A 134,597-nucleotide genomic window follows, 5' to 3' on the forward strand; every position below is an offset into this window, starting at 1 on the left:
ACAAAGCAAAGTCAGGCTTTTTAGGCATAACATTTTGTGTGTTATTTAAATCATAAAGCATCCAAAATACAGGGTACATATCAAAACAGATATTGACAAAATATCACTAATTACTGCTGATCTCAACATATGGAGAGAGCAATGACCATACAGAATGCTTTTTAAGGGGTGTAGAGTTGTACAAAAAGTTTTAACTATTTCTCATTCTGCTGGTAGGCAAATGGCATAGGCTGCTGACCGGTGGCATAGGATGGTAGCCTAAATGGATAGCCTTAGTATAATACTAACTTTTAATCAAAACTGGTAACTTTTTGAACCTATCCACCTCATTAAACTGCTTGACCCCTTACAACTCTCAGTGTCCTCTCTGTACAACTCTACAACCCTTTATAAGCATCCTGTATGGTCATCCCCTTTTCCATATGTTGAGATCAGCTAAATTAGTGATCCCTTGTCATTTAAAAGTCTCTCATAAAGTCCCCTAAAGCCTGTGGGTGAAACACATCGGGTCCAGAGACAATGGTTAAATTATCCATGCGATCACTTTCGTTGTTTGTAAACACTTTGGCCAAGGGCCAATACTATATGTATCAATATCTGTTTTGATATGTACCCTGTATTTTGGATAATTTATGATTTAAGTAAAACTCATTCAATTGTATGCCTAAAAAGCCCCACCTCACTCTCTCTTCTATTTGACCATACGTGGTTGGCTATAAAAACAAAATTAAGTTGAATTAGAGTAATTTAGCTTTCTGCTTTCTTTCCTTCCATGAAGATGTTAACTTTCATCAAGAGCAAAGTGACCATTTCGTCCGTTCCTTCTTGCCCCCCTGAAGGCTGGGGTGCATTCATACCTAGGGACTCACAAGAATAGAAGAATATATATATATGTATATAGTTTATTAGGTGATAGCATACTACAAATCAGCAAAATATTCTGTAGTAGCTCTTTACCTGGAGTCTTCAAAATGTACCTGTGCAGGGCAATAATGTCACCATTCACACTTACTTTTCCTGTAATACCACAGACATGTGTAAACCTTTATAGAAATTATAGCGCTTCCCACTCCCAAATAACAGCACTCAACCAACCAGTGCTTCTGGTTATATTATATGATCATATAGAAATTTGTATTAGTAATTTGAAATTTGGACTATCTAAAAAGATTAGATTAGAACAGTCCGAAGCCCTCAGGCATGAGCATTTTAATGTTAAATAAACATAAAAAAATATTGGAGTTCTACCTGCTAGCTTGGTTTTTAAGGGCACATCTTCTAATGCTGGTATTTTAAGCTCATTGTTACTACCTACTGGTTTGTGGTGTTGTATAAGTATGAAGCTGAAAACGTAAAAAAAAAGCCTGAACTCCATGCTTGTTCCAGGTCAATGACACCCTAGATCAATCATTGTCAACCAGTGTTCAGTAGAACCCTAGGCTTTCTCCAGTGCTTTGGTTGATTGACCACTTGTATGATGGTGACCTCAATGCCATTTAGCAGAATCACTAGCATGACATCAAAGCTTCTTTTTAGCTCTCTATAATATTATTATTTTATATTATTACACTGTATTCATATAGCACCGACATATTACACAGCGCTGTACAAAATACAGTCATGTCACTAGCTGCCCCTCATAGGGGCTCACAATCCAATGTCCCTACCATAGTCATATGTCATTGATACAGTCTAAGGTCAATTTGCAGGGAAGCCAATTAACCTGCAGTAACTATCTTTCTATTACCAACCAAATAAGGTGAATTTTCTCCATTGATTCATAGTTTTAGCAGAGGTTTCCCAAGACCTGGGAATGTTTTCAAAGCTTCTTTAGGAGTCAAATATTTTAGGGGTTGTTGTACCCATCATGTATTTTTATTTCTATCCATCAGTTTCTGAAAAATTATTTTATTTATGTAACACAGCCCTGCCTGACTAGACCACAAACCTGATTTTCTCTGCTGCAATTAAGTAACATGTATGGGTCTTGCATTGTAAAAATATATTTAATTGTATCATTTTAAATGCAGAACTGCAATAATTTGTATCTTTTTATTTGTCAACTTTAACAATGTTATACATGGTACTGAAGTTCACTGCCAACATAGAACAAGAACAAGGAGCAAAGAAACTTTGCAACCTTCCAGCCTGCAACAGTAGCTGGGAGGGGGAAGAGAATAGAGGGGGTTGATTAAGAAATTGAATGCTATAAGCCTGCAGGTTCAGTCCAGCCATTAGTACTATGTGTACTGGAATCTCTGTCTCCTTCTAATCCATGCATAATTAAAGCATGTACACATTAGATTAGTAGGTGTTGAATGGGCCACAGTACGATTTCAGTACACCTAGTTCTACAGGAACTATTGGACATAATTGCAGAGGTGGGAGCACAACTGAAGATCAAGCATTGCATTTTTTCCAGTAAATATGTGACAAATATTATGGTTCGAGATGCTTTTTTAGGCATTTTGTGACAAGAGACCTCTTTTGTATATCAAATGCTGTCTCATCATCCAAGCATAGCCAAGAAAATCCTAGGATTTCATAAAAACCAATAATTTACAAATGTGCTGTTTCAACTAATATCTTTAAGTAGTCCTAATTTGAGAGTTTCACTGGCGATGAAAAGAACACATTGAGTTCAATCTTAGGTAGAAAATAAAAGGGTAGATGCAGCAGATGCATATCTAAAGGCAAACTTTACAGCCAAAATAAAATCATAAAGATGACTAGAATCATCGCCAGTATTTGGAAATGGGTGCATCATTGGGCAAAGTCAGGCATTATACACGGTGGCTTGTAGTGGTGCAGAATGGTACTCAAAATAGGAATATTTCAAGAAAACAATTTTAAATTAAGCACAATCACTAAAACCACTAAATGACTTAAGTCTCTTTATATCATACATTTTATTTAATAAATAATGGACATGATAATGGACAATGCTTTGACAAAACAGGACTTTTCCCTATTACAGATAGCTTAAAAGAACTTTTGTAACATGCTATTCACTATTCCAAGTAGTATTGGCCACAAAACTTTGAGGTCACCATCATATGGTGACCGAAGCAACCTATGGAGGAACCCTAAGGCTCCACAGACCCTTATTTGAGAATGACTGTATTAGCATGTTAATTCAATTTATTTATCCCATACAAATGCAATACTTAGGGTAAAGAGTTAAATGTAGATGCAGCTTGTAGAAAAACAGAAGGCAAGCAATAGAAGGTTAATTTCCTCTGTTCTTATTCAGTTACCTAGTTCCATATGTGTGATCAGATGTCTCTCCTGTTATCTGTAGATTATCAGCTCCTTTCATCAGAAATCAGTGTTTTTATTCAGCCTCTGTGAAGTCATTTTCTTGCATCCTCTCTTATCACAGAGTTTTCCTTAAGTACTCATTTCCTCTTGTGGTTTACCACTTTCTTAATTCTTTTTTGCCTCCATCATTCATAGCTTGTGCCTCCTGTCTTTTTACAAATGTAAGCTTCCTCTCCTAGGAGTAATAAACTATCACATACATGCATTTACCCATTTACACTGGATTTTAAAACATCATCTAGTACATACTGTATATATAATGTACATACTGCATAACTACCTCTGTGTTATGTAAATTTCACAGTACGGCAGCAAAAGGCATTAAAGAGGGCCTGTCACCAATCTCATAACCCAAATGAAACAGCTCCCAGTAAAGCCTCATTCACAGAGGAATTAAGGATTGGTAACAGGGGAGCTTTAAATGGAACATGCACTGAGACAATACATAGCTAGCATTGCTGAATTCACCTTTTTAGATTGCTTGGCATAGATTTATTTAGTAACTTATGAGCTAGAACAGATCAGATCTTTTTACTTTTACTAGCGTTATGCTTGCTGTAGGTCAATGACTCAGGAAATATTAATCCCAGAGACAGCCATGGAACAAGCATTTTTGGAAAAAAGTAACATCCCCAATGTTGTAGACAGAAATCCCAGTCACTGTGGAGGACAGTAGGGGCACTTTTGGGTTTGGCATCCTCAAACTATATCACTAACACTACCTGCTAGATAACAAACCAGTTTCTGGATCCTGGAAGATCTATCCTCTGATCTGATGAATGATGGTACTAACATACAAATTCACACTGGGTGAATGTATACACTTACCTTGGCCTATAGAGAAAGGGGAGCACTTCTATCTGGGGGAAACAATTTTAATTGGTGGGGAACTCTGCAAAAGCAAACTTAGGCAAATAAATGAAAGTCACTGCTTCTCTGGCTGGCTCCTTTATTTATTAAAAGAATATTATTTGATGGCTAGAATCCAAGAATAAAGCATGGTGAAAGATGTCTTCTTTAAATGAGGCCAGGAAATAGACTGTCTGCTTTTACTGTATAAGCTACTAAAAAATGGAGTTGGTTTATGAGAAGACAGGGTCTTAGTGAGATTTCATCATACATATTCCATTCCATATTCCATATTCCACACCTTGTGGAACAAGATTTATTCATCTGCCATCCAGGTGCTTTGCCAGAGTCATTTTTGGGTGATGGGGACTGTTAATTCAGTACTGCTGTGTGCCCATGCCGGCCCTACAGTCCCCTAGCACTCATGTCATTGCTTCCACATCCTCTTCTGAATCTTGAGAGGACCCAACCACTGTACAGACACTAGGACCTGTGCAAAGTCAATGCAGGTGGTGACACATATACCCAAAGAAGAACTGGGGATTTGGGAGAAGACTGGACACTGACAAAACACATTGCAGCTTTAGTAAAAAGAAGGCATAGGACATACAAAAATGTTTCACCAGCATATGTGCATATATTTTAGTGAATCAGCCCCACTGCAAGGTGAATCCTTAGCACCTGTTCTGCTTAGCTGAGAACAATGTATAGGTTCTGTTGGCTCAGCATACACAGGCAATGCCAACTTCTATTTCAGTTCTGTAGATTAAAATTTAACAAGGGCTCCAAACTGTCATTGATGCATTTGCTCCATTTACTAACTTTGTTGCCAAGTTTTGGAAAGCCAGGTGCAATGCAGCCCAAAGCCCCAAGAGGCTTCTTCCAGAATCAAAGTGTATAAGAAGATAGGAGGACTACTCTAATAATGATCATTGCTCATATTATCCTTATCATAATTTTTTTTATAAGGATGTAGAATTGTATTTGCTTGTTTTTATTTTTATGATTATTATCAAACCCAAAAGCAGAAGAGTTAGAAAACTTGTTTAATTTGGTTACATATTAAACTTCACAGTAAAAGTAAAATTGTTTTTTTTCTGCTGTTCAGTAGGTTTATACTGCCTAATGCAGTCCAAAAATCAGACCTGCAGATTTTTTTGGAATGGACCACAATACAATGCATTATTTTTATTATTACTAGTGCATTGGGGTGTACTCAGAATGAATACCACCAACACATGTGATGCTGTAAAGCAAAAAACATATGTGAACAAGCTATTATTCCTAGTGACTTTTATTACTGGAAAAACTAAAACTTTGAATTTTTCACAAGAACAAGGGTAGCATTAAAATTAGTGGTGACACTGGTAACAAGATGGGATCCCTTCCCACTATGAGATCTTCTCTTTTATCTCCAATGGGAGATAACACATACACTGTTTATAAAGGTCCCAACTCTTTCCACTTTAAAAAAAAACAAACTTTGTAGATGCATTTTAGGGCCAGCAGCTTACTAAACTTTTCTTGTCATCTGATGGAATAAAATTCTTTAATCATTAAACACAAAGGGTGGCTGTTTTATAAAGCCAATCTGGTCCAATCTACAAGACAATCTGTATATTAGTTCTACCAATTGACAGAAATCTCCTGTCTCTGCTGCTTCTGGTGGCTGTGCAGGTGCTCCAGGCAGGCAAGGGGTTAAGTCCACCGAATCCAGGCAGCCTGCAGGTTTGGCAAGGCATTTTCTGGCTGATTGCTTTTGATGGCTGTGTCTGCTCCTTCCTTTTGCCCTTTTCACATCAGCACAGTACATATGTGAGTGCTCTCCCCCTCTGCCTGCCCCTCCCCTGGCTTGCTCCTGGCTGCAGTTTATTAATTAAACTGGGTGTAGCTGAGTGCCCATTTGCTGCTGTCTTCATTAGCACTCAGCTCCTCCAGCACCACTCTTCTTATCTGGGAGGCAGCAGCATCCCTGGACCCATCATCATAGGATACAAAGCTACATCTTCCTCAGTGCCATGGCATTATCCTCTTGCCATTCACAGCTCCCCTTCTAACTTTTTCCTCTCCACACTAGAAGTCTTTTTGAGGGTTGCCCCCTATTCCAGCCATTTGAGGGTTAAGGTGTGGATGAGATGGTCCCTTTTTGGAGAAGGTGATCTGAACAGTCTACAACTTTTCCTGGTGGGGATTTCATTGTGTGATCGCAGAGAGTTGTGTTGGACCTCAAGGAGGGGTAGTGTCTCCTCCTGATTCATTTCCCAAAAGCAGCCAGACAGGGACATGCAGCATGATCAATGAGAAGAGCCAGTGCGGAGCCCTGCTGCATGCTGAGCACTCTCCAGCTTGTGGGCTAAGGTGAACTAGACTGTGCCAGCTGCACCACCTGCACCACCCTGTGCCACTGGACAGCATGGGCCAGTCTAGCTGAGGGATCACCAGCTTCACAGCCCTGATCAATCTTCACCCAGACACGCCCTGGAGACACCAGAAGTGGATTATTATTGCAGAAGGACAACTTTCTACCTCCTGTAGTTCAGCCATGGCATCTGTCAGGTGGGCACTGGGCATCCTCTGCCTGTCTCAAGGTATGTGTGCATTAAATGGCACTAAATCCTGTTAAATATTATTACTCAAGATGACAAATAATAATTTTACAAAAGCTCTTTGCTGGTCATTCAAATGTCAAATTTTACAAAAATAAAATAGAAAAAAAAAATAATGATTGGCTTATACAGACCTTTAAAGTCTTTATTGTAAAAGCCAGATTTCCTGATCAGCTGCAGACTGTCTTTTGGCAGAGGTCAAAATAATAATAATTATTATTATTAAACAGTATTTATGTAGCTCCAACATATTACGTAGTGCTGTACAATTAGGGTTGCTGATGACAGACAGTGACACAGGAGGACCTTGCCCAGAAGAGCTTACAATCTAGGCTATTTAATGTTCAGCGCTGGCTAATTTGTTGGCGCTATATATATCCTGTTTAATAATAATAATAATAATATTAATATGAGATAGCATCAGCTACTTCAAAACCCTGTGCAAGAATAGGAAATCGACATAAATAATACCTGTTTTAAAAGCTTATGTGGTTGTCTTTAGTGTCATAATTTACAAAGTGGACCAGAAAGGAATAATTTATTTTAATAAGCACCACTATAGTGGAACAGACAATGACTTGAAGTTTATCTCTAAAACTATTTATATTGTTATTATTGCTTGTGTTGTTTACCTAGGCTTGTACAGGCTCTGTAAGTGTCCCATGTAAATGCCTGGTTGAGCACATTCCCTGGCTATCTGTGAACAAAACCTTAATGGTCACTTCATAAGCCTGTGCAAACATAAGGGAACAACATGCATAACAACCATTTTGCCATTTGCTAACTCTTATTGTTATTGAAAATTAACCATGACGACGAATGTTATTCAGCACTTTTGGTAATTAGGTGTGTTCACATTTCCATTTTTTACAGTTGTTTCCAGAAAGTTTAGTTGTCACCCAGAGCAACCTATGAGGTTTCTGTATTTTGTATACCGGGTTGGTAGCTATGAGAGATAACACTATGCTTCCCTTTGGGCCATTATGATAAATTTGGATTGTTTGTCCTGTATTTAGTTCTGTAATGGGACACTTTAATAGATCAGGCTGGCAGTCAGGTATCAGTAATGGTATCATTGGGACAGGAGCGGGGTCAGTGTCCCAGCCTCCTGCCCGGTGACGCAGGAGGGGTGATGTGCAGGTGATTTGCTGCTGCTCGCAGGTCTGATAATGATCCCAGCAGCTGCCTCTTCCAGCAATGTAAACACTGGTCTTGCTGTATAGTCCTTATCGCCATATGTCAGTGTTTGCTCATACATTTCAGGCATACAGGTGATCCAAATCAGAACTGTTGAATAAAAGTATACATAATAAGTCAGAGGTGAGGGCCAATGATGGGCAGATGTGAAATAATAGTAATGAAATATTATGATATTTGTTGTTTGCTAGCACAATATTTGTATTTGCTTTGGTCAGATAAATTTAGAACTTGTAGGCCCCCCTTGATGTTATCCGGGAGGATTATGAACAATTGTACAGTCATACCAAACAGCAACATTTCTCAAACCATTTTACCCCAGAGGAAATAATTAAGTCAATTACTTATAATTCCTGCTATAGGTAATTTGCTGGAGGTCAGTGAGAAGCAAATGGCTTACAGTGGTGGTCAGTCTGAAAAATGCCCTCCTTACATTACTGATCATTCTGAAAAATATCCCTTGTTACAGTGATGGTCAGTCTAAAGAATATCCTCTCCTGAGGTGTTGGTCATTCTAAAGAACCCCCTTTCTCCTTACATTGGTGGCCATTCTGAAGAACGCCACCCCCCCCCCTCCCTTACAGTGGTGGTCCCTTATAGACAGCTATAAAAACCTTGCTACCATACCATTGACTCTGCCAAATGGTCCTGGACCCTGAACAATGCAGGTACCATTTAATGGAGGTCAATCAACCACATCCTTTGGAACCCCCAACAACCTCTGAGGGAACACTCAGGATCCACCAAATCTTGGTTGCACATTGTTGCTGTATATGTTATAATTTTCTTGGATTCCAAATACATTTCCAGATTTTTCAGAAGCTGTTCAACATCACCTATTTATGTGATTGCATTTGATCTCATCTAATCCTACACTGGGACCCATAATTTAAATATGATAAATTGTATGGTTTGTTTGTAGTGTGTGGCCAGAATTATAGAAGACTATTACCAGTGTACTGGAAAAGGAATTAAATTATGGTTAGGTTGTATGAATAAGGCAGATCACACAGTGCAGTGACATACAATACCCATTGTTCTGATTGCTATGAACTGATCAATGCTGATTGGTTACTGAAGAGTAACACATTCATTACTTTTTACATTCTTTTGTAAAATATATATGTAAGATCAGGTTCCAGAATTTCAGGTGACACTTTTAATTTATATTTGTGTGAGTGAGTATCAAGTGTTTGTTATGACATTCTGTTGGGATAAATCACTATTCCTCATCCTGCATGGAAGTCATACAGGCGAACGTTATTTTATGCGTCTGGGCTTTATGTATTCAAGTCAGTGAAAATAATTCCAGTCTCAGTTTTTCTTTGAGTTGACTTTCATTTTACCCTGCATCATAATTTTATCGTTTGAAATTAATTTTATGTTCCCTGGAAAGAGACTTCTGTCCTCTTCCTGCAGCAAATGCTCATTACAGAAGTGATTTCATTACAGAGGCACTTTAATGTTCTGTAGCCAATTCACTGGCTAATTTTTATGTGGCCTGTGTTACAGCAGCATCTCAGCATTATGTGTTTGCAGTATTTTACAAAATATTGCGACAAGTCCTTTTGAAAGGATAGATGTAAAATCTCTGTTGCCAAGTCAAGGAGACAAGGAAAATTCAAGAATGAAGACTTGATCTGCTAGTTTTAAACATTCTTTCTGGTTGAGATAAGTAAACAAAGTCCTGTTTAAACAGGTACATAGGTACATAATAATCAGGAATCATTCTGCTTTGTGCTGGTATAAGTTAAATTCATGTAACTCTGGGATTTTTTCCCATCTTTGTTCTTTGCACACTATACACATACTGCATTTTGCACATACTAAAAACTTTGAAATTGATGGTCTTATATAAAAAGAATTGTCTACCTAAACTTGGCCCTGACCAAAGGGTTCCCGTCCTTGTTCTACAAATCTCTCTGGTAAAAAAATCTACACAAGCCACAAGCCTAAAGTACCATTCCTAATCCTATAAATAAAGAGCTGGGACCTCCCAGCTCTTTATTTATAGGATTAGGAATGGTACTTTAGGCAATAGAAGGGAGATTTTAAAGATGGAAGAAGCATGGCCAAGATCTCCAGTAAAGAGATGAACTACAGGATTGCCAAAACTCTTAAAAAAACCCACATTTGCTTTTCTCAACCTTTTAACCTAGAGGAACCCCTTAAATAATAGGGCTAACCCTGGCTAAAACACACTTCTTGGAAGCCAGTGGACAAGTAATTAGTAGGAAAAATGCTTTCCTATAGTGGTGGTCACAATGCCACCCTTACAGAGTGCTTAAAAGATCATAGGTGTCATTGTGTTGACCCCAGATCTATGGAGGCAATAGGAGGGCCCTCTGGAGGAACCCTAGGCTTCCCTAGAACCCTGGGTGAGCATGGCTTTATACACTTTATTACAACATTTAAATCAAGTCCGGACAATTCTAGTTGGGAAAACAAAAAACAATGATGCATTACATTTCCAAACTGTTGTTTGTGTATCTCATCAGCTGGAGGGTTGCATTAATGTGTGATAAAATATAAACAGCAATATCATTAGTAAAGCGGTATTTGTAGATAATTTAGAATCTGTTGTCAGGGTTTGCTTCAATGCCTTCAAAGTGTAAACTAAGTAATTACTATCGAATACAACATATGTGTTGGCAAAGTACAAATTGTATTGCAATGCAGTTATTTTTAATAGTGTTTGTGATGTTTCTGTGGGAGAAATCTTGTGTACCTTAAGTCTATATACATCCCTAAGGTTTTCTTGCCTTGCATGCTTTGTATATGTATTAGGGCAGAGGATCTTTTATCACTTTTTTCCTGTTATGTGACCTTGTTGTACATATTTAACAAGTGCAATCTGTGTGTACATTATTAGACATTAGCTATGTCTGTAAATGTTTAGTAGAGCCTTTCCCCGAATCAGACAAGCTCAATCATCAGCCAGGCTTTGATGTTGGTAATATCAACAAACAAAGGCTGAGATTTAAATGAAGATAAGTTGTTTGGCAGTATTCTACAAAAGTTGGTCAATAGAAACTTTTATAGAAAAGTGTCACTAAATGGGAGCTATCCAGTTAACACTGTGCAGAATCCCAGGTTAACGTGGAGAAAATGTCACCTATGAGGAAGCATATTTACTGACTGCAAAGTCACAGCTTGTGCCACAATGGCCAAACAAAATGATGGAATAAAAAAGATTTCTTCTACACTGCTCCTTCACTATCGCTTGCTATAGGTTGTGTTGGAACCCTTACACAGGGTCTGAGAGGGGCAGATTTATCAATGGTGTCATCAAATCAATGGTGAAGAAGAACAGTAAGATGAATTGCGAGATGGATTTACTATAAGAGCCTAGCCACATTCATAGATTCATCTCTATGTCATTCCAAAGCTAATTAAAAAGAAAAACCCGCTTCTGACCACTTCACAATAGTGCATCTGTTTAGAATAAAAAAAATGTTTTTTTTTTAAACAATTAATTTAGGTTGGACCTCTGCAAATCGGTCCCAGTAATGTGCCCTGGACTGCAAGAGCCTAAGTCGCAAGCATATATAAAAACTTAAGTCTTCATTAAAGGTTGCTCGATTTGTAACTAACTTTGTCGCTAATTGGCAAATGTCTACTGTAAATATTAATTTCTTTATACTGGAAAAAAAGGATGTCAGCTGCATGGAACATATACACACAGACTACAATTGTAAGAGATCAGACACTGGAGAATCATTCTATATGCTGTTCTGATTTCTTGCAATATTTACTCCATCTTTATACAAATACATTAGCCTATATTACATGTCATCCAATCACATGCAGCTTAGTGTCTATTATTCCATTTACTTACTCCTGGGGTGATGTTATAAAAATGACCCATATGTTTACATAACCTCATACTAGCTGTGTGTATTTCCTTCTAAGTGCTAGTGGTTCATGTTGCCCTAACTCATCTTCATTTACTTATCATAATCAGTTACTAAAGTACCTTAAATTACCATTTTTTTAAAATCCATATTATATTTTTTTATTATATGATTCAATCCCATTTATTATACAATATGTCTGTCAAACTATTTATTTTATTCTTAACCTTTTACCTAACCTTTACTATTTTCTGGATATTTTAATTGCCTGGTTTTTATGGTGACCCGATGGTATAAATGCTTTATAAAGCACTGATCTAATATCAATGTGCACATCAGATTCTCAAAGTCAGTGCCTCAAATAAATAAAACCAGCAACTAATATTTTCAGAAGTCTGACTGGCTAGGTAATAATCTTCATATGGTTTTGATCTTCATATGGGAATGGTTATTACTCTTAAAATGGTTTTGGTGTTTCTCAGCTTCATTTTTTTGGATTACTTTATTGGAGTGGAGACTTTTTCTGATATTGGATTACATATGTCAGAGATTTTCCTGTGTTCTATGACCCTTCCTGTGCACATACATGCGCATGACTGCTAAAGCTGTACAATGTTATTCTGGATATACTGTACTCTAATATAGCAAGTTGAATAAGGAGGAACATTAGCAGTTGAATTTGATCTCTGACCAAAGCCTATCTCTCAAATGTCCCGGATTTCTAGAAACTGTCCACTTCAGATGTCCCTGTGTCTTCATTAGCTGTGCCTATTTTTGGTAGATTTCAATACCTCTGTAATAAATGTATTATTTATCTATTAAAATGTTTTACTTTCCACTGAACTTTTCATTCAGCCTTTAAATTACTTTCTTTGTTTTTTTTTAAACTATTATAAAGGAAACATAGTTGTGAAAAAGCACTTGCAGGTTTAATAAATCATTTTTACATAATAATTTGCTTTATGGGGATATAACAGGGGTGCGTTATTTGTCTACGTACTTTGAGCTACAAAAGTGTCCCTTTTCCCTGTCTCCAAAAGTTGGGAAATATGCCACTGCAGTTATGTGATCATTATTTGTTTGTTGTATCTGAAATCTTGATGGGTATTAGAGATGAGTAATACAACAATATCATTATATCATGTAAAGGGTGTATGTCATAGCTGATATTAGTAATACTTATTCCTGAAGTATCATTCCATATAGACATTGCTTTTGCCAGAAACTGATTGATCTAATCTACTGGGCTGCTTTAAACACAAGGGAGGGGGATGTGGAACTGATTCTTTGTATCTTTAGAAAGATGAGACCTCTTCAACCTTTATTTATATAGCATTAACTCTTTAGAAAGAATGGTAAATAGTGGAGAAATGTAATGAATACGGACAAGATACTAGTTACTAGATACTTCCTTAGTTAAAGTTAAAAAAAGAAAGATAAGACCTGGTTAGTTGCTGGTGTTTAAAAGTTGTGTGTATATATTTAGCATTGAGGGGTTAACTGAACGGCTCCTGGATGTATTTGTGTGCCAAGTCCTGCTCAATGTAGTAAGGGTTCGGAGCAGTCATCCAGAGTCCCTTTTGGTAAGGAGCATTGATTCATTTCACCGCAGTTCTATAGGGAGAGACAATACGGTTGGTTTGCCAGTATTAGAATGAGCAATTAAAGGCATGAAAGAAGCATGGACATAGTTTTATGTCATAGAGCCCACACTGTGTTATTTCACAAGCACAGCTAGTTTCTGGAACCTGGTAGAAGTATTTACTTGATGAAAGAGAAGGAGCTGGTCAATGACTAAACTGACAGCAAAGCAGTGACATGAGACACTTGTGACATGACAAACTGCTAGGGATCCCCGGGCGGATGCTGGGCTCCTTCCAATGATGGACAAGCTAATTGCAAATCTTCCATTGTCCCATGTATAGACTGAATGTAGAGAGTATCCATTAATACATTGTGAATCTCACTTTAAAAGCCTTGGCTAGGGACAAATTCAGATTTTAGTAGTGGGTAGTCATTGTTCAGTCCTTTAAAAGGACTAAACCCTTTCCTGAAACCAAATGTCCTTGTCTCTTTTCTTCCCTTTTGTTTATCTGATGTAAATACCTAAAAATGTATATTATTTAACTGCGACAATTGTTCTACTACACCAAATCTTGAATCTTAACATTTAAATGATTGAATTTATTGCTTTAAACGCACCAATAGAAGGAAACAACAGTGATGAAAACAAGCACTTGCCGGTTTAACCAGTCATTTATTTTCCATGACCTGCATAATGGAGAGGGGGGAAGGGTGTTGCAGGGTTTGTCCTTTCACTAAATACTCTGTGCTGCAAAGTCTTTCTTTTTCCCATCCTAGAAAGTTGGGAGGGCAAGACAGGTCTGTTGGTCAGGGCTACCATTATAGATTAGACCATAAGAAATGTCTAGGTCCCATAGAAAAGTCAAGTTTTATTGACTGGGACCTAGTTCACAAAAACGTCTTGTCCCCACTGATGGCAGACCTGCTGGTAGTAGAGTCCAGGGAATACGTTTTCTAGTATTACTGATATACTCATTGGGCTCTATAAAAAAAAATGAATCTCACATTCCCTCAAACATTTCCTGAAAGGAATCAATTACTACCATAGGGCCTATTTAATCTGTACAAGTTATGATCAGGTGGACATCCAGAGATCAGATATAAAGATTGAAATCTTTAAATGCATGAAGATGTGAATAAAGTAAAGGAGATTAGTATTTTTCATATGAAGCTAAGATGATGAATTTGACCTCAAACTAGCAGAAGGAAAGTTCAAAGCTAACCTAAGAAGGTATTATTTTTCATTACAAAAAGTAGTTGATGCTTGGGATAGACTAAATGTAGAGATTCTTGTGAGTAAAACAAACTGTTCTATTTGTTATATACACAAATGAACAAAAAGGAAAATAAAAATGGCCCACTGGATGGACCACTTGGTCTTTTTTGCTGTCACTCTTCTATGTTTTAATTGTATCAGTTCTGAGCAGCAGACATCCTGAAAATCCCAAAAATTTTAGGTCTCATTGTACCATCTCTGACATGATTTATCAACTTATCCAAGGGTGGAGAGAATACACTTTCATCAGTGAAACTGGAATGCATTTCTTCAGTCATTTGCTATTTGGTTTGCGGGGTCACCCAGCTTCACTGATGAAAGTGTGTTCTCTCCAGCCTTGGAGAGCTTTAGGCCCATTGTACCAACTCTGACCAGGTAGGTGTCCAGAGAATACATTTTCTAGAATAATTCACATACACATCATAAATACCATTGTACCTTCTCTAACCAGGGGCACATTTAGAGAATACGTTTTCAAGAATTATTCATATACGCAATGTAAGAGTCCTTGTACCAGCTTTGCTCAGTTGAACATCCAGAAAATAATAAAGCTAGTGAAAACTATAGAGCACAACAAAAATACCAAAACAATTCATTCACTTGTCCAACACTGCTATAATTGTATGATGATGTATATTCAAGTAATAGTAGCAGTAATAAATAAAAAATTAGATATATTTAACTTTACGTCTATCCAATGTGATGTAAAGCAATTCTCTATTAAAACATATAAATTGTATGTAAAGCTGCATACATATTGTATTATGCCTTCCTTTGAGTACATGTTTTATATGTTACCTAATATTGAAATTGAGCTTTCTTAAAGTTCATACCTATTAACTTAAAGTTCATACCTAATAAAGAGAAAAATGTTAAGAAAGTTGGATTGCATTTTACCAAAACACCATATGGACAAAAGCATTTATTACAAGATAAAGGCTGATGGTTTCCATCACTTTTTCTGTATCCGATTCATCTTGGATGACACCCGGGAAGCTGCTGGTCTGTTGGCATTTGTCAGCTGCTTCATATGTAATGCACATTCTTTGTGTCTGCTGTTGCACGGTCTCCTGCTGTTGATTTTGTATCTGTTATAGTCTATGGTCCGGGCTAAGAATGAAGATTATCTTGTTTCTTTTTATTTTAATTACTTTAGTTAGTTCCAGTATATTGCATGACACTGCAGTCAGGAGAAAGTAAAGGAAGTGCTTAGGCATGATTGTGTGTGATAATCCAATTACTAATGGAGGGAGTATTCACTGAAGATGGCCTTTTTGTGTCATGCTTAGCCCATCAGGAATGAAAGCTTCCTCATTAGTAACTGGATTACTGAAGACAATTATGCATTCATGCTTTTTTCACATTTTCCTTCTGCTAATGTGTTTAACCTGACTACTGTTTGGAGTAGGTACTTGGCAGATCACTTAATAAGAATGAAAGGAAGTGTGAGATGCACAATATATTTTTGTTTCTCCACTTATTTGATTGTAAGTTTATGAAATAGCCTTTGTGATGCTCAGAGTTTAGGATGCTTAAGGATCCTTGATTGTTAGAATAAGCTTTTTCGGCAATTTTAACCACTTGTGATGACGTGAATGATTGGTTTCAATTAACCACAAATGCGACTGAAACAAATCAAACCAGGAAAAATCTGATAATTTTAAAAAAAACTTGCAAATGTTGCCATGTTACAATAATAAACTGGGTTGGTGGAGGATCATGGCTGGTAGATTGCTTGCTTGGTTTTAAGCAACCCTTTGTGATTATATGTTTGATTCCCATAGGTGGTTAAAATTGCCTGATATTTGACCAAAAGGAATTACTCTTCTACTTCTATATAAATTGTTATTGTCTCCATGAAATATAGGCTATCATGTGATTGATGGAGAATGTGTTGCTGCTTGTGGACCCAGTGTTGTACTTCTATGATGAACATCCTGTTGTGTATGAATGTTCAAGGATTTTTTTCCTTGTTGCTTTTTAGGTAAATGTAAATTATCCCTTGGTAATTTAAGTGTATTTTTTAAGAAATTGTTAGACAAGACAGAACTTAAACAACAGATGCATACTAAATAAATTGTGATATATATATATATATATATATATATATATATATATATATATAAGTTACGTCAGAGGCTGGAAGGGACTGGGTCACAGCATTAGGTTATTTGCAATGAATCAGTAGTAATAAGAAGTTTTTAATTCTGTCCAGCTGCTGGTATCTTCCACTGAACAGTAAATGAAAAATGGTTTAAATCAAATGTGCCAGCCCTGCCCATTGTTATTTACTAAATTTCCTTACTACCCCCACTCTCAAATCTGTACAACATAAAGGCTTTTGATTCCATAGTCAACGACAAGAACATGGAGAGCTATTTAAGAAAACGCAGGAACATGGCCGAACACACAGGGAAGCATTGAATAGATTAACTGTTTTTTTTTTTTTGTTTTTGTCTTGCATTTATTTTACAGATAAAACAAAACACTATTATTATTATATTTAACAGGCTAAAAGTAAACAAGAAAAGTTGACTATTAAGGTTAATATTCACTTTAAATGTCGGAAGCGATGTGACACTTTCTTCTCCATACAACACCCAAGCCTGGTTTTGTTACTTCTTAATTAAATGGTAATTAATTAAACCATATTTAGAGTTGCTAATTTAGAAGTGAGCATATGTGTTAACATCAGTGAAGGAGCACAACAAGAGCCCATACCGCCACAGGTCAGACCCATCTTTGTAAAAATAATAGATACATATTGGAACAAGCACCCACATTCCAAAATGTACCCTCCATTGTCCAGGGTAGTGGTCGCATGTACCACAGAATCCGGAATGCACATACGCGGGGACTGGTCCAGGGTATGCCCTCAAGTAAGAATAATCACAGCACAAATGAGGATGGTAAATTCTCCAGTGGGGATAAGTTCAATGTCTGCTTGGCTAAACTGAGGAACTGAAGCAAAGATTTATATATATATATATATATATATATATATATACATGTACATTGGGTATTTTATATGATTCTACACAATAAAATTAAAGATAAAACCTAATATTCTTATATTTTGCCTTCTATTTGTAATGATCCCCCCCCCCCCCCATACAAATACATACATTTTTTCCATCCAGTCCATGCAGGTCATGGCTGGGGAGGGCTTGTGGGGTGCTGACCAAAGGTTCCAGAAAGTCTCATTACTTCTGGAGTCCCTCAAAGAGCCCTCAGTCCTAATGCAGTCAGTGAAATGGTTCTTACGAGGAGTCATAACAAAGTCAAAGACCTCAATGAGACGTTTATGGTCTGGCGGAGTACACATTCATGGGCATTTGCTGACCTGGCCACGCCCTTTTCACCGGTGATACTGAGCCTTTAGAAATAAGAGGTAAAATAAGGGGCAGGTCAGGGACGGTACAACGAGGATGGAAAAAGTTAGATATTATTTAATATCCTCCAGCAAAGACATATGCAGACCCAACTATGTTGGGTTTGCATATGTGCATTATCTTATCAGCTAGGACTTTTGCACTGCAACATTTGTGGCTAGAAACATCCTATTGAAAAGTGCCTGGGAAAGCGGTGGCAGGTTACTAAACGGATAGAGTGATAATTCCTCTGCTGCTTTTACTTGTTTCCATTGGGATTTTACTTCTTTGCACTGCAACATGAGCTAGTCCAGGTCTGAGAAAATCTCTTCCTAATTGGCAAACTTCCAGGAATAACAAGCTTGTCATTGTGCTAGGGACAACATGGACAGGTGGGAGGCAGGTGCAATGTGTGTTAAATAAACACAACTCCATAAAGTGTTTAGGCAGGAGGGAAACTGATATTGTGCATGTAGCCCATATTCACAAATTGCATTTAGTGAATAGCTGTGTACTTTATTATCATTTATTGGTATCACAGATGAATTAGAATCACTATATTAAATTTGAAAATCTCACCATGATATAAAGTAGCCATCCAAATGAAGTTATATTAAAAGCTTTTTGCCCTTCTGTTAGTTGTTGGATCTTTACGACGGATCCGGCAAATCAAGAAAGGACAAAAAAAAATTCCTGCTGACACAGTTACAGATCTTGTCTTGTTGTCTCAATTGGACCACTATTACAGTTGTTTTTAAAATCCTTCTAACTTGCACCCCAGGGACCTCTGAACCAGAAGCATTGCATGCAAATCACATGACTTGCGGCTGGGCTGGGTATGAATTGATCATGCCCAGTGTTCCACAGATGTCTTATAACCCATTCTTACTGTAGTCACCCCTTACTTATTATTCCAAAGATTTTTGTGGCACTGCTGCATATATATAGGCTGTGATTTTTGTTAGTATTCTGATGGTACTTACAGACAGAAGAGGTGTGACAGAAGAATGGTGAAAACCCCTTTCAAATTTTTTTTCCCGTTGGTAAGAATTTTCTTCACTCTTTTGAAGAGATGAACAAAAATCAATACATCTCTTCAAAATACAGAAATCCCCTCTTAGACAAGTTTCCCTAATAAAATATATCCTACATATTTCTGTTATGGTAACAACCAAGAATTTGGTATTTTCTATCGTTTTAAGTTTTGGTGACAATGATCAGTAGGACAAGAGAGGAGCCTTCCCAATAGAGACACAGACACCAGTAATAGTTGGAGGTGAAAGTCCAGTGGTACATAACTCCTGAGCACTCCAGTGAGGAATCATTGATGAACCTTTCCAACAGCCAATGGGCATAGTCAATGTCACGGAAAGTGATTAGGATGAGTATAGAGATAAGGATTCTTCCCAATGGGGTACATGTAAAAAAGAACCTGTCAGGAGTTTTACCTTTACACTTTATTTAAAACTAAAAAAAAAGGAAAATGTTTAGAGGCAAGGGCACTTTTATTCAAATATATTTTACCTTTTTTTATTTTTTAGTAAAATAATGTTTTTGATGTATTTTGAATAAAATGTTAACTAGATTTTTTTTTTCAAAGAATATAGCCAAATTTCTGTTTTAGCAATGTCACCAAGCTAGATATTGTATCTCACTCATTAGTGGCTCTTGTAATCAATCCTAGTTAAAAATAAGTAAAGAGAGACAATTGGATAATTCAATTTGTTGACCCCTGACCTTCAGAACTTTAACTGCCCTCTTGAAGAAAAAAAAATATTTTAATTGGTGTCAATAACCTGATGTATTTATTGAGAAAATTATACATCTGATTCAGTATTTTTTTTTGACTGAAGGTCAAATCAAACAATGTCAGTTATTTATGCATAAGGTACCGTGTTGGAGCTGTGGATTTATATATTTATTATTAAATAATATAGACAGGACTGTGACGCCAGATTTTTTATAAAACACGGTGGATGCCGAAGAATTAAAGCAGTTTCTTGTATCCATTGGGGTCTGCAGCGGGGATGTCTCCTGAGATTTTCGGTCAGCCACAACCATTAAAGGGGAGCGTCTTCTCTCCAAGTTGGATTTGCTTAGGTATAGTAGAAGCAAAACCCCCGAAAATCCATGGTGAACAAAAATGAAGACATATCGATCAAATAAACAAAATTCAGCAGAAAGCTCATTATTTTTCCTTTTCAAATATTTATGAAAAGGAAAAATAATGTAACATTTTCTTTACTTTTGTCTGCATATATGAAACTGGCTCCTTAAAGCAGGAAATAAATGTTCATGGATGATCTATTACTTCTTCTAAGAAGATCTTTATTACTAATGCATAATATATATTTGCAAAAATATTGTAGTAAATATTTTCTGCTCTGTACTTGCTGAGATCTGCCTATGTCCTTGGTATGTTAATGACCTCCTCTAGCAAACTTATCAACTACATTATTTAGGGGTTGATTAGTCATGACTTGTGTCTGGAGATATGAAGAAATGTTTTTGAAAATTCGAGCACCTTCATTGTGTTTTTCTTATTGGAGCATTAGAATATAAACCTGTTATATGAATAGCACCATCTAATGGCTCAATCAGAGGTTCGGGTCGAGTAGATAAAACTTGGGATGCCAAGTTTTATCTATTTTTGTATGACTTAGAAGTACCTGCAGGAACATGCATAGGAGGAGGGGAATCACATCATTATTTTGCACGTTTGATTCTTTGTGCATCTCAAGAAATATATGGTAGTGAATCAATTACTGTAATTGAAACAAATGTACCTGGATGATTTACCTGCAATGGAGTTATAGTCACCTTCTTTATTATAATTCCTCTATGTGATTACATGCAGAAGAGGTGACTTTTAAACAATGGGTTATATGTAATCTTTTTTTTTCAGGTGTTCCTAAAATATCTATTTGTATCTGTTCTAGGGACATAAAAAATAGAAAGGTTTATATACCATTATCATTTGAAGGAGAGTGTTATCAAGTTGATATTTTTTCATTTACAATCTCGAATATGATTAGTTAGTTAGTTGACAAACACATACCCTCCACCTTTTGGAAAAGAGAATGAGGGACACATGGTAGCAAAAAGTATTTAAGAAGATGACATGTGAATAGGTTGTATTATTTAGCTGGACTGCCATGTGGCTTTGATTACGGCATGCATTTGCCGTGGTATCGTTTTGAAAAGCTTCTGCAATGTCACAACATTTATTTCGGTTCAGAGTTGCATTAATGCATCACCGAGATCTTGTGTTGATGATGGGAGAGTTGGACCACTGTGTAAAGTCTTCTTCAGCACATGCCAAAGATTTGTGGTAGCCAATCTATGTGTGAAAATGATGTCTCATGCTCCCTGAATCACCCAATATGAGCCCCATGAATCCTGGAATTGTCATCCTGGAATATGTTTGTCCAATAATGACCAAAAAATTTCTTCACCGATTGATGGTTGATATTAAGAACTGACCATAGAAGTACCTGGTCATTTAGTATATTCAGGTAGTCAGCCAACCTAAGTTTTTGGACATATTGCTGAACCTAGACCCAACCAGCTGAAGCAACCCCAGGTTTTAGCCAGGCTAAGGTGCACTCCCATTTCATTCAAAATGCAGGGGCCACCTTTTAAAAATTACCTATTACATTCTTTGTAGAGGTTTATACAGAACAAATTAAAGACTATAGAGGAGGTCTAAGAGATTTGGATGTAAAATAAGGAGTAAAACAGGAACAATTAAAATCTTCTACTGCCCTCTGATGGGTATACCGCCGATAATACAATATAGGCAGGTTGATGGGTCATTGCTGTATTCTTTTCCTCCAATAAGTAGCTTCTACAAACAGATTGACAGTTGTCTGCACTGTAGTACAACCTGATGGGTAACATTATTGGCCAATCTACTTCCACCTATGGTACCTTTTATCAGTTTTTTTGAACTGATTATCGAAATACTTCTCTGTTTGTGCATTTTATATACATATGATATTTCGTAAAGAGAGCATCTTTGGAATGATATTTATACCTTCAGTCTTCTGATCAGGGTATTTATTCTAAATATCCATTGTTCAGTCATTATTTGTCTCCTGATTTGCTGTGAAAAGGTTAATCACTCTGTACATGAAATATAATTTTGTGTCATTATTCTAAAAAAGACACCTAATTGATTAGTGAAATAGGAGCATGACTTAAAATGAATGTAATAGTAATATCTGCACCCAGTGATTGTCTGCACGTCATTAGTTCCTCCACCAGAAAGTGATAGGTATATCATTACATTAATAACATGCAGGTCATATTTTTACTTGCAGTAATGCATACTGCTAATTATGTGCAATGGGGTTTATTCTACATCCCGGTAATACTATCCTTTGGTTCTAATTGCTAAGGGTTTTGAAGGACATTTTTGTTTGGAAAACAATGTAATCCTAATTAAAGTAAACGTACACCTAAAAAATGTGCCACCAACAGACAGGAAAGCATGCTAACACAAAACAAAATCTCATGTTCCACATTGTGCTGTTTCAAGACTTGTGAGAAGAGATACAATAACTTTGTATATGGAGCTTTTTTTTTTATAAGGTGAGCTCACATTTAAAACATAGATACTGAAAGAGTATAGGAAGTTCACTCAGCAAAGGGAATTTTCAGTTAGTTAAGAGAATGAGGTAAAGCTTTGCTTACTTTAATTATTCTGTTCTATGCAGACAAAATCTTGTTTTTAAACATCTGTAAATCAGTTTCTCATGTTTTTTCACATCATTTACTACAATAAGTGATCATTTATTTTTCAAAATTAAAATTCACTTTTATTGAACACTGTTCTTTTACTAACTTGACCCCACTATATATATATATATATATATATATATATATATATATATATATATATATATATATTGTACTTATCTTACTCGATATCCAATTTGTAATTGATCAATGTGATTTCTGTTACAATTTGCCTTGCTTAATTTAGGTTTAGTTAGTTTGTAATGTGTCTTTTCCCATATGCAGTTTATTTATATTGAATTATTTGTAACACCCTATGTTTTTTTTTTACATTTCTGAACGTAGGGGTGTTGCACTCATTAACAGACTAGTAATAGGCATAACTTTTTATTACTGCAAATACAGAAGATTCTGTTCAGTGTAGCCATGCTTTAGCACTGTCTGCTGGAGATGGGTCAGCAGCCAAGGGGTGTGTTTAGAAATTGGGTAAAATCTACAGTATGCTGTCGAAGGTAGCTGTATGAGATCCAGATCACTTAATCCTCTCATATGCATTTGGTGAGCTATGTATCCCCCAATAGTTACCGGAGGACCCCTATTAAAAGTATGTTTTAAAAATAGAATATTTGAACTTCATCCAATAGGACATTACTATAGGAATTCCTGAACAGTATCATGATTTGTTTCTGAGCAGACTGGTTCAACAAAGGGTTTGCTTTACATTTTTCTTGACAAATCTTTCCATTTACGTTAGTTACCCTCCTGCCTTGTTTATTGCTTTTATTGTTTTAAACAAATCATGTAGTTTTTTAAATGTCAAGCACAACAAATGCATAGTTACACTTCAGCATCATACATTTTCACATCTGGCTCCCAGTGGGAGGCAGCTTTGTATCCTCAGCTGTCAGGATGTGTAACAATATAAATTCTCTTCAAATGATCATGTACCATATAATTACTTAAAGGAAAACTCCAATTTGGATTTAAATGAAATAATGTGCTACATTAAAATTTTTTTTTTGTTGTTTGTCCCCAAAGTATCCAACTGTATTTTTCAAACTTAATCTGCAGAAATGAATCCAGTATTCGTACTGGTTGATATAGACAAATATAACAGGTATCTTTATTGTCTGTATGTTAGTCCTATAGTTAAGCCTGGCATCAGAAATTTCTGGGATCCATACGAAGTAAAATTCCCCCATGTCTAAAAGTTCCTGCATTGCAAAAGTCAGACTCTCTTGCTTAGCTTGGTACAAGATATAGTACACCCTGCTCCCACCCTGATGACGGCCCTGCCCATAGTGTAATTATAGTGGATTTCTGAAACTAAATGTTGTTTCTGTATATTATTTGACATACTGAAACACAACATTCTACATTTAATAGCTGGTTTAAAATAGTCATGTATCTCTATACCTCTATATATGGAAACTGTTAAACACTTTTATTTAACTCTGTATCTTTTTGTTCTACTAAGACTTTAGAGGAGTGCTGGTGTTGCTTTCAGATTTAATACCATTCAGCTTTGTGAACATTTTTGTTTTTGTCTTTTAAATTTTTCCTCACTTAGTATCATATATGACGGCACCAGCTTTTCCCTTGACCACCATTGATATGGTGAAACCTCTTCCCCCATTTACCAGCAATGATATGGATACAGGTATTTTCCCCTTTAACCACCAATTGTATGGAGACATTAATTCTTCCAATGAACAACAATGATGTGGAAGCATTTCTTCTTTTACTACCTCCATTGATATGGTAGTACCTCCTCGAACTATGACCCAAAACCTCTTCTTCCTTTTTACACCATCAATATGGCAGAACCATTGTATAAGGTCCCAGGCTAGACTCCAACAAACAGATATAGAAGGAATTACCAAACTGCTTAATGAAAAAGTCTGCAATTTATGGTCTAACACAGGAGTCGGCAAAGATTTATGGCCACTAGGCCATTTATGGGGTGGATGGGAGCACACTAGGCCGGAACCGCCCTAATGGCTCAGCCCACCACCAGGGAACGCACCCTGAAGTGAAATCCCTCTCCTCCGTATGCATTGCACTTATGTGCCTCTAAAACTGAGCACTTCAAACAGAATGCTAACAGAATTCAAACAGAAGTTAACAATGCCTGTACATTCCTATATATCTGTAGAAGATAGTAAATGGAACCTTTGTGTACACAGCTCCTATGTAAGGCTTGCCTTACACATGCGCTCAGTGTAACCCTAACAATTTTACCAAACCTCTCCTAAATAAATATGGTTATCATTTGTTTACTCTCCTGTCATGTTGTAGAGTAATAGATTTATTTTAAAGACCAACCTAGATTTATTTTAAAGACCAACCTAGTTGGGGGCAAAGTTCAAAAACTATGGAAAATTGGCAGAGGGTATTATGGGTAAAAATTCAAATGAGGCCTTAGGTCCCAGGTAGACTTAATAAATGGCAGGCTAGTGTATCGGCCTCATACTTTAGAAATTGTGGGAAAGTAAGAACTATGGTACATATATGGTGGACATGCCCAGGTATGCAATGCTTCAGGCCGGAAGTCTATCATCTGATTTGGGTAGTAACTAAATTTAACAGCTACACCAGAAAATGCATTATGTAGCTGGGATAAGGATTGATATTTATTTAGTCAGATATTTATTCTATAGTCAATTACTGGCAGCAGGAATAGATATTGCAAAACCTTGGAAATCCACCAGAATTACAATATCTGTAATGGAGAAGAAACTTGATTGGATAATTATAAATTACTGACTTACCTGTATCCTTAGAAAAAGAATGGAGTCCATAGCAGAATTAAAATCAAATTATTAATAGGAGTTAATGAAGTGAAAGTATTATCCTCCTAAACTGCTAAAATAAAAAAACGATTATTATACCTTTGTTCTATGAGTTAATATTATTAATCAAAAAAAAAAAAAATCAAAATGAGCTCCCACCTCTATTATATCTAATGAACATCCATGATGTTGCTTGAGTTGATATAGTACAGACAGAGGGTCCAAGAAATTTTGAATTAGAGTACATGCCCCAGTATATGCCGGAAGAGCTATAAGGCCTTGTAGTGAATTCCACTTTCTATAATAGGCCTGTTAGATGCAAACATGCTTTTTTGATGGGCATTACTTTACCATTTAAGCTAGAAATGTTTTACAGAACCTCTGTTGGATCTTTTTTAAAGGAAGCCATGTATCTGTTTTAGGGACCAACAGTAATCGTGACTACATTTCCCTTTATCCTCTGTCAACACCAGGACAGTTGAAGGGCCTCACAGTATTGTTATCCTGTCCTAGGGAACCACCTGCACATTTCAGTCAGTAGATTAAGGGTTTAAGAACTATTTACATAGCTCACAAACTACTTCTGAGAATCTGTCTTTATCTAGAAAACAATTACATATATTGTGTTACTATGTTGTTTGTCTTTTAATTCTTATGGGATGTGGTATTTCTGCTGCGTTTGGGTGACGATTTAATTTTTGAAGGTTTGTCTTTTTAAATAAAGAACTAGTTTAACCTCCCTAAAATGATTTGTAACATTAGTCATCTTTCTAGCATGGCCTTCAGGGGTTAGGAGGGTGTGTACAGTACCTCCAAGCTGCAGCATTTGCTTAAATAAACACTACTGTAAACGTTATTATTAACTTTATTATTCATTCATACAACAATATCATAGGAAAGTAAAGCTTTTTAGCTTCAGATAATTATCAGTCTTGGCAGAATCTATTTTGGCTATGATAAGGTTGGAATGGCAAATCATTTACATAATAATTTATCATAAATGCCAGTACTTGTAAGTTACAAGTTGTAAGAATATTTATTATGAAGACACTTACTTTATTTCAAACCTGATCTACGAACAAACTTAATTATAAATAAGTAGTCCCGTATGTCCCGTATGAAGACTGATGACCTGCAAAATGGGTCCAAAACTAATAACTAATGACCAAACATTACCCTCCGGACTGGTTGGAGAGGTGGTAGTGGAAGTAATATTTGCCCGCAGGTGACCTTCAAACCATTTAGTAACCCTAATGAAATATGTAGCTTTTTTCTAAATAAACTTCCTTCATTGGTACAAGTGAAATGTGTAATCTATTAATGCCATTAATACCCTAGCTTCCCCTATGTCACAGTATCCCTAGCAGAATATTTTTATTCTCCATTGATCTCTTCCCACGGGGGATGTAGTTTATTGATATTATGCCAGATCTCATCGATATATGCTGACGAGATACGATTGCAGAACCGTTCGAGCTGGCCATGACCCTGCGGTGTTTTTCACCACTTCTCTATATCCTCTCATACTAATAGAAGAGGCTGTCATAAATACAAACCTAGCAGCTGACAATTAATAAGGGGAAGTGTATGTATTGATTGATACTTTATATGTGATGGTCAGAGGTCTACAGTTGCATGCCTTATTTCATTGTGGTCACAATCTTTTTCTTCTGAGGTACAGAGAAAAAAACAAATAGTCTTTAATGCAAGCCAACAAAAATCATTAAAGGTAATAGTTTCCTTGTAATCACAATTGTACCAATAGCAAGGTTAAACAAAGTGTATAGATAAAAAGGTGACTTATTCTTTCTCCCTAGTCTTTCCTACCCTTGGCACTCATTGTGCAGCACTCTAGGGTCCCTACAGAAAACATTCTGTTTTTGGGTGCTTACTTGCTGTTTCTGCAATGTCCATCCTTTTTTGCTATCCAGCAGTCTCATGTAACATACCTTTAGCCTCTGGTTGTTTCGTGATGCATGTACCCTGTCCCTAACAACTTACGGTATATATCATAGTGACATCTTTTTCCATCTCCGTGGCATGTGTGCAGTCTCTAACCATCTCCTGTTGCATGATGCATATTATGTGCTACCTTTTGGTAATAGAGAGGCCCCTCTATACCTGGTAGGCTGACCTAGTACTACCCTACACGGTAATGATTTTTGCTTGTAATTGCAAATATGACTGTTTTATTCTCCAATCAGAATTACAAGTGACACGGATCTTTAATGTCAATACTTTTATAAAACTGGTTTCATGATACCCAAGACAGCAAAAAATTGTTTAACTGCCCATTGGCGCCCTATTGCTAACCTGTTGTATTGTGGACACCTGTATATGTTTATGTATTCATATTAAACTTTAAAACTAGCCACCCCTTACCTCTCTAGCTGCTTTTAATGTGAAGTCATTCATTCCGAAATATCACAACTAAACCTTTGGCAAGTTTTTATCATTAAACTCTAGGCACAGAATAATCAGACACATATTAATGCACCCTTGTAAACATATATACATCTTTAAACGTATTTTTATACTGTGTATATACCAGAAGCATCATTCTTGTACAGTCCCTAAACAGCAAGGTTGGTGGGTAAGAGGAAGAAGGAATATAGGTAACCAATCAGTTCATGTTCTACCTCTTGTCTGCTGACAGTCAGCATGCTGATAGAAAGAGAAAGCAGAGTGACCGAGCAATAAGCTTATCACTGTTATGTCTCATTGTCCGGTCACAGGCAGGAAAAGGTTTAGGACTACCTGGGTTTAGAGAAAGTGGGTGGAATGATGCTGGCCATCAGACTGAGCACTTGTGGTGTCAAAAAAAATAAAGTGTTCTAGAAAGCTTTTTTTGTTATTTTATTGTTTAATGTGCGATTCATTTTTATTTTATGTACCTGGAGATCAATGTCTATAGATGCAGAAACAAACAAAGGCATGCTTTAAGGTGCTTTTACTGCATATTTAGTATATAATTACTTGCATGGTCTTGTCAGTGTCCCTTTTAAGTTTACAGTAGAGGTAAAAACATTGACAAAAGGTATAAGACTTCTTTTTTCTACAATACATACAGGTTTCTGATACGTGTTGTATCTAAAAGTGTGTGTGTATTTCCTGGGCTACATGCTAACTTTGAAATAAAGACATGGTTCACTTTTGTGTGCTTTATTAACATAGGGTTCAGAAGCTAAAATTACAACATGCAGCAAATTGAGATGCATGCAAGGGTTAGGTTCATGTATAATGTTAAAGTCAAAACTTTTTTAACTACTGTTGGAATATGAAATCGTTGAAGCTCCTACATTTACGCAAATGCTAAACATCTTGGAGAGCAGATATCCTGATGGTGACAACAGTAAACCAAGCCTAATGTAATAGGCATTTTGGTGGGAGGACTGGTGTACTATATCTATGCCTAGGTAAGAACCTGAAGTATTATATAGATAGGCAGTGCATGCAGCTTAACTTTGTACCAGATAGGCACTTCATGCATGCAGCTTAACTTTGTTAAAAACATATTGTCAGAAGCACAGAACGTTCAGGACATTTATATCATATTAAATAACTTGATCAAGTCTTCATCATTTACTTCTTGCAACCATAATGATAAAATGTGTCTTTAACTTTTTTTTTTACAGTTGCTGCTAGTCTGTATTTTACAATAAAAGATTACCTGGAAAGTGTATATCCAAACCAGCCTGCTGGATCAATGATTGTACAAGTCCATATGATGCATGATGTCCACGGAGAGGTGCCACGCTACAAACTATGTCCGAACCTTCTGTATGAGAAATATATCCGCTTCTTCCACATGGATCAGCATACGGGAATTCTTTATCTCAACCGGACAATGACAACACAGGACTTCTCTGAATTCAGTAAGTCTGTGTAATGGACTGTTTGCTATCTTGTAGACCAACCTGGTCAATTGAAGTCATGGAGATGCAATATAACTACAGTGGATGAAGGGTTTACAAGTGTGGCTACCATTAGGGGGCCAGAGTTTGGGTGGGATATAGAAAATTATACATGTTTTATTATATATGACCCCACAATCATTTTGCTTTTAAATATAACCAATAAATATCAGCTATGGCAACACTTACATTTCCATATCGATGGGTCCTTTTTAAAGTGCACCTGTTCTTTACTTTGAACCTTTTAAATGTTTGGAATAGTTGGTCAACTAAAAAAAAATAACTCTTGTTGCCTTTATTAACCAGGAAAGGCTTTAAGGTGTCCACTTTGATTCCGTTTTAGTTTGGTACTGAGACCTGGATTTCTTGTCTTTGTAGTTAGGACTTTATAACTGGAATTTCACTGTTTTGAGCAGTTTTTCTAAACATTTTTACTCCAGAGAAACCCTTGAAATACCCTTTGAGTCTTGTAGAATTGTAATATATAATACAAAACTGAAATAATCTAGTTCTTTATTAACTATCTGCAGTTAGCTGTAATAGTATAAATGAGAGTATATGTCCACTTTAAGCTATATCATCACTATATATGCATGTTGTTACAGTGCCTCCTGCTGCCTTTGGAGGTGTACTGCACAAAGCAAGGGTGTCATAGGAAAACAGTAATGTGCAGAAACTTTCAGAAGGATACTGGAAGTTGTGATGTTATATCTTTAATAGATTCCTAAAAAGGTCTGCATAACTCACATATTACACACAGTTCTGAGCTTTGTCATAGTATTGTGTAACATTCCCACAAAAACATTTATAAACGATATGTACAAGGAATTTTAATTTATTTTACTTTCTCAATATCTCTGTATGTAGGTTCTGTATTTCCTGTGTGGCTCGGACTGAAGGTTTCTGCCTCCACTGGTCAAGAGGATTGTAAAAAAGCTCCCACCGCTTTTATATCCCTGTCCTTTAAGAACACAGTGATCCCCGACTGCTTTTCTCCTCAATTAAATGACTTTTGCTTTGGTAACACAAAACTCTCCTTCCACATAAAAGAGGAAAGACCTCCGGGCCGATTTTACCAATTCCGTCCACGATTTACTTTACCGAAATGTCATAATGTTAGTGTCTCCTATTCAATAATTCCAGGTAAGTCCTGATCAGTCTGACCTATTTAATGTGCATCGCTGCATAATATGTTGGCGCTATATAAATCCTATTTATTAATAATAATAATTTCTAACTTCAATTTAGCTCAAATCATTCATGGTCTATGAATTATAATAAATAGTATATTATTATAAAAATATTTGTTCATCAACAATGGTAATAAACTTTGAAAATTGGGTTTTAAGGATACGTGCATGGCACCAAACTATACATTGAAATCTCAGTTGTACCCTCCAGAAAAAAAATCAGCAGCCTAATACAGGTTTATAAAAGTTTACAGGTTTTGGGTATAGTATAAACTAAATAATATCTGTAAAAATGCTTGGAGTTGCCGCACTGCATTGGTTAGCACTTAAATGCAATGGAATGCACAAAGCTCCATAAATTTCAGGCAGAACCTTTTATTTACACTGAGAGTGACATCTTCTAGTTATTGATAGTGACAAACATCACAGTTACCTCCATCACAGTTTCAAAATACTTATGGTTATGTGTTTCTTCATTTACAGAGAAAGATTCACCATTCTATTACAACCCAAATACATCTGAAGTGTACCTTTCACGCTCTCTTGATCGAGAAATGAGAGAGAATTATGATTTTGTTGCAAAATGCATAGTGAGAAATAGCACTAAAGAGGTGGAAATTAAACAGTCTTTCCAGGTCAAGGTGGATGATATTGATGACAACCCTCCACAACTGTTCAATGACACGAATACAGCAAATGTGGTGGTGGAATACGAGAGAAAGGAGGTAAGTGATGCCGGAATTGGGGGATCCACCATTTTTTATGTGTGTGTTTGTACTGCATCTGTTATAGATTAATAAAACTTGGTTGTACCTACTGCCTTTCTGCTGGGTTAATGTAATATTTTCAAGATTCTCAATATATGATACCTTGGTTTAAGTTGTGGAAGAGGTTTCTAGGTCTTTTGTCCTATAGATTAAATGATGTCATGGAAAGAACAAATTTAATATCTGAAAACTGTTCTGCTAAATTTGCCAGTCCAGTGTGTAAACACAAGGCTTGACCATGGGGACCAAGGAAAATGTATGGCTTGCAAGTTTTATTACTGATGCATCAATCGATTTATTATGTCGGTGAAGAAATTGTTATGGGTTGTATTACATCAAAATTGGTTTACAAGTAACATAGTTATATAAAGTTGTCATTGTAATAATGTTCACTGAGCTTTATTTGTTGACCCTATGGCCCTGATTTATTAAAGCTCTCCAAGGCTGGAGAGAATACACTTTCACCAGTGAAGCTGGGTGATCCAACAAACCTGGGATGGATCTGGTCCAGGATTCAAAGCAATTGGTAGCAAATAGCAAATGACATTGAAGAAATCCATTCCAGGTTTGCTTGATCACCTAGCTTCACTGGTGAAAGTGTATTCTCTCCAGCCTTGGAGAGCTTTAATAAATCAAGCCCTATGTATCTAGCGGGTGAAATATTCCAATATTGGGACACTACCTGTCATCTTATTGGAGAACCAAAACAATACCCTACATAATTCAAAATGTGTTTCAAAACCATAATGAGAAATTCCTTTAGGAGTCACTTTTCCCATTCCATGTATCCCATTAGATGTACCAGCCCTTGATCCAATAGCTATCAGCTCTGGATTGTCTTTATAATTAAAATTCAATTCGGTATAAATTGTTTTTCTTCTAGGGGACAGTACTTGGATCACTGCTTGTTCTGGACCGCGACTCAACTCCCGTCTATCCTACAGGCAACAGTCATAACAAGTACAATCAGACCATCATTAACAATGAATCATTTGTACAGGAAATGTTCCAGGTGAAGCGCGAGCTAAGCGAATTTAAATTCTGGTCCAATGGTCATATGGTCCGAGGAACACTTCATGAATTTAGTAAGAAACTCTTTGTAATTCTGGCAATTTCTCATTATAAATGTAAAGCTATCATTTATCATTTCAAGTGAGGTTGGTTTCCTGTTGTAGATTGTTGACCATTGTTGACCATGTAATGCCTGAATGTTTTGGCAGCTCAAAAATATGAGATGAATTTGTAGAAGTTTCAGTGTTGTGGTTAATTAGATGTGCACAGAATTTTTAAGTGTACCAAACACACTGGTAGAATGACTTGTTTACCTACATTTTATGTAGTCAGGCTGGCCACTTTTGGATCCTTAGATGATTGTAAAACTTTTATTAGCTACTAACCCATGACTGTGTGCAATGTTTGGAAAAGGTATGAGATTTTTGCCAACAGGTTTTGCATGATAGTAGTGTAACTGCTGTACAATACCTTAAAATTTCGTGTGATGGCCAAAATATGCACACATTCCTATTTCCATGTACATTGGCATTTTTTACTTTTTTTTTCTTTTCAAGCAATCCAGTTTTCCCAGCTCTTAATTAGGTATTATAGCAGTGTTTCTCAATTATTGTTCTGTGGAACCCTAGGGTTCCTCCAGAGATTGCTAGGGTTTCCCTAAGCAATGAGCAATCTGTGCCTCTCAGGTTAGTTTAAAAGAGAATATAATCTCGAGGGACCAGGCATCCAATATATTTGGATGTATGCCGGATTCAGAAGATGTTTCAGTCTGCTCAGCTGCAGAAAGCAGCGATCGGTGATGGGGGTATCAGAATGGTATTAACCTCATTTGTCTAGGATTGCCTTTGATTTTTAAAAAAATGAGTCACCTAAAAAATGTATGAAAAAAACATGTGTGTCATCTATTGGAATTGCTGTCTCTTCTAAAGCATTGTATGATATACTTTTTATATCTGTTCTTAACAGAGCTGCTGCTGAAACAAGACGTACCAATAACTCAAAATATATCCATACAAGTAGTTGTTTTGGTGAATGATACAGAATACCATAAACCTGGAGGGGACGTATTGTTGTATTTTAATGTCACAATTCTGCCTGTAGAAATCCAGTTTCCTGAGAGCACTTATCAGTTTACTGTGAACCGAAATGCTGACCGCTATGCTCAGGTACTTCCTAAAAAATACTATACTGTGCATGCATGCTTATATAATGATTTGGAGGACTTTAGAAAATGTAAAGCTTTTATGCTTGAGATCCTACAAAGCTATATTATTACAGTCAAATAAATAAATATATTTTGGATTATAGAACTGATGTTCCGTTAGGCACCAGGACTCAACTATTGTTTGTGCATACATACATACATATAAATAAAGAACCAGATCATAAAAAATAATCATTTAACATTAAAGTTGAATAACCACTAATTATTCTCTTTTGCCCTCAGATAGGAAAAGTGTGCATTGAAAACTGTAAACTACTTAAAGGAGTCAATGTGACTTACACAATACAGACACGCAATGGCACACGCGCCATTGGTATCCAGAAGGAAGTAGAAGAAATGGCAGCCATTCTGTTTGTTAATGACCTCCTTGCTCTGATGAATCATGCAGAAAAGGAATTAGTGTGCAATGTTTTAGTGTCCAATCCAGAACTCAAGAAGCCAGTCAAAGCCCAGGTTACAATTATATTAGTAGGGGCAGGTGAGTTTATTTTATTTCTTATAATGGTAAATATCAGAAAAATTTAGTTTTGAGGCCCATTTATATTGTTGTTTGCCTTACAGTGTGATGTGTTAAGACTATCTCTAACTACTAAAGGATCCCTCTATATTCCTTAACTTACAAAATAACCCCATATTTTCCAGGTCTTTGTGTGTTTTCCTAAATAAATTTGTGGGGTTTAAGTTGTCTACTAGTGACTTACGGGTCTAATGTTTAGAATATGAACCAATTTGTTTGTCTGTACTTGTGCTATCCAGCTAAAAAAAGTGAAGAGGACTGCTATCGCTCCTGCTCAGGAAGCAAACATCGGGATGAGTGTGAGGCATGTGGGGGACTGGGCTCTCCCACTGGACGCTGCCAATGGAGATTGCGACATGGTGAAGGTATATTACACTTACAGTTTGTTTACACTTGATCCAGTACATAATAAATGTAAAGTTTAAAAAAATGAAGTAAGAAAAATCCAAAGAAGATTAAAGCATTTCTTGTTAAATGCTTTACCACTTATTCTCACATTTGTTTTCTAAAAACAGCATTTGAAGAGAACGCTCATCAACATGAGCCCTTATCATTTACATACTTAACATTTAATGTTGACTTACTATAAAAATGACTAAAAACCCATTTTTACATTTTTAACACAAAATTATTCATTATTCTCACTTTCTTTTCAAGGTATCACCAAAAACTATTCTACCTGCACCCCGAATATCAATACATGCCCTGATGGAAAGTGTGATGCAGTGGAGAGCAAAGACCCAGCTATCTGCCCCCAGGACTGCACAAGTATGTCTTTTAACTGTACTAAACCATAGAAAGCATATATATTTTATGATTTACTTTTGTAAAAAAAAAAAGTGGTCAAGTACAGTACAGATTAGGAAAAAAATGAATATTCAGATTGTTCAGCTTGCTTGGTTAGTTAAACACCAAAAACAATTACCTTATCCCCCCCCCCCCAGAAAAACAACTTTTCTAAAGTGGTGGCTATAAAGGCACTCCAGTCCTGAGTCTCCCTTTAATTCTGGTTTATAGAAGGAGGGGTTCTTATTTGGATTGGGGGGGCATTTTTTTTTTTTCAAAAAATAGTGGATGGGTTTCAAGGTTGTTTGCAAGAAACATGTAGTGTCTCCTATGTTTTGATAAAATTTAAAAATCCTGGTAGATAGCCTAAAATCCAAAATATACAACCTACGTCTGTCTGGCAGCATAGCCAGGTCAAGGTTTAAGAAGACTAAATTTGCTGACTGTTAGCAAATCCTTACCTTTTCTGTTGTGTTTTCTCTTGATCAGAGCTGGATATCATTGGTGGTCATGAGAAAGGGGTTCCTGGAGGAATTAGGGCAGGCCATGGCACCTGTTACTGCTTTCTTCCCAACAAGTGTTTCTGTGAAAAGAACATCATAGAAGGTAAATGGTTTTTGATCTTTCAATTCATAGCAATACATGGCCATTGCTGGCAGTATCAAAATGCTGTATCAGTGCAAAGTGAAGTTTTATAGAAAATCTCCCTGCTATTTAATCTGATCAATGTACAAGGAACCAGTTGGTTATGCAGCATCATAACATTTCCCTATCTCAATATACAGTAGGTTCAGGTAAACTGTAGATTTAATGCAATGTAATTGTATATATTTAGTATTTGGTAAACAATAATTTATGCTTTAATTTTGTCCAGCATGTGCACCCAAAGCCCTATTCTTAATTAAATATTGCAGATGATAATGTTAGACAATGCAATAAACACCAATAACACTTTGATAGCACTTGTTCTATCTCTGACAAAGTGTGAAAGAAGGCTTCATGTGATTTTCTAATGTTTCATGTGCTATTTTTGTTATTGTAGTCATAGTCATTCAGACAGAAGTTTCATACCAACGTAAACACTCTTATACTTCATAAACACACACGCACACATGAATTGCAACCCAGTGCATTGCATGTACAACATTTCTGTAAAGAAATGCGTGTGCTAACACATTACACAATATGAGACAAGCCTTAATATAAAGTATAGAGTTGTAAAACAGTAAGAAATTACACAGGGAATATTGATTTCAAACCATGAGAGTTATCTGTGTATTCATTCTTATCAGTGCCAGATGCAGTGTTAAGGGTATGATGTGTAAATGGATTTTAATTGATTAGGGAGTGACAATATTTGAATGTATATTTACATAAAAAAGTCATTATGTTCAAAAAGCAATCTACAAGAATATTTTTGTAAATAATACATTTATTGACAAAATAATTAGTGTTCCCATGGCTTTTTCTGCAGTTAAAATGTTTATTTTCTTTACAGTACCGCTGTGTGACGAAATGTGTAAAACAGTCATAGCATGTGGCGTCTTCTTGTCCTTCATAATCTCCGTACTACTCTCATCGTATTTTATTCATCGCTATCATAAGAATTCACCCAAGCCTCCAATAGCTTCTGCTGAGATGACTTTCCGCCGTCCTGCCCAGTCTTACCCAGTCAGCTATTCATCTACTAATGCTCGGCGCCAATCACTGGACTCTATGGAGAACCAAGTGTCCGTGGATACATTTAAAATACCTGTACGTTTTTTTTTTGTTTTTTATTGCTATACTTTTCTCATATTAGAGATAATGTACTAAAAGAACTATGAGTGTATGTACCATACATAGAGTGCAATGTCCCAGAAAAAAACATTTTTTTTTAAAATTGTAACCTCCAACCCCTCTCTAGTACTAGGCTCACCTATGCCACTATAATGCCAGCAATGCTGAACAGACAAGTATTGCTTGTTAAAAAGTTGGTCTGGCCTTCCTCTCTACATTCTAATTTATTCCTTTGAGTAGCACGGGTTATGGGCTCATACTCTGGACATGTCCATTAAATGAAAAAGATCTATTCTATGTCTGTGTGAAGTAGAGAGTATTGTAGCTTTCATTGACTTCATCTAACATTCAGTTTTACATTTCTTTTATGTTTTATTGTAGTTTTAAATGTGTTACTTTTTGGTACCAACCAAGCCCCACACTGGCACTAGCAACTAAGATATCAGATGATTGATAGAGGCAATGTGAAATGAGATTTCTAATACACCTTAACAAACAAATGAAAGTTTAGTTATAGCAATAGCAAACCTATATTTCAGTCATCTGTATGACTGTTTATATATTTTGTCATCCAAAAAGGAGGATCCAAAATGGGAATTTCCCCGAAAAAACTTGGTCCTGGGTAAAACTCTTGGAGAAGGCGAATTTGGCAAGGTGGTTAAAGCTACAGCATTTAGACTTAAAGGCAAAGCGGGTTACACTACAGTGGCTGTGAAAATGTTAAAAGGTAAGAATTACTATATGTTTTAATGACCGCCTTGGACATGAGTTACTTATGCATTTATATTGACATGTATTGTATTATATATTGTATGCAGTATGAGGGTAAGAGGTTCTAACTTTATTGTGCTCCATGTTTGCTTAGATGTGTAACTCTGAAGCATTGTAGTTATATACACAAGTATGCACCAAAACTTTGTAATGTCAGGTATACTTAAATTGATCTTTTGTACTCTTTTTCCAGAAAGTGCCTCCCAGAGCGAGTTACGGGATCTTCTCTCTGAGTTCAATCTCTTAAAGCAAGTGAATCATCCACATGTTATAAAGTTGTATGGGGCCTGCACTCAGGATGGTAAGTAATCCCATGTAGAGATCATATTCACTTCACAATGTATCTATTGGACATCATTGACATTATCCAAGTAAAATATAACCTACAATGTGTGTTGCAGCACTTACTTATACATCCACCTACACTAACAGCTTGTTCTTTACAAAGCCCCACAAATACTTGTAAATGAAGTCTGCCTAATGCATGAGTGGCAACAATGCTGCACTACTACTGAATTCACTTCAGAGTTGCCACTTTTATGTATGCTACTTCTGCTTGCATATAAGCATTGCTAATCAACATCAGGCCACTCCTAATCCTGCCTTTACAATGTTTCAAGTTATTGTAAATGTAAACAAGTTCCTAACTTAAATGTTGAGGTCTCAGTTCCATTCCTTCAAAATATACAATTTACAGTCCTAAAAATTCAATATCTTGAAATTAAAAGTTGGACTCCAAAAAGTGATTGTTAGATCCAATTTAGAATTATGATTATCATGCACACATCGCCTATAAAATACTAAAGTGCAATTGGTGATGGTTTGTAGGACTGGCATTCCTACTGTAGGAAAACAGCCGTTTTTCAATAATGAGTTTAAAATGTGGTTTGATTTCTTGCAATCAAAGTGTCATGTGATGGATTTATAATGTCAGCCAATGCTAAACTAAATAAACATAAGAATATAACAGAACAAACAATTTAACATGGTAAACTTGTCCCCTGGTGTAAATGTAGCTATGATAATTCCATTGCCTAAATACTAAATAGTGTTGGATTCCTGCAACTAGCCCTTACATTTTAAAGCAGAGAACATTTTGATTCTGTTATTGTTTATAGTAAGTTGTATTAAAATATTGACTGTATTTTTTTTAATTTTTACATAATTATATCTATTTTAGGTCCCTTGTACCTTATAGTTGAGTATGCCAAGTATGGTTCTCTGCGTAGTTTCCTGAGGGAAAGCCGCAAGGTGGGGCCTAGTTCTGTGGGCGGTGACTCCAATCGTAACTCTAGCTACCTGGATAACCCAGATGAGAGAGCCCTGACAATGGGAGACCTCATCTCCTTCGCCTGGCAGATATCCAGAGGAATGCAGTATTTAGCAGAGATGAAGGTAATAATATTTGGTACTTTGATTCTACTTGAATTGTCCGTTGCTAAAAGTCTGGAACATTTACACTTCTCTGGTTAGAGCCTCTTATCTTTATACTAAAGAGTTAGGCTATGTACACACGTGCAATAATTGTCGTTGGAAAAGATCTTTCACGATCCTTTCCAATGACTGCACGATGCATGAATGAGTGTTGTACATACAGCACCGTTCTGTTCTATAGAGAGGGGAGGGGGAGAACGACGGAGCGGCACCCCGCTGCTCTCTCTCCCCTTCACTTGCATTATGATCGTTCATCGTCCATCGTCCGTGCATCCGCCAGGACGGTCGTTCAGATGATGGACACCGAGTGTTGTACACATGCAAGATTCTTGTTCGATTTCAGCCCTGAGCCGATTATCGGACAAGAACTATTACACGTGTGTACCCAGCCTAAGAAAAGGAAAGCCTCCCCACCCCCAGACATGATTGATCACTCAAACATTGTAAATGTAATCCTGCAGGAGAAAGAGATTATTGGATGATTTAAAGAGGAAGTAATTCCAAAACTACCCAAAACAAAAAAAATCCCACATACATTCAATCCCGCAGAGCAGTCTATCCATCGGTAGGTTTTTTCCATCGGGTCCCACGTTGTCTCGGTATCCTTTGTGCTGGCACACCAGGCGCTGCCATCGTCTCCTCTCCTTCCGGGTTCTTCTTCCTATGTCACCCGACAGGCGTGACATTGCGTGACGTAGATTGGGAAAAAAACTTGCGGATCCCACTGCACATGCTGGAGATCGGCAATTGTTTTCCCTTTTGATGGAAGGGCTTCTTCATGCGCAAAAGGAGCAGCCAAGAGCCTCCAGGGATGCATGACGTATGTATCCCAGGAGGCTCTGCGCTCCCAGTCATTCTCGATCAGCCAGGCGATCGAGAATTAAGTGGGCAGTGCTGCACCCTTTTAAAAAAAAAACAAAAAACACAAACAAACAGAATTTTTACTTTAAATAAAATGGTTGTCTACCCTTTTATGTAAAGTGAAAATTCGGAGTTTAGGTACGCTTTAAGTCTGCTCCTCTTTACTCCATTACCTCTGCTATGGTGAGTCTAAACTCTGCTGTGTTCAAGAGCTAACGCCTCAGCTCCAAATGGTGAACACAATCGATGTGGCTAGGCATGCCAGCTGTTGATTGACATGTCAAGGACATGTTAATTTAAAGCTGACTATGCGAATAGCTTTGCTCCCTATAACACCACACACCATAGCCCAAAGGGACACGGGTATAACACTGTTCTATATTTATTATTGCTTTTAAAGCATTGTCCTCCTATTATAGTAAGTAAAGGAGCAACGGTTTGGCTGTTAACAGGTATTTTGGCACACAGGCAGCTTAAGGCAAAATATTGCATTGCTGTAATGTAACTTCATTACATATATTTTGTTATGGTTTGACCATAAAACAACTTGTTACTAATGTTTTCTTCCCAGCTTGTTCATCGGGATCTGGCAGCCAGAAATGTACTGGTGGCTGAAGGTCGCAAAATGAAAATATCAGACTTTGGTCTTTCTAGAGATGTGTATGAGGAGGACTCGTATGTAAAAAGAAGCAAGGTAAGTTACATTTTTAACTCCATTACTTGCACAAATAATTCTATATACCAGAATATATTTTAACTAGAATATTGTATACTAACTAGACATTTCGGTGGGTGTCTGTTCTGTATGATATGGTTCATGAAGTCCAAGTTCTTGGTTGAAGACTGTAGTTAAAACAGGCTTTTTATTGATAACTAATTATCCTGAAGGAATATTTTGGCTACATAAAATTACAGTAGTCTAAAAATATAACCACTATCTGAAGCTTCCATATATACTTTTAATATCCTTAGCCTATAATTGCAAAAAGGAGACATCAGCATTAACCATAAAGTTTTCCTGTTTGATGGCATTATCTTATTTATGTGCTAACCCAGAGCAGTTCATGCATGCCCAAGGTTTTGAGGCTGAGGCCATCAACATGGATGAAGACTGACAGACACATAATATGATGCATTTTTGTTTTTTTAATATTAAATTCTATTGAAAGATCAAAACCATATACAAAGAGAGTAGCACTTTTGTTTTTGAATAGTTGCCAAAATCCCATACAATTAGAGGTTGAGTCAAGTTCTTTTTTGGGGCAGGCTTTGATCCAATAAAATATTAAACTGTGACCCTCTTAAATTAAATGATCCATCAACAGATTTATTTAAAAAAATACATTTGTGTAAGAGTTGGTTAACTGGATGTTATAACTTTTTTATGCTTTGATTTTAGGGAAGAATACCAGTGAAGTGGATGGCAATAGAGTCCTTGTTTGATCACATTTATACCACACAGAGTGACGTGTAAGCTTTTCATTCTGCTTTTTCATAAAATATCACATTCATTTGAAATTGGTAATTAACATACACCATATGGCTATGAAGTTGTAGACAATTATCACCTATATAAACTGGTGGACTTGCCATTTCAAAACCATAGACTTTAATAAAGAGTTGTCCCTCCTTTGCGGCTATGACAGCCTCCGCCGTTTTGGAAAGAGTTTTCAGCAGTGTCTTTAGAAAATTTGCCTGTTCAGCTAAAATATCACAGTGCATATAATATGGTTCTTTAGTCTTTTAGAGCTTAGAAACACCTTCTGATTACATTAGGCAAGACTGGCAAGATTATGGTGCAACAGAAAGAAACAAGCTGCTTGGTCTCTCTCCAACCATAGGGTGGGATCTGTTTGCAGGCACTGACTGGTTACTTCTGTTTGAGCCATCTAATAGTGGCACTTCCTGCACCCAGATTCCATACTGCACTACAGCAGTGTTGGGGCCAATGACAAAATAAGCTACTTCAAGCTCTGTGTGTGTTTTTTTTAGATTAGGTTGGACTTTCTATATACAGATATTTATGTGCTGCAAAGAATCTAATGGTCTTTCATTACTCAACTTTTCAATTTTTTGTGATGTCCTAATCTTATGTCTTTACTTGTTACCTTTCAAATAGGTGGTCTTTTGGTGTTCTTCTCTGGGAAATTGTTACACTTGGTGGAAATCCATACCCTGGTATTGCCCCAGAGAGGCTTTTCAACCTTCTAAAAACTGGTTACAGAATGGAAAAGCCAGAAAACTGCAGTGATGAAATGTAAGACTGTCATTCTATGTTTGGGTAATAGATTAAATTTCCCTTTTCCTTGTTTAAACATAATAATGTATAAAATGGAAGGTGAAACAAATAATGTGATGGTGTTTTTCAGCTCCACTTTTATTATACTTATACGGTATAACACTAAAATATGTATTCCTGGATTTCAGGTACAACCTTATGCTGAAATGCTGGAAACAGGAGCCAGACAAGAGACCCACATTTGGGGAGATTAGTAAAGAGCTGGAAAAGATGATGGTAAAAAGTCGGGTAAGCCTGAATAAATATCAGCGTTTATTAAAAGCAGGAACATTACATGAATATGAGCCCAGACTCTGTTCTTGTCAAAGTAACTAGCATCTGTAGGCTTTCAAGTTGGACATCTCTCAGGGTCTGGTACAATGTTTCTCAACCAGGGTTCCATAGATTCCTAGAGAGTTTGCTAGGGGTTTATTGAGCAATGAGCAATCTCTGTCTCCCAGGTCAGTTTGACTGACGCCAATGATCTTTTTGGCTACTTGCAAGAGTAGTATTACTGGCCATTGATGTAAGAGGCATTCTTTCCCCTTACCACCATTCTAATATACTGTAAGCTGTGGATATAGTAATTATAGCAGGGGTTCCCTAAGACTTGAAAGTTATTTCAAGGGGTTCATCATGTTAAAAAGGTAGAGAATAGCTGCTTTAGATATATGGTACTCATACTTGGGCCCCTCCATTTTTCTGAAGGCTTATTTTTTCAGAAATGTAATAAGGTGTTTGTTCATTTTAGAATCTAAATAACTTTTGAGTTTGGATATGCCATTTGGAAAGTGTTCCTAAAATATTTACAATGGCAATGATAATATAAATTCGGTGTGGTGATGCCCTCTTTTTGTGTTTATGCAGTTCCATTGTTCCTGTTTATAATGAAGCATAATAATATGAGATCGAGTCAGTGCAAGCCAAGCAATAATGTGTGATTATCCTCCTTTTTTTGGGGTTAGAAGTAGGGGTTATAGCTTGTCACCTTAACCTTTCCATGCTAGCAGGACTGGATTAGTTTTTATCACCAACTGGCCAAATGTCTATGCTAATCCTACCCTGGTCAATTGGCTTAGTGTTACACTGCTATTTTTCCATAAATTTTTGAGATTTGAATCTTTTGTTTTCTTAATTTTTATTAGGATTACTTGGACCTTGCTGCATCCACACCTGCAGACTCCATGCTTTACGATGACGGCCTTTCAGAAGAAGAGACGCCTCTGGTGGACTGTAATAATGCCCCAATTCCTCGAACTCTTCCCTCAACCTGGATTGAAAACAAACTCTATGGTAGAATTTCACATGCGTTTACTAGATTCTAGTTACGCTGTACAGTCAGTATATCTGATCGTCTAGCACTCCGCTTTCCAACCCCAGGGGCTTTTGTCTGAATGAAACCAATCAAACTCTGCATAAAAAAGCTCTTTAATTTAATTTAAAGATTTATTTTTTTATTCTTTTGCATATTTAAATGGCAGTTGTTGCAAAAATATTTGCAGCACTCTTCAGAAGAAGCTACTAAAATACACATTTCCAAATCACAAAAACATCTGAACAGCATAGCCAAGGAGAACACTTACATAAAACACCGTGAAGCTCTATTTATATCTCACATCTGTGGCATGAACCAGCAGCACTTAAATCACAATATATGTCTATATTTATTTGTGGAAAGCTATTGGGACAGAATAAGATCTCCAAAGTATATGGGCCATTTTAGTAAATGCTACGTTGTAGTACTTTTTTCCTTTAAAGCATTCATTACTCGATAGCAGCAGGCAATTTAGCTAATAGTTGGTAGGGGTATACTAGTATATTGAATGAAAGCTAGATATCTACCGGTAGATGAAATATAATTGATCCAATAGTTATTAACACATATATGATCCTTAGTGATATGTCATTGTTGCACTTTTAGTAAAATTACAGTCAGCTTACTATTTTGTCTCCTGGTATTAATATTTATTTAATGTTTTTCAGTAAATCAGTTGAAATTTTGTAGTATTTTTATTTATATTAGATTTATTGTGGAGATCTATTAGTTACATTAATAATGATGGTATCTAAAAAGTAATTCTTTATGGCCGATTTATTGAAAAACTACTATTAGACTTGAAGCAGTAAGGGGAGTGAAAAGAAGAGGGTGTTTTCTATGGCAGCAGTTCTCCATTCTTGTTTAGGTGGAACAACCGATATCCATGTGCCTTTATCATAATCCCCTTCCCAAGAAAGAACCCCATAGGAATGAATTCCATATCTGACAACCTGCAAGCTGTGTTGCCAGCTTCAGGTTCAACATATGAAGGACATTTTTATCTATAACCTGGATTTTTGGTATCCTTAACATTATTTTCCAGTATTTAATCTTCTATTTATTTTTTTTAGATAAAAAATTGGATCTGTAATGCCTTTGCATTTTTGCTAGAGTAGACAAGGTACAATCTTTTAAAACTGTTATCATCCTCAACTTAATTTAATAGAAGGCAGTGCTGGAAAAATTTAAATTAAATGACTATTATCACATTTTGAATAGCATTACATTAGTGCAACATCAGCATCTGGAAGCAGTATGTTTATTTATCCTTTAAGTTAACCAGCTCAGACAATAATTGATACTATTTATCCCTTTAGGTCTTCTAAATGTAAGTTTCCAAGTTTACATTAGTAATTATGTTTTAGTATATTTATATTTATTCATAAGATATCTTACATTTGTGTCGTTATGGAATAGAAATTTAGCATAGCATGGCCTAGGGAGATAAACAATGTAACTTTACTGGTAATATTGATATTACCAAACTACCCTACAATGCATATTCAAAAATAATATATCAGTTTAGCTGCTAGGCTTGGGGTAAAGTCTCATCATTACATTTCTGGTGCACAAGTTTTACTTAATAACCCATTTTTTATGTCCATTGATCAGCTGGAACAAATTAATTCAGATTGTAGAATTATTCCACTAGTCCTGCAGCAGAAGCTATATTACAGGATATCTCTAAATAGAGCTAAGAAATAATAACATGCAAGACCAATGGACTTCAATGGAGAGTCTGCAGGAGATTTTTGACCTAGACCAGTTATAGGCTGAATATCAGAAACAAGCATTGTTATTTTCCTATTGCCATGTGACAAATCTTTTCTTTCATGTTGTGTCTTGCATTGTCTCTGGTATAATTGTCTTGTTGTGCTGGTGACCTGAGACAGTAAGAATAGTTCTTGCCAAAACTCCTCAATTTTTTTGTCTATGAATTATGAATTTCTCATTTTACAATCAAAGAATCAGACTTGGGATTTTCCATTATTCTATGTTACAAAATGTCTACTAATTAAGGGGCTTGATGTAACCAATGCATGGAAGCCAACTATTAAAACTACATCCAGAAACTCAATGAGTGCATTGGAATCATTAACATGACCGAATTTCAATATTTGTTTATGTGGTGGACTTCCTATTAGCACGTTCTGCATATTTTACCGTTTCACAGACACTTTTTGTTGCACAGACGATAGCCATTGATGTTGTGATGGAAATTGCATCAGAAACACTTTTATCCTTTTATGAATCCTAGGACAAATTAGGACAAATTTATGTATTTTAGAAAATATTTGAAAATAAGTGTAATTAAGCAAAGGTTTCCAAAATCTGCCCTCAAGGAGGGCTAACGGCGTATTTTCCAGATCTCCTCTAAGAATCACATAAACAGCTGTGGTATGCCCTTGAAGTCTATAAAACGGAACTGTTTCAGCTTTAAAACCATGTTCTTCAAGGGGAACATACGAGCAAGGAACAGGCTTTTTTCACTCAGGATGTGACTGCTGTTAGACTTTCAACACCTTTTTGTTTTGATGAATTATAAAATATATTTTGATATTTTAAATTAAATGTTTAGCTGGGGTTTATGAAAAATTTAGGTATAAGTTAATTACATAAGTGCAGTGAAATACCCAAGATTGAGCAGGTCTCGCAGCTTAATGATAAGTGAACCTTGCTGTATGTTCTGTAAACTTTGATCGCAAACAGATGACATTTCCTAATAGGTGGGAGAAGAAGGAGGTGGTAACACGACCCCTGGCCTTGCAGTACAGCCCAATGTGCCAGTCTGGGGTTCAACATCAAGATTTCTGGGGGTATTTGAAAGAGCTGCATTGAGAGACCTTATTTTTGAAGAAGAGCAACATCTTCAAAGGCTGTTGAGGGGCACCATAGCGGCCCAGAGATACAGTCTGCTGCATTAACCTGGGGTTTAACAAGATTTCTAGGGGTAAGGGAAAGAGCTGAATTAAGCAACGTTGCTTTTAGGAAGGGCAAAATCTTTAAAGACAGTAAGATTGTTATGCCCAGAGTTCAGCTTTGAGGCCACCGTAGATTTAACCCGGCACAGACATTTGTTAAAGGTTCAGACATAAAATATCATCCCCAAATTAGACATATTGCTTCATAATTTCACAAAACATACCTAATAAAGAAAAATTTAGTAAACCCTTCTTAGTGTCGTGCAATTTCCTATTAGTCTGTATGTTTCTATAACAACACCGATGGCTTTGTCTGTCTTTTTCTTAACAAAGGGAGTTTTGCCAAGGGCCTTACTGTCTGCACGTGAAGCTTTTACTATCTAATTTTTGGGGTTCTTCAGTGCAGAACAAATGATGTCTTTTCATTTTTAGGCATGTCTTATCCGAACTGGCCTGAAGAGAGCCCCGTTCCAATCCCGAGATTCGATGCCAATAAGTCTGTTTTTTCAAGATATGCCAATGACTGTGTTTATTCTAATTGGATGATTCCACCCTCAACGGCAAAATTTATGGACAAGTTTGATAGCTAAATATCAATATATACCCCCCTAGAAGGTAACATACAATATTGTTTACCGGGACATAAAATATGTTTTCAAAAATGCAACACGCAAGGAATAAATGGAAAGTCCGTCGCCTGGTTCTTTGTGCAGGTGCAAAATGTGGTCAGACCAATCTTGCTTTTGTGTGTCGGTTGCACCAAGTTCTTTTGGCTTGACCTACCTCTAAGGCTGCCGGAGAGGATTGCACAAGTAGCTTAATTGTGTAGTACGCTGTTCTCCCCCGCAGTGGAAGACGTGGGGCTGTGTGTTTTTGATTTTGTTTTCCCCGAGACATATCAAACCAGAAGGACACACTAAGTAGAACCTTTTGTATATGCTATTGCACAAATTGTCTTGTCTACAGTAAACTCATTATTGTGTTGCTGACACATTTTCCCTATACATTTTCCTTTGACCACAATGCTCTTCAACTTAAACATGTATTTTTTAAGAGGTATGTTTTTTTTTTTTCATAGGAGTTATAACACTGCCTTTGTTTAACAATTGCATATAGAGAAAAAGTTAAAAGAAATGTGTATATGTATATATATGCCGCATATGTTGTATATGAAGATAGAGAATTATGTTCAGACGCCATTACACAAATACTGAGTTGATTTACTTTTGTTCATAAAACTGGAAAATTTTAGCATCTCCCTGAAGAAAGTATAAACGAGAGAGTGATTTTAGTTTATATATACTTTGTGAGAAATAAAACAGCAGATCAATATTTCAATATGTGATCTTTTTGGTGGTCACATGGAAAACATAGAATGACAGAGAATCTGTATGTATGATCGTGTTTAATTCATTCTCATTCTCAAGATTCCGTATCTCTTCCCAGTCTCTGCAGCATACCTTGATTACAATAAAGCACATATAGCACAGACGCATGTACAAACCCACATAAGCCAGTTGGGGCACTGCTGAGCAGGTGATTGCTGGCCATGAAGCAACAAGTTTGTTTCTACTTAAGAAGGGGTCTTCAGGAGAGATGTCAAAACAAATACAAATACAATAAAAAAAATAGAAAAAAAAGGAAAAGCCAAATACTTGTTTTCTCAAATATTTCATTTTCCAGTTTTGTATTCCTTTTATATGTATTTTTTTAAGTACAGAAAGTGTATATTTTGGATATTATTTCAGTTTGTTGTTACATGAAATGTATGAGGATTGACTGTCTGTCAAGATGGCCTGTTGAAAGATGCCTTACAAAGTCCATAGCGATCGTTATTTTATATATATTAACTTGTCAAAGCTTGATTACCTTTGCTGATGTTCTGCCAAACCTGAGCCTATAGTAGAATAAGTTTTTCTTCTTATGTGTGAGGGGCCTTTAAAATAGGTTCAGGTGTGTTAAGCTCCTCATCTCCATTGAATTGTGATCCACAGTGCTGCACATTGTAAAAATTGTTCCCATTTCCTCGTTCTGCCATCAATCATACCATCAAAGAGATGTACTACAACGTCAATAAATTATATGTCCAGTAGAGAACTGTACCAAAGAAAGCTATTATGTTGTGCTTTCATTGTTTTTAACACATTATTTATTTTTGGTTCATTGAATTTTACTTTGTCATTTCTGGTCTGTGTTTTGTATGATTCTTGCAAATGTATCCTGTTTGTAAGTATGCAATTGTACATGACTGAGCCTCATTTGACTGCTGCTGCCATCTACACTTGATGAAACTATCTGAGGTTAGGAAGGAGGCAACCTTTGTTGGAGAAAACCCCCAACCTGCTGCAATTTTTATTTTCTAAAAAATACCTTGTATACCTGCCCCATGTTCTACAGGTACAAAGGATCATAGTGCTCAGGAAGTCATGTGACCCCAGGGTGACTGGTACTTCCCCAATTTCACTGGATGTGTGCTTAAGCCAATTTCTCTACCAAATCAAGAACCCATTTTTGTATTACTGACACCTCTTACAAAGACAAAGACAAAAATATGATATCATTCATTTTTAAATGTAAGAAAATGTACACATAGCTATGGTTTATCTAAAAACTTGTACCCTATTCAGTAAAAGAAACTGTGGGAGGTGTAAGAGTGAAGGGATTAGATTGGTAGGTGGGCTCCGATGTCTAAGAGCAGAGATTTAAACAAGAGATGTAAAGAGCAGAGATAATAAAGCTGTATACACACGTGCAATTATAGTCGTTGGAAAGGATCTTCCACGAACCTTTCCAATGACTAACAACTGCACGATGCATGAACGAGTGCTGTACATACAGCACCGTTCTGCTTTATGCAGAGGGGAGGGGGAGAACGATGGAGCGGCACCCCACTGAGCACTCCCCCCTTCCATTAGGATTGTTCGTTGTCCATCACCCGTGGATCTGCCAGGACGGTCGTTCGGACGATGGACGACAGGCACTGTACACACGTCAGATTCTCATCCAATATCGTCCCTGAGCTAAATATAGGGCGGGAACCATTGGACTTTTTTATGTAGCATAAGGCCAACCTATACACGGGTAAAAAACCCTCCAGGAAATTAGATCATGTAGCTCTAAAGGAAGGCCCTACCAGAATTTTGTTCCTTTCTCCAAACAGGTCTTGAATGTATAAAAGGAACTCTAAGTTGTTTTAAAAATAAGGTTTCAGATGGTTCACGTGTTGTACAAGTGCTCTGTAACTTCTTTTTCCTATTCCTGTAGAAATGTGTATATAGACAAGAGAAACATAGTCAACAACTGTCCAGTGGAAAACCACTCTGGCTGGCAATTATGCTGGCAAGGCCTTCCTCTAGGGCAGTTATTCTCAACTAGGGTTCCATGGAACTCCAGAGTTCTACCAGATGTTGTTAGGGGCACAGCCTGTGCCTCTCAAGTCAGTTTTAAGTGAAATAGCATGGTAATTAATGTAGTAGTTTCCTGAAAGTTATATCAAGGGTTCCCCCACATTCAAAAAGGTTGAGAATCTGCTGTAGAGCTACCATTTTACTCTCTGTCCTTCTATCACAAGTAGGCATTCTAGATGAGAAAAGACTATAAAGAGATAAGACTGCTCAGATGTTTTACAAGGGCTCTATAGCTTCTTACTACACTTCAGCCTGTAGAGATTTATATGTACAGTAGAGCTGAATAAAATAGAGAAGAGCTAACTACTCTCCATAGAAAGGAACCTAAAGTAGACCTTTGATAGAAATGAAAGTTTGGGCTGAGGTATATTTTCTTTTTTAGCAACAGATTATTTTTGAATCACATTTGGGGGGGTGGGAAGTTTCCATAGAACAGACTTTACATTTTCATGGAAGGTCCACTTTAAGAGGGCCACAGGAATTCACTCTGCTCCTATTTCTATCCTGAGACATTTTAGAATATAGGGGTCAGATCATTCACATGGTGTACAAAGGCTGGAGCTTTACCCCACCTATGCCTGGATGGATGTGTATGTGTTTATATAAACACATGCGTAAACAAACATACACACAATGGGGCAAGTATGAAGTGTATTTTTCCTATTGAAAATATTATATTTGTGGTACTTTAGAGATTCTGCTTAACAGTACAAGCACAGCAATGTTTAACAGCAGTTTGCTTTCCTGCCTTAGAGGGCAGCATCATACAACCGAGTTGTCCATCTTACTACAAAATAAACTGGCAAATTATGTCATATATACTAGTGTGTTTTTTGTTTTTCTTTGTTAAAACTATTGTGTAAAGGATCCACGACCCTATGTTTTTTACCTGAAGTCCATCTGTACACTCAACTATCTGTAAAATGAAAAACCTTGTAATTCCTATTTCTAGTTGTAAAGTGCACATAGCCTGACCATAGCGCACAGTTTCCTCCACAAAGAAACTTTGCCCATGGCCCATCCTTACTCAAAGCTGAAAAGCATTATGGCTCTGGAGGCCTCCTAGAAGGAATACTACATATGCATATGAATGCTACAAGCAGAAAAAACATGGTTCACAAATACTCACAATCACGAGCCTGAGAATCAGAGGAAGAAAGGTTTGTATTGGAATTATTATTTGCTAATTTGTGAAAATGGTGTTGGAAGCAGCCACCTACAACTGGTGAGGTCTTGGAAAGTAAAGTCAGTTTATCTGTGGAGGCACCAATGTGGGTAACTAAGTCATAAAAAAAGTCTGAATATCCTTATGTGTAAGGGTGACAAATATGCAGCAGTTAAAATTAGGACCACTTTTACTTTTGATCTATCTGCATAAAAAACCTGATAGCTCCCATAAATTGTTTTATAATATAATTGTTTCTCATAGTCTATTTAGATGCAAGTCCATCAGTGGTTTAAATCTGATCTCCAGGCAAACAGCAAAATATACAAATACATTTATAGGAGCTGTTTTAATTGCCAAATCATTTGTATTTCTGCTGATCCAGTTCAGAGATTTACACCATTCTGCCAGTGCAGCCTGATACAAGGGTTATCAAAAGCAGTTCACGGCAGCCAGGATCCGCACACATTTTTATATTTTTTTATAGCAATAAGTAAATTAATATTGGATTACAAAAAGTTCAAAATGATTGTTTACATTAAAACCCATTCTGTGTGTAAACATCAAAGTTGAGAACTCCTGGCCTAATGGATGATACCTTTGTTACAGGTAAGGAATCCAGTGGTGTCCTATTTTTACCCAGAGCCTTCAAAATTGAAACGTAAAGGTGCTGCAGCAACAGAATTATATTTTTATCATTCTTCTTTCTTATATGAATATGCTCATTCTCTAAACATTTGCAGCACACAATTGATTCTCAGTTCTATCCTTCCCTTTCTGATTGGGTTGAAGAAGAAAGATCGTATAGATACCAAATTCAGATACTTAGATTGTCTATAGTTTAAAAGAAAAATAATTATAATAATTAATTAATGAGTACAGAACTGCATTTATTTCTGTGTATTTATGTGCTTTTCAATCTGCTGTCAGTCTACTATAAATAAATGTTTCTAGAGAAAAATTCATAGACACTGATATCATTGTAAATACTTGCCCATGGAAAAAATGTTTTTCGTATTGCTCGTCAAAATGAGCTAAAAATGGAAAAACAAATGATATTTTATATACCGGAAAACAATGACTGTCTGGAGTGATGGAAAAGACTTGTCCTACATTGGGACAGGACGTACAGCTCATAGTGGAAATTTCTAATGTCCCAAAGAGAAATCCAGGATAGGATTACCTGTCTGTTCAAGTTTTATATGCCTAAAATCTCTTTTAAGCTTTTATATGTTAATACAATATTTACTTCTTAATAAATTATTGGACTTTTAAGGCACCAAAATATCATTAGTCATCAAATAACTCTAAAACATAATTTATTACAAAATTTAAGAACAAGAAACATGCATGCTCCATATAGGTGCAATTACTGACATTGGTCTTGCACAACAGTACTAAACTCAACATGCCGCATTTAAATAAAAATTTAAATGACTGGTCATATTTTGGTGCCTTAAAAGTCCAAAAACCAGTTAGGGAATAAATATTGCATAAACTTTGATGTGGATGTGGCACATAAATGGTATGGTTATCTCCCATTTTAATAATTTTTGTATGCTAATGTCACCTATTTTTTAAATCTTAATTAATTAATATTTTTAAATCTACACTTTTTTTTAATTACCCGATGAGTCTGCAATGAATGTCCTTGTTCCAAGGTTTTCTGTTGTAGAATGATAATGCTTTGTTCTTTTTTCAATGGAGACTATGAATGACTAATAGAGAGGACCTACCACTGATGGATTATGGAAACTGCCATTGCTGACCTCAATAAAGAATAATAATTTCCTGGATATAAATCTAATATTTTGGTGTCAGTAGTTGCAGTCACACCTGAAATAATCATCCAGATAACCAGGTGATAATTAGCTGAACACCTGAGCTGTGTACTCATTCTGGGTCAGTGATCAGAAGGATCAGAACACCAACCCGACAAGATGTATACCAAAGAACCCAGTCAGAAATTTCAGCTTACATAATCTCTTAGTATAGGTCCACTCTAAAATGCACATGCATAGTTCAATGTTGAATTATCAGGCAATCCCTAGGAAATAATGTGCAGCAACTGATGTACTGAATTTATGTAGACAGGGTGATGTAAATAGGCTACAGTAGCTCAACATTATTGATATGAACAATGGGAAATGGTGAGAAAATTGTCAGTTGTTTACTATACTTAGTACTAAAACAAACTGAAAGCCATACAGTTAGGGTTGACATCTACTTTAAAGCGGAACTGCAGGCAAATAGCTAAGTAAACAGTTAAAACACAAACTATACAAATCAGTATAATTCTGACTTACTTTATATATCCTTAGCTGCGTGGTTACAACATGGGAGCAGCTCAGGAACCTTTATAGTCAGCAATAACTAGACAGCTATCATTTTTAGAAAAAGGTTAGCAGTGACATTCTATATGTTTATTATGTAGTGCAGGCTTTATGTAACAATGATGGGGTTGTATTTCAAATATGCTAAAACCTCACAAATGCAGCAAAAGTTAATAAAAATAGTCAACGTTGAAAGATAAAAGCTCCTAGAGCCAAAAAACTCCAGAACACAAATACTTATGCTTGTTTTACTTTACTCTGTGGCCTATCTCAAACATTTTACATGTTAGGAACCACAGGAAAATTTTTTAAATCTTTAGTAACCGCTGGTAAAAACATTGTCATTGGCCACAAAACTAGAAGGTCCCCATCACCCCATCACTCCAAAGAACCCCTAACAACCTTTAGAGGAACTTTAATAGAGTCATGCAGATGGCTCTACCAAGTGTTGTTGGCCCAGAAACTCTGCAGGCACAATCAAACTGAAGATCAATGAGCCACAGTTGGGGGACCCGCGGCAATCTCTGGAGGAACCCTGGTTGAGAATGACTGCATACTCCACAACCTGCAGAATCCACAACACACATGGTATGCACTTACATACCAGGGATTCACCAAATAGCAAAATTAGATTAGAATGGCACATCATCATTTGGACATTGAGCCTAATTTTATTAAAGATCTCCAAGACTGGAGAAGTAAGACTATCACAGAGAAACTGGGTGATTCAGCAAAACTGGAATGGGTTTTCTTTAAATAATTTGCTACTAAATCCATTCCAGGCCTAATGAATTACTAAGGTTCACCCATTATAGTCAATCATCTCCATTATTTCAATAAATCAAGCCCAATATGTACAGTAAGCTGCCATTGCTGAAACTGCCTGGAAATAAATCTGTTCTTTTGGAGTTCGTAGTTGCATTCACACTTAACATATAAATGTGTGTCCTTTGGAAAAACACAAATATAGCCAGGAACTCTGCAGCTGATATTTACATGTGAATGTGGGAACATATTGTGGAGCCCCTATTAGAACAACAGTCTATAGTACAAGGAGCTAAATATCTGTAAAGTGTCAAAATCACAGAAATGATTTGTGACAGGCTGGATGTCGAATGCTGTACAAATCCCACCACACCTATAATGTTCTGCAGCAAGGCCATGTACATTAAACAAATGTCTGTTTTCAGCAGACATGACTAAGCTCTTGTTGGCTTCCTGTGTTAGAAAAACTTTTACACAAGTGACTGCCACAGCTGATGTGTTGGAATGGATAGTTGGCTATGTTATCTTGTACTAATTCATTCTTACGTCATCATCAGGGCATGACAGATTACTAAGGGATCTATTTATCAATGTTTTCATCCAAGATTGACCTAAATTTCTAACTCTATACAATCTGGAAAAAGTAAATCCTGCATAAAAGTTGTGTGAATATTGGAAAAAGTAATAAACACTTTAAGGGGCCTGTTGGGAAAGGACTTTGACAGCTGCCAATATTTGAGCAGGGACTATGATCCTGATCCTTTACTACCAAATCATTTAATCATCAAGAACAAGTATTTAATTAGCGATACACAATGTAGAGAGGAAGGAAGCAGGCTCTGGAATGTAGACTTGCAGTACCTACAACACAGGTACCTACACAACACATCACTACTCTTGCCACCTGCACCACTGAACACTGCTGTAAGAGATAAAGGTGCCAAATGAATTTCTAAGATTGGACAGAAAGTTTTAGATACCTGGTCCTTTTCTGATTTCTGTGGTTGCTCCTGCTAGGTGATACCTTTGTGAGGTTTATCCTTGGTCAGCCGCGTTCCAGGCCTGGAGAAGAGGGATGGTTATTAAAAAGAAGAAAAATACACCTAAATAATATAAAATAATCATGGCGAGAGGATCGAAAACTACTGGCGGGCCATTTTTTTTGTCAGGGGCAGGTTCAAAGATAAACAAGCACTGCAAGCCGAGAATGAAGGCAAATTAATACCGTGGTGGTCCTATCTCCAATTAGGACTTTTCCTCAACACTTTAGACAAGAATAGATTATGCTCCAGACAAGCAAATACGTTTGAAAAGCTGTGCCAATCCACTGGTCCAGTAAGGCATACAATATCACTGATATACAATCTACTTTCAGTTCCCCCGGACACCCCGGCGGATCGTTGCAGTGGGAGTTAGATCTGGGGATGGAATTTTAAGATAAGGAATGGGAAAATATCAACATAATTACAAGCAAAGGTTCAGAAAATATGAACACACAAGAAAATAACTTTAAAATACACACAATATGGTACAGAGTGCCAATAGACTTACATAAAATACACCCTCAAAATGACTCAAAATGCTGTAGATGAAAAATCTGCTGAAGGCTCTTTTTTACACATGTGGTGGAGTTGCTCAATTATTCAAACTTTTTGTTATGAAGTTATTAATTTGTTACCAAAAATTAACATGAATATGAGTAACATGATATTACAACCCCGGCGCAAATTCTGCTACACCACACTCACAACACACCACAACAATATAAAAAAACACTTCTATTCCATGTTTTGAACGCCGCTACATTGTTGATTCCAAGACTAAGGAAATCAGTGTCTAGGCCAACCTTACATGAATGGTTTGCTCAAATTGATCGTATTTCAGAAATGGAGGAAATGATTCTTGCATCCCGGGATGCAATGACAAAATAATATACCACTTGGGCCTTATGGTGGAACCTTCATGACTCCCAAGAATATAGAAATGTGTACAACGATACTTCATAGAGAGTCCGTCCTTCTGAAAGATACAAATAGTATCTTCTGCACAATATCCCCTCCTTTTTTCTGTCTCTCTTCTTTCTGTCTTTCCCTATCCTAAAGCCTCAAGGGCAAACAGAAAAGCGCACAAAGTAGGATTATTATGATAAGAAGTCCATGGATAAAGGCACCTAAAAGGAGATGATGTTGTTTTGGTTGTGATTTTTAAATGGGAAATCTTTGCACACTGTGGATATTACAACTATTTATTTACCACCATGAGAGGTGTTTTTTTGACCACTGGTCACTCCTTTGAAATGAATAGCAAAATTCTAGGATACAAATAAATAAATATATATAGTATTTGTTTTACAGACTGTAGTAAATGTAGCACTTCAGCTTAAATAAGCTATACATATTCTAAATAGAATGGGCCTGATTTAATAAAACTCTCCAAGGCTGAAGAGAATACACTGTCATACGGGACGCTGGGTGACCCAGCAAATCTGGAATGTATTTCTTCAAATTCGTTTGCTAGCCAATATTTTGAGTCCTGGACCAGACCTATTCCAGGTTTGCTGGATCACCCAGATTTACTGATAAAAGTGGATCCTCTCCAGCCTTGGAGAGCTATAATAAATCAGGCGCACGAGGTAAGCCTATTGCCTAATATTCTTTCTCAAACTTCCAAGCCATAAGTGACCCTTTGTAATTCCACTATAACATTAGCAGCATTTAGGGACCCCAAAGAGCTGTGGAAACATTTGCGTCTTTCTCATGATGCCCCCCAAACTGTTAATAAATGGCCACTGCACACCACTTTACACATCTTCCCTCTTTTTTCTTTTTTTTTCATTACACAATCTAAAACGAATCAGATTTTGGTGCTGATGCACATATAAGCTACTTTCAGTAGAAGGTTTGTGGGGAAAGTCTTCAAAAAGTTATAGCGGGGAAGGATTAGAATTTTAGTCAAGCTTTTCTTGCTATATGTGACCACACTGGGGATATTTTCCAACACGTTTTGTACCTATAGAGTACAGGAATCGCCTTCTCAATAAGGACACAGATAAAACTTTAAAACTTAAGAAAGGTTATAACCTTTCCCTGCTCTGTTCAAAATTAAAAACACGTTGACTGGAGTTGACCCTGTTCATTGTTTACAATAAATGTCAGGGTACACTAATCACTCTGCAGATTTTCAGTTTGAACATATAGTAGAATAAAATAATAGCACTGTAATTTCAAAATAAGTAAAATAAAGCCAAATATATATTTTAGGTGACATTTCAAGAATTTGGGAGGTACCTCCCATAAAAATTTAGTTGAAGGTGTCTTTTTGGTCCTTTCTAAGTGTCTAGGTATGTTTCTTCCAAGGGCTTGAAAGAGATTTCTTCCATTGAGCACGTGAGATCAATTGACATCAAGACAAATCCAAATCCATAAGCAAGACATCAAAAACTAAAATACAATAAAACAAGCCGTTATTCCCGGGATTTAGAAACAAACTAGCACTCCTTCCATGAAGGATTGGTTTGTGGAACTTAAGAAGATTCAGCATACGGAGATGTTGGTAGCCAAGTAGGGATGAGCGAGAATTCCTCGAAAAATTTCCTCGAACTTCCAATGGTTCCACGAAATTTCGGTAAACGGATTTTGCAAAACCATCAGAAGAGGAAATTAAAACAGAAGGATTCTCCTGTTTGCGATCCCCGGGGCACTAGAGGTTAATCAGCCACAGCTGCAATCATTGAGAAGATGCACGGCAAAGGAGAACCTCCTGACATTGTAATATAAATTGGCGCTATATAAATACTGTGTAATAATTATATTAATAATAATAATAAAAAAATTGTAATATAAGTATCTCTTACAAATTATACATTTGTTACAGATACAAATGTATCATTTGTAAGAGATACTTATATTACAATGTCAGGAGGTTCTCTTGTGCTGGGCTTCTTCTCAATGATTGCAGCTGTGGCAGTGGGGTGTTTTCCTGAGTTTATAAGCACTTCAAATGTAAACGCGTTAAAAACATGGGAAAACACGGTATAAACTTTTTCCAGCGTTTTAAGGGCAAGCTTTCAAATGCTAATAAAAGTGAGTATCAACACAGTAGGTACGTTTACATGTGTTTTTATAAATGTTCGTTTAGGCCCAGCTTTAATGAAAGGTTTAGTTTCTGCAAACTGAGAGGGAGACTTGGAGTCTGCAAACTTAAAATGAGGTTTGGTTTTCGCAAACTGAGAGAGGGGCTTGGTTTCTGTAACCTGAGAGGGAGGCTTGGTTTCTATAACCTGAGAGGGAGGCTTGGTTTCTTTAACATGAGAGGGAGGCTTGGTTTCTTTAACATGAGAGGGAGGCTTGGTTTCTATAACCTGAGAGAGAGAGGGAGGCCTGGTTTCTGTTACCTGAGAGAGAGGCTTGGTTTCTTTAATGTGAGAGGGAGGCTTGATTTCTGTAACCTTGAGCGAGAGAGAGGCTTGGTTTCTTTAACATGAAAGGGAGGCTTGGTTTCTTTAACATGAAAGGGAGGCTTGGTTTCTGTAACCTGAGAGATAGGCTTGGTTTCTTTAAAATGAGAGGGAGGCTTGGTTTCTTTAAAATGAGAGGGAGGCTTGGTTTCTGTAACCTGAGAAAGAGACTTGAGTTCTTTAACATGAGAAGGAGGCTTGGTTTCTCTAACCTGAGCGAAAGAGAGGCTTGGTCTCTTTATCATGAGAGTGAGGTTTGGATTCTGCAAGTTTAAGGGGAGGTTTGGTTCCTGCATGCAGAAATGAAGCTTGGTTCCTGAAAGCTGGGAGTGAGGCTTGGTCTCTGGAAGGCTATGCACAATAATAATGAGCTTACTATTAGAAAGGAACTGATTTTACATTGGGATATTGTATTTTTTTGTTTTTTTTTTATCCTGGAGGATTAGGAAAAGGAGGTGCTACAGAACTGTAAATAATTGAGCACCAAGGAACCAGCACAGGGAGTTCTTCTACCCACTGACAGGCAGTGCTGGGCTGTACACTGAGAGGCCAACACTGGGAACTCTGCTGTCTTACACCGAGCTGGGCTCTTCATAGATTGGCCATCACAGGGACCTCAAAGGACATACATCCGTATGCTTCCCCGGTAAGATGGGAAAGGTCAACATCATTCAGCAATTACAGATTTATTTCATGGTTTTGTTGTTCCATCCTTTCTTTTAGGAAGATTCTGCTAGTACTCTGGGTCAGAACATATGTGTTGTTCCCTGGCTGTCTATGGTTCCGTGTGTTCATAGTGGAAGCTAGAACTGTAGAAGTAATTGCTTTGGTCACTGGGTGTCCTGTAAATTGAGGTGTGAAGTCTCTCATTTTGATGAACACTGGTATCTAGAAAACATTTTTTTTTTTTTTTTTTTTCAGAAACCCCTAGGAAAAGACCCAAGCAAGATTTTTTCTATGGTTGTCTTCATACCTGTTTGTCACCTTTGGTCCATGATCACCATAAATATTTTGCTGTATTGTTTTTTTTGGGGGGGGGGGGGGGGGTGTTTTTGCACCTCCTGTTTTTGCTGTTTTGCTAACATAGAACATTAGGAGAATCCCCACACAGGGTGGCACAGATGCATTAAGAGCACTTTAATTCTGGAAAAAGGTAAACGTAAGAAACTTCCATACTTGCTGTTGTGTCACAAAAAGAGGCACAGACATTAGAAAAAACTTGGAACTAAAAAATAGTTTTGTTTGGAGGTCTGCATTAAGGCGAACAAATCTGATTACTGAAGGGGTAGCAAAAGATGACCCCATTTTCATCAGTCATCATAACACCAAAAGTTTGCTGACTCTTAGATCCTGTTCGGAAATTTTACCCCACATGGTAGACTTGGCAGAGTTGATGTATGGTCATCATGATATATTAAGTCATAGTTCTTTCATATTTTTTGGAGAGTAAAACACAACAGGTCATTGTGAAACTAATAACAATGTTGTGTTTTAGCCTTGGGGTCCAGGGTTCAGTCTCCACAGCAAAAACGGTATATTAGCAAAGACTTTGTACATATTCCTTATGTTTCTCTGGTTTTCGTCCAAGCTGAAAAGCTAATGTTAGAATAATGAGCTTCAACCTATACATATATCCATGTGCCTGTTAACCTGATAGGGATTTTAGACTGTGAGCAATTTCACAACCTAAAAAAATGTACTTATTTTGTAAATTGGTTAGCTTTCCCAATGACTTAAAAAAAAAAAAAAAAATATATATATATATATATATATATATATATATATATATAAATACACACACACTTATTCACTGGTTATTGGTGGTCCATTATTCTGGTATCCTTCAAATAATTTATCTCCATCTAATCCCTGTGCACACATACAATTGGCACATAACATAATTTAAAGCAATGCTAAAAATTGATAGAGAATATCTTGCCTTGATCTATCGCCAGCTTTAGTGCTTCGGTTCCTCTGTGTATGTGCTGGGTCTTTACTGTGAGATTGATAGCATCATGGGGAAGTAAGTGTGGTTTGATGTACCATCTTGTCGAGGTGTTGATGGAAGTTTAAGGATCCCTTACATTATTGCATTCTTCAACATACCTGGTATGTAATGGCCAGCAACATACCGTAATATGCAAAAAAAAAATAAAAAAAATTATTCAATTCAACATCAATGTTTTATTGAATAGGGGAATTTTTTTAGTCAGCCATCCATAGGCAGTGATCTCCCCAGCCCCTTTTAGCCGGGAGCAGCACCCGGCACTTTTTAGTTTTTGGATGGTTACTAAAGAGTTGGAAAACAACACAGGGGCTGCCACCCACCTACAGTTTATTCCCACCTGGCTTAAAAAAATTTCTGGGTTAAACACTGATAAGGGCTAATTCACACTGGCAGTGAGGTTTCAGTGTGTCAACACTTCTTCACACCAGTAACTGCTGCCGCTTCCTGCAGTAACCCCATGGAGGATGAATAGGGGCTGCAGTATTAGTACTGCTCACTGCTGCCAGCTGTCATGTGCACACATGGGTTCTTTTTGGCAAGGTGCCCCATGAAGTAGCAATAAGCAGGTCTATTTTTTACATGTCATATACACGTTTTGTACATAAAAAATCACACATTTGTTAGTACAAAAATGTATTAATGCAATGACAAAAATTTCAATATACTATGGCCCATAATACTCCTTAAAATAAACTTTCTTGTACATAATGTAATACAATTGGCAGTAACCTGCCTTTGTAATACGAACATATACAGTGTCTATAAATGACCTGACCTGGGTCTTATTTCTACATTTCTGCATATATGTATCCAAACTGTTTACCTTTAACCATGTTGCTCATACTGAGAAAAACAAAGTGACCTAAATAAAAAAAAGTGCCATTATGGGAAGCTATTCATAAATGCTCACACCAGACACTGTGTCACATTTGGTTCTGCTACCAAACTGACTACTCCCTACTACTATTTTTTTTATAGCTTTTTATGTGTCAGTTTTGGCTACATCAGGCTAAAAATCTGAGAGCATTTTCTATTTGCAGTGTATGCTCATTTTGTTGTCACCTTTTTAATAGAAAAGGCATTATTGGTAATTGGAGTCGAGCCTATTGTATATATTGCTATATACTTTACAGATCATTGTATGTTTACAGTGAGGTTTTAGAAAGGTCCCAGGTAGCCAATGCACCTAATAAATGACAGCTGGCAGCGGTTTGAACATTCCCTGCTGTAGTTGGTGGAAAAAACAGTTTCCCTTGTCCCTACATAACTATCTGTTTGTTCCTGGATTGCTGGGACTGCCAAATGAATTAAGAATGATATAGTCCTGGAAACATAGGCCATGAACAGTGATATCATACATGAGACTTGGGAAATCTGCTTAGAAGGAGATTAATGATCAGCTTATGATCTGATCATGGGATTCAATAAAGAGTGCTTACTATTAAAGTGAACCTGTTGGTTCCTTTACAAGTCTAGATAAACATATTAATACCATGTCTTAACTATAACAAAAGCCCTTTTTTTAGTCTTTTTATCATGCAAGTTTTACTGGAGATCAAGGATGACTTTTACTAAGCTGGGATAATGTCAAAAGTTTGTGAAAGGTGGGAGGACACATTTCCTTGGATATTTCACCCCTTATAATTTCTAATTGATTTCTTCAAGAAATACCTACTTTTGAGGGTCCTTGGGCCTGCCAAATGTTCTTCTACAGGCTTAGCTGAGAGCTCAACCCCTCTCCTTCCATTGAATGGGAACCATGTTTGCATGCCGTGGTGGTTGCAATGGATCATGGTAGTTTTCTTTCCCATATGGAAGTACAAGGAGTAATGGGGAAAAGTTGAATAAAATGCCATGTGGCCATAAATAATCTTTAAGGAACTGGAAGTTCAGGTAGCATTGGAGTTGATGGTTGGAATTTCTGAATGAGATAAAACACAATTACATTACCAAGATCAGGGATAAGGGTGCAGTTTGCATTGCATACAGGTTGTGTAGAACCAGAGCTGCTCCTCCCGATACATATGATAATTTAGTTTCTTGTCTGTCTCCCAGACTTGTGACCTGTCTGTTTGTGTCTGGAGATATGGAGCTTCTATTAATCCTTTTAAAGTAATTGTATTACTTAGCCCAGCACATTAACATATACATTTGTTTGTACCTGGTGAAGTATTATTAAATCTATTATTGTGTTACCACCTACTGTTCTTGGGATGTAAAATCTGTAAACCATTCCTGGAAAGTCTAAAGGTGCGTACACACTTCCAATTTTTATCGTTCCAATCGAACGACGAACGATCGATTGGGCAAAAAATCGTTCGTAAAAAAGTAACCAACGACGCCGACGAACGAGGAAAGTCGCTGGAAACGAACGACCGGACCGACGGATCGGACTGGACGACGATCGTTGAACATCGTTCGTGTGTACGGTCGTTCGTTGATCGTCCATGGTCAGAGCATGCGTGATGAACGAACGTCCGTTCACTTTCCTGTCGTGCACATAGTTCCTCTATCGCTCAAACGATCGTATCTATTGTGTGTACAATATCTACGAACGATCGTGTCGTTAACTCTATGTGCAGGATCGGTGCTATACGATCGTTCGTATATATCGTGCATGAACGTTCGTCGTTCGTTTTCCAACGATAATAATTGGAAGTGTGTATGTAGCTTAAGCTCTGGCATATCTCACAGCATGCAAATAAACACAAATGTTCAGCTTAGGGGAGTATTCACACATACAGATGGAAAGGGAGCCTCATGCAGAAATCAAAGGTAACAGTGTGTATGGAGTAGCATTTGGACAATGTTTTGTGAAGAATCCATGTTCAGCTCGAACTAATTCTAAATGTTTATTCCTTTGTAGTTCGTTTATAGATAAAAAAATGTAATAATTATCATACAAGTTTTATTTTAATTTACCAGGCTTACTCAACCTTGCTAAAACCAGTTGATTAGGGGACAAAGCCTCCTAAATTGATGGCCAGTAGAACAAATGCTGGCCCTTACAGTGGTGGCTGAATGGCATCCTTATAGACCACTAAAAACATCACTAGAGTCATGCTGGTGCCTCCAATATCCAGTTTAAAGAACTCCTAACCATTTCTGGAGGAACCCTGGGTTTTCCACAGTACCCTGGTGGAGAATGGCTGCTCAAAATTACTGCATTTTTTTGTTGTTGAAAACTTCAATATCAAGGGAAAGCAGTGGTGACAAAGGCGCTTGTGAAATTGAACAATTATTTTTTTATTATCTATATTATTTCTTACTTACTCACATAAATGGTATTGTGGCCTTTTCGCCAGCATAGGTTGAATTAAAAAGTGTTCCTTTTTCCTATTTTAGAAGGTTGGGAAGCATCTCCATGTGGCAGAGGTGGTTTTCTCAATCCTCCCCCTCATTCAGATGTTGTGCTTTGACTCGGTCCAGGGCACTTTAATTCCTTGTTGTGCCTTTCTCCGCATACAGCCCAATATGTGCACTGAAATGGCAATGGAATGAATCCAGTGTGAATAGTGGTACTATATTTGACAGTCTTCAGAAGATTGCAGTGGTTGCAAATTGCATTGGAGTGCTAATTTCAATAACATGAAAATAGAAAATGTAACAATTGCATATGCTATGTTATTTTTTGATATATTATATATAAATAGTTTATATATTATACATAAAAATGGAGTATCTTTTAAATGCAGTCCCCAGTAGCCACAAAGAACACATACTCATTCTGTGTACTAAATGCTTTTTGCATATTTGTGAGGAGCAGCAGTGCCAGGCTGGTTTTGCCTGTTTACCTTTGGAGGTAATTAGATGTGTGTAGGCGGGGATAGACTAGGGGATCCCCTGCAGGTAACTACAGGAGGAGGAACCAGACCTCGTGCAGAAAAAGGAGAAATAGAGGACTTTATTATATCTGAGTGTGGGAGTTTATGCTGGATGACTGCACAGATCTGGAAGTAATACACAAAGAAGACCATGTTTCAAGTAAGAAAATTCATCCCATGCTATATACTCTTTACTTTGGCTTATATAGTTTTAGCTATATTACTGAACTTCAGGCAACAAATGTTTGCTTGTTTTTTTTAGTAAAATTTAGTAAATAGTTCAAATACTAGTTTAATAATTACAACTAGTGTATAAAACCCTGAACATTCTATGTAATTATTTAAAAATGTTTCTATCCAATATTCACCTAAACTTTACCCCCAATGTACAGTTTTTTCAAATTGTATTCAGTTCCAAAAATGTGTGAATCATAAATACAAATTGATTCACACAATTTCCAAATAAATGCAGTATGAAAAGTGCATACATGTTGGGCAAAAACATTTATAAGGAGACCACCATGCCATGCAGCTTCATGCCTGGAGTTAAGCATAGCAGATCAGTGACACACGTTTCTGTGTATTTCTGTTTTTATGCAGCAACTGAAGATTTTATCACAGTGTAAAAACAAACACTTTCCGATTCATACATATCTGAGGTTAAAGTGGGCGAGAAACTGCTGACATTGTACCTTAGGTGAAATTGCCATTCTTGGTCATGGCTGATGCTAATGTCACTTTTACTGTGCAACATTGTATATATTTGTGTGTGTGTGACATATTTAGTATCCATTTACTTAATGCAATGGAGACTAATGTGTTTGTGTGAAACAAAATAAGGGTAATGTTATTTTACAGTAAACTTGGAATAATAAATGGCCTTCATAACAGTTCATGGGCTCTCTAAATAAATGGTGAAGCAGAACTCTGTACAGTGTTTAAACTGCAATTATTTCTATTATCTTACATTATTATAGCACCAACATATCATGCAGTACTTTGACAAAGTCCATAGTAATGTAACTGTCCTCATACTCTAATGTCCCTACCATAGTCTAAGGCCAATTTGTAGGGAAAGCTAATTACCTATGTTACCTACTGGATGTTTTTGGGATGTGGGAGGAAACTGTAGTGGCCAGAGTAAGCCCATTGTTCAATTATTAATAGCAATTTGTCAAGGGCCAACCAAAGTTTGCTCTGTATGTGCCTCATATTGTATTCCTAAACACCCAGAATATTATTGCTCCTCCTGATTTCCTGCTTCGGGAGGGATAAAAATTAGAGGCACATGATATCACAAAAAGGTGGATTGGGATGAGCTACATCTGCTGCTTCCTGGGGGAGGTGCAGAAATGCCCATGACCCCTGAGCAGCTAGAACATATAAAGGTAGCGGTCATAGAGCATTCAGGGTCCTTGCACACCACCTGGAATATACACATATGCAGTCAACTGGAAGACATTTTTGTAAGTATGCCCACACTTTCTCCTAGCAGTTTGTGTATTATGCAACCAATCATTCTCCTTTTTCTTTATTTTATTTTTGTTCCCCGTATAGCTTAATGAATGTTGTCAGATTTTTCTGCATGGAAATCTGTTGCAGGATACTTTCCCATGGATACACCAAGCTGTAGCATAGCATTCATTAGATGTAATTTTGAAGGATGGAACAAAGTTTCCATGTGTTAGGCTGCTGATTGCAGTAAGAAGATTCATCTCATCTCTCACACTATTGAAGATGATAATGAGAAACTCCAGGCTGCAATATTTGCTCATGAGATTCTTTAGACCTAACAGTGGTCTCCTTGTGTCTGTCTAGACTTCAATATAGACCCACAGTCTTTTTACACAAGAGGGTCCTCTTTCACGAAAACATACATGGCTTTTTGCAGAGTCGGTGTGAAAGTGCATTAGGGCAACATAATTTGTTGTAAAATATTATGAAAAGCTCAGTTACAAATTGGGTGGCCAGGTGTATCAGCATCATCTTTTATAACGTTGGTTATTGTCAAACAAATGTTATATTTTTAAGTCCTGCGTAGGTATTATATGGTGTTTCACTTCCTCATTTCGGCCCACTGCTTTCAGTTACCTTTTGTACTTTGTCCAGCTTCATTTGCGATTTGTATTTGTTTGTTCAAACAGACATCAACCCAGGCAGTTATTGACTTTCAAATATATTTCAGCATGTTTTTAAGAGGACTTTTGACTGTGAAACATAAATAAGCTGCCATTTCTGATCTGATTCTGTAGTATACATCTTTTCTTTTTGGTGTTCTGATTTACTGACCCACAATGAGTATACAGCTCAAGTGTTCAGCTATTTGTTCCCCAGTTATTATCATAACCCCTCGGTGGGGAACAGCTCTTCCCATTGTGTAACCTTTAATAGGATAGTTTGTTTAAATTAATCTGTCAATTCAAACTGAACATATAAACAGTCCAAAACATACTTTATTAACATTAGTAGTTTCAGTGATAAAGAAAGATGCAGAACCTGACATTTCTTGCAACATTTGTATTAAATAGGTATATAGCTAGCCGTGTCCTCCTTGCATGCCTTCCTATTAGTCAGTAAAACTATCTGTCATTAAAGAATCAGTAGAGAGACCTGAATGGTAACTCATAGTTTGTCTTTCACTGGAATTTGAAAATGTTGGGTAACAGGTAACAGTTGATATAGTTCCTAAACTGTGTATTGCAGGTGTAGATGGGCATTTACCTTTTGTTCGGGGAATTAGAAGCATAAAACGTGATCAACCGAGTGTAATATAATATACATATATGTGTAATATGCACATATGTATATTATGTTTTTGTATGGCAAGTAACTGTGTATTGCACACCTTTGTTGGACAGCACATTGGATAAGCCCATGACATTTATTTTTGTCAGCAAATTCTAATTCTACTACTGGGTTTTTTTCTTGTAATAGAATTCCTTCTTGCCTCATTCTGGATGAATACAAAACTAAACATTCTTGGTAGCTCCGTATATTCTCATTTGCAGCTTTCTGTTTCCAGTTAGTCATGCAGACTCTTCTGGGACCGTAGAAAGGATCTTCACAGGTGGGGTGCAGCTGTTCCTGAACAGTGCAGGTATTATGTACAGTGACCAAAAGAGTCCTCACTCCCAGGAGATACCGAAATGTATCTCCAACGTGTCTGCATGTCAATTTCTAATTGACAGAAAAGTGAAACATTAAAAATTTTATTGTTTGTTTTTTGCTTGTTTTTTTTGCTTTTTACACTGTGATGTTTACCTTATAGAACATTTGTTATGACAAATGGTATGGCAGCTGAGAAAAAAAACCTTAACCAGCTCTACCATTCCACAGAGGTGAACTGAATACATGCAGCCATACTTGTTGGCTTAATAAAAAGATACAAAAATGGGGCAGCTGTGTGAACCCCTTATAGTGTCCCTTGTTATAGTACTTCTCCCTCAAAGTGTCCCCATCCTCCCTGCAGAGATGTAAGTGGAGTGTGTTGATTAACCTTATATATACATTACCAATTTGTGTTTGTAGCCACCATCTTTTGAGGTCCAAACTTCCTGCATCTCCCTTTCCCCCCTTTTTACATGAATATAGGTTGGTGGTGGTGGGTAAAGAGCAAAGGAGACACATTGGAAGGACCAAGAAGGTGGCAGACTGGCATACTTAGCGGGATACTCTGTTAGCAGTTCTTCCGAAAGAAGTAAGATGCTTAACCAAAATACCCCCCTACCTGTTTAGGTGAGCTTCTTGCTTTCTCTTCAATCAGTCACTTCTGGTTGTTGGCAACTTCCTGCTTCTCCTGGATTAGATTTAACAACCAAGACTTTGTAAAGATATGATACGGCATGTGCTACTGAAACTTGTGAAGCAGAAGGGATAAACTAAAAATGATCTGTTCCTTTCTTGCACAAAAGTCTTCCTTGGTGTGTTAGGCTATGTACACACGTGCAATAATTATCGTTGGAAACGAACGACTAACTACCAATCGTCCGATAATTGTTAACAAAAAAGCTAACAACGACTGGCCAACGACGCCAATGAACGAGGAATGTCGCTGGAAATGAACAACCGTCCCGGCGGATCTGATTGGGCTACGATCATTCGTATCTATTGTGTATATTATCGTTCAAAGATCGTGGATGCTTCTGCGGTACACATTCTCTGGTACATGTCACTTCCTGCATCGTTCAAACGATCATATCTAGAGTGTGTACATTATTGGTGGATTATATTTGAACAATCATCATTTCAGCATTTACAGAATTGTGCACAATACAATCATTCAAAATAATCCTTGAACGGTCGTTAATCGTTTGTTTTCTAACAACAATTTTCACACGTGTATATGTAGCCTTAGATTTGTGAATTGTGCCTGTTGGTGTTGCAGTTCTGCACTGCTCATATATACTGCAAGAGGATAAACTAACAGGCATTGAGTTATTGGTGCTGCCAACTCAGTTTCACCACAGTGTGTCATAGGCCTATGTTTGGGAAAACCTGTATATTGGACCCGTAAACAAGGGTTGAGAATTCTCTTTACTTTTTCCATATATAAAACTTTTCATGCTGCATTGTGTACATGTATGCAGAAAGAATAGTCCCGGGAGCTGTAAATACATGTTGTGTGATGAATTGAACAGATGTTTGCCATTCCGATGGAAAGATTGATTTGCCATCTCCAAGTAGTATTTTACTTGAAATTAAAATGTAGATGCTTGTGGAAAATGGCAAAGTCTGCTAATATCTGGTTTAATTTAGAGTTTTGTGGTGGTTGAGTTTTATTATAGTCATTATAAGAGCTCAGCTTTGTATTTTTGATTGTTAGTGATGTAAATGATGGTAGGTTGCCACTGCGGTGTTTGGGTTTTTCATGTAACAAAGGTAAATTATAGTGAGCCTTTGTTTTGAAGTTTGGGTTTATGGAGCTATGTGTATGGGGTTAAAAGTTTATTTTGCCCCAAACTGATATATATCGTGTGAAGGCTCCTGCGTCACAATATCTATCTACTGTACACAAGGGATGAGTGGAGTGACTTTGGCATAGTGGAATTTTTACATCTAAATATGATTTTGCATTTGCCAAGGTTTTGTCGAAATTGCAAGGAGGACTGATTAGACTAAAATATTATGATGGCGTGGCAGTTACATGACATTGGTAATTAGGAAAAGGGTTCGTTTTAGGGTTCCTCTGTCAATATCTAAACTTCATAAATTTAAAACCCTTAATCCTCAAAGCACACTATTCTAATTCACTGAAATGGTGAAAACAGCACATTTCTCCCCAAAATTTAGGCAAAGCAAAACTCCTTGTTCGCCTCCTATGGGAGGCCTTTTTTCTACTAGCTAGAATTCCCCTTTTAATAATGAGAGTGATGCAAGTTTGGGAAACGTGTTGCCATCTTGCCACTCAAAGACTTTTGTGGAGGATTCAATCGAATTATTGGTTTGGGTCAACCATCCGTTAAATAATGGTCTTATTGTAAGCATCACATTACAACTGCAAACACAAGGCATTGATCCATAGTACCCAGGTAGATGTTATCTTTTAGTAACCAGTGCAGTCAGACCAGTTTGAATTGCATCTAATTATATATCTAGTTCTTCCTCCATTGTGCACTCCAGACGGGATATGCAGCTTATAACAAAGCTTGGCACTGACTGCCATGGCTCACAGACCTCACAGACAGCAACTTAACTTAAGTCGCTTCTCCTTCATATCCAAGGGAATATATCACTTTATCAGTCCGACTGAAACAAATTGATAAAAGAGCTTTAGGCAGAACCATTCCTCAAGTCCACTGATCTGCCATCTACCACTTGAATGAATGGTGACTAGTATATTGCACCTATTTCAATCTTGCTGTGTATCAGGATTCCCTGACACTGGTAATCTTCTTGTTTTGTTGCAGTACACAGTCAAGCTAAATTCATATTTTACTATGTGATAGGATAGAATCATCCATTGATGGTTATCTTCTAGCTTCGCGTCCATTGGTAAATCTCCAGACAGCCGCAGATGCCACTGCCTAGGTAATTTTGAAGTAATTATTTAGCCACATTGGATTGTTCTGATCTGCCTATTGTTAGGTTGGGATACAGTCCAAAGTTTTTGGTCATAGAAGACTTACTATGACTGATCTCTGAGACAAATACTTTGGACATGATGAATAAAAATCTTATCCAGCCACTGACTCAAGATAAGCAGATACTAGTAGCTTTTTCCCACTGACTATTAATGTAATAGGTATTTTTTTCCAATTGGCTAAAGACCACCAATAAATAGGACCCTTCTCCCAAAGACCACCAATATAAGGGGGTCCTTTACCCTCTGAATGTATGGTGCAATTGCCTAATTGACCCCCAGTGTGTGGTAACACATTTTTCATTGTCTGTCAGACTATAAATATAATTTACAGAGAAATATGTTGTATCTGTATTCTTATGTCTTGCCTTGTTAATGTTAGTGTACCATCAGCTCTAAAATTTGTAATTATTACCAAGAGTTCTTTGCAACATAAGTTATTTCAAGGGTTTCCCCCCGGTAAAAGGTTGAGAAAGTCCTCGGATGAAATGTATTTATTTATTTTTTTTACAAAAAGTATTTATTTGGTAGTAGATTTTGTAATCGAAAGGTCAGCTACAAAGTCTCTAAACATGCTAATGTTATCTGCATTGGCTGGAGTGCAAAATAAACAGATTATTATAATTTCAAGGAGGATATACAGTACACCATGTTCCTTTCTTGAAGGTCAAATAAAACCAAAACAATGCCAAAATTGATAAACAAAAATAAAGTCGCATTAGTCTAATGCCACAATACTGGATTTTGATCTTCTAATGGCTGTCTAGCTGTCCATTGTTCTTCCAGATACAGCAATGGCCTAGTTACTGTAAATAATGCTCATGGCTCAATATGCTGGGGGTGAATGGTAAAACAGAATGTATGCTACATATTTTGTAGGTGTTCTTTGAAATATTTCTTTCCATTGGCAGTGATTCTTTGAATTCAACTGACTAATCTGATGAATATTCTGATAATAGGTTTGTAGTCCCAAAACAATTTACACACATATACGATATTCTCCCTTTCAAATTATTGGTGGATAGAAATTGATTTAAATTTTAACTAGACTTGATTGCTTGGTTTGTACACAAGACATGACTTTTGTACTTCTGTACACTTTTGATCTATGTCCAGATTGCTTTTGGTCGTTCACTTTTCAATTTCCCTTTAGATTCTCTTAATATCTAGTTTTTTGGGGTTTTTTTTGTTTTATTTTTTGTTTTTGTTTTTTAGGACCATAACTTAGATTGAATGTAAAAACTGACCAGTGTGCATTGGGCCCTGCTTGATCTTTAGCCTTTTCTTTAAACAATATTTCTAAAATGTGAGACTCTTGTTGATTAGCTGTGTCACAAAGATAACATTTCCCTGACTGAATGATTTCAGAGAATAAATATCAGAAGGTAATCTGTGCAATTTGGTATGTCAGCTTGTTCTACTTCAGTGATAAGACATAATGCAAATGTAATTTTTCTGTTAAAGCGCACCTGATATTCCTGGTAATCAGATATTAAAAACCCTCAGCACAGGGACTGATGGTTAAATGCTCCTCTAATCAGCTATTAGTGATAGAAGTACGGAGTAGGATGGCAAGGGATGTTGGAGGTACAGAACTGGGAGGTATGTGTTGTCTTTAGAAATTTGGGGCCCATTTAATAGCTGTCGGCATGCAGTGGTAAGTAAAATTTGTGGAGGACATTTAATAATTATCTTGCTAAGAAAAGCAGTGAGATGTACACTGAGTTGCTTTTTTCTATAAGCATTTGGATTAATTACCACATTCCACATTCTGATCCTCTAAAGTAGCATTAGGACAAAATAAAACGTGCCTCTGACCACTTCTTTGCTGTGTGCTGATTGGAGAGCTCTCGCTCTGATTTCACAGGAGGCATTTCTGATCTCTACAGAGAGACTGCTGCTTTCTAAAGGTGCGTACACACTTCCAATTTTTATCGTTCAAGACGAACAAACGACGAACGATCGATTGGGCAAAAATAGTTCGTAAAAAAGTAACCAACGACGCCGACGAACGAGGAAAGTCGTTGGAAACGAACGACCGGACCGGCGGATCGGATTGGACGACGATCGTTGACCATCGTTCNTGTGTACGATCGTTTGGTGATCGTCCATGNCTGAGCATGCGTAATTCTATCGCTCAAACGATCGTATCTATTGTGTGTACAATATCTACGAACGATCGTGTCGTTATCTCTATGTGCAGGATCGGTGCTATACGATCGTTCGTAGATATCGTGCAGGATCGTTCGTTTACCAACGATAATAATTGGAAGTGTGTACGTAGCTTAACAGAGAACAAAGGGTTCACGCTGTGACATGCTATCAGATTTTTTTTTTAAGGAAACAAACTGTAAGACTTGGCCTTTTGTTCTAATTCACCTGGAATTTATTCAGGTGATCCAAACCAAAAGCTTAGTTGGGCCTTGTGTTGCTAATTTGGCTGCTATTTGTCTTAGAACTTTCCTTTTACAAAGAGCACAGTGTCATTTTACACTCCCATATGGGTGAAGTAACAATGCAATTTATGTGCAAATTTCTAATTGTGTCAAGAAATGAAATGCGGTTACCTGTGTAGGCTCTTTTGGAAAAAGAATGCAAAGGTGACCTATAACATAGAAAATCAGCGCTCTTGTTGGGCATTTGGGTCCTAGCAGTTGCCTTTTTCCCTATTTTGATGCCTTATTGCATACCTGCACGCCATTTCTGCAGCCCTTTGTGTTGTTGTTGTACAGCAAGAGTAAGATAATTGCACATTTGTTTCACCACTGTAGCTACTGGAGTGTAGCTATAAACAATTTTAAGGATATCTAAACCTAAAAAAGTCCTCATGCTGCTCACTAGTTTGTAAATGTGGCTGCATTAATTTTCTTTTAGACAGGTCTCCAAAACACTCTGTTATGGGTGTAAATGTTCTGCTGTTGTCAGGAGAGAACTGTGCAACATTGTTTGATATGTTGCGCAGAAGAAGTTATCGGGACACCTTTCTGTACCTGCAGAAAATGTACAGGTTAAAAAAAAACGCATTTACTTTTTTTTTTTTGAGGGGTGGGTTGGTAAAGTGAGAAAGGATTACAACCTCCATCAGGTTTTCACTGCTATGTATATCTGTCTATATTCCTCCTAGAGTTCATCTGCGTAATAAATCCCTATGGCATATGTCACACATGTAGCCTTTAGTTGTGCATAGTACTGGCAATAATCTCTTGCCGTTGACTGTGTAATCATGTACAATAATTAGTACTGCATGCTACTAATTAGTGGCCAGGGGGCTATAACTAAACACTTTGATACAGAAGGCCTTAAATGTTATTGCCTATAAATGTTTAAATTGCATTCTGCTTGATGAAGATCTAATGTCTGTAGGTACCATTACATCATTCCAGACACCTGTAACTCTCATATCTCTGAGCAAACTGTCAATTTAATTGTCCGTGTTAGTGCAGGAATCTGTTGCCCCATCCTAAAATAGAACGTTTTGGTTGGAACACTTCCCAACTGGAACTTTTTACATTTTATTTGGGTGCATTTCAGGTCTCGGGAGCATGAAATGGGTTAATCCCTTTTCCCTGCACGGGTCCCTGTGGTCATGGTCTGTGTGAGGGAAGAAATGCTGCACACAGCACTTCTCTAGTTTGCTGTAGAGTTGAATTACAAGAGTGGCAGCAGCTACTGCAAGAGCTGGGAAGCTGAGTGACCTGAACACAGCCTAGGACAATGGAGGTAACTGGGAGGAATGAAGCTGAGGAAGAAGTCTTCCAGGTTACAGAAACCAACTTTTTAACAAACCGGCTCAGATTAATTTTGTTATATAGTATTGGATATTTAGACTTTGCCAAGATATGTTTAGTTGGAAAACAATGCTGCCTTTTGTTAGACTCCATGTGTACTGTATTGTCTTTGCTCTGTGTCTGTGAGGGGATAATTTAAATGATGAAATTCTTTGGAGTGCAGATTACCTAGTCGATTAATGTAAATCTTGTACTTGATGACAAGTTGCACTAGTGGACTTGTCCTGTCACAGGTAATTAAGTGATGGACTGCAGATTAGGCCAAACTAATGTATTCCTCCTTCTTTTTGTTCTTTTCGTTCTGTCTTTTTGTGCTTTTCCTGTTGTTGATATAGAGAAAAAAACAGGTTCATAGAAAGGAAAATTCAGTATGTTCTATATATAAAAAATAAAATAAAGTATATATAACAGAAATCTGTTAGTACATCATCTGTTCTGGTTGCTTAGTCCTAACTCCACGTCATATGTTTCCTTGTGATATTTTACATCATTGTATTGTGTTTTTAGATATAGAAAGCTATAAATCAATGCAACAAAAACTACTTGTAGTAATTACATGGCTTTATCAGCCTGACTTGTTGTGTCACAAGTTTATTGCTAGGAATGTTTTTTTTTTTTTGTAGTAGAGAAGTGTAGTGTAGTGAAATTGGTATTATTATTCCATTGCCAGTAAAGCTTAATTTTATGGCCCAGTGTGAATTTTGGCCATGTAGGGCATCCTATAGTACATATAGTACGGTGCATAAGCCTAATAGTGGCTTATAGTTGCCCCATAATTGCCATATTTATATATAATTGACATAGTAGCCCTGTCATTGCCATTTGTCTCATTTGGATCTGGACAGCTTTTGACATTTGCACCCCCAGCTCCTATTGAAGGACACAGTCAACCTTTGGCCAACACTGCTGGGAGAGCTACCAATGGAGAGCCGTTCCCTCGGCACTGCTTGAAAGCTGTCTGTGAACAACTACTATTGTAAGATATCCAACACCCTAAACCTTTGTTCTACCTCACAAAAATAATGAACTCATTAGTTAGCAGTACAAATAATATATTTTAAGAGTTTTGGTAGAAATAACAGATAAAAAAAGAGAACTAATGCAGACACTACATCAAAGGATTGGTAAACTGCAATGTATTATATTTTCACTCTTTGTTTACATTACTTTTCTCCTCCTTGATCCTCAAAATCTCACAGTGGGGGAGCATTGTGACCCTAAGACACAAAATTTATTAAGGTAGCCATACATGTAGTTATTTGTGACAGATTTAGGTAATTGCCCCCTTACGCTAAAAGTTCAGCTTGTCTTGTGGTAGACACATTCCTGGTCATATGTGATACCAGGGACATGCGTCTATATGCAGAAAATTGGAATGAAAGAAATATTAGAATTCATATTCTGGTTCTGTCCGCCTTTACTGCACAATTACAGAATGGGTTAAACTCTTTTGAACCAGAATGCTGCCAGTCTTTTCACTTTCCTGAGCAACCAGCCTCTGGTTTCCGCTGCCCATCCCACCATTTATGCTGTAATGGTAGAAGCCAGCACATCTTGTGGGATAATAGTCTCTCCGTACAGGCCGTGTCTCTTCTGCTGTAAGGAATCCATCGCTCACTTTCTTTAGATTCAGGGGCTTGGCCCTCACAGACCCTTCCACTCTACAGTTAAATCAGACCAATAATTACAAACAGATGGTACTTCTCACTTTCCTGTTACACTGTCCTGGCCACGTATGACTCTCCATTCTCCTCTTCTAGCAATGACTTGTGTATGCTGAGTCACATTGCGCTCTCTCTCTCCTATTCTGAGAATAGATTTTTCTTAACCGTTTAGTGAGAGATAAAAAAAAAATGCTTGTGCCCTATTCATTACACATACTAAAATGGCTTTCAGTATTTTTACAGTAGTTTACTTTTCTACTCTTTATTTATTTTTTGTTCACATACAAAAGCCTGTGCTGCTCTGGGCTCGTTCATCATTGGTGTAATATGTAACCGTGCTGTAAGTTGGGGATGGCCATTCTAAAAGCACCTAGAATGAGAGGTCTCACTACTTGTAGCCTTTTCATTTCATTGCTACTATTTACTCCATTGTTTTGGGCTGTTTTCGTGTCCGTCTTGCTAGGCTTGTTCACCATTGGTGCAAGTGTAACCTCCTGAAACAAATGTAATATTCATTATGTTGGTTTGTATGATGAGCTTTATTGCTTCACATGAAATGTTGTGAAATTGTGATGAGTAAAAAGGCAAATAAAACAAAAAAAAGTATTGTTTGCCAGAGCTTAAAAGCGCACAAATATTATTAATCAATTGTGTTTACAATTTGCAAACATATGCGCGGCATACATTAAATTAGGAAGTCAGTCACAAAATGGCTGACAGAAAGGGGAGAAAGGGCGCAGCTAACAGCCAGAGCTACATGGAGGTAGAAGGGACAAACTTATAATTTACATGACTGCAAGAAGAAATCTTAAATTGTGGGACATGACAGTAATGGTGGTTAGGTTGGAGTGTGGGCAAATCTAAAAGCCAGATCATTATACATCTAAAATGAGTGCAGAGGCCTCACTTTTCTGGTGTTTACATTCCTTTTTTATTATTTTACTCATTGTTTTGGCTTGTTCACATACAAATGTCTGTCCTGCTCTGGGCTTCTTCACTATTGTAAGTATTCTGTCTTTTGCAGCCTGGTGACTGACTCAATCTTACTGTGTATATCTGTATTGGACTGTACTCGCACACAAATGACATTATCAGCTTCAGCTCAACACTAAATACATGTATGAAGATTGTAGTTGAGCGTTTTTGCCTCAGATAAAAAATCTTGGTTAAAACAAGGGTATATTGTTTGCCAGAGCTTAACCACACACAATGGAAATCCATTTACAAAATGGAACAATAAATTAGGAAGTCAGTCACAAAATGGCTGATGGAAAAGACAGAGTGGGCGGAGCTACCAGTCAGAGCTACAGGAAGGTGAAAGGGACAAACTTGTCAGTAAGCTTGATAACAGCAAAATGGCACAGGATAGACAAAAATGGTGTTTTACATTCGAGGGTGGCCTTTAGTTAATGTTTTATTGTTGGCAGTGTCCCTGCTGGATTATTGGTGTTGGACACAACAGGAAGTGTGAGAACTTGGTACAGAGCACTAAACATAAGAAATATAGTAATGTGAGGTGAAGTTTCAGCCTTCAATAGTATTGTATTGCTGCCTATGCTACCCATCTTCCTCCACATACTCTCTACCTATGGTATGTGTGTTAGAGAAGCGTTTTAGTAGGATAATTTGATATTTTCTGGGGCCACTTTTTGGCTACAGCACATAGTTGGCAAATAAAGAGGGGGGAATAGGGAATGCAAAATATTACCACACTTGATTGCATTTTCCTCTCTTTTTAATAGTTTCATGGAGTTTTGGGAAAAGTGATTTAACTGTCTCCCATGTGACTTGGTTTTCTTCCATTTTAGTGGTTGTTGTCTGCATGTTCTTTTTGGGGTGGTGCCATGTTATAACCCACAAAGCTGTCTGGAGAGATCATGACTAAGTGGGGCTGGAGAACATGTAGCAATATCATCTACCTGTTTTGTCTTTATTCCTTCTTTTTTTTTATTAACTAGGTCATTTGATGTTAACAGCTTCTGTTATCCAAATAAGGAAATATAGATTTCATTTACAGAGAACAAAAACTATCATATCACACTGACTTTTTTTTTCTGAGGGAAGTCTGAGGGTTACAATTGTATTTTAATTCTGAATACATCAGCATACAATCAGCCCCATCCATTGTTCCCCTAGAAAGTTTTATTTCAAAGCTGTATGCAAAACAAAAAAGTCTTATCTTTGAGTCCCCAAATCTTAAATCGCCTTTTGTGGCATTGTGATCTAGGCAGAAGGGGACTTAGATAAAATATATATGAAGGGGTTTTTAAGCTCTACCTTTGTATTAAATTGCCCTTACAATTGAAAATTAAATTATCCTTTTTCTTTCTTTTAGAAAAACGGGAATATGAACAGAAGTCACAGGGAAAGACTGGAATACTTATGAATGTAAATCCAGATGTCAAGGAGAATTGTTTGGAGACTTGCCCTTTCGAGATACCTTCCTTGATCCTGGAGTGATTTTCTACATGAAGGCTTGAATAATGTTCGCACATGTAGAAAGCTAGTTAACTTTTTACACAGCATGGCCTGAACTTGAATATTGCCTTTTACAACTATCATATAATTTCGATGACGTGAGATATTATATAAAGGCCAGGAGATCATCAGGACAGGAGTTGGTAGAGATTGCCTTAATGTGCAGGATACAACACGATTTCCAGGAGAATGCCCAGAAGAGGGTTTTATCTACAAGGCAAGACCCGTTGGTTTCTTGTTGGACTCGCTCTGATTTTCAGCCTAATGCTGCTTACATATCTCTTGGAATGTGCACCGACCCCAGAAGGAAATGGTTCACTCCCTGGAATAGTCGGAGAGATGTATAGCAAGGAATACTATCAGGCTCTTCTTCAGGAACAAGAAGAGCATTATAAAAGTCGGGCAGCTAGTCTAAAGCGCCAGATTGCCCAACTAAAGCAGGAGCTTCAGGAGATGAGTGAGAAACTTCGATCTGCACATGACAAGAAACTTGCCAATGGTGTCAGTCACCAGGGTACGAAAGAGCAACCCCCTAATGATCTACTTGAATTTCTGCACTCACAGATTGATAAAGCTGAGGTTGTGATGGGTGCAAAACTTCCAAATGAATATGCCGTTGTTCCCTTTGAGAGTTTTAACTCCATGAAGGTTTATCAGTTGGAGATGGGTTTGACCCGGCACCCTGAGGAGAAACCGATTCGGAAGGACAGGAGAGATGAACTGGTAGAAGTTATAGAAGCTGGCTTGGAAGTCATTAATAATCCAGATGAAGAGGATGAACAGGAAAACCGAGGAGGAGATAAAGTATTGTTTACAGAATCGGATTTTGTAGAAGGTATGGAAAAAAAATCTGACCATATTTGCAGCTTGTATCAACTGTGTGCAATCTTTATTACTGGTAATTTCTGTTTGTGATGAGTGGATGATACAATATAATGGTTTAAAGCAAGCCTTTTATTGGTATGGTAGAAAAAAGTGCAGTAGCTTACAATAACTCTGTAAACAACCATTTTATTGTTTAACTGCTTTATAGTGATAAAAGCTGGAATGTACTTCTAAAGTTTGTAAATCATTAATGGTATAAGCTCTTCCTTATTTGTAAGCACCTACATTTTGTGGAAATCTTATTCTATTTGTACATCGGTAAAAGTATTGCCTATTTCCATGTAGATATCCTGTACAGATTATACTCTGCTTTGGAATTACACTTTAATGCCATATCCTATCTAGTGATGGGAGTAGGTGGCTTGGAGTACTGGCCTGATTACACAAAACAAACCTGGCAGATAGACCACAAAAATACCCCAAAATAATAAAAAAAAAATAAAATGATGTAAAGTAGTGGATGTGATATTATTATATTGTGTATCTTTTTACTGCTTGTGCAGTAAATTTACAGTGAATATGTCACTAGCAGTAACTGGTTAATAACATATTCACCTGAATAATGAGTGTATGCCATCCTACAATAGGTTGACAATTACTACAGAACATTCTAGAATAAATGATGTAGAACTACTTGCAATTTTTTCAGCCTGGACTGGATTTTCTTTGTTTAACTAGTAGATATTTTATAACATATTTCTGATGTTTCACAGAAATCCCTGTTTATTGACATTTTTCTTCTCACCTCATTGTTTTCAGGATATTACCGAACGGAGAGGGACAAGGGCTCACATTATGAACTGTTCTACAAGAAAGCAGAGTCTGGAAGTTACCATCACGTCACTTTATTCCGGCCATTTGGCCCACTCATGAAAGTCAAGGTGGAAACACAGGATGTCTCCAAAACAATCATCAACATAATCGTCCCACTGTCTGGCAGAACCGAGGCCTTTGCACAATTTATACAGAACTACAAGTAAGAAATATAAATTAAAAAAAAAAAGCCTGTTTATGCTCGTACTTTGCAAGGATATGAAAAAGCTTCATCACAGATTGCTTCCTTGATCCGTTTGTTTCCCTATGACCATCACAAATTGATTGTGGGATAGAAGGGTCAGGTTCATAACAACCACCTCCTGCACTTTTAAGTGTTCATATTATGGGGCATTATGAGACATTTTATGGGGCAATATTTCTGTGCAGGGAGCCACTGCAATATCTCTTCACATTTATTCTGTCCAGTGATGTCACTTGCAACAGCAGGGAGAACTAATAAATAGCAGCATCCCCTGCTTCCCTTTACCCATGCAGTCTCAGATCTACCTTTTCAGTATCCCCAGCACACACTCTTGAGACTGAGCACAGCTGAAATGAATTTTAGGGGCAGATTAGTTTCTAACTCAGTCCTGCCCTGTCATTGACTGTAGATCTTTATAGCCTCTCTGATCACAGTCAACATTGCCTGTATTCTCGACTTGTCTCTGCTGGAATCTTGGTACTGCTTTATCTGTGGACTCCTATTCTTCTGTCAGTCCTTGTTCACAGAAGTCCTGGGGGCAACCAAGTGCTGGGACAGTGCAACTAACCTTCCAAGGCTGAACGGGGGCTTGCTATAGACGAAGAGTGTAGCATTAGATTGGGGGACTGGTGTCTGGCGAATACTGGTTATTGACTAGGGCCTTGCAGTATTTCTGTAAAACTAAAAATACCTAACTTGTATGTTAGACTTCTCAGAAAATTGAGCCAGTCACACACACAGGAAATGACATTTTGAAGGTGCTTTCTGTACATCTTTAGGTTGCTAAATTGCCTTTAGTTTCTTTTTACAGTGGCTGCAGATTTGCTTTTGTATTTTCTAATATGATTATTTATTGTAAGCAAAATTAACCTTTTACATGTGATTCACAGAATGACCTTCTTCCAGCTTTACTGTACATATGTAAATGTCAAAACAGAAATCAATAAAAAGGCAATAAACAGCTGAACAACAGTATAAAGATGGCATTTATGAAAGCTAATCCACCTGGGCTTAACTTCCTGTTTTTTTCCTTGGGCATTGTAGTTATCTTTTACTAAAAAATCTTCCTATTAAATTCTACCCAAGTCCCAAAATAGTTTGCTGCATCATACCTGGCAGGTTACTACCTGTGTTGTCAAGGTTAACATAATGCAATTTCCAAACCTTGTGAGAAAAGCACTTCTACCCGCAATGTGTAGAAGTGTCTTCTCATGATATAAGGGATGCAGCATTCCATGTGATCTCACTGGGAGCGTGAAAGCCAGGCAGGTAAATATATATTAATGCAGCAATTTTTGATGGATGATGAGTATTTGAAAGGTGGGCCTTGCATTTTATTGTTGATCAACATTTAACTGAAATAAAACAATTAAGATAAATAGCTAAACATTGTCCTGTAAAAGAGTACCTCTGAGTGACTTTGTTTTATATGATGTTATTCCAGGGATGTTTGTATTCAGCAAGATAAAAGGACATTCCTGACTGTGGTCTACTTTGGTGAGGACGGTCTATCAGAAGTTCAGCAAGTTCTTAAAACTGTAGAAAAGTAAGTAAAATCTATATTGCCAGTAAATATAATTTAACAGACAGAGGAAGATATTCAGTAGAAAGTCATATTTTAGATAATCTGACACATTGTAATTATACTTTACCAACGAGGAAAGGTATATTCCTACTAACCAGACAATGCAGTGCCCCTATTTAATGTACAGCTCTGCGTACTATGTTGGCGCTATATAAATCCTGTTTATTTTTTTTAATAATAATAATAATAATAATGCAGTGCCATGACCCATCATTATTTGTTCCTTTCACTGTAGAAATGTTTTTTCTTTTATTGTATGACACATTATGAGTGATTCTATTGGTGTGTTTTCTTTTCTGTTTGATTGCTGGATTTAGTAGCGCAGTGTAGAATTGATTTGACCTACGAGTTGAATTTTGTCTGAACTCTTGGAGCTGTTTCGCCAATCTCCTATTACCATTTCTTGTGTTCTGCTGTCTATAAAGTCTTGTGATTCTTCAGTGCTAACAGACTCTAAGTATACTTTACTTACTTGGATTGCCAGATCTAAAACGAAAGTAATACAAAAGCTGCATCATACAAAAGTCTTTTCACACCTAAGTGTGTTACATCTCCTGTACATCAACAGATATCTGATATTTCAGTAACTTTATCATGGAGCTTATAATTCTGTCTGATGCCTTGTTATAAAAAAAAAACATATGGCAAAACGACAGTTGGGTATCTTTCCGTGGAATTAGGACTCAAAGACAGATGTTTTACACAAAATTAGGTCATTCTAAGGTTTGCATGCTGTGGGACAATCATTCTCACCTCTCTCTAAACCCCAGCAGCCTCCTGTATGGTAGCGTGTACATATGTAAAAGTAGAATACCACTGAGCTGATTAGATTGTATCCCTGATAAGTTAAGACAGTGGTTTGTCAAACCAAGTTAAGAATGTAGGTTCACCATCCTATGCCACACTTTATTGAATCGAACAGCCTTTTTCAGGAATTTTACTCTAGAGTAACTTTTGAAATTTCAGGGTTTAGGGATCCCATGTTAAAATGAATTTAAGTGTCCATAAGAATAATGCCCTAATACAGTGAAAACTGGGGGGGGGGGGAATTCCACCCTTGCAGACAGCTGCAGACAAATTCCACCCTTGCAGACAGCTGCAGACAAATTCCACCCTTGCGGACAGGATCACTGCTGTAAACCTACTGGCTCTGCCACATGGCATAGAATCAGATGGAAGGTCAATCAGCCAAAGCTCACGGGACCCCCAACAACCACCGGAGGAACCTTGCTTGAGAATGGCAGGAAAAGAACTGTCCATGAATGACATTACTATGACTTACTAGCCAGACACAGTGCTGCCTCAGTCTTAGCTTGCTTCTATGGTTTCTAACTTCATAGTTGAAGCTGCATTTTATTTGCATTACAAGGCCCAGGTTTCTAGGTGTGGTGGATAGCACTATTTTATGACATGTTGGTATGCACAATGCTTCAGTTTGTAGTTATGTCAAAGATAAGAAGTCACAGAAGGAGTTCTTCATCCCACACCTCTTAACCTTCACATTTCCCCTTTGCTGGTTTACATTCCATTTTAGATGTAACCCAGGTAGTTTTATAAGTGACCGTAATGAAAGCTTTACCTTCATATGGCAATAAAATTAAAACTATACCAAAAAAGTGATAAACTTTGTCATATTTTTTTCATGACTTTATTATTTTGAGGTGCTGCCATATTACAAAGCTTCAAATCTAAGTCTTTGGTTTAAAAAGTTATGTAACTACTGGTTTAGTATGACAGCTAGAGAACTTGTAATTTTTTTCTAAGGAGGGTCATGAAATGCAGCCTCCATGTTCCTCTAGTACAAGGTTTTTGTATTAATGATTTGTGACCGTGTAAATAGATTGACCAACAATGCAGTAGGTAGTTGCAGTGGGGCATGGGTGGATTTAGTACTAGTGAATTATAAGGTTTAGCCATGGGGAAAGGGGGTGAGGTTTAATGCTGGATCACAGGTAGGGTTTGGATAAGACCCTGTTTACAACCTGGTGCAAAACATGATTTAACCTCCCAACCGTTAAGCCCGTACTTTTTCGTATTAAAAAAAGTTGCAATTATCGATAACCCCGTACTTTTCTCACTCCCCTCTTACCTGGTCCCGCTGTGCTCATCCAGCGTCCTGTCCGTGTTCCAGCGTCGTCCTCCAGCGTCGATCTCCCTCTCCAGTGTCGGGTGCCGTCTCCTGGTCCCGCTGATCGTCCTGCGTCGTTCTCCTTCCAGCGCCGGGTGCTCTCTGGAACAAGAAGCCGGCCGGCGGAGGAAAAAAAAAGCCGGCCGGCGGAGGAAAAAAAAAGCCGGCCGGCTTCTTGTGCTTTTGGTACAGAAATCTAGACATCAGTGTTAACGCCCAGGTGGTTAAAGATTTTAGGTATATGTGAGCATTTTTGTTGGCTTGGATAATTTTTGACTTCTTTCGGGTTCATTTAATGATTTAATTGGCCATAAATTGAAACCAAGAATGTATTTTATTAATCCTTTTTGCACAAGAATAGGGCAATATATTGGATATCAATGTATCTGACATGTTGTTGTTTTGTTTTTCCAGTGATCAGAATTTCCAGAATTACACACTAATACCGCTAAAGGAGGAGTTCAGCAGGGGTCGTGGTCTGGAGGTTGGCGCTAGGGCTTGGGAAAAGGAGGATGTTCTGCTTTTCTTCTGTGATGTTGACATTTATTTCACAGCAGGCTTTCTTGAAACATGCAGACTAAACTCAGAACCTGGTGAGTGTTTGTCACCTGTACAGTGAAAGTAAATGAAGTAAGATAGGAGCACACTTGAGGATGACTCAAATGTGAAAATGGCAACATTTCCAAGTAACCTGGCCAGCTGTGAAAAACCTAATTATTATAATTATATGTTTAAGAGAATGACCAGGTGGATATAATTGCACAGACTTTTCCCCGGTAGTTTGTGCTGGTTGTCTCCAATTATGTTTTCTTTTTCTCCTTCCATTTTCATTCTCCACTGTGGAAACTTTCCCCCATCTCTGGTTTGAGTACCTAATGAGTCCTGTAACTGTACAGGCTAAATAAATGTAGCCACATATCTATATGTATGGCACTTCAAACATTTTCTAACAAATCTAAAATGTTTTGATTTTTAGGTAAGAAAGTCTTCTATCCAGTTGTGTTTAGTCTTTACAATCCGGCAATTGTGTACGCCAATCTAGATGCACCACCCCCTGTGGAGCAACAGCTGGTAAGTTTAGCTGTTCTGATTCAACTGTTTATGTAAAAAATATTTGTATTCAGACAATTTATGGCATAATGGTATATTATACTATATTATATGTACATACACTATATTTAAAGGGAATACAAATATGTGTATGTTAGTAGTTGGCCCTAAACCTAACAAGTCTAAAATGTGTTGTACATTGATGACTTCTTCATAAATGATGCTATTTGCTGTTTTGTACAGAGTTGACTCTCTATACCAGCCCTTCTCAACCTTTTCACCTTTGAGGAACCATTGAAATTATTTTCAGGTCTCTGGAACCCCTTCTAAAAGCTATTTATTGGGGGCATGTGGAAAGAATCCCTTCTTAGAGTTGTGGTTAGAAAGCCACATAGCTTTAGTTCTAGAACTATGCGGGAATCATCAAATAGGAGATCAACCAAAGCAAGGAACCCTCAATAACCTCCTGAGGAGCCTGGGGGCTTCACAGAGTCCTGGTTGTAAATAGCTGCTCTGAAGAGTTTTTTTGTACCCAGCCTAAGTTCCTGTCAGTTCTACCTAATGGTATACAGTTGGTCTTACGTTGGCTGGATGTATGGCTGGGATCATGTATGGACTTTTTGGACTGATCCCAATGTCATTTACTGGCTTGTTGGGGAAAAAGAAGAATTATTACTGTCAGGGGCCTAATTACAAAAAAAAAAGTTGTTCTGTTTAATTTAATGATATCTATTACAAATAGAAGAGGATTGGTACACATATGTTCCACTTGTAATATGTGTCTTTGTCTTAGGTTCATAAGAAAGACTCAGGCTTTTGGAGAGATTTTGGATTTGGAATGGCTTGTCAGTATAAATCAGATTTCCTAGCTATAGGTAAGTCATTAAATCTTGTTCTTTTTTTCTGCAAAGGAATTTACTTTGCAAATACATTATAACAACAAATTGTTACCAATACAGTTCTGTCCTTGGCGATGATATTTCTTGTATATTATTGTAACAGTTGCATATTATCACTGAATATGGGGCAATCGTCATTATCATTTAAATTGCTATTGAATTATTTATTTATTGACCTAAAGGTAACTGAATGACATGCCCACTATTGGAGATCTTTTTGTATTCAGGACACTTGCTGATCATTATTAATTGTTTGTCTCCCTCTCGTGGACAGATAGAAATATACCACTCCTGTTCTCAGTTTGCTTTTTTGTCTTTTACAGGCGGCTTTGATTTGGAAGTCAGAGGCTGGGGAGGAGAGGACGTTCATTTATACAGAAAATACCTACACGGAGATTTGGTTGTGGTGCGGACACCAGTACCTGGTCTGTTTCATTTATGGCACGAGAAGCATTGCGTGGATGAACTTACTCCAGAGCAATATCGCATGTGCATCCAATCAAAAGCCATGAATGAAGCTTCTCACCCGCACCTTGGCATGTTAGTGTTCCGGGAGGAAATAGAGGCCCACTTGCGCAAACAAGCCTTTAGGACAGAAAATGGGCCAGATGCATAAATCACAATGAACCTTTAAAGCTCTAATAATCGGGAGTAAATAGTCATGTAAACCTAAACTGAAGATGGGCATAATAATAATATGGATGCAGGACATCATTGGTACTACATAAAGCCCACCATATCACAACAGGATTATGGAAACGCTTTCTGGACCACTTTATCCATCACAAAGGTGTCATTCTGGACAGGTTCTACAGAGAACTTTTTCTTATGCTTTGTGTGTCTGTCCAGCAAAGGAAATAATCCGTTTTAAAATTATGTTTACGCTATCAAGATAAGGATATACATATCTAGCTGAGAAAAGTATTCCTATGACATAAATAAGCACAGCAAAGGGAACAAACCGGTACGTCTCAGCCGTTATGGACCATTTCTTGTGTGCCTTAATTCTGCAGGGGGAGCACTTGTGTGACCACTGCAGGATAGGGAAAAAATTGTAAATATTAGATTTTGTTCTTTTTTTTTTTTTTTTTTTTTTTTTATATATTTTTTTATTTTTGCTTTCTGTTTTTAACTTTGACTGTCACAAGTGGTTTTAGAAGGAATGTTATAAAAGCACATTATGGTTGAAAAAATTCTCTCTGTCAGCCAGATATTTGAATGGTTTTGTAAGTGCGTGCTGGACACCCAGCAGGCACATCACGGTAATAAGCTAATTAGTGACCCAAGTTCATGGACCATAAATCATATTCATAAAACACATTTATTTTGTTGTTCTATAAGGTCAAGAAGCTGCTAAAAACTGAAAATGAAACCTTGATTTTTATAGAGAGTTTTTAAACCATACTTAATTTTATAGGAGAGTACCAGTCCATCTCTTACCTTCTGTAGGGGGTCCAATCACATACCTGCTTGTGATGTTAAAACATGCACTGCAAACCTTCTTATGGCTAGTTGAAAACATCAATATCTAGTTATTTTTACATTGATTACGGTTTGAAACCTAGTTTGATTCCTCCACAACCAATCACAGTCGGAGGGAGAGGAATAAACAGAGAACAGACAAGACGATTGTATTCTCTATTGAGGAGCTCTCTGAGATTTAAGTCCAGTGCATTATTAGGTACTCCATGACTGCTTTCAGCTGTGACCCAGACTGAACTTTAATAGGTCATCCCACGTAAAAATGTATGTTTAAGTTTTGGTTACTGAAATATCTGTTTTGCTTTGACTGATCCTTTACCATGTGTATTAAAACATTCTCTTGGATCAGTATGGAGCCCTATAATTGAAAATAAAGTAAAGTTGTCTACGTATTTTATAGTGCATATCTTCTACTGGGGTTCCCCTTTTAGGCAATGTTAGTTTAGAGAGAAACATTGAATAATTAAGTTGTGCATGTAGATGCACACAAATGCAGTTTTTAAGCTGCCATTATATTGAATACTATGTGTTTCAATGCAAAGCTGTAGTTACATGAACAAAGGGATGGATGATCACCCTGCTCTTTTCTAATGCAGCATTGCTAACACATATAATTCTGGACCCATTCCTGTTTTCCTTTCATTACGTTTTCCAAAGCCTTATGTGCATAAAAGCTGCTTTTAAATAGAAATGGGAACTTTGCTGTTGAAATACGTATAATAAGCCACATGTGCAAAGTTCCTGTTTGGTTGGGTAATTGCAAAATATACCACAAGCCCAATGTGATTGTCTATTATGTATTACACACTTTAATTTCAAACTATTTCCCCGACACGATACACACAGTATAGGCAGTTATATTGTGCTGCTTAAAACTGTTGCAGATTTGCTAATTTAACCCCCCCACCCATTCCCCGAAAAAATGTGTATATGTCGGTGATCATTATTTCTATAGATTAGACATGACCAGGCTTTCCATAGGAATGTGCAGGTGCTGTGCCTAGGGTGCAAATGTATCTAGACCCTAGAAGTAGATGAAAATTGGGAGCTCACAAATTGGAACATTGGATCCATTAATAGTTCATAACAGGAAGCTGGTGTAGTACCTGAAAAGAGCCACAGTCATTTGCGGTCAAACTGGCCTGACCTGTGTAGAGCCCACAATGGTGCACAGCTTATGTCTGCCTGCTAGTAGCATACTACTTTCTGTATTCCTCATTGGGATACGGGCGTCCCTATAATGGCCACCCTTCTGTAGAGTGCCATATTATAGCCCAATGCACACACTTGGGAGAGTATAGGGATATGCCATACATACAAAAGCCTAATGGTCTACTAGTTAAGATAGTCGTTCCTTATGCTTTGACAGATTCCCACATTTTGAATGCACACACTAAGCTGTATATAAAGAAAAATTAGTTATAAAAAAATTCTGCAGTGAAACCAGTGTTGGGGAGGTGACCTAAGATCTGCAATAGATCCGGTGTCACATAGGTAACCTATGGTCTGCAGTGATTCTGATGTTATGTGAGTGACCTGAGGTCTGAAATGACACCATGACACCACCTGAGGTCTGAAATGACACCACGTATTGGGAAGATGGTGTCTGCGATGGACCCAGTGTTGGGTAGTGACCTGAAATTTGCTTACGGACCTGACGCTGGGCAGGTGACCTGAGGTCTGCAACGGACCCAGTGTTTGAGATGTAAGCTGAAGTCCATTATAGACCTGGGGTTGGGGAGGTAACCTCGAATCTGCAATGGACCCAGTGTTTGGGAGGTGACCTGAGATCTGCACCTCAATACTACAGAAGCTAGGAGAACTGTTTTACAATGTTTCTGACCTAAACCATTTTAAGGTAGTTGTAGTGAAATTTGGGAACATAGTAGTAATACATGCCCATTAAATTGATCCATTCCACTTTCTACCCTGTAGACCCCAGGCTGTATGTGAATCAATGCAGGGTTCAATCAAAAAAATGGAAATGTTCCATAATACCGAATTCAAGTACACTACATAGAAAACATGGGAACTATTTCAAGGCTGACACTGAGATGTCAGACAATTTTAAGGTGCCCCTAACCTTTAAATCAGAACAAACATAAACCAACTATATTTTTTGGTAAATTACCATAAGACTACTTAAGTCATACTGCATCTAAATGTCGGATAGTCTTGGTGGGCATAGGTATAAACAGCGACCAGGAATGCAGCTTTCCTTAGTGCCTGCTTTAGTCATCATTATGTAAAGAAAGAGGGGCCACATCTCTAACAATTGTGGATTTCTTTGGTATCTTTGTCTTAGGAGACCATTTCATGTGTTAACATTACTTTTGTTTTATTTGAATTGTACCTTAGTTAAAATGATCTATTTATTTAAAGTTAACTTTCTAGACATTTCCAAACCTTAAAACTTAAAGTCCTGCCTATGACCCTGAAGGTGGCTGATCTTGCCTTCATGTGTTGGTTATGCTCTATTAGTATCTTATTCCAACCATTGGTGATCTTTCCCCTAAGAGAACTTTTATTGGTGACTCAGGTGTTTGCTCTGGAGAGGGTGGGTAAGGTTCAATGGTTTTTTATATTGCATTCTTCGTTGTGTTGGCTCCATTTTTAGTTTTCCCCAAAACATAATTTTTTAAGATGCCGACCTGTTCTAGAAATAAACTTACGCAAGTAACATCAAGGGAAGTGTAGGGTTATGGGGAGTTGTAATCTTTGTTTATAAGATAATGTTGTTAAACTAATTTATATATTTGTATTATATATACAGGGCTTGGTGCAGATTTCCAGAGAATTCTGGGATTTTAAAATATTAAGCACGGCACTAATCTGCAGTGACTTAGCTTAGGACCTGGCTGGGGAAAAGTTTACATGGGGAAAATATAAAATTACTTTAGGATTCTGGTCTATGTTCAACACTTATTGATGCCAGGTCTGTTTTACCTTTGTTTTCACTGCACTCATGCAGCATTGGGGTTCCATACAAACAAGTTTTTATACATAGAGTAGTATGATTGTGATTTTATTGTACCATTGTCATTTTCTTTGCTCCTTTTCTGGGTATAAAAGTGATGTTAAAAAAAATAGACTGGAAACAGATGAAGGAATTATTTTTCATCTCCTGTTTTTCTTCCTTGCTTCTCATATTCCGGAATCCACCAATCGCAGTTCATTTTAACATTTACCAAAGAGCTTCTGCTTTTAGGAGGATGTAGTAAAACCGCAGACAAGACTAGACTTTGTTGCCAAGTAACTGAGTTGGCAACAAAAGTTATTTCTTTTCTATAGCTATGGATGATGTTTTGTTTTTGTTTTTTATAGCTATGGATGATGTTTTGGTTATATTTGTATGTTTTGCTGTTTACATTTACATACAAGGTTTTGTCTACTTCTGAACCTGTAGTATTACAGTTTATATAAACAGTGAAAATCACAGGCTTTGTTTCTTTATTTTTTACCTATAATATTGTTTAATATCCCCTGGCTTGAGAAAGCAGTAACTACAATATTAATAACTGCAACGTGTCTGAGCTTTATGGCAGTCAAGAACTATGAAGTCTGATATAAAAGTCTAATAAAGATCTCCAGTGGCTGCCATTTCCCATCTTTAACTCTGCAGGGGTCCCTTAACGTAGTGCTGACTTTCTGTACAGCAGCACGGAGACTACAGTAAAAAAATATGAGAATCAGTATAGTAAAAAAAAAAACACACATTTTAAACCTCACCCTTCAGAATGGTTATCCTAAAGTGTAACTCCATTCTTCAGAAAAAAATCCATTATGCAAGGATTTAGCAGTGAATGTCATCAGTAAATTAATCACATGACCTGAAATAATGGTATTCTTAGAGCCCTTTGTAAAGAATACCTGTAGCATACTTTAGTTACATGAAATCATTATTTGTGTCTTGTAGATTTTTTGTAGTTAAAAATTCATGGTCAGCTGAAGAATAAATTAGGGCATTTGCAGACTCCGAAACTACAAAAATAGCTTACACATAAGTTATCTCTTAAAAAAAAGTTGAGAAGTGGTCATGATGTTTGTTAGTGGAATCTTAGGTTTGCTGTTGGTGGATTATTATGTCAAGGGTCCTGGACACTTCGATATCTGCTTATCAAGCGAGCTCAAACTGCTACCAAGTTGTAAAAAATCATAACTAATCCTAATTTCTCATGTAACATTTCCCAGAAAAAAAATAGCAACGACCTTCATGTCACAATATATTATGCTGCTTAGATAAGGGAGGCCAATGGGTGGCATAGATCTAAGCCTCAAGGCTGGAATAACAAAAAAGGGCTCCTGCAGATAAACTTAGTTGTATATTTTCTGCCAACTTGCAAAATGTTAGTTCTGGTAAAAATCTGAGCCTAAAGATGATATTCATACAATAAACAGTGAGAAATACAAGGCACTGGATCCATTTTGAAGCAAGTCTGTATTTATTTATGCAAGCACATTAGGTCAAACACAGAATACCCTGCTTCACAGTACAGCTTTGATTGGACGAGCTGGTGGCAATAGAACAAAAATACCCAAATAATACAGTCATGGAATATTTCAAACTAAAAGGCAGAGTAAGTTGTAGAAAAACAGATGTACATGAGAAGAGCAACTGCTAGGCTGAGAATCCAGTAACTGAGGCTTACAGACCATCATCTTCCATATTAGTTAAAGAATTCCCTTCTATACAATATAAGGCTTCTTTTATAGAATCTGGATCATGGAGTATGTGTGTTTTTTTTTAGGCCATCCAAGTGCGGTGACCATTTAGGTAAGAATGGCATTTTTTTGTTAACCGATATTCATTTTGGATAACCAGCTACCAATGGGTCAATCACAGAGATGGCAAATGTTTTGTGTGCCATTAGCCACGGCACAATACTAATTAGATTGAACACGCCTTTCAGATAATGTCAGAATGGTTTCCAATCAGAGCATTAAAGGGAAACATGATTACTTAATGTTTGCCTTGACTAGCAGACCAGCACAATGCCCATCTGGCAGCCATGAATGGAGAGATTATTCGGTGTCTTACTACTCTTAAAGTGTTCAATTCTGAGCCATTTTATCATAGGCTTCCTTTATAGCAGTCCATTATATTATGCTTCTGTTGCCTTGTAGTGAGTGTTTGCTCAGGGTTAAAGTGCGTTCTTTGATTCATGGGTCATGGTCATATTGTTTCTAATGCTCTGTAAAAGTGCACATAGATAGTGGATGGCACGGTGTACAGTCTGGCTAAAACCCTCTACCCCTAAGGGAACAATGCAAATAGTCTGCCATACCCTTTAAATAACTGACTGTCTGACTATTCCTTTATGAGATGGCTCTAAAGGCTTACTTTTCATCCAAAAATATAGCTTGATATGTGATAATACAATGTTTTTAGATGATTGCCATCGCTAGACATACATATCATGGTCAGTTTGTGCAAAAACTGTTTACTGACTACTGTATAAGCCCCTACATTAGTCAACATTATAAAAAAACAAAAAAAACTTAGGCATGTTTTTATGTAACTCTTGAAATGCTAAAGCTTTCAAAGTATGGCAACATATCATTTAATGGACCCCTTGTTTCCCTTAGATGCTATTAAGAGATTCTGAATTAAATACAAGGCATTTTTAAGGAAAGTTCAATTGGATTTTGGAAATGCTGAGCACGCCTGCATGTGAAACCATTTCAGAGAGCACACTTACAATCCAATATTGCAACCAGTAGAGGGCACACTTACAATTCAGTATTGTAACCAGTAGAGGGCACACTTACAAATAGTGTATAAGACAAAGAAATCCACTTGGTAAAGTTTTCCCGTTAGTGTGAGTGTCACATAAAAGGCACCTTGACTGCATCTAGGAGCAGGCAGTGTAGCAAGTCTTCCTGCGACTTTCGCTGACTCGTCATTCCGAATCGATTTACAGATTTTTAAAGGAGAGAGTCAAAAAAGGCAAAGTAATGTTTTTCAATGTATAACTGATGGTTGCTTTCCAGATGGTGCGGCTTGAGTTATTACTACTGTAATATAGCAGCAAATGGTTTTCATATGGGCAGACAGAGTAGATCATTCATAGAAGGTCTGTCTGGGTCCATTAAAAACCCTAACATTTCTAAACAGCCATCAATTAGTTAAACCAGGGCCCTGCCCTTGTGTGTAATTATAGCATACATGGGGGTAACCCTTATGTGAAAAAGGCTCATACAGTGCATTTATTACTCTGTACTACAGACATTCACTTTTTGGCCATTCCAGCAGCAAAGGGTTCCTTTTGTAATAAACAAAAATAAGAAAACATGTATCCCTTTTAGATTTCTCCTTTTTTAAGTGCTTACAGCATGAAATATATATTTATATCATTATATTTATATACTGGTAATTTTTAGACTTGTAAAAGTTTATATACAAAAATCAGCAGACCCCCAACCAGCGAGGACTGTCTTCCTGACTAAAACATTCTGCACAATACAAGAACGAAAAAAACTGTGTGTGTGTGTGCGCTTCAGACGTCTCGTAGATCTGCTCAGGCTCGGTTTAAAAGTGTTGACCTGTGAAGGAATAACAGAAATACACTTTCAATACCACTCCAAAACATTACCAATAGAACAATTGCACATACAGATTGCTTTATACAATGTGTCTATCCACCCACCAAGAGTGATTTTTTTTCCATGGAGGCAATAATGTTTGGATTTCCACCCAAAACTCTAATGCAGTCCAGGTGTAGAGATCCAATCAGTGAAGTCCATGAGACTGAAATGAACAGCTACCACTGTCATGCTCATCTAACACTGACCATCCCCATGCTTTCTCTTCGGGAAGCCCTGGGCCAGAAGGGCTTGGAGTATCTGTATGGCAGTTGGGAAGCAGTAATTGCTCCACTCTATTGCCAACAACCTATGTATACCAAATCTTTGGGTTTATTATGGGGCTTTATTATAGAGCATCCTGCATCATTTATGTTTGGAGCAATAAGAAATTATGGGAGATAGGTTGAAGCTATGATAGCTCAGCAACCTTGGCTGGTAGCATTATTCAGACTGTAATTGTACTGACCATTTGTCTTTACATTGCCTAAGCATCTATAACACTTAAGGAAGCCATTCTGCACTTTCAGAAACAATATTCCCGAACATGCCCTCCCCAGAACATCTCTGTCCCCTGCAATAAGGTCAGATCCAGCATTTAGCCCTGAGTGTTCATTACACACATCTTATATCAGCTTCTGGGCCTGTTACATGAGGGATCATTGTGTACCTGAGCGTCTTCCAGCTGTCCTTCTCCATATGATTATCTGGACCCTCATTTTCAAATGAAGCCACAAAGAGTGCTACGAAAACAAAAGGTAATTGTTACAAATCATGTATACAGTGCTTCCTTTGAGCAGTTATTATCCATGTCTATCTAATCTACTAAAAAAATGTAAAATTAGAAGAGGAAGTAAAAGTCACCCTTCCAAGGCAATCAAATGAAAAATTTGGCAGTTGGAGTGTGGATAACAATCAATAACCTCCAATAGTATGAAATAGTTCCTGTGCTTTACACACCGGCACATTAAGCTTGTGTCTAAACACATACAGGTAGTCCCTGGGTTATAGACATCTGACTTACGGATGACTCCTAGATACGAACAGGGTTTCCCTGCCCCCTCGTGTGCAGGACGGAGGCTTGGAGGGGGTAGGGGGCTGTTTACATGACTTGAAGAAGAAATCTTTTGCTAAACACAGCTAAGATTGAGGGTGATCTTAGGGGGGTGAGCTCTTTCTGCAGCCTCTTGAAACTCTTTAATGACCAAGACAAACTCTGCAGTTGTTTCTTTTTGCATATCAAAGCACAGCTTGCTCCAGAAGGTAATGCATATCTAGGCTCCATAAAGTTTTATTTTGCTTTGTTTGAGATTAGCTCACAGTGACAAATTTGTAAAGTAACTGACACCACGCTGCCTAATATTATGTTGAGACAACCATCTGTTCTAAATTAATTAAAATAATGTACCTGTTCCGACTTACATACAAATTCAACTTAAGAACAAACCTACAGTCCCTATCTCGTATGTAACCCGGGAACTACCTGTACCATTGTTTGTGTAAATAATTCCCAGTACAAGTCATATTCATAGTCGCGTTCATATTTTGTACCATACTATTTGACATATAGGGATGTAAGGAGGATATAAAGCAAGCATTATCATACGCTGAAATAAGTTATAATTGATTCATTTTTACCATTTTTAATTATATACTCTTGAAATAAATGCTCTTACCTTCTTCTGTATAAATTGGTGTTGTGAGAAGGTAGGTCTGAATTTTCTTGTCTTTTTCAAATGGACATTCCACCTGCTTCCAGGTCAGAAAATCGTGAATCTGCCGGGAAATCTCCATAAATTTCTGTGAAAGAGAAGCATTATTGTCACTGATATTGCAAACCTAAGCAATGTCACATGATGGCATGATCAAGAAAGATTTCCACTGATTGCTAGTTATAGGTAATGGAAAACATTATCTAATTTTTATTTTTAAACATGGAAAGCCTAAAACATTATTCTATAATGTGTCTGACAGCTAGGTGCATTGGTTGTGTTTTCCTCCACCTTGGAATGCCACCCCGATAAAAGTAAATCAGATAAAAGGCAGCACGATGCAATGAGCTCTCATATTCTGCATTGGCTGTGATGTCAATCAGAAGGGACATGGCTTGGTACACACGGTGACAGTGTATGAGACAATCATTCATTGGCTTTATTTTAACATTCATGAAGGATCTTGTGTCATTTATGTGTTGTTCTTGGTTAGGCATGCCTATTGTTCCAGTGCAAGAAAATACTGAGCAACTGTAAAAGGATTGGGAACAATTAAGGGAGCAAATTTTTTACAACTGCAATAAGAAAATAAAGAATTCAGTGCTACCAAAACATCTTTTCTTTGTCCCATGGTAAACATTTTATGTGATGTAAATGTGAATGTAAAACGAAAAATGAATATCATTTACCTTAAAATTGATGTGTCCATTAGGTAAACGATTGGAGTGGATTTTGTGCAAGAAAAAGATGTCTTTGATGAACAAATTGAAAACTGGGATAACAATTTTCTCCCGGCTGCTGTTAGCGCTCTGGGACCTTTGTGTTGCCCCCTGGAGTGCTGTGCGGTAATTGCAGAAATTGCTGGATGGATCCATATGATGCTGCCAATTAAAAACAAAAGAGCTCAATAGCACCAAAATCTCATATTAGCTATATAAATATTATTATCACAAAGCCTCAACAAACTATATGAATTAACCAAACTTAAGAGAGATATTGCACCCTTACCCAATGTATAATTTATGAAACAGAAGACTTCATGAGTCCCGATGTACATAAATTATTAGGTTTTCTATGCATATCAGATATAAGTTATGATACAAGTCAGTAAAATTTCATGTTACCCATAGCTGCAGCTATAAAAGCAAGGTTAATTTATAATTTGTATTCATAGTAATTGCAGTAGTAAGAGGTAATATACCCTAATGAGCTCTACAATGACGATAAGAATATTTCTGCTGCTATATTCCTAAAGAACACTAGATGGTGACAGAGCTCAGTTTTGTTCTCCAAGAACATATAATTCTATTACAGCTGCAAGTGAAATCGGAGAGAGATCTTCTAATAAACTAGAAGGTTACACTGAGAAATTTTGGGTCTGTAGCGGCCTATTATTGCGTATGTGTATTTTGTACAGTACATGCAAGTACTGAGTCATACCTCAGAACACAGTACATGTAACCACTGAGTTACATATCACAGTAAGTAGTATATACAATCACTGGATGCTATCACAGTAAGCAGAATGTACAATCACTGACTTATATCCCAGTAAGCAGCACGTGTAACCACTGGATCACATCCCAGAGAGCTATACATACAATTACTGGGTGATATTACAGTAAGCAGCACATGTAACCACTGGATCACATCACAGTGAGCTGTATATACAATTACTGGGTGATATTGTAAATGTAATCAGTCAAATGGCCCACAAGTGCCGAGTCTGCTATGTGGGTCACCTAATGCCAAGCTAAATGTAAATCTCTTGCTTACTCATAGTCCATTTTCTAATCCTTCAAATTGACTGTGTGAAATAAATAAATGTAGCCAAAGCAGAAATTTGCTGAACAAGGTTAACCAATCATTTCTGTGCACATTGCACATCCATCATTTTGTTTGTGCATGTTTGTGCATCTTCCAATTAGAAAACATTTATTTTCTGGCTTAGCATGGCTCACAGAAGATTGGAAAAAAGAGGCTCATAAAGAAGGTCTGAGGACCTCTAATTTAAATATGCCATATAGGTAAATATCATTATTACAGAAAATCAAACAACTTACAGATGATGGCCATCATAGAGTTAAAATTTCCAATGTTAAAGCATTCCCGGGCTACCTCTATGAAGAATTCCATCACCCTTGTCCTTTGTTTCTTCTTAACCACCTACAGAAACACAAGAAATCCAAATGTGAGAATGAGAAAATATTGATGATATACCTATTTGTGTGGTCATTCTACAGCCATAGTATACTACAAAAGGGCTCATTTATAGCACAAGCACAGCTAAAAACAGAATTAGCACTGTTCCAATGCAGTATTAACCATAGTTCAATCTTAAATCAATCACCTTTTAAAGCAGACCAGTAATGAAAGAATTGCTGACACTCATTGCTCATTTGTGTCATCAATGTAAAAAAAATAATGTAAATGCAGGAAAAAATGTTTAGTTACAGCATTCTAGCTATTAAAAAGTAATTTCTGTTGACTTGCAATATGTCTCTGATCAAATCGTAATACTTCTTAAGAGTCAATTCGCCACCATCACCCTCCTCTCATCACTTCCTTATATAACCCATTACGTAGCAGCTAAAAAACAGTAAAGAAATCACAGGGTATCACTTAAAAGCTCTCAGTTTGCTGGGGCTTTCCAATATCACTTCAAAGACGATGACACCTTATAGAAGTCCTAGGGATTTGCGATGCCTATACAAAGGAGGCTTTTACAGCAAAACAACATTCATAAATAAAATAGTCCTAATCTTAGGAGAATTTTGTTGCTGAAACAATGGTCTGGTGACAGGGTCTCTTAAAAACAGACATGGCAGGAACCAGCAAAGCCGGTTTTGCTACAATATTTGCATTGCCATTCAGTTTTCAGTCTGATTTTTCCAAAGAATCCAGACAATTCTAATCAAATTTAAAACAAACTCAAATTGACCTTTTTTTATCACCTGTACTGACCCAACACAGGACAACATTTTGTACTTATTTAACATAATGCTCACATTAAGGTGAACATGGAAGCACATAAAAACCTGCATTGTGCTTTTATTTTTAACTAAATTGAAAACTAAAGAGATCTGTTGTCATAATATAGACATACACACTAAGTGACCGCAGAGGTTTACAAGGAGAAGTGCTCAGTTGCTGATCGTTTCTAAGAATTAACAAAGCACACCACTCTGTGGCTTGTGATAAATTGGTGTAAAAGGAAGTTACATTTCACAGCTTGCACTGACACCATACACAGAACAAAACAGAAGGAAAGTAGAGAAAAGACACGTTTTATCTTTTTTTAAAGAAACAATTTTATAATATACAATGTCAGATGACTTTGAACTTACAGAACAAAAATTATCCTTTAGATGCAATTATTTATTTTACAATTATATGCTATACACAAAGCAAACTTATCTATAATATATTCGTACTATAAAGAGCTTCCTAAAATTCATTTTCTTATAACCTCAGATGGGTTTCTTGCTGAAGGCTGTGTAATAAAAGATGTACAACTGATTTAATCATTCACATATTTCCATTCTAAAAAAATTTGTATTTTATCGATTTTCACTTTCTCTGGGAGGAATCTGGTATAATGGGATGAGAGGGTTCTGCCATTCACTTCACAAAAGCATAATGAAGTACCATTGACATAACAAGAAAATCTGGCCCAGTTCCCTTGTTATTGAGATGGCTGGCAAGATAATTCTTGTAGTAAGATGACAAGGAAGCATACAACTCACCCTGCAGATCTCTGTCGCTACCAGCATGCTGTGTGATTGCTTTGGGTTTCTGGCAAAAGGCTGAGCTGTACATGTGCAGTGTCAGTTGCCAGAGACACCTGACTTCCCTTACGTCATTCCGGACAGTCAATCAAAATGGCTTTAAAATCCCCTAATCCCTCTCTCTATGTGTGTGTGTGTGTGTGTGTGTATTTATATAATCAGAGATGATAACACATCCTGGATGTATAGGAAAAGCATGGAAAGCAGCATTGGAAAAGACTGTAATATACGAACATACCTTGTGGTTATCCTTATCCAATGAGTCCATGTGAGTTATTATCTGCATGAGATCCTCAGGATAAATATTTCCTAAACGTTCCTAAAGAAGACAATAAACACAATGCTTTGTTATTGGAATCTCATTCACTGCTCCTACTAGACAGCCCTGAAGCGTGATAATTTTTTTTAGATGAGAAGCATGTGGGTCCCCTAAAAAAAACAAACTTGTACTGGGATGTCCTGTACTAATAAAGAGGTTCACAGTAGAATGGGCCAAGTGGAGAATTAGGGGTGTCCAGTGGGGAGAGCCAGATGGACAGAAGCTAATAAGGGGTGCACCGTAAGATGAGCAAGGTGGACAGTTTAAGATGCACAGTGGGCTATGCCAGGTGGAGATTTAGCTAATAAAAAGGTGTACAGTGGGGGGAGCCAGATGGGGAGAAGCGGCGGGAATGTATATCACTTAAAACATTAAAGTGTACTCAATGTTTTTTTTTGTTTTTTTTAGGTGCAACACCCTTACAAAAAAAAAAAAATTAAAAAAAATTTAAAAAAAAGCACCACAGCACCACATCCTAGAATGAATGGGAGAGCAAAGCCTCCCGGGATACCTAAGTCAGGCATCCCAGGAGGCTCTTGGCTGCTCCTTCTGCGCATGTCCGAGTACCTCTGGCATGTGCAGATGGAGCCTTTTTGCTCAAAGAGTAAAATTTGCAGGTCTCATGCATGCACAGTGAGATCAGCAATTTCATCCTACGTCACCCGATCTCGCGCCTGGGTTGGGTTATGTAGGATGATGAAGAATGTGGAAGAGAAGACGAAGCGGACTGGAGCGACGGCGCGGGACCTGATGGTGAACACTCCCGGAGTGATTGGACTGCCCTGCATCTTAATGTGTCTTTGAAACAATATGATATTTTGCAGAAGAAAATATAATTCAAAGTTAATTTTGCCCATATATATTTATTATGACAGCCATGATAGCAGCAGGGTTTGTAAGATAAGACCCCAGTGAAAAAAAGTGTGGTGAACTCCGGATCTTACCAATATCAATCTAATCTATTACCTAGTACGAGACTCACCAATTCGATTGTCGTAAGCTGTTGTGCTAAGATGAGTGGATCTCCACACACACTCAAGATGTCCTTTTGGGCAGACTGGGGCTTGGCTTTAAGGATAGTCCCTTTATCAGTGACCGGTTGGCGGATCTTCTCACGGATCTCCTGGAACTGACCCCGCGTAGACAGGGCAAGGAGCACATTCTGCATCATCTGACTGATGCTCTTTTTGATTGTACCATTCTCCTAAACACACAAGTAGGAAAACAAGTCACTACACAGCACACAGAATGCGTAAAACAAATAAGAAAACCATTTTTTCGCTATATTCATGGTTTCTCTAGGTGAAAGACCTGGACCAGACGTCAGTGTGCCCTGTAAGTGCAGGAGCTGGTTCTCCCTGGCAGCGGGCCAGCTACAGCTCCAGTTCTGATTCCTGGCTGTTTAAGGAACCTTATAAAGCAAGGTCACAGCTAGCTGTATAAAATCCTCCCAAATGGTATTGTTTACTGAATGGAGGCAATGAGCTTTGGAATACAAATGAACTTATTGTTTATTAGCAGTGTGTGCACATTATGTTTCGCGGCTGGAGCGCTGTTGAGGGCAGATGGTGCAGTGATGATGTCCAGGAACGGCATTCACTCTGCATCAACTCTCGAACCAATAACAAAAGCCCCTTTCTTAGTGCTTGGCTCGTGCCGGCAGCAGGAAGAGCGGATGATAAATGAAATGGAGACTAATTGCGTGAAATTATCTGTGTTTCTGTATCTGAAGTTGCACAGTGCTTCCATTTCTCTGATGATCTTGCAGCGAACTTGCTGCTGCCATCCTTTATGTTTTAGATTATGAATAGAGTGAATAAACCCTCTTAGGTCTGTGTGATGGAGTGCTATATAATAAAGCAAGAAACAATGATGGGAACACTGATCTACTCCACAGCTTCAGATTTACAGTAGACATTGTGGAATTGGGGCTGTGGGTTAGCGTTCTCTGTCTTATTTATTGAAAATTTCCAATGCTTTGAGTTAATAACACTGTAAAAAATGTATTAAATATTTATCATCTGGCAAAGGATTTTTAAAACATAGTGGGTAAAATAAAGATACAGAAAAAAGAGCTGCTTGCCTAGAAGCTTTATCTATTTGACTGAATCTTGGGACTGAACCCTTTCATACTTGATGAGTCAGGAAACCATGAAAAACAATAAGCAGAGGGCCTTCAATTCTTTTACTGTGATTGGGTATTGTATTGTATATTACATATCCATGAATATCTTAGAGATTCAACAAATATTTTAGGCTAAATTCACACTTTTTCAGTGTCTTGTATTGCCAAATTACCAGCACTGTGGATCACCCATTACCACAACATAAAAGTAAAAAGCCAGCCTCATGCCTTATGAACATTTTTTTTGGTCCCTGTGATTTTGCAAAAAGGAATAGTTTTAAAAATAAACTTTTTTTTAATTTATTATTTCATATTTTGTATTTAGTTAGAATTTTGAAAGTTCCAATGGAGTGCACGAAATTTGTTTTTTTAGTTGGAGTTAATATTTGCACAACTTTCATGGGACATACAAAATCAAGAGTCTATCTCCCAAATCCACAGGCCCCTGCTTTCAGAAAACATATTGCTTTGGAGGTCATTTTACTAAATATCAAAGCTGTATGTGTTAAACCGCTTGCTTAAAAACAAAAAGCAAAATAATAGTATGTAATGCTATTATCTACCTAATAATTGGTTAATAATTAAAATATTATATTTCTTCCTGACTATAATAAAAAGAATAATGTCAAAAAAATACATTGCCAATAAATAAGTGAGTGGAGTTCCTGCACAGTGGCATAGATGGGCAAGGAAAGTGTCAGAATGAAAACAGCCGGGGGGCTCCTGGTGCTTCTCACCTCATCACATTGGGTGATTCTTTGTGCAATCTCCTTCAGCTCTTTCCTGGATCTCTCATCCTGAAAATCGAACGGGAAGGTCTCTGTCCATTCTCTTAGCAGTTGGATAATCTTAGCAGCGAAGGATTTCAGCTTGGCCTGTGGATTTACACATGGCAAAAAAAAAAAAATCAGACTAGGTCAATGCTTAATTATGAACTAATTATAATTATAGATTATTTTTCTGCAGCCCATGTTGACATATCAAGACCTAAGAAATGCTAATACATTTTACAATTCACTGAAGGAGGTAACGTGTGACATCAATATAACGCTCATTACTAATATTGCCTGAGCATGATTTCATTAGGAAAAAAAAGTTGCAATAAATGCAAAGAGGGTAACATGAAAGTTGCCATTGCTACCCTGCATTGAAAATGTTATTTTGACTTCAATAATGATCCTAAACAAGTATGTAAATATAAACTTCTGACTTTCTTCAATTTTCCTAAAAACCTGTGACTCTTAATATATTGGAGCACAATAGCCAGGCAACTAGTATTGTCATAGGGCAGAAAAGAAAATCAAAAAACAATTGATAGCCATTTTTGGGACATTCTGCAATCTCCCATACATGGGAGTATATAGTCTCATATAGAAGGTGGGAACCCTGCTTTCTACAAGCCATCTCTATCACTGACATAGCTCACCAATACAGAAACACAGGATGATCTATGTACAAAGCACCTATATATCAGTTAAACTGGTGTCACAGAATAAACCATTGTTTGATAAAACTTTCCAAAGAGTGGACAGAGCCCGGACTACCTCCCCAACTGCCTAATTATTGTAGCTACTATTTGTGGTTCTATGACCCAGTGCCTGGTAGTGAAATTTAATGGATCTGCCTCTAGGCTACAAAACTGTGACTGTGCAGATACATTAATGAATCCATTTCCTTAAGTGGCCTGCTGCATTTTGCATAAAGTACTCATAAAAACACAAGAACCCTAATGGGCACACCATAAAGGTAATAAACACAAAGATCGGCTTTGTGTTACATATTCCAGATCAGTGGCTAGACCCTCATAAAAACACAAGAACCCTAATGGGCACACCATAAAGGTAATAAACACAAAGATCGGCTTTGTGTTACATATTCCAGATCAGTGGCTAGACCCTGCCTACACAAAGGTCAGAGAATTGTCTGCCTACAGGTCCTACGGCAGTAGGAGGAAAGCTGAGAATGAGTCACGGGACTTTACATCTGTGTCATGTGTCACTTTGCATTATTGTGAACATGTTTAGTAGTTACAGTGCTGCCACTCTTTTATACATGAAACTGTCAATGTTTCCAGCTAATACACATTCTGCTATCAATGCTTTCATCAACAAAAGACAAACAGCGCATTATGGTGCAATAGAGTAGCGACAATTGGCTAGGTGCATGTACCCATTAAATTCGATATGATGCTTTATGGCAAACTGCTGTTTAACCCTAACAAAAGCAAACTATACAATATATGGAGCTGAGAAAGGACACCAGATTAGAATGATCTCACATGTATGTACATAAACACAATTCTAGTAGCAGACTAAAAGGAAGTGGTGTGTAGGCAGACATATAATTAGACTTCTGCTTCCTGTGGAAGGCACTTGTCATACTATGCAAGCCCCCGTCATTCCGCACCCCCCTCCTATTGTGGTACACGTCACACACACATACAAAACACAAGGTGATACATGGGAAACCTGCACAAACTTTCACTTCTACGGTGTGGAAACTCAGAGGAAAGCCACCTTAGAATGACGTACAGGGAAAGGGCAAGGGGAAATTTCACAGCAGGGAAAACAGAAAAAAGTAAACTACAATATGTGGCTTTATTAGGTATAAATATGAAAATGAGATGAATGTAAATAACATCATGAAAATCCAGTTTGAAATTATGTAATAGGGACAGCCAGTTATGTTTCATGCAAAGCAGCAATGCACAATGTCATGCCTTGCTTATTTTAGAGAAATTCCCCGCATAGGGTTGTTCTGCTTTTCGAATGATTTTCGGCAATCTCTGAATTTTTACCAGAGATCCTATCACTTAGCTTTTCTGAGCTTGTGATCAAAACAGAGAGAATGTTATGCAAAGAATAAATATTGTGATTGGGTAGTGCTATAATATAATGTGCCCTTTTGAATTATGTGAATGATAGGTCCACTTTAACAGCGTATAATAAATATTAGCATCTCGCCCTGTGTAATCAGTCCCACTGCACCAGTGTCAATCTACACTGCATCACTTATATCCTATAGAGAAGACAGAAGGAATTCTAACTATCACTCTACGTGACTGTACTGCCCCGGGCATTGGGCCAAGGGACAATCTACATCGCATATAATGCAAGCTGTTTATATAGAGGCTGCTGCAGAGAGCAGATTACTGAGATGCCATGGCTTCTGGAGTGTGTAATATTACCAGAATAATATATATATTTATATATAAAATCTTGTTATATATTCTATTGCCTTACCACTTCTGCAAGTAACATATGAGTTATATTTAGGCTGGACCTAACTTTGGATATGCAAAACACATATATATTAATTACCAAATAAGTACATGTATTTTAAATTCAACCAGTGTAAGCTAATAAACTTCACTTGATATAAGTCTCTTGTAAAATCCAGTACACTCAGACTAGGAAAGAGGAAGGGTTAGTTGGTAGTGTGCTGTATGCAATAAACAAACAAGAAACATGCTGACAGTAAAAGAGAGCAGAAAGATTTCCTCATCCCTCTATTGCTGCCTCATTGTCCAATCACAGGCCAGGAGATAGGAGGTGACCAGTCTGTATTAACTGCAGTGGAGAAAAACCAGGTCTCCGGCTATATCGATAGCAAAGCATGAAAAACTCAGGAATGGCTGGAGTGAAATACATTTATGCCTAGAGTTCTATTTTAAGATTTTATATTACCCTTTTCATAGGAAAAAAAATGAAAGAATAAGCATAGTACTATTTTTTTTATTATTTTGGAACTTTTAGGCAAGCTGTTGTTTCCTAATTTCTTTCATAAAAAGCTACACATGCAGAAATGGACCCCTCTGGGGGTGGTTCATACCTGCAGAGAGACACGTTGGTCTTTCTTACCTTGTCAGCTTCTGTCCCAGCTTCCAGCTGCTGTTTCTGTTTGATGCAGATCTGTCCCACTTTCGCTAAAATCTCATGGGGGTGGATGAAGACACGTGAGCTCAGCAGGAAGGTGAAGATATACGTTCTCTAATGGGAAGAAACAATGTCAAATGATAAGATGCATAGACTGGACCTCTGTTACAACCAGGTTTTAACTTTCAGATTAAAGGCCACAAAAAAAAAAAAAAAAAACTGTAACAATGTAAAAATTCCCTCTTTAAAGAGTACCCGTCATCTTCACTATAGAAAACATTAGTTTTCTTATCATCAGTACTCATGAACATGACTCCCAATTGCTTGATAGAATATTAGCATGGGAGAGCGCTTTGCACATCCTATATTACTCTGCAATTGCACAGGTTTATTTACAGGGTCTGGTGGTTAGGAAAGAGCTACATGGAATCGAAGATGGCAGTCTACATGAAAACGAGAAGCAGATATATACATTCCTCCAGTGTATAGAGAAAAGAAAGATTTCCGCCTTGATGGCATGTGAAGTGCTATATCTTAAAGCTGCTGCTGTCACAATGGCTGGTATTCTGCAATTGTTTTTTTGGTTACATATCTTCTAAATGTTTATTATATTACTGTATAAACAATTACAATACTGTTATATGTTTATCGTTTTTTTATTAGCTTGGAGGACCATCACCAAGAAAACAAAACTTTGGTTATTCGATGGTGGTACCAATACTCTAGCAGCTAGTCCAGTTCCATACTGCAATTGTTTTTTCAATTGTACCTACAGAACGTTAGAGATGGTGGAAGGGTGACATATATATATATATATATATATATATGTATATTAATTCATAGGTTTGTTGGTTGTAGGAGGCAGTTTTCATTTCAGTAGTCTATAATATAAGGCCATGATGTAGCAGAGACTCCTCTGATTCCTATACTTTGATAAAGCATAAAATAATATAAATGGCAGTCTTTCCATAACACCTACTTGTTACCCCCAGAGATCATTTACTGTCAATGTGTGGGACAGCCGCTCCGCTGCCGTGAACTAACACGGTCTGTACACTCCTGTCTGAATTTATCTTGGCTCTTCATCGTGTTTCATGTTTGCTTCCAGTTTGTTTGCTTTAAAATGCTTTTTCCCACAGTCAGCGTGACAAGCCCTGGCTGCATTCGCTCCCAAGTGACTTGAATGGGCTTTCTGACTAAGGGCTGCTTGATGTTTTCAGCTCTCACAATCCAGGGAATCTTTGCTCTTACATTATTAATATGTCTAATGAATGCAGAAGTGTTGCTTAGATACTCTGAAGGTCAGAAAATAGTATTTGAAGCTGTAAAGGACAATAAAGTAAGCTTAATCGACATTAGTGGGAGTCTTAGAATTCTAACATCGTAAAAAGTAACCTGTTCATTGTCCATGCATATACTTTACTATCCTTCCACCTTCAGTTTAGCTGCTGAGGGAGAAAGTCTGGTCCTAGTAAGGAGCAGAATGCCACCAATGTTACTGGTGCCTGGTGAATGTTTCAGGTCTAGGTGGGAAGGCTATAATGACTGAATATAGCGCTATGAAGCTTCCAAAGGCCAAGCTTTCCTCATCTCCAGTGTATGGAAAAGTGAAGAGGCAAGAATTAGGGTGAACATATTGGTTTGTCCTGCATTAAAAAAAACAAAGTTCACATTTTTTTGATGCATGGCCATTTAGGATCAGTTAAGGTCAATGTGACATTTCTTTGTGTATCTTGCTTTTATCTCCCCATGCAAATAGGAGTGAATACATGCCAAACACATGCCATATGTCTGTGTATGTTAATCTGTAATAAATTAGACCCCCCCCCCCCATGCTTTCAGCAATACCACATACTGCACTTTATGTGTGCACAGTGTTATATCATTAACCCTTGTGATAATTTGCAAAGTTCTTTAGCCCACAGCAGACCATTTGATTTCACTTTTAATTAGGTAGCAGCATAAGAACAATGAAAGAACCGTTGGTTATTAGGTATCCTATGACCACTGGTCTTGGTACATGCACTTACACTGCCCAGACAAGTCTCTGAAGGACTACAATCCCAGCCATACCATTAAAAAGCAATAACAGTATCGCCAAAGACTTTGTTCTTTCTCTTTCCCAATTGTACCTCTATCAGGTAAACTGAGAGCTGTTTATACTAACAATTACATTGCAGGACTAATGCATATTGCCCTTTGTAGCCATTACAATATACAGCAAACACCATATGAGGTTTATTCATTGCAGTGCATGGGAAAAAGCTTTAAGTGCTCAGAACTGTTTCTTAGCTACATAATCAATCACATGCAAGAGAAAAAAAGAGAGAGAAATCTGGAACAGGCTTTTTACAGAATGTGGGCAGAATGTACTTGTTTTTTTGGAGTAATGCTTCTGTAACCTTTGGCATCTATGGGATAACTAAAGAAAGGCACAGCAAACATGTGTTTTTAGTAGAGCAGAGCAGAAAATGAGAAATAAACAGAGTTTTATTGGTTCTGGGCTAAACTAAACCTGTCAAATTAAACTGTTGATGTTTCTAATTGGTTTTGCAAGCTTGGAGGATGTCATCCTCATCCTTCCCTAATTATTTAATAATTATTACAGCCATTGATGTAGAACAAACAAGTGGTAGGTAAGGCTGGAACTCCTGACCTACAAACAGTGGGTGCAATATGTTCGAACCACAACAATTTCCAAATAAACAATTGCATGAATGTAAGTAGAAATAAATACTATTGACTTGCCACAGTAACTTAAGCACAAACTCTATCACCAACACTGCATTCCCATATGAGAACTATTCTGTCTAGTTCTTTGAGTTTAGATCAGTGGTCACCAAGTTTTTTTGTCCTGCGGACCACTAACATTACTGGCTCTTGACCGTGCATGCACGGAAAGCCAGTTGTCAAAGGGGAGGAACCTCCCCCATAGTGATGTCATAATGCCATAACCCCGCCCACACTGCTAGATCTGCCAGATCTGAGCCTGCGATATGAGAGTGGGTGGGTTGTGTCGTGAAACACAGCCTGCCCACTTTCCAGAGCCAGGGATTTGCACAGGGGGATGTGGTCTGCGGCTCTGGCCTGTGTGTTCCCTCGGCGGGGTCCTTCTCCTGACCCCACTCGGGGGTGCACCGACCAGAGCAGTGGACCCCCAAAGTCCTCTTACAGACCTCCGGTTGGCAACCGCTGGTTTAGATCATTAAGTGTGTCTTCAGGGGGGGTCTTCATGTTGACTCGAGGTGACTGATGGATGACAGTGGATGTCATTCAACCTGGAAGATGACTAGCAATGCAACTGTGTACTGTCCTGCATGTCTTGCAATTTATGTATAACTATTATTTATAACTGACTGAAGCAAGGGTACCCAAATTGTGGATCACAATCTACTGGTGGATTCAAAAGGCAACGCGAGTAGCTGCCTTTCAAAATTAACTTTACTGTGCACAGGGGCCATTATGTCCAAATACTGTTCTACCGTGACTGATGATCATTTGGAAGTCCTTCGGAGTAAGGTAATGGCCAAAATTGTACAGACATGATCAAATTTAGCATCTTAGGGCCAAGACCTAAAACAATTTATATTTTAAATATAAAGTATACTCAAATATATACATGTTTACCATTTTTATTGTTGGTAGATGATTTTGACATGGTAATTTTAAAAGTAGCTTACAAGCCAAAAACATGTGGGCACCCCTGGAATAGAGCATCAATACATAAGAATTCTACAAAGTAGTACTTACATCAGGATAATAATCCACTGTGGGCACCAGGCGTTCAATCAAGGCTTCCAAGGACCCAGACACCAAACAGCCATCTTGGTAAACTGGATCTCCACACTGCTCGCCCATTTCTGGCTGTACCTGTCCACTACAGGCAGAGCCAAGCATGCTGGGAAATATTGGTGTCTGTGGCATACTTTCCTGGAAGATAGGAAAAGAAGAATGATGAGTGGAATAGTTACATAGTTTACCATCTCGACACTGATCAACTATTTATCCAAAGTCTTACCATCATACATATGTCCTTACATATGTAAAAGAATTGTTACATAGAAATTTTATAGATCAAGATGTCACACAAGCATAAATACCTGATCTATATTTATGTTAGCTTGTTACAGTTGCAATAAATGCAGCAATTACCCTAAGAGTGGGAGGCTCACCTCTGCTAAATAGTCAGATTCTATTGCAATGTTGAAACTAATTTAACCTGTTTTTAGGCACTGGGACCTGGAGGTATCTAGGCAGCATACGGGAAAAAGAACCTTGTGTGATGTTGTTCATAAACAGACAGGTACAAAGGAAACTGCAGTCCTGAAAGTTATTATCAAAGTCATTGTCCTGGACAAAAAAAAAAAAACATACATACATACAGGTATTTATTTAATGTATTTGATTAGAGTTTCCCTAAACTACAAGGGTATGACTGCTGCAATGGTAGGACCTAATAAGGGGTAAAATACTTGAGCATCTGTGGAAAACATAGCCCTTGTAACTTCTTTTATACTTTTCCTGGGATGTCCATCATGGCATAAAAAACACATAGTGTTCTGTCTGGTCAGTTCTCCATTCCAAGAGGCTGGCAGATATAATTCACATCATGGATTTCCAAAATATGATGCCACCAAGTTCAGGCTCTGTGGAACAGAATGTCCTTAACAGCTGATTTTTGTGTCCCGAATTCCTTTGGTTACTACACAGAATTCTGTCTGGGAACACCTTGTCCTCCTACATTCCTCCACCCAGAGTGCCATCACAGGAGCTCTGCTCTTACAGACTCTGATACTCAACAATGATAGACAAAAATTTCAATTGATTCTGACATATGTCAGAGATTAGCATTCCAGTCCTTACATCCAAAAAGCCTGATTTCAGCTGAGTCTTGTTCGGAGAATGGAATGCAGTCTGGTTACTGTAAATAAACAGCTTTTAGAGTCCAAGGTCAGAAGCAGAGAAGCGTTGTGAACACCATGGTGTGTTGCTATTTACAGTTTAGAAACACATACAGAGTTTTTGTTTTTCACCTGCACCTGTCTTTACAAATATAACTGAATAAACATCACGTGAAAACCTCATGTTGGATGAAAAGAAAAAATGTATATCCCATTATCTAAATGCCTTCTGTCCAAACCATGGCACATATAGAAAACGACATCCGCCATCTGGCCAAGCCATGAATCTCAGGAGCAGAAAAGACAGATCATGATTTGTAATTTGTAAACTGCATTGGATGCTATGCCAGCGCTTTGATGCGTGTTCTCCAAAACATAGGGATGAGAACAAATAAAATATGATGTATTGCGATGCTATAGGCCAAGCCAATAAGTACAAACGCATCTCAGTTGCTTTTGTACACTGTAAAGATAATTTAATACAGCTTAGCTGGAATAAACCCCAAAGTAAAGAAAATTTCATTTTACTCTGGTCTTGTTAGCCCATATTCTCTGTTATTCTTCCATTTCGAAGTGTCAATTGTATGCCAAGCAAATAGAATGGAATTTACCAGGGTTACCACACTTAAGCCAGTTGTGTGTGGCATACAGATACATTACATACTGATCATTGACATAATTTTGGGGGTTTAAAAATGTCGGACGTTGGTAGTCCATGAGTGGAGCAGTGGTGTAAATCCGTAACCTTCTGTCTACCTCTCCATGAAGTGATCATTTTAATTTCTGTAATAGGGAGTGTCCATGTCCTTGTGCTATATAACGTGATAATAAACCTATGAAAGAATAATTATAGTCTGTGCTGTCTATAGGGAATCTGGTTTCCAGAGGCAACACACATATGTCTGGGACAATTCCCTCAATATTAAAAGAAGCCCCAATGAAGTGATGTTTCTTGACATCTGATCTCTCCCCGAGCTCCACCTAATCATCAGGATCCATGATCTCTGATGCACCTTGCACCTACAGGGGCCACAAGAACAAAACATAATGTTGTCCAGAAATGCACAGCAACCAGATTTTAGTTTGAGAGAAGTAAATAAGTGAAATAATAAAAAATAATTAGCTCCTATGGATGATTGCATATAACCTAGAGTTCTGGGTTAATAGCCATAACCTGATTTTGTTCCAAGATCATTTATGGTGCTTTTAAATTTGAAGAATGTACTCTAATTAAATTAGTAAATGATATAAATTCCTGCAGACTCATCATTACTAATTAGCAGCCAAACAAGGTGTGTCCAAGTTTTGAATATTTGGTCCAAGTCCTGGCGGTAAGACAGACAAGTGTTATGTCTGAGTAGAAGCACCTCAGGGATTGGAAGAACATCCTGTGTCTCTGCGGCAAGCTTGGAGCTCCCTCCCTCTGGACTGCTTGTTTACAACAAATGTGCCATGGATATTACAGAATGTTCTGCAGAGAAAGACTATCCCAACAGGGCTTGACATGATAAGTAGCACCTTTTGAATCAGCTTGTAACCTTTAATTGAAGCCTTAGCAATGACAGAGACAGAAACATGGTGGCCGTTCAGAACAGGCTGTATCGGGGCGTGTGCGGCTATTAAGTATTTTTCATAAAACCCATAAAGTGAGCTTTAAAAACTCTGTGTGCCTGGTCCATATTTGGCAACAGTGATTGTTAGACTCGGTACTCAGCATTCACTTATTATTACCTGTACACTTTGTCAGATATAAAGGCTGCTCTATTAACTGGGTCAGCCAATGCAAGCTGTGATATTTAACAACGCAGTCACATAACATAAAGTACAACAAATTGATGTAGGTCTGCACCAAGAAAATGGTCACATACTTTTTTAGCTCTTAATGTTGGCTCAATCAAACAATGTATAGAAAACATTCAATATCAACTACATAACATAATATACATACATAAGGACATGTGAATTATTAATGTAATTAACGTATAAATATGTGCACCTAAAGTCCTTCACAGTGTATTACTGACCAGGTAAAGCATATTTAATATCAGTCAGGCATGAGAAGCGCTTGTCAGCTATGTAATTGAAGGTAACCATGTTTTTGAATTGTCCAAGTTATCAAAGATTCCTAAATTCTTATGGTATCTTTGCCTTCTGACCGGTCCACTTTACAATGAGTTTTCATCCTGGTTTACAATCATTTGTTCGAAGTAACCAAAGGACAAAAGCCCTGTGTGAATGTGGTTTTGAGCCTACCATTGACACAGTTCCAGCAGTATCAGAAAAAATGTGAAGACACCCAAATGAACCACAAGAATCCTAGCAGCAGTAATTCCCACAGACATTGTAATTGTACGTCTTCTGCATATCTGTGTGCGCAGCATGTTTATGACAAGAACTGACACCGAGCTGCTACGTTATATCAGGATAATATATAACCATGGCCACCCACCACCAAACTGAAAACATATCATGGCCATAGAGTACATAAAAAGCCGAAGTTAACCCTAACTGGATGAGAAGTTTGGTAAAGCAGTTTGTATCATAATCAATACATATATTCTTTAGGAAAATACAGTTTACTTTTTTTATATATTGTTTTTTTCATACATCACAATGTTGTTGATCTCCTATAACTTCTTTGCAAGCATGTCATAGCTACATGGACTCACTGTAATCAATTACAAACCATTGCTCAGAATAGGCTTCATCATGGTGACAAAGTACAAAACAAGGCAGTTCAGCTCAAGCTGCATAAAGCTCACCCTTCTATGAGCTTTATATTTTCTCCATAAGCGTCAACATCTTTGTGTAGCTTCCATTTCTCTTTTTGATGACTGTGTTACAATGTACACAACGTGTCAGCTTGGTGACGGATAGGAGCAACGAGCTGAGTAAATAATGTTAATGTTCGCAACCAAAGCAAATATCTGTATTGCACACCATCCTGAAGTGTATTATGTAACGTCAGAGCAGTAACATGTACTTATGGCATCTCTAAGTGTTATACAGAAGACACTGCAGACAATAAACATGCCTGTAATGGAACTCCTGGATCCCTGATGTTCATCTGGAATGTTAAATGAAGTTGGATTATGTAAGACATAGTTTAATACCAGCATACCCCTCTTGCTTCTGTTAATCATACGGCTGGTACTGAGAATGTTGAAAACTCAGACTTGTAAAAACATAAAGCACCACACAACCATACAGCAACATTCTTTATTCACGTTCAAAGATGTTTGCTACATCACAAATCAGATGAGTACAGAAAACAAGAGAAATCCAATGAAACAGATCCCCAGAATATCGGCACAGAACAGGGATCATGCACATGGAGGTCCTTAATGAACTACACTTCTCAGTGCCATTGGTGTTCTTTCTCAACTTCATAGTTGTTCAATATTTAATTTAATTTCACCGTAACATTTGAGATCTCAAGTGGAAATTAAGCCCACTTAACAAAAAAGTTCACTTTTTATTACAAACTATACTGTGAGGTGTCTACTGTAAAAATCTTTCTACTGGTTTCCAATAGAGTACACTGAGCCGAGTGTGAAGTTAAGTGTGAACACAGTTCTGTAACACAGATCACGACAGTTCTGTAACAGGGTGGCATGATTTTGTACCATGGTGAAGTAACTGCACGTGCAGGGGTGAACTTCTGGCAACCAACCAACCAACAAGGCCACTGAAGATGGCCAAAAACGACAAAGTGATGAAGAAAATAGGGGTCTCACGGTGCTAACGTGAGTCATTTTGCCACTATAGTGCCAATATGCAGTGCATAAACATCTCTGGGTACCAGAACCAAATTTTAACTTCCCATAGAAATTAAACACAATTGCACACATAATTCCAGTAGCTACATACAGCTAAACATCCCAGACCATGTTAGGTTTGTCATTCTGCATTCTGGTTTATGAGGAATCATCAACTCCAACCATCCACTGGTCACATATCAAGTCAGAGAATGTTAGATATGGGCCCTACAGTAATGTGTATTGTATCTTCACATATTGTGAGTTATATTTAAGGATTTATCTCTCATTTCAATATTGCAAAGTGTGGTTTAGTAATTGGAGGTGGGGCTCCCTGGGTTGCTCCAATTCTCTCATAACAACTGCTGAGATAACATATTGGCCCCATAGGGAGACGTTTGTATTGAGTTCAATGTGTGATACGCTTGCTTTGTAAGAAGAAGACGAAAAACAGGAAGCAGAACCCAAGCATGTTGTTAGAATATATAACTGTCCCCATGTACATAAATGTCTGGATAATATACATAGTTGGAGGAGTTTTAAAATATTACTGGTAAGACTGCTAATACATTTTTATCAGATAAACTTTGAAAAGGCTATATATGACTTAAAAGTAAATCTGTCATTACTTCACAAAACAAAATTAGTGCCACCCTGTAAAACAATAAGACCCATTCCATGCCCTAACCCCTTACCCCAGAGACCTCCCCATATCTCTGAGGTCCCTGACTCTACTTTGTTGTTGTTTTTCTAGCATTTAGAAATGCCTTTAGATTGGCTAGATTAGATTAGATTAGATTAGATTAGATGTGTTGATCAGGATCCAATTCCTCTATAGATCTTTTCCTGGAGTGATGCAGAGATTGGCACTGATGTGATGACAGTATTAGTATATACAGAGTATATATCAATATATCATAGTATGTAAGGATTTTTTGTGAGTCCATCATGGATAAGGTTTACTCAGTCTTCCAGGTTGCATGGCACTGAGCGTCATTTAACCAAGAAGGCTTAGGACATCTCATGGAGGAAAACTATTACTGCTATTACAGGTTGGTACTGCAGCCAGAGCTTCCTGGGCCCAAATAATAAAAATGCCCGACACTGGGCTTTAATCCCATATTGCCTGCAAAGGAGTGTATAAAATTTTCACTATCTCGCAAAGATATGTCATCAAATGCCGTGTCCACTGCTGAACGCAGTATTTCCAGCCACCGACCCTTACATCACTACGGTGTCTTGTACTGATGTAGCTGCCTCAGCTTCTTTTATTAAAGGATGGTACAAGTTTAATTGTTATATATTAATGATTGATACATTTCAAGTGATCCTATCATGACAAGTAGGCTGCCCCCATTTGAAAGCATGGCTTCCCATCAGGCTCTTCAAACACATTGTGGGCGTTAGGGTGCTGACAGCAATGAAGAGGAGAGGGCTGTCAGTGTGAAGGCCCATTAATACCTTGAATGATAACAAAACATAATCAGCCTGCGTTATCTGCATAGTAAAAAACAATGAACAGCCAACTGACAACCCTCCAATAACATATTATTAACAGCAAAGAAGAAACATGTTTAACATCCAAACACTGCACAAGAACAAACACGTGTGCTGAATCTTAGCGTGAGGAATCCGTCATTCCTACAAAGAACACAGATTTTATGCATGCAAGTGTTTCAGATCCAAGATTTCACAGCACGTGGAATTCTTTGTTTTAATATCAGAATAATTCCAGCCTCACGCCCACATCAAAGTCATCTGTGCAGGGTGGCTGTTACACTCCTGACAGCTTGCAGGCGCCAGGTGGGATTAGTGGAAGTAAGCTCAACGAGCAAATGTTCTTTATGTGCTACCGTGCATGTCACTGGCCAAAAACAAAGTGGGCTAATGCTTTCCTAGTACACAGAAGGACATTTTATTCTGAGCCTTCTTTACCGTAAAACAATGCTGGAGCCAGTTGAGGAGAAGCCTCTCTGATACTAGAGATTTACAAAAATATATATGTATATATATGTAATATATATGTATATTGTATGCACACGATGAGCTCTCCAAAAATGCTGGTTTCCTGGCTGTCATACCTACCCCTGAGAGAAAGAGATGATGGAAGCTGCCACTGCATACTAGTCTTTTGCATATTTTGGTAAATGCCCTGGCATCTCCAAGCTGGCAATGCTGGTTTATCATCAGTATTATTCCACTGTGACATAAGCAGATCACAAATGTATAGGGAGCATTAGATAACCTTATGTTGATTATATTGCAGTATTAAGCACAGAATGCCACAAGTACATGGTGGGAGTCTTTATTTTTTGCAGAGAAAAAATTAATTGATGAAGCTTGCGCTGCATGACTTTATCACCTTTACTGTTTACTACTGTTTACTACACAGGCATGCATATAATTCCTCCGGCCCCCCTTCGTTTATTCAAGTAATTGATGGGAATTAGAAGGATATATTTTCCTTTTGAATTGCTCTAATGTACAGTCATGGTGGGCTGCTGCTTCATCTATAGTTACCTAATCACCTTTACTTGTAAATCTGGGAATGGAGAACGACCACCCTTCTACTAAGAACACACATCAAAGCATCTTCTTAACAAGCCCATTCCTTTAAATAACAAGAAGGATGAATGTAATCCTTTCTTAAGCAAAACAAGTGAAAGAGACAAAGGTCAGCACTTAAACGCTGTGTGAGAAAAGCCCACCTAAAATAGCCGTTGCCACTATAGAGAACTCTCAGACTCTCCATGGTAATCCACACATCCGGCTAAAGATTCTCATTATTACAATGTGCTATAAAAGACCCGAGGCAAAGCCATCCAGACATGGAAAGGGAGCAGAAATTATTATATTAAGGCATCTGAATTCTATCCACAGTATTTATTTCACAGGCAGGTTTATCTGTTCACTATAACTCAGAATTAAGTTTAGTTATGTTGTTCTTGTATATGTACTTCTCTACAGCAACAGAGGTGGCATTCCACCAAAAAGTACCACCAAGAAGTCAGGACTGAAACCAAAGACTTACACAAAGTCTGTTGCGTGTGTGTGAACCTGCATAGCGGGGAGTCTCCAATTACAATGGTGTGTCACGCATGCACTGCATTGCTGTCAGCACTAATACACTAAACTGCCACTATGACTGACCTAGACAGCTCTACAATACAATAGACCACAAAACCAACACAAAGGATTACAGACAGATGGAATGAACCCATGATAAAAAAAAACACACCGGGGTCAATGTTGTATTTTACCTCCCTGATGTGAACCTGTGCTGATTGGGGCACATTACACATGTTAAAAATAGCACTTTAGTAAAACAAGTATAAAACTTTTAAAGTTCACCTAAAGGCCACCTTTGTTTTTTCAGTTTTGGATTATTTAGAGGGAGAACTAACACTACAGTCAGATTAGGTAGCTATCTGAGCTCCCACTGGGGAGATTCCCCTTTTTTTGACACAGTGACCATTCTAACCAGGGAAAAAAGCAGTGGGAAATCCAATATTTTCAGTAGTCACCAATGTGACCAATGGTTACACCCTTAATTGTGCTCCAGCAGACTTTATTCTATCAGTCCTATGACACCTGTATTCTGTAAACAAGGCTTGTGTCAGCTGATCCCCTCAAAAGTTTTACTGTCAGACAATTCACTTTAAGCACTTAATGGTTAGAACACCACTAAGCACCATGTCATTTTCTGACCCTCTGCCATTCCTAGAACATCACTGAGCACCGTGTCATCTTCTGACCTTCTACCATCCCTAGAACATCACTGAGCACCATGTCATCTTCTGACCCTCTGCAATTTCTAGAACATCACTGAGCATCATGTCATCTTCTGGTCCTTCACCATCCATAGAACATCACAGAGCACTGTGTATTCTTCAGAGCCCCCACCATCCCTGGAACATCACTGAGCACCATGTCATCTTCTGACCCTCTGCCATTTCTAGAACATCACTGAGCACTGTGTCATCTTCTGGCCCTTCACTATCCATAGAAGATCACGGAGCACTGTGTATTCTTCAGGCCCTCCACCATCCCTAGAACATCACAGAGCACCGTGTCATCTTCTGACCCTCCAGCATCCTTAGAACATAACTGAGCACTTTGCAATCTACTGACCCTCCACCATCCCTAGAACATCACCGAGCACCATGTCATCTTTTGATCCTCTACCATCCCTAGAACATCACAGAGCACCGTGTCATCTTCTGACCTTCCACCATCCCTAGAACATCACCGAGCACCATGTCATCTTTTGATCCTCTACCATCCCTAGAATATCACTGAGCACCATGTCATCTTCTGTCCCTCCACCATCCCTAGAATATCACTGAGCACCTTGTCATCTTCTGAACCTCTACCATCCCTAGAACATCACTGAACACCATGTCATCTTCTGCATCTCTACACTCTCTAGAACATCATTGAGCATGGTGTAATCTTCTGACCCTATACCATCTCTAGGATATCACTTAGCACAGAGTAATTTTCTATTGTTACTACTACCAGCTCTGGATAAAGACCCCTACACATGGCAGCTGTGACACAGATGAATCTGGAAAAGTCAAAGAAAGTTGTCAAATTGATGGAACATGTGTTTTACAAGTCTCTGATGCACACTAAGTTATTGGGATTGTCTAGAGAGCGAGCAGAATGAAGAACATATATTTACTGCCAGGCAAGTGGGGGAGGGATAGGGAAATTCCTGTCCTAATAACTGAATAACAAAGCAAGAAGCAGCCACCTGCACTTTGCATCATCCGTTGATGTGTAAACCACAAAGGCGGGACACAATAGTGGTCCATAGGGATACTGTACAAAGGGATATATATGGGTAAATGGGGATACATAGGGGTATTTAGGGATACATTGAGCATACAGATACATAGAATTACATAGGGATATATTGGGATACATTAGAATACCTGGGACACCCTCAGCAATAGGGATTTCCCAATTCTACCATTGGAAGGATATTTGTATGCAGCAGCTGACATGCTGTATAGAATACGGATAGATCTATAGCATGCTGTAACTGGTGTGTGATCAGTACACACATGTACACACACGTCATTAGCGCAAGTAAAGCATTGGATCAGAATGACACAATATCACACCAGAATATACTTGCAGCATGGACACCATGACTATAAAATCATCTACATGATCAACCAATGCCAGGGAGTCAAATGTTAAAATCCACCTGGGACTATTTCCAGTGACAATGACACAAAGGACTGTACAACTCAATCAGGTTTACCATTCATTACAATACTACAGACATATAGGGCTATACTGAGCTATATACAGCATTCACATACAACTGATTTGGATAGTTTAGTAGCACTCTCCACATTTCTTCAACTTCCCAAAGCCAGGACATCAGCTGATTCTATTCATTTATGAAACTTTTAAATGCAAGTATTCATCAGGAATAAGTCAGTATTGAAAAGGCTGCATCTTCATAGGCAAAGCACTGGACCACAATGACAGCAACGATGACATCAGAGCGCATGATGACATCAGAGAGGGGCACACATGATGACATCAGAGAGGGGCACACATGATGACATCAGAGAGGGGCACACATGATGACATCAGAGAGGGGCACACATGACAGCAATGATGACAGCAACCCAAACATGAAAAGGTTGCTGTCACACATGCTGGATACATTGGGATTCCTTGGAGCACCTGACATACACAGGGATGCAGGCTGGCAGTAGGAATCACCCAGGGTAGTACTATAACATATGGCACAATGCTCTTACCCTCATTTTGGGCACCATACACATATGAGTCGCTGGATGCGATTAGCACTGCTGGATGGAGGAGATTTTCCCGGATAGGTCTCCCGGTTAAGCAATAAACATAATTCCCGAGCTGTGTATTCCGATTGTAATAATGGTAGCAGACGGATAGATAGAAGTCCCAGCACTAAGCTCTCCCCGCACTGCCGTCCTGCACTGAGCGCTCCACATCTCCTGCAGCCTCATATCATGTGTCATGTGTCGCCGTGCTCTCCCCGCTGGCTCCGCCTACTTGCCTTTTATGGAAGCTCATGCTCGTACAACAGGTTGTGGCTCCGCCCCTGGCTGCTCGATGCTGGGGAAAAACAGCGATCGGTGCAAGCAGCCCATATGATGTACACTGAGCAACCTGCCGGTACCTCATACTGCGGCACAAATACCGGCACAACATGAAGGGATACATACAAGACGTCTTGTATGATAGAATATTTTCTCTAGAAAGCAGGTTTATAATAAATCACAATACACATGAAGCCCCCCATATGATATCATGCACAGAGTTATACTCAGCAGACACATGGAGCTTGTGTTGGGAAATACAGAGAAATTATCACAAATATCTCACTGATAGGGAATGTTATACAAGATATAAAATATAATCTCTATTTATCATATATTCCCGCCTATGTTCTATTCCTTGGTGGAATATATGATAAATGGAGAATGGTCATAGGATGGGGGTATTGGTGGAATATTATTATTATTATTATTCATAAACAGGATTTATATAGGGGAAAAGTTGCCTTGAGACTTAGCTCTGATGAGGTCATTGGCCACTTTAGTAAGGGCTGTTTCAGTGGAATGGGCAGCTCTAAAACCAGACTGGGGAGGGTCAAGGAGAGAGTTGACACGCGGTACTAATCGGTGAGTCTTTTGTAGACAAGGCGTTCTATTCCACCAATACCCCAATCCCATGACCATTCTCCATTTATCATATATTCCAACCTATATTCTATTCCACCAATACCCCCATCTTATGACCACTCTCCATTTGTCATATATTCCCGCCTATATTCTATTCCACCAATACCCCCATTGCATGACCACTCTTCATTTATCATATACTCCAATTGATATTCTATTCCAAACACCCCCATCGTATGACCACTCTCCATTTATCATATATTCCAACCTATATTCTATTCCCACCATTACCCCCATCCTTTGACCACTTTCGATTTATCATATATTCTTACCTATATTCTATTATACCAATACCCCCATACCATGACCACTCTCCATTTATCATATATTCTCACCTATATTCCATTCCCACCAATACCTCCATCTCGCGATCACTCTCCATTTATCATATATTCCCACCTATATTGTATTCCCACTATTACCCCCATATCATGACCACTCTCCATTTATCTTACAGCTCTGCTCCTATTCCCCTCCCACACCAGTACTCCCATCCCATGACCTTTCTTTATCTATCCCTCTGGTCTACCTTTCCTATACCTCTTCCTAATGTTCCCATTACTACAATCCATGGCCAGATTCATATTTCATGCCAGCCTACCTTTTTTTTCCTTCCTCACAATCCTCCATATTCCCCCTAACTCTGGCCCCACCAACCTCCTCCATTGCCCTGTCCTCTCTTCTGTATCATCCTCCCCTGTACCCCATGAACCATTATATCAGAGACCATACAACTGCAGCCATTACTTCACCAACATCCTCACCTATAACAGGCATGATAAATCATTAGAAGAATATGATTCACGGTGGAGGTATGTGGCTACACCAAGCTACATATATGTATATGACTTAGAATTTACATGTATCTGCAGTTCTGCTTTACATACAAATATGTACAATATATATTCAAGACAATGTTTTTGGGCGTTTTAGGTTTAGTAACAACTGTATTTAACACCAGGACATCACAGCGAAGAGGTCTGCATGATGAAGATAATGAGAGGACGGCACTGACTCATATTCTTGGCAAAAAGTAGACCCCCTCCCCATCCTCTGTGAGTCACTAATGATTATTTAATATTGCATGTAACTCGTCCTTCAAAGATATAGCAATTCTTTTACTTGTGTTCAAAATATTTGCTCTTGATAGAATTAGAATGGTCGAAAGGTTGTAATTTATGGCCAGAGGTCACTGCTACTTCTTGTTTTAACCTCCCTGGGGGTCTGATTATTTAGGTATTTTTTAATGTAAAATTGGTACATTTAAAAATACTTATTATTTTAAATTTTTTGCCTGGTCCCACCACCCAGCTGCATGCTCACACACTCACACGCCCAATGCCCTCCCGGAGACACAGATGCCAGGTAGGCATCGCCAGGCGACAGGTGTCTGGCATCGCTGGAGGACGCCGCAGGCACCACGTGGGGACCAGATAAGCTTTTCAATGCCATTTCCGAATCCACCCCGGGTATGGCTCAGGGTTACCACTTTTGGTACTGAAAATTAACCCCGAGCCACACTCGGAAATACCGCCAGTCAGGTTTTAAGAAAATTTGGATTTCAAAAAGAAAACTGTCCAAGCTGTCATCAAATTATCTTTTTTACAGCACATTTGTGCTATAGTTGCAACTGTGTGGGATGATGGTTGGTGGGATGATGAGGTTGCTAGGGGTTCCCTTGTGCCTCTCATCTGATACTAATGATCATTATGGCTATCTGTAAGAGTCTTTCTTTCCACCTGACTACCACACTAATGTACTGTGAGTTATGGATAATAAGAACAATAATAGCAGCAAGGGTTCCCTGAAGACCTAAACGTTTTTTTAAAAGGTTCCCCCATATTCAAAAAGTCAAGGAACACTGATGTACGGTAATGAGTAATCTGCCTTTATCCATACTGTCATTACACCATGGGAGGTGTTTGAATGAGAAGCAACAATGTAACCACTGAGAGATCCTCCCTGGATAACAAAGGGAAGTCTCATCAACATTCTCAAAATACCAGACTAAATTTATATTGTATGATAATATTCTGGTCCTACTGAATCAGATGGTGTACAGTAGACATTTTACCTAAAAGAGGTCATTCAATGTAGCTTTAAATGACACCAGCTAATCTCAATTAGCACTTTAGCAGTGTTCTCCCCCCAATTTTTTTCAAACTGGGCAGGAAAAAGGTATAGGTGGGTGGCAACCCTTGTATTGTGAGCCAAATTTCCAGTAACCACCCAAGAACACCCAGGTGGTTACTGAAAATTGACGGGTGGTGCACCCAACTGTGTTACGCATGGTTGCCTCTGACCATGCCTGGAGTTTTGTAAAGAGAATACAGACAGCAGACCAAGGCAGCAAAACTTCATCAGAGCAGCTCCTTCTTGTTTCATATTATATTATTCTATTCTGTAGTAGGAAGGTTTCTAACAATAGCTGGTATTATACATTTATTTTTTACAAGGTGTTACTCACAGGGCAGTAATATTACACACCCTCAGATGTATTTTCTGTGTTTTACAAACACTTTACATAGACCCCGTCACATTAGTTCCATCCTCTACAAGAGATCACAATGTCATGTTCCCATATTGGTCATATACACTCTATAAGAAGAAGCTAAATACCCTACAAGTAGGTATGTAGGTTTTTAGACTGAAAAATAAAACTGGAACATTGGATAAAGACCCCTTTCATACTTGCTGTGGAAAAGTTCATGGCCTAGCTGCTCCTAGGAACATAGCAACTGCAATAGCAGCAATGTACAGCGCAGGTTAACATGCATGCACATGAGAAGATGAAAAGCAACTACACAGCCAAAAGTGACTGGAATACCACTGCGATTCACCACAGCCACATGCACATAATGGTGTATATATATTTTGTTTCCCGATACACGACAGATAATGAACACATGGTTACTGTCAATATGCTTTCTTTACTCCAGTTTTTATAAAGCAGTCAAGCATATCAATTATGTATGTAAAAAGATAACCTGGAAATGTGATAATTTCATTTTTTTTCAAGAATAAATTTAAATTACAACGTGGGTTCATTATTTATGCAGACCAAATAAAAAGCACAGATGACGTACAATATAGCACCATTTACAGAAAAAATAAAACATTATTATTGATGGTTGGCAGTCCTGCAGTGCCATTTACTATGTGCAGTATGTCACAGGACTTCCTGAACTAAATAAGGTCGTTGGTCAGCCCAAGTGTTTATTTTACACCACAGGGAGCTTCTAATTTACTATAGCAGCAATGTCACTAATCGGCAATCATAAATGATGACAACACATGTCATCAATTATACCAGTGTATTTCACAGAAATCACAATAGCACAGCATCAGTGTAACATGTGTGAAAGTAATCATTTGAAATATGCTTTACGCCGGTAATCTGTTATTTGCTGCAACGCATGGAGAAAGCCTGGGATTTTACACAGGGGGAGATTCAGCCCACAATATATACGTGGGAGGTGGATATGGGGGCGAGAAATTAAAGCATCTCAGACTGAGCTATTCATTGAAAATGTGTTGAGCTCTTTTATTGGAAAGAGGAACTTACAGTTTCTCTATATTGAGCTGGCCATTCTTCATTGACAGTCGCAGGGAAATTCTTAGCACAAATTTTCTCATTGCTTCATTGCAGAAATTACAAAACTTTCCACAAATTATGATAATGTACCCCAGCAACATGACATGGGAACAAAAACCCTTCCCTGACAAGTTACTATGTACAGACAAATCAAGCATAATGTCTGTGTTTGGTACAGTTTTAAGCAATCTTACTATGCTTCTAGAAATGATCATCTTTAGGGGTGAGCATAGCCATTTCAAAGCTGTTATTTCCACTTGATTTATCAATTTCAAGGTTGAAATAGAAAAAAAAAACAATACAAAATACAATTATGTACAATTTTTGCTAACTTTTAACTTTCTCCTTTTTTATCCACTCCTTTTGTCAATGACAAATCTTCTTTTTACCCACAAACAAGATCTAGCAAAAATAAAAAAAGTGCCCCATCCTCTAACATAAATATCAATGTCCCTGCAGGTAGAACTGTGTGTGTGATCAGGGGCTGGGTGGGGAGGCAAGGAGAATAATTGAAGACATGGGTGATTTAAAGCAGAACTAAACTTTGTTGGTGTTGGTGAATTATTGTCACAATAGGGAAGTATGGAGAGCATCCCCTGAAGTCACCATCTTTGCTGCCAAATCTTCTGGGTCCACGGCAGACCTTTCAGCCATTGGACAACCACTGCCAAAGTAACTCCTGTGCAGGAATTACACCATTCCCAGCATTCAGGTCTATTTGCTGCAACGCTGTATGCCATGTAGTGTTGACAAAAGAATAAAAAGCCACCAGGAGCACGGAAAAAAACCTCGGCCTCCTGGTGACTATTTTTGTGTTTACTTCCATTGTAAATAGTTAAAGAGAGTTTATTTTATCTTATAATTGTTTTATTTCAGTTTCATTTAAGTTAAAGAGGCACTAATGTCCCACTATGAAAGATCCATTATCCGGCTGGTGCTTATTGCAGAAAAGGACAGGCAATTTCCTTCTGCAATAACAGTTCCTACCTACCTGATCTCCACCCAGCTGTCAGATTTCACTGAGCTCAGCGTTTTTTGCCAAGGATACCTGGCGATCCCAGCTTCCTATGTGCCAATCAAGACGGCCGAAGATTATTTTGAGGAACAGAAGAAGAAAGAAGATGGTAGCACCATGAAACAGAACGGCAATAATAGTTTAGTTCCACTTTATTTGGTACTGTAGTTTAGTGTTCAGTTTGTTTCTAGTTAATATATACCACATACATTATTTCATCCCTTAATATTTATTTATTTTGTACTTTTTTTGTCTGTCTTTACTGTAAAAGAAAAAAAAAGTCGGTTAACTATCACTCTAGTTTGCTTATGGTTTTGTACTGTTTTTTGTCCTCATTGTCTATTGTGTTGTATCAGTGTGTGCCTGTGATTCATCCTTGTCTATTTTGGTATTTGAGTTTAGAATTGTTGCCCCAATGTTCCCCCATTTTTTGCCCCTAGTTGCCCTAATAATGATTTTTTTAGTTTTCTCATCGACCCTCTTTTCTAATAATTTCATCATGTATAATTTGTAATTTTTTTATTAGTTCTACTTCTCCAAAAAGTTATTCTACTTAAGGCCTTACTGAAGGCCCTTTCAATGCTTTATATTTCTTTCAAAATAATGACCTTGCTATTTTTGTTTTGTAAGAAATATGACAAAAAAAAATTAAAAATACTTGATAGATAGTACAAAATATATAAGCTAAAAAAATAAAAACATTTATAATAAAAGTACAATCCCTGGTTCCCCCCTTAAACTTATACTATCTGGTCTCAAATGGGCCCATCATGGACAATCTGAAGGAAGTGTGCACATCACTGCTTGCTTGACATGGATGTTTCTTAATGGCTTTCTGTGACCTTGCTGAACTCAACAAGTAAGAAACAAGACTGGAGTGTTATGTAACCCCGGCTGTAGGAGAGTAAACATGTATGTTTGAAATTCCTTGCCTGCAGTTAGTTAAAGATGTTGTGATCCCAGAAAAATGGTTTAATGGCTTTTTATATAGTTGCATGATGTTTGTTAGAGCCTTTATAACTGATCAAATGAACGCAATGCTCTAAATTAGACTAGGGCTACTAAGAGGCTGAAAGACCATGGAGCCCTTTGCCTATTTTTTAGTGCTGAGATATAGAAACCATCATGGATGCACAACAATCTAGAATAAGCTGTATCCATAACATTTTTAGAATATACATTTTTTTGTTTTTATTACCAAGCACTGTGTCTGATTTACATATGGCAATTTAGGTTACAGGTGTGAATGGGTTACTCACATATACCATTACCTGAACATAAGAAGCTAGAATAAATTATGTGTCTGAAATGCTATAATAAAACTGGCATCAAGTTTTTAACTTTTTAGTGTCACTTGAACAGTTTCCATGGAAACGTGTTCCTATAGGCCGTATACTTTCCTTTCCCCGGCCTAACGTTGGCACTCCCTATCCAAAAAATAGGCTTTTTTTTTTACCTCTTTCAGTCGCTGTGCAATTACATCCTGAAAATGACCCAGCAGGGAGTTGATTCTTTGTATTGCTCGGTGGTAATGTATTTCTGCTGTTTATGAGCTAAAAAAAACTCAGGTCATCGGCATTTTTCAAGAAAGTGTGATTGGCCACATGTGAAGCAATCAGTTCTGTTCTGACTTTTGAATTTGGTTCTTAATATAAAAAGTATACAATAATATAACACAACATTGCAGAATATAAAAGAGAATCTGTTTCCCACAAAACAACATTTTAACATCCGCTGTTTTTTACTTTTAAAATAAGGGATTTCTGTTTATTTGTCAGTATCCAGATCAATGTTTCATACCGGTATTACAGAGTTCTTTCTTGGGAAAAACATGGAGGTTCCCATTGCTGACTTCTCATTTCTGGGCCTAATGGGGGATGCAATTGATGAATACAGAGCTCATGGTAGGGGCAGCTGGTAAATTCTTGCCTAGTGCTCCAATCATTTCCAAGCACTATAGGGGTGCTGTTGAAAAATTGGAGCCTCCCAGGCACCCAGGGCTGCCATTATTTAAAGTAAATAGTAATTTACTAAGAAAATTATGGCTACTGCTATGGTATAGCCTGATTTTCTATAATCTGAAATAATGAAAAGCCATCATTTCAACATTTATTAAAGTAAAGATGAGCCTGTATTTAACTGCATATAATGGGATCTTTCCACACGCATCACATTTATTATGGTTCCATTTGGGTATATTAACAGGTCTGCACCATGACCATACTGTTGATTTTATCAAAGAAATACACAGTGATAGACTTTTCATTTTGCTATTCCAGCTTCGGGACATAGCTCTATAAAAAAAAAAACTGAATGCCAGCTATGTATTTGTTTGTTTTTCAAAAAATGCCAGGAGTAAAAAAAAAAAATGTTTTTTTTTCAGTTTTCTTTGTGGGCATTTGGTGACAGTAGCATTGTTGCATTTTTTACATGTAAAGTTCGTTTGTTGCTTCTGCCACCTCCATTGAGTGAAATAATTTGCACCACTTTGCTAGTACTTGGTGCTTGTTTTTTTTTTACCGGACTAAATGTCATCAATGCAACATGAACCTAAATATGAGATGATTGGTCCACTTTCACAGGACCAGTCAGGATAGAAATATAGGAATTGGTCCTTGTAAACTTATCTGCAGAGGCAAAGTGTATTTATACTTCTTAAGGAGTAAGGAAACAAAAGAAAGATAAGGATGACAGATCCATATTATTGTCCTGCACAAATACCTGAGTGATGACAACCATAATACTTTTAATGTAAATCGGTCACAAAATACGATTACAGATTTGAAAAAAACAAATTTAATTTACTTTTCAAATCTCTTTTTGCTTTTGTCACATGATGAGGAGCAGAAAACCAGAAGTTCTGCCCTGTTCCTCAATTTACACCTCTGACTCTTCAGTTAAAAAAAACAAAAAAAAACTGAAAAGACCTGGGACTGCAACAGGACAGATAATTATTCTACATCGCCACATCCAGAGGGAATTTTGCATTACTGTGTAACTTAAATCTAGATCTTGGCAGACTGATGAAAAGACATTTCTCTGCCTAATTAGTGAACTGCTGCTTGTCAAAGTGTTCTTTTCTTGGTGTCAGGTTGCCTTTAACCCTTTTCTAATGATGACATTATGTCTAGATGCCCAGAATACATTTAGCTGTGTCATAATGCGCTGGTTATTATCGATGACCAATGCTTCTATGACCAATTCAAATAGTTTTTTCATTGTAATGTTTTTTATTGTTAAACTATTTGATTAGAGTTTTACAAGTAGGCAGAAAATTAAAACAATAATAGTTTTTCACCACTCTTTTTTTAATCAGTACGCTGTGTTCTTTTATGTGAACAGTAAATGAATACAGGACAAGACTTCAGTGGGGGGGGAATAATTATCGTTGGAAACGAATGATGAACGACCGATCGGCCGAAAATCGTTCACAAAAAAGGTGACCAACAACTGACCAACAACGCCGATGAATGAGGATTGTAGTTGGAAATGAACGACCGTCACGGCGGATCTGATTGGCCGATGATCGTTCGCTGTGTACGTTAAATCTATCATGATCTATCGTGTGTACGGTTCCTCAGTGATCGTGCATGTTTCTGCAATACACTTTCTTCTTTACATGTCACTCCCTGCATTGTTCAAGCGATTGTATCTAGCACTATTGGTGGATTATATTTGATTGATCATATCTTTACAGCATGTACAGAATTGTGCACAATATGATCATTCAAATATAATCGTGCATGATCGGTCATAATCGTTTGTTTTCTAACGATAATTATTGGAAGTGTGTACTTAGCTTAAGGGTGTATAATTTCTGACATTTTTAATGTCCATAACATAAAATTTCCCGTTGGGATTTAACAGAATAGGAAATCAAAATCTCTAGGCAGGTGGGTCAGACACAAAACCCCCCGTGATCTAAACCAAATCAAGTATAATATCTTCAAACGTCACTTTGTTGGAAACTGATCCGTGACTCCGATATAACAGAGGGATGTAAGTGCCACACAAATTACCTTTCTACGCATTTCACAGAATTCATTTTTTTATGTCTTCAGGATTAGAAGATAATGTACAATGGTATATATAACAATGAATTCAAATACCTTAATACAAATGCTGAATAAAATAAATACCACAAAAAACCTATATGATGTATTTTCCATAAACCAGTGGGAGAATACAACAGCCCATGCAGCCAGAAGAAATATTTATGCCCTCTAGGGAAAGTTTGAAAAAACAAAAACAAATTATAATTTAGTAACAAAGCCATGTGATCCCATGAGTGGGAACCATACTGGTTCCTAATTCTTTTATGGATGGCACAGAATGAGCAATGCCAATGAACTGCCTCTTCTATGATAGACTTTAGAGTATTATACCTTGTGGAGGAAATTCTGCAGAGACATTAATTTACAGATTAAAGTCAAAGGGGTTAATTACATTTACAAACTAAGCAGTACAACGTGTACATCTCTGTAACAAATAAAGATTTTCTCTTGATATGATGGAGTGTGAACTTTTCTCACTTGAGATATTTTTTCCTTCACGCCACAAGCCCAACAGACTCACACTGACTCAGGTGATGCTGCTCTGACGTAGAAATCACTTGCTTTAGCACCAAATCATGGTGACAAGGTAGCTAAATATAGTGAATGCCGGCGAAGACTTACCTAACAGACCTGTTGTTGATCACACAGTAACAAAGCAGTTTAAAGTTAAGCTTGAACTTCTACCTTCCTTATCCACCTCAAACAAAACTGTTTTGCTTTCGTAATATATGTAATATAATACACCAAAGTCATGATGAAATATGTATAGTGGAGAAAACTAGGTTTCATAAACCCTTAAATGAAATGCTATCATAGGTCACATGCAGGTTATAAACTCCAATGGAAACTGGTCTGCACTGTTTTGCTGCAACTGTCACCCATAGGCGTATTCACACTAAATTGTGTATAGAGCCTGCACATGGATTTTAGGCATTCCACTACATGTGGTGTTTGTATCTATACACATATGGGAATTTTGAGGCAGCTTTTACCCATTTTTGGTTACAACAACAACTTTTGCAATTGTTACAATAGTTCCCTTTATATGTTTGTTATTAAAAGCTGGTTGAATCCAAATTTGTGGTGCCTACCTACGTCTATACCAACATTATTCTGCTGACTAAACCAGAATGCTAATGTTGGTAGTCACCACTGTGATCATATTTACACCTTTTTGTTTGCATGTGAAAATATTGGAATGTGATAACTATGAACTGACAGTTTGTCACAGTTATAAATATTTTGCCTAAATAAAGAAATTTCAACTAAACAGGCTGGACAGGCATTTCATAGGGGAGTGCAGATAAGAAATTAGCATATCAGTTTGGTTGAATATATTCTGCCAGTGTTGCAATTTATTCAATGTATTGGAATTTACTTCCAGAAAGCACAGCTAAACCCTGGAACTATGTATACTACATATACATGTAATCCATACATTCTGATCCAACCCGAGCCTATGACTGTACAATGAATGAGCAGCTGCACATGAGTTCAATGCTCTGCTCCCTCTCCTGTAGGTATGTTCATGGACAGCTGTAATGAACTTTAATATGCCTTATAAAGGATTACAGGGAGCTAATATTCAGATTTACGTGCTCATACTGATTCAATGTTAAAATGCATTTAATGGTTTTCTAAATAATATGTAACTAGATGAAACCTCTCATACCCATATGAAGCTTTAATGCTGTTATGTATCACATTTCTATATGTGTAACTTTTTTTTTTTTAACTAAGAGAACCTGTGCTTGTTTTGAACACCTTAACATGTTCAGAGAAAACCAACAAAACAGGAATTTCCTTTGCACATGATAAAAGTGAATACAGTTAAAAATGTGCTGCTTTGGTAAATCAGCCGCACATTTGGAATGCCTGCTGAGAACATAATTATAGGGGCATCTTAGCTGCTCCATGTGGAAGCCAGTTTTGTTCTGAGAAACATATATTTAGAAATCTGTTGTTAATGAGATTCCCATTTCAGAAGTCTCTAAAACTACTTGTATGTGGAAATATCTGCACCTGTGGTCAGAATGCCCACTGCAACATGTATCTGAAGAAACTACATGTCATACCGCTGAGAACCATAGATCACTTTCATATCTTTCATCGGTAATCACTCAGTAATGCTTACTGCAAATCTTTGTTCAATTTTATCAATTTGAAACCAACCAGACAAGACTCTTACACCACATAGTTGTTGGTAGATCTAAAGAAAGATTGTAACATGTGTGGGAAGCTTAGGGCAACACTGAATGCATGTACTTCAAATACACAAAAAATATGTCATTAGGCTAGACTGCTCGTGCTTTGCAAGGTATTCCCTGAAATGTAACATTCTTTTTGATTGTTTGCTGTATGATATGAATGCCTCCAAGGCTCTACTGAACTTTACAAGGCCACTACAGAACTCTTTCCATACAGCCTCTTACGCACACATGCTTCTAAACATAGTACAAACATGGTTGGGGAGACACCCTTGTCTGAAATTTCTAAATGTTACCAGCAAATGTTTTTTACTTCCATATGGAGTAAGTTTTTAAAAAACAATTTTGCTTGCAAATTGCTTTTTAATAAAAACTATATATAAAAAAAAACAATATTGACAAAAATGTGGGAATGATGATATTTTGCTTTCATTCTAATCATTGTAATGGAATAGTATATTAATATTTCAAGTAAAGAATTGCATGCCATGCTAATAATCATACTTTACACCCAATTGTCCTCAGAAAAATATTTATGTCCATTTATAAATGTGAATTTGATCCACACAGTTTTTTTTAATGAAATAAAATAAAGTTTTCTCATTTTTCGTGTAAATTATTAGTTCTAAAAACTGCAGGTAAGTGCTCCACAGGTGCCAAGGTAGATCCTGTCCCTAATGTTGATTACCTGTGGGGCAGTACAATCAGTATCAGATCTTACTTTTATTAGTCCTAGTCTATGCTTTTTTAGATTGTAAGCTACATTGGTCAGGTTTCTCACCTCCTCCTGTGTCATTGTTTGTACTTAAATATTATGCAGGTTTGTCATCTGCAGCTCTAGATTTCATTTTTTGCCAAAATATGCCAGACTGATTATACCTTAGCTGCAACCAGGGAGCTGTTCTGCAGAAGTCCATAACCCTTTTCTGAATGTACACATAACACTAAGCAGCTCTAAACTCTGCTCCCTGGGTTTTAGACAAATTGGTCACTGCCACCACATTTTGAAAACAATAACCACAAACCTTTACTTAGATACCTAACTAGCAGCTGGAGTACTAGTTACTTCTTAGGATCCCTCCAATGTTATCAGTCAAGTACACTTGGTACCATGCCTTCATTAGAAGGGGCCCGATAAGTCCCAAAATCCAATGAATGTTTATGACATTAGAGTTATATCTGGACCATTTTTACTTTCCAAACCCAGAATATTGTTTCTTTCTGTGTCCCTTTTGCAGATTTTCTCTCACTTCCTGTTTGGTAAAATGCTTGGTTTGGTAAAATGTTTGTCAGCAGAAAGTAAGTGGAAATCCCCAAATAGCCCCAGACAGTAAATAGACAGCAGCCTTCCCCAACAAAAATACCGGTATATATTAAGTATGTATATATACATACATAAATGTTTGTGTATAACCAATATATATATTTGTATAAGTATTACATATTTCTTTTCAGCGTACTCCAGCATTTCTCTCCTCTGGAGAACTGTGTTAAGCATTTTAGACATACAGGGTTAATATCAAAGTCTTGGCCAGGATAACAAGAAGCTCTAAAGGCAATAAATCTTCTCACAGATGGGAGGAAGCAGGGGAGAGCTGTGACTAGCAACAGCATGATCCTAAGCACTCTCCTGTATATCTGACTGCCAGTTCTTCTAGAATGTAGACTTTAAATGATCCGGTTAATGGGTAGCTTCGGTTACTACAGTAGCTGTTCTGTGGTATCCTAAACTGGACACTGATTTTTGGTGATTGTTACCTTTACCAATCATCCAAATGGCACAACATTTTTAATATATATATATATATATATATATATATATATAATAAATAATTTGTAATGTGTTGTGTGTGTATATATATATATATAGGTTCTCTGAGGAGTAATTTTCCATACATACAATGAAACATCCAGACTTATGTATTCAACGCTGCATAACATATATATACATATATGAATATAATATAGTATTGTGCTATTCAGACTTGACATTTCATGCTGTTTGGACTATCCAATGAAGCGCTTATTTTTTGAATACACAAACAAAAGATGGATTCTGTGTAGTGTTTTGGGTCTTTTCATTAACAAATAGAGGTTACAAAACAAAACACAAGAAGTCTAGGCTATTGCTGTGAGTAAGATATCATGAAGTGGCATCCAACTCTCCCTGTTTTGGAACCAATTTTATGAATATTCAGTCCTCCTCGGTTGCCCCTCTTTTTGTTTGACAAGTAAAAAAAAAAACACTCTAAAAAAAATTTAACTCCATTAACCACCTAGCCGTTAAGCCCGACCTTCGTACGGGCAAAAAAAAATGGCTAGGATGGTTAAGCCCATATTTTTGTCACATCCTTACCTCCATGGTCCTGCTGTGCACATCCAGCGTCGTTTTCCTATTCCAGCATCGTTTTCCTATTCCAGCGTCGTCCTTCGTCCATCGTCGTCCGTCGATCTCCCTCTCCAGCGTCAGGTGCCAGCGGGACCGGTAAGATGCCGGCCGGTATCTTGTGTTCCGCTGCCCGGCATCTTGTGTTCCGCCGCCC

The 134,597-nt window shown here is 37.6% G+C and overlaps 3 protein-coding genes across 4 annotated transcripts; 2 read left to right on the forward strand and 1 right to left on the reverse strand.

Annotated features, from left to right (window-relative positions):
* Nucleotides 1-6,116: 6,116 nt before the first annotated feature.
* On the forward strand, nt 6,117-50,764 carry RET (ret proto-oncogene). The gene is made up of 20 exons (XM_072423953.1): nt 6,117-6,758; nt 29,226-29,465; nt 30,372-30,647; nt 31,178-31,419; nt 32,345-32,546; nt 33,439-33,638; nt 33,920-34,175; nt 34,454-34,579; nt 34,872-34,982; nt 35,490-35,606; nt 36,499-36,755; nt 37,359-37,506; nt 37,744-37,851; nt 38,731-38,945; nt 40,417-40,539; nt 41,245-41,315; nt 41,965-42,102; nt 42,273-42,372; nt 43,269-43,416; nt 46,795-50,764. Exons 1-20 carry the CDS (start codon nt 6,713-6,715, stop codon nt 46,950-46,952), a joined length of 3,282 nt encoding a protein of 1,093 aa, XP_072280054.1. The 5' UTR covers nt 6,117-6,712; the 3' UTR covers nt 46,953-50,764.
* Nucleotides 50,765-58,775: 8,011 nt separating this feature from the next.
* Nucleotides 58,776-90,817, forward strand: CSGALNACT2 (chondroitin sulfate N-acetylgalactosaminyltransferase 2). Of its 2 annotated transcripts, none has more exons than XM_072424343.1 (8): nt 58,776-59,134; nt 78,187-79,164; nt 79,974-80,190; nt 81,677-81,778; nt 84,360-84,538; nt 84,922-85,016; nt 85,789-85,870; nt 86,218-90,817. In XM_072424343.1, the coding sequence occupies exons 2-8, from the start codon at nt 78,519-78,521 to the stop codon at nt 86,508-86,510; spliced, it is 1,614 nt and encodes a 537-aa protein (XP_072280444.1). In that variant the 5' UTR covers nt 58,776-59,134; nt 78,187-78,518; the 3' UTR covers nt 86,511-90,817. The 2 variants fall into 2 exon arrangements, with proteins under 2 accessions (XP_072280444.1, XP_072280445.1); XM_072424344.1 differs by lacking the exon at nt 58,776-59,134 and adding an exon at nt 65,666-65,786.
* A 978-nt stretch (nt 90,818-91,795) lies between these two features.
* On the reverse strand, nt 91,796-120,437 carry RASGEF1A (RasGEF domain family member 1A). The gene is made up of 12 exons (XM_072423177.1): nt 120,220-120,437; nt 109,528-109,707; nt 105,763-105,891; nt 102,640-102,777; nt 100,760-100,981; nt 99,628-99,777; nt 99,417-99,446; nt 97,714-97,836; nt 96,360-96,590; nt 95,635-95,758; nt 94,629-94,701; nt 91,796-93,919 (listed from the first exon to the last, which is right to left on the reverse strand). Exons 1-12 carry the CDS (start codon nt 120,241-120,243, stop codon nt 93,895-93,897), a joined length of 1,449 nt encoding a protein of 482 aa, XP_072279278.1. The 5' UTR covers nt 120,244-120,437; the 3' UTR covers nt 91,796-93,894.
* Nucleotides 120,438-134,597: the final 14,160 nt, after the last annotated feature.

Source organism: Pyxicephalus adspersus, chromosome 10, assembly GCF_032062135.1.
Source record: "Pyxicephalus adspersus chromosome 10, UCB_Pads_2.0, whole genome shotgun sequence".
Lineage (NCBI taxonomy): Eukaryota > Metazoa > Chordata > Amphibia > Anura > Pyxicephalidae > Pyxicephalus > Pyxicephalus adspersus.

Excerpts from the sequence above, each read along its gene's own strand:
- CSGALNACT2 (XM_072424343.1), top strand. The coding sequence starts at position 78,519 with ATGCCCAGAAGAGGGTTTTATCTACAAGGCAAGACCCGTTGGTTTCTT. Across the intron at positions 79,165-79,973 it reads AGAATCGGATTTTGTAGAAG|GATATTACCGAACGGAGAGG; the intron begins GTATGGAAAAAA and ends CATTGTTTTCAG. Across the intron at positions 85,017-85,788 it reads CCCCTGTGGAGCAACAGCTG|GTTCATAAGAAAGACTCAGG; the intron begins GTAAGTTTAGCT and ends TCTTTGTCTTAG.
- RET (XM_072423953.1), top strand. The coding sequence starts at position 6,713 with ATGGCATCTGTCAGGTGGGCACTGGGCATCCTCTGCCTGTCTCAAG. Across the intron at positions 6,759-29,225 it reads CATCCTCTGCCTGTCTCAAG|TTGCTGCTAGTCTGTATTTT; the intron begins GTATGTGTGCAT and ends TTTTTTTTACAG. Across the intron at positions 37,507-37,743 it reads GGCTGTGAAAATGTTAAAAG|AAAGTGCCTCCCAGAGCGAG; the intron begins GTAAGAATTACT and ends CTCTTTTTCCAG.
- RASGEF1A (XM_072423177.1), bottom strand. The coding sequence starts at position 120,243 with ATGTGTATGGTGCCCAAAATGAGG. Across the intron at positions 99,778-100,759 it reads AGCTTACGACAATCGAATTG|GAACGTTTAGGAAATATTTA; the intron begins GTGAGTCTCGTA and ends TGTCTTCTTTAG. Across the intron at positions 93,920-94,628 it reads GACAGCTGGAAGACGCTCAG|GTCAACACTTTTAAACCGAG; the intron begins GTACACAATGAT and ends ATTCCTTCACAG.